This window comes from Cryptomeria japonica, chromosome 5 (genome assembly GCF_030272615.1).
Source record: "Cryptomeria japonica chromosome 5, Sugi_1.0, whole genome shotgun sequence".
Classification (NCBI taxonomy): domain Eukaryota; kingdom Viridiplantae; phylum Streptophyta; class Pinopsida; order Cupressales; family Cupressaceae; genus Cryptomeria; species Cryptomeria japonica.
The window spans coordinates 478,147,961-478,274,577 of NC_081409.1; the positions used below are offsets into that span (position 1 = coordinate 478,147,961).

Consider the following 126,617-nt stretch of genomic DNA (forward strand, 5'->3'; position numbering starts at 1 on the left):
CCATTTGGGTGATGATTTTCTTCAACTCCTTTTTTATCTTTTTCATCCTTCCATGATCTGGAAATCATCCTCTTTGTGGAGGAATCCAAGTGTTTGACATCAACCGCTTGTAAAGCAACACCCAAATCAACTTTCTCCATAGTGAATTCATCTTCAGTGGCTTTGTCTGAGTCTCTGTCTGGGATAGGTTTAGCTATCTCGGCTATCCAATGACCTGATGCCTCATCTACCTCAAAAATTATCTGTGTTTTAAGTTTCTTTGGCTTGGACACTTTTCCAAGACACTTACTAACCATATCTTCCATAGGAATTGTGATTGGGAAGTCTCTAACCATCACGGAGTGCTTGAAGGTTCTTTTGATGGAGGGATTGACTGAGTACTCAGTGAATTGATAATAGTTAGGGTGCTCATTGGATTCAGCTCACCCTTTGGCTCTTTACCTGTGTCCATATCTTGTGTCGGGGTTTCATACAATTCTTGTTGCTCCATTATTATTTTAACTTCCTCACTTGGATCCAGGTCTACAACAATTTGGCTCATTGCTAGCTCTTTACACTTCTTCTTGCTTCTTGCCCGAGTCACTCGAACTGGTGAGGAACTCAGCAGGGACCTTTTTGATTTTATAGGTTGAATTTCTTGAACTGGCTTTGTACCACCTGCAACATCAACAATCTTGTTAGCGGTTGAAATAGGAAGTTGAGTTGCTACATGCGAACCAACTCTTAGTTCATGGGAAGACATGAGTGATCCTTTTCTAAATTTCTGACCCCTTAACCATTTCTCAGTTCTCCTTATAACATTGAAAGTCCTAGCCTGAATGTTTTCGTCTTCCTTTTTATCCTAGTCAATCTCAGGGATTGGCTGCCCTTGAACTTCCTTATCAAATTCAGGATCTAGAACATCATCCATATTTTCTCCTGTACCCCTGACACATTGATGGGAAGTCTCATAGTTATTACTTGTTGTAGAGTAAATCTTGACCATAGCCTCTTTCTTACTTCATACTCATCACTACAATTTTCCTAGTAATCTTGTAATTGGGGTTCATGGCAAAAGTGTTCATCTACATTTAGGCTTTCAACAGCATAGCCCCTGATATCAAACTTTCATCTAGCAACATAGGGCTGCAAATTCATCTTCTTAAATTCCAACTCCAAATTCAAAGCATCAGACACGGACTTACAGCTATAGTATCCAAGTTCAATGGGAAAGGCAACTCCATATTCACCTTTTGCCCCTAACCTTTTATCAACATGGGCTAGTTGTCTGCTCACTTCAATGAGTACAAGGCTATCAAAAGCGTACCTAGGTAGCTTGAATGGTTCACCTTCAAAACCACCTACTCGAAGATAGGTAAACCTAAGAAATTGAATGAAGAAGATTCCATATATACTTATCAATTCCATAGCTTCAACTGACATCCTTTTATTTACATCACCAAGTAACTCAAAAGCAAGTCTTCCTGCAAAGACACCATTCCATCTGACAATATGTTCCACATATTTTTGTTGCTGAAATAAAGGATAGTAATCATAAACTTTCATACCATCCACCCATGGTTCATTGAGCAAGTCGTGTCAATCTCTAGTACAGGCTTATATGTAGAATAGATAAGAAGACATATAAAAGCTAGACATGCCCACAAAATTACTTAAACCTTCATGGAGTCTCTCTGCAATTACTTGTGCCCAGTCAAGATATCTATCACCTGATAGAAGCACCTGAATATAAAAAATACATCCAGTCCTCCCAATAAAAGGAGTGTGAATTCCCTTTTAGCTTATTCAATAGTATAACAATGTCTCGCAAATCTGTGATGAAGTGCTCCCTGGTAAGGGCTTCGACAGTCGTGACCCTCCCTTTTGAACTTTGAGGAGCCAGTTTCTTACAATTACGCTTCTATATTTACTTTTCTTCTCAGAGAAGAAAGCGTATGAGGTCCCAATTGACCAGTCCTCATATGACTCCTTATGCAAGATTCCCATCACCACCATTACTGTTTCCATGTTAATATCAACTAACATCTCGCCACTACTAGTTCTTATACATCTATTTGCAACATCATACCTATTCATGTAGGCTATTACCAAATCTGGGCATGGGGCAGCTAACAGAAATGTGGCGGCTTCAACGAGACCGCTTCTTACAATTTTCTCCATCATTGGACCAGCTTCAGGTTTTTTGGCTCTTTCTAAGAAATCCCGTAGGTCGGCATGAGCTAAAGAATTATCATCTAATTCTGGAAATATGCTTACCAAACATGATGTTTGATCCAGTTTCGGCAGTATCGGCCTCATAATGCCTACTTATACTTTTATCAAGCAATTCTAAAGCAAGATGGAATTCTACTCCAACAAACCAAAGATTTTCTTCTTACACTGACAAATCTTCTGAACTAAAGAAATACAGTTTAGGGAAATTGTCTGAACTCACCTGTTACCACCATGAATCCATGAAACCCTCTTAGTAGAGTTGAATTTACCTTCGGTGTCTCCAATTTGTTCAATTATAACAGCTACAGTCTTTACAAGTTTGCCTATGAATTTACATGTCTTTTTAAGCAAATGGGAAGGAAAATCAAGAGAAATCTACACACGCTTCATAATGATTCATTCAAACGTGTGAAGTAATAGTGATATGACTAAAAACCTAACACTTTCTTAATTGCCCACCACCTCCGCACAAATAGTTAATGTCCTCGTGATTACTTTCCAAATTTAGAATTTTAAACTATTAGATGTCGGGAATATTCCTTCTTACCGCGCTACGTCCAGTGTTATCAAAATCCTTAGAATCAGCTTAGAGTGAACTTTTTGAACCTTGAACCATCTCACAAGGAGTTCAATGGTTCAAGTTGATTCAGTGAGAACAATAGTGAACTAGCGACTCAAAATAATACCGAGAATGAGCAATAACGATAACTAACAAGTGAAAGGACTTTGAACTTTGAACCGTTGAATCGAGAATACAAAAGTTTCAAGGTTCAAGTTCAATACTGACTTAAACACATTTACACTTTCTCGTTAAATAAGATTACATAGCCGTGACTCACGCAAAAGGACCTTTTGAACCTTGAACCAAAAAACGTTCACGGGTTCAAAGTTCAAAACACATAACGGCAACGTGCTTGCTTTAGTGAAGATAAAGACTGCTAAAGACATTACCTAAAACATACTTTGAACCTTGAACCTTTTGAATTGTTTAAAGGTTCAATGACATAAGTTCAAAGTGAGGAAATACAAAGACCAAAAAGAAAAGAGACACCATAAGGCAACCCGCAAGCTTGAAATTTTAATGAAAAATTGAGGGGACGCTAACACATGCAGGAGTAGTTCAAAATGCAGCACGAGCCCTACAATTCTATGGGTAGGACCAATAGCTTAAAAACCAATTGGATAGCCAGTCCCAGTTTTAGCATGGGTAGAAGTAAAGGTAGCAGCCCGCCACCCTTGATGAAGTTGTTGATTAAGTAGATCTTGTTGATTCTGGTGACCCATACCCAAGAACAGAAAAGATGGAGCCAGACACAGGTGACCAAGTGGTAGTTCCAGATCCTCAAGTAGCATAATATACAAAAGATACAAAGCCAACTAAGAAAGAAGGGGCATTTCAAGAACCAACCCTTTCTACCTATAAAATGGTAAGGGAAGCAGTGGAAGCATGAACACAAGCAGAGGTCGAGATACCTATTTCATATCCTGTTCCAAATCCATATGTAGTAGTAGATCAAGTAATTGGAGCAGAAAGAAAGGTATCAATAGCATAGGTAACTAGAGAAGTAGACCTAGTCGTCGTAGCGAAGGTAGCAGACCCAGTCTCTCACTCATTCTCGCTATTACTCCCACCTAGCCAATTCTCGACAATTAGAAAGCCTTCTCGTTGCTTCTGTTGATCCAGTTGGTTCAGCAATTGGTTCTATATAAGTCGATTCAGCATCAGTATAGGCAAAGGCCATTGAAGCATAGGTAGCTGGAACAACGAGAAAGGCAGGAGCATCTAATCCTGTGGCATCCCTTCCATTTCTAAACCTCAGAGCATCCCTTCAATTTATTGTTCATTCTCAAAGCATTACACGACCCAGACCCAGTTCATGCTATTCGTGATCGATATTCCAATGTCGTTGATATACTATTGGTCTGGTTTTGTGACTCTTCCTCTAGCGCTCCTAGCTTTGTCGTTGTAGATAACTATTGTTGGGGAAAGGACGGGTGCTGGCTTCTGGTGCTTATTATTCTGTTGGCGTTTTCTTTGGGTGGACTGGGCTTCTAGTTGCTCTAGTTGGATTTCCATGGAGTCTCCAATTCGTGACTGTTGGTTTAGTTGTTAGAGTGACCTTTTTTTTAGAGCCTCTATCGTGGATCTGATGTCGTTGTTGGATCTATTTAGTGTGCTTTGTTGTTGAACTGTCGGACGGAGGTCTGGTATCGAAGTGAGAGATATCCTATGCAGTGAGCTCCGGTGTTGTGCTAGTGACCTTTGAGTGCTTGGAATTTTTGTCTACTCCTCTTGCAAGAGGTCTATTGTAATTGGCTTAGCCCTTTTGGAACAAGTTATCCTCTTTCTTGGTTTACTAAATAAGTCTTGATCTTGAGAGCGTCTGTGTCCAATAGAAATATATTGACATATTAAAAAAGCTAGACGTAGCCCTAATAGGGTCTCGGAATAATTATTGCATAATCAAATCTAGAGGAAGTTCGATGATCATAAGTCAATGAATAACGATCTCAAGATCAAGATAACATAGGTTATCACTATCTCTAATCAGTCATTTTGAATAATGCGATCATATATACAGTGAGCAACATATATGCATTCAAAGTGCAATCATCAAAAGCCTCATCAAAGGGTACTCACAGCCTAAAGCATGAAGGATAGTGTTAATTGAAATGATAACAGAGCAGTCATTTTCTTCCATAAATATAGCAGCATCTTCTTATGAACAGTCACATTGGAAGTGCAATGAGAGATAATGAAATATAAGTAATACAGTGAGAATGGTAAGAACTACTATATCAAATGGATACCACAGAAGCAGTCATTCAACCCACTAGACCGAGAGCACCCAAATATAGTGCCAAAGAACAATAACATAGCCCTCTACCATATATAAAGCAAGGTTGAAAGGCTTAAAGCAGTCTATAAAGACTATCAAAAGCATAGAATGAAGCCACAATGGAGTAATGATTATACAAAGTATAGGGAAGTCTGAGTGTTCACAATGCTTCAAAAGTTCTCAAACATGACAGTTAAGGAAGATGCATTACTCTCCTTAATCAAATTATGAAGCATGCCCCTCACTGTTGAATTCATGGTACAGTTATTTACAGTCTAAAGGTGATTGGCATTCAATAGATGACAATATATTCTTTCAAGAACATATAATGAAGAGCACTAGTATCCAAAGGACAGTCCCACTAAATATAATCATACACAGTTTTGAGGAGCAAAATGGAGGCAAAGACCTTAATACAGTCAAAACAGTGAAAAGAAGTATGATCTGATGCATGTGATAAACCTCCAATTTCAATCAAAGGGAGCATCTCAACCATAAAACAGAGATCTCAGTCAAGAAGTTCATGATGCACAGCAAGAACATGGGTTATAAAACATTTTTACAGTCATGAGCATGATAGTAGACTAAAGACCTAGAAGGTCACTTCCCAAAAGCAGCTACATGCACACAATGAGTAGTGAAAAGATTGTATATTAAATCCTTTGTGACAGTTCAATGAAGTATGTGAGTTAGGAAAATTTTGTGATAGAATGTGACCGATGTCTGCAACAAAATGAAGAAACTACCTTGTAATATTTGAACATCACTGCCCTTGAGTTTTCTATTGAAAACAAATGAAGAGATTAGAACCTCACAGCCGCCATGAAGAGCACAGCCAAAACCCTATATGCAGAAAGGAAGCCATCTCCAAAATAATGCAAAATACCCAACCACAATGATTGGTAAAGCTTCATTACGTAAGAAGATAGATCTATTATAGCTACAGTTCGAACTCTTCTAAAAAGAATGCATGTATAAGAGATTTCTCGTAAAAACCCTAATACATGCATGTCTTTTAAAATAAGAAATATCTGCAATAGATCTTTTTTAAAGAAATAATGAAAAAAGAAAGAAGTGCATATTGAATTTAGAAGATCAGAAGCAGGCCTGGAATTTGATTGGCAAAATGGCCGTTTTTTCACTTTTGAATCGTATTTGACAGCTTAAAAAATTAGTGGAACGTATGCATTGACATGCTATTTTTTCTAAAACCGTATAGACGACACTTCAAATTATAAATAAACCGTTAAAAAATATAGTAAATGATATATATATTAGTTTAGAATGTTTATTATAAAAATACAAATTTATTTAGAATGTTTTGAAATAGAAGGATTTAGAATATGGAAGGATGTAGTTGTTTCTAATTTTATAATATTTTAATATGATTTTTTAGAATAGTTCTATTTTTTCATTTGAATTTAGAAAGTTGTCATAATTGAAATGATAGAATATAATTGATAAAATATTTTAATATGAATTTTTACAATATATTCTATTTTTTTATATATGAATTTAGAAACTTAGTCAATTTAATTTTTTAAATATATTTAATAAGATTGTTATAGAAACTTGTCATAATATATATAATTTTAAAATTTAAATGTTTATTATTACTAAATTAGTAATTATTAATTGATTATCATTTAATGTTAATATATAATGTATATTAGTGTATTAATTTAGAAACTTATTTAGTAAATTTAAGATTTTTGCATATATTACTAATTTATCATTATTTTCTCATTAAGATAATGATTTTCATTTCTTACCAAGAAAGATGCGCATTGATTTTCATTGCATTGATTTTCATTGCTTCAATCTTCACGTCAAATGAAAGGCATCAAATTCCGGGCTTGATCAGAAGAGACCCAGTTCAAACCCTAGCTCGAGCTCCAAACAAGACGTGCATGGTGGCTGCAGTGAGAAGCCTTCTTCAAGAAGACAAAAGCATAGAAAAATAAAATGATTTTAGGGTTCGAATGTCTTATCTTTTGCATGCCCTAGTTTCAACTCATCGAAGAGGCTCTTTTATTTTATTTGTTTTAGAAACAAAATCACTGCCCTATCATTTGCCTCGTGGTCAAATACTATAGGTCTTTTATCTAGCTGCATGTGGAGCCCTAAAATAAAGGGTCGAGAGCTTTCAATAAAGCTCTTTATTTTCTTTATTTTATACATTCATTATATTTAATATATCTTTATTAAGGTTTATTCTATTTATAAATCTTAATAAAGATATATTAAATTATAAAATAGGTTTTGAGAAGAAAAATAAAATGTAAAAGCTTTCTAATAAAAATAATTTAAAATAGCTTTATTATGACAAATAAAATAAATGTCTTAATAAAGTTGTTTTAAACAATTTTTATTTGAGAAGCTTAATATACTTTTATTAATTCTTTTAATAAAATTATATTAAAATTATTAAAAGGGGAGAATATAGCTCTTCATGAAAAATTAAGAGAGGGAGGAAACTTTTTTGAGCTATATTTGGCGATTTGTGCAGCAGTTCAAATTCCACTTGCATAATATTTGAGTCAGGGAGCTATTTTTATCATGACACTGATTTTGGCAAAATTTTGCATGCTCTTTGTATGCTTTTTGAGGCAAATTCAACCAGGGCACACTTCATGCAAATTTTCAAAGAATAGAATTCAGCTATCTTTAGCCCTATTTTCTCTAGGGCTATTTTCTATATAGTCTTCTCTCCTCTGTATTTATTCTTCTCTCCTGTAATATTATTGCTAGTTCTTTCTTTTTTGCATTGTGATAGAGTTTATTTTTAGTTTCCAATAGAGAGTGCAGATTTTCTTGTCAATTGTGCTTATTATTCCATTGTTAGATGAATTATTTGATAGAGTTATTGTGATTTAATTCTGAATCCTTTACTTTTTCTCGTTTATGCTTCACAAAAATAGTAACATTTCATAGTTAATTCAGGTTGTGGGTTGTGTTCATTTGATTTCTCAATCAGTTGCATGTTGTGAAAATTTACTTTTCTTTTATACAACATTGAAAAGCTTTGAACCTTCACATGAAATATTGATGAATTTCATGATCTTATTTGATTTGTGAGATAAATATAAATCTTTATTGTAATTGATTATATTTTTAGGATAGCAAGTAGAATTTCACAATTTTGGTGCAATCACCTCCTGTAGCTTTAGGATTTCAGTTTTTATCAAGCTTTTTATCCTTTTTATGAACAAAAAAGTTTTTTTTAGGAGATTCATCATACAAGAAGCTCGCCTATAATCTGGAGGTCTACTTTCAATATAGGCAACCCACAAGCCTGAAAGTATTCCCATGTTTCATAGGATTGTTGGGTTTCATACTTAGCTTCATGGGTACAATCCTTCGTAACAAAATTTATACCTAACTATATTGGAGGTAATTATCTACAAGGTAGCGCTACTCAAAATCCCCCATCGTGAAAATCTATACCTAACTATATTGGGGCCAAATGTTTTCAAGGTGGCACCTCCCAGGTTCAATAAGTTCCTTATGTGCAACAAACCAAAACACCTTCATCTACTTCACCCTACCTCAATCCGCCACCATCCAATTCATCATGCCTTAGTCCACCTTTGTCCACCCCATCTTATCTCAATCCACCAACTTCACTTTCAACTCCCACACCTATCGTTCCTCTCCCACCTCCTAACGCCATCAAAATCGTCCCATCCATTGACACTATCCAACCATAATCCACATCACCTACCCCCACCATCATTCACACTCAAGATGAAGAACCTCTCATTCTTCCATCCAGTCTATCCACACAAGTCATTGAACCTTCCATCATTCCATCCACTCTATAATGCCCGCAAAAATACCTTAGAGAAATTAAGCAACTAACATTCTAATAAAAAAAAATTAATAACATCTAATGCAACACATAACATTAATTGTGTAGAGAATCCTCTAACATTTAATCTCTATGAACATGAATACATATCACATACATTTATAAACCAATTACGCAATTGGAATTAAACATAACATCACTACCATCTCCCTAGGGTATCTCAAGGTTATTACTTACTACCAACAAAAACAACACAACTAATCATGATCATTACACCATTAAGATTTCCATTACCAATATGAAAGGAACTTTAACTTAAGTCCCATGATATTCATCTCACTATCTTTTATGCCAACATAATATGCATTTCTTTTGATGAAACCCAATCTAATACTTTAGTCCATTTATCAACCAAATTCAAACGTTTCCTAAACCCCATAACCGTTATCCTAAACTAATATGATTTCATTCCACCTTTCAAGCTTATCTACTCTTAATGTATAACTATAATTCATTTCCTATCCAACATAAGAAACATATTTCCTTATTCCTTCACTTAAGCATGAACATGCACATCATCACAATAACTCCTTCAATCATAGATTCATTTAATAATTTACGAACATCTAACAATATAAATCCATTTCTTTTCAATACAAATACATGGCATACTTCATATACAAGTCATTTACTATCTATCTAGCATGATATGCATTTCCTTACTAAACAAATCTAATCACTTCCTATTAGCTTTATTCTAGAACACCAACATCTAATATTCCTAATTTCTTTTACATCTCAATTCTCAAATGAACATATATGTTTCCTCAATCATGGTTTACCTATTAGCAATATGATCTATCCACATTTATAATTCCTTCTTAATGTCTTAGCATACACATAGTATCAAAAGCAAGTCCATAATTCTAATAATAATAGTTTATTTTTTCCAATTCCAATTACATGATACAATAAGTTACATCCACAATTATTATCTTACTAGAGTCAAAGACTCATCCCACATCAACTAAAGCAAGCTAGATCATTTGCTTAAGGCTAACAATCCATCCTATCAATTACCCATTCATATTCATAAATAAGAATAACAACCATCCATTAAGAACATTTATTTAATGTCATCATCATAATACATGCATATTAAATATCCATTTACAACAAAACATTACAATAACTCCAATCTACTACTATTCCAAAAACTACGAGACATGTTATACATCTCAATGTCTTCTTTCATAAATTCTAATCAAGTCTTAAGATAACATCTACTAATACATGAATATTTCTATCATACGAAGAGCATAATTCTTTATACATAATTTCATCTACAACTATTGCAAGATAATTACATTACTTGAACCATGATATCAAATACATCCATCTGCTACAATAATCATCCATAATTCATCATGAAGAAGAATCCACATCCAAGAACGAATAATCCAAGAGAACATCCCAATGGCTAAAAAGCACCAACCACCCGACGATATGGAACCAAAGGAACCACCCCCCGTGCTAGGAGATGACACAAGGTCCCAACACACACTATATACCTAAGCTGGCACATATAACCAAAGAGACTAACTAAACAAGGACTCTCAAGCAACAACCAACTGCAACATCACAAGAAGAAACTCCCAGAGGCGTACAAATCAACAAGACATAATTGCATATCAATAGGGAAAGATTATAAATCACCAAGGGGACACATGTAGGGGTGGAGTGTCATCGCATGCCATCCTCAACATAACAAATAATATAACATAAGGATCAAGTCTGATGGGCATGAGGAGCCATCACAACCTATGAGACACCAAGGGAGATCAACTTGCCATCGCAATGGCCTTCTCATGCCTATCCTAAAACATCCTCCCTAGGATCAAGTCATGGGGCTCTACCATTCATTATCTTGTTTAATAAATTATTTTATCCATCCCATTAATTGTTATTATGTTATTACTTGTTTACATCATGGTAAACTCCCAATGTTCCCTGGTGGTCTAGACTTCATGCATCCTTACAAGGAACCTCATCCAAGTCTATCTCTCGAGACCCCGATCATCACAAGGAATCCCACTCCCCCCAACATGGCTCAAACAATAAATCAAAAGAGGCTCTAATCCAACATGAAAATATAAATCATAACAGCATATGCAACCAAATACATCCATACAAACTCCTTGCAACATACACGTGGCCACAACAACAAATAATGCAAAATGATCCTCTTGGCCAACAACAATATAAAGGCCACAACAAGCCATCAAGTCTGCCATTAAAATGGAATATAACACCACAGGAATGCCAACTCACTTGCTGGTCCAAACAGCAACATAACCAACTCATCAACCATGGCTTATCAACATGGGAGAGAGTGCCAATACAACAGCCATAACATAGGAAAGATAATCAAGCATAAAACCCAATGAAATATATAAAATCTAGTCAAGTGTTAATCTGGAAATCATCAACAGACCCAAATCATGCCTCTGGTACAAAAATCAGATCAAAAAAATAAGTTAAAATAAGCAAAACTAATCAAAATGCATTAACTGGGCAGAACAGCGCTTTCACTGCACAATTTAGTGCATTTACCAAACTAATCAGCACTTATACAATATAGTTCAGTGCATTTACAATTTCTTGCAACGCATATATATAGTTTTACAGTGCTTTTGTTATTAAACAGTGCATGTGCCAATTTAGACAGCGCATACACAGTAACAGATAGTGCATATACATTCCTAATAGCGCATACACCTAATAAAGTGGCACATATACCAAAATAGCGCATTTACTCAAAATGACAAAACAATCACAGAAACTTTCGGCACAAAAATAAAATCAAGTTCTTAACCAAAGGGTTCAAAAAATACATAAATGGAGACGCCCAGAACAAAGAAATAAAAGGGCACAAACAAAATAATTCAACTCATACAACACTCCAAGATTTTGATAAAACTTTCTTCACGACAATATACTCCAGAAACTCACAAAGACTCCAATATAACTCAAGCACTCATTAATAGGCCTTAACACTCACAAGGGATTCTTAATTCACTCACAGCCAAACCAAACCATCTCATTCACACAAATGAATATTGCAGAGCCGTGAATCAGCCTAAACTCAGAGAAAATGCTTCAAAAATATATTTAATCAGACTATAACAAGATCTATATACAGCATAGCTTTTTTTCCCAAAATTTATTTCCAAGCTATATGGACTATAAAATATAAATTATTCAAACTATAGGATATTAAATTTATTCAATCCCATCTCCCGCAAACAATATGCAGACACAAAGCATACATAGTGAAGCAAAACCAGAAATTACAAAAGGAAAATAATCTCCAACATGTAACCCATGTTATGGAATGAAGCTGAAGAAGAGCGTCCAAATCCAACCCAAAAGTTGATCAATAAAGCTTCAACAAAATCCAAATGCAAGCCAAAATCCAAGAGCCAAAGAAAATTGCACGAAAATTTTTCCAGAAGAAGCAACCCGAAAACCATCTCAGCAAACAAAATAAAAAGCCATACAATAAACCAAAACCCTAGCCTCCACGAGAACCAATCAAAATATTCCTTAAAACAATATATCTTGCCTACCCATCATATATTATATTTTATTTCCCTAATACATTCACAGACAATAAGAATAAATGGTAGGTAGGGAATAATATAAGACTTATTCACATGCATAAATAGAATATTGCAAATATTATTTACCAATGTATAAATAGAATCGAGCCCATATAAAATAAACTATAGGTTAATTAATTAAATACAATCTCATAAATTATCAATCCAATAGTAATTAACGATAGGTAGAAAATTTAATAAGCTCATTTACTCTTCTAACAAGAGAAATAGCTAAAATTATATAAAATATTATTACCAAGTAACAAGAGAAATGTAATAAAATATTAAAAGTATTAATTACCAATGCACAAACAATGATAGTCATGCCCTATTAAATAATATGGGCTAATAATAATAGAAACCAAATAAATAATTAAATGCAAATTGCCAAGGCTACTAAAATAAAAGCCGACTAAATAAATAAATATAAATAACCAAGGCTCAATAAATAAATTAAAAGCCACCAATAAATATTAATCAACATTAAAAATGTAAAAGCACTGTCAAACAATAAATAATAAATAAATGAATACCAACTAAACAATAAATAATAAATAAATAAATACCAACTAAACAATAAATAAATAAATATTAAATACCAAATAAATAATTAAACCATAAACATTAAATGAATAAATAATTAAATATCAAATAAATGATCAAACCTCAATAAAGATTAAACAATAAATATTAAATAAATAATTAAACAACATAAACTAAATAAACATTAATTATCAAATAATTAAACGCTCACAGCCAATAAGTTAAAATATTAAATTAAACATTATTAACTATAGAACCACACATCAAAGATCAAATAATTAGTCTAAATATAATTGAATAAATCAACGATTACGAACATACTCACAACACCAAGAAGACCAAGCTTACTAACTGACATGGCGAATTATGCCAAGACGCTAACGACTCATACTGAACAACCTAGACCTAGAGTATGTGAAGGGAACTCATGTCATCTCCGAACCAAATATACCATTAGGATTAAAGACACGCTTAGACCTGTGGAGCCAGGTGGAGTCGACGTCTAGTACCTGCAAGATCCTGCAACCATAAAATGACAATACAACATATATACATATATAGCAAGCAAGTGATAGAGAGTCGTGATAGTACATCCCACTCACAATGAGTGATGTGGCATTGTCTCTATCACAAAGACAGTCATACAATGGTCAAACACATCTCATAAACTTCTCATCAAATGTAATCATGAAATAGGGTTAGTGTAATCATAATAACTTCAAATCCATAATCCATATAATTCATTTAACATAGTAAGTGCATATAGAGACCGTTGGTGTAAATCCATCATACCATGATCATCAATAACAAGTATTATTTTAAGTATCTGAAATATAACTAGAGTTAGCGCATAGCGTATTATCATCAAATATTACCATAAAGTAAACTAAACTATGCCAATAGGGTCTATAAATGTACTAGGAGGAGTATGAGTCAGGGTGAGACACTACACACTCCATCTATCCCAGCTACAAAACCTCTCGTTCTTCCATCTACCTCAGTTGAGGAACTCCCCATCCTTCCATCTACTCCATCTATCCCAGTTGAGGAACTCCCCATCCTTCCATACACATCATCTATCCCAATTAAAAGAACTTCTCATCCTTCCACCTACTCCATCTACCCCAATTGAAGAATATCCCATCCTTCCATCTAGTCCATCCACCCAAGTCATTGAATCTTCCATCATTCCATCCATTCGCTCTAAAGAGTCTACTCACTCACTCCTTGTCGCACCATCCACACCTATCCCATCATTTCAAGATCTTGTTCCAGAGCATGTTGAAAGAATTATTGATCCAAATCAAGATCCTAATTGTCCATCTACTCCATCTCAAGAGCCATTATCATGTCCTCCACCAAATTAAGAGATCCTACCAGTCCATCTACTCCATCTCAAGAGCCCTTAGAATTTCCTCTTCCAATTCAAGCTCCTCCCATCCCATGTACTCCACCTCTTGATCCTCCACTTCCTCCTATCCAAACTATCGCAGCACCATCACTCTATTCCCTTAGTTCACTTACATTAATCCATGGCAGTTTCCTTATAGTAGAAGAACATCTCATATACACCACCCATTCTCTTCCATATGATAAAGTACTCACATCTTTTTACCCAGACAACAAGTATCCTACTTTAGAAAAAAAACTCAAAAAAATGAACTATAAAGGTAACGGCTTAGGCCTACATAAGCAAGGTATTTTGGAGCCCATCCATGTCAAAGCACATCCAGGATCTCATGGTCTTGGTTACATATCCTAAGGCACTTCAAATAAAAATGTTGGTACAACTAATGCAAAATCCAAGTATGCTTCCAAACATACCATTGCATCTTCCCATCATTCCTCCAAATCATTTTTCACCATTCCTCCTCCATCATATAAATCTAAAACAACCATCCATCTTCCTCCTTCATCCTCTAAATCCATTTTGGGTCCCTATATCCCAAAATATACCTTCATATATACCCCACATGCTAATTCCATTTTGGGCCCTTATATCCCAAAATCTCATCCTCCATATTTTCCTACTCGTCCCTCCATACACAAATCCACTATCCCCATCACCTATCATAAACATCCTATTCCTTTCATTCCTAGTTGGGATCAACCAAGGTGCATGCCCTCACATTCCATCCAACATCCTACCTCCATCACTTCACCCATATTCCCCCCATCTCCTCCATGTTCGCACACTCCTTCCAATGCTACTCGCAATAGTTTGGATGCCGAATTACAAATGCATAAAGCTAAACATTCACAACAATATGAAGATGACCATGTCCACTCAAAAAGACATGCTCCCACAAAGAAAAATCTGATGCAAAAAGGCAACGAATCCCAATGGGCGCAAAATTCCACCAAAGCAAAAGCAAAAACAATGTGGATCCCAAATAAAAAAGAAGCAATGCATCCAAAAGAAAAATCTCCAACGCCATCCCAAGTTGCTAGTCCATCGGCTAAACATTACCTCCATCTCCTAAATCTATTTTGGGTCCCTATGTCCCAAAGCTCCCTACCATAATTCCTCCATCCTATTCATGTGATATATCCATCTCTCCTCCGCTCATTCCACATCCCCCACAACATGTGCCAATGTTGGTCCTAAAAACATCCCCCCATCACGCTTCCTTTCCCTCATTTTATCCAAACACTTGCCACTACAATATCCCTTACACCGCATACATTCCCCATCAAAACCATCTAATCCAAGCCTTTGCATAATTTGCCCATTCCTAATAAAGTTGTACCAACATCCAATGATCGCTCCAAATGGGCTCCTATTACCTTGATATAGAACTTGATGCTTGAGTCCTCCATCCATCTCCCTTAGCACCTATCTTCCAAATCCATTTATCCTCATCCCTCTCCCTCCACAAAATTTCCTCCCTAAAAAAACAAAAAATCAAAAAATTCCAAAAAAAAAAGAGTGAAGAGAAAAATTCATCCCATGGTGAAAACTTGGCAAACAAGCGCCTTGGATATGATGAAAACTTGGTAAGCAAGCATCATGCGTAATTCCCCTCATCCTTTTTCTCTCTGCACTTGGGGGCAATTTCTTCTAGCCATCTAGCCATTTCCTCCTCCATCTCCATCTACCTACCATACCCATCATATCCAATGCATTTCACTTCCTCCATCCTCCTTTGGATCTTGATACAGCAAAAGGCCCCCATGTATACATGCTTTGGACACCTATTGGCCTCCATTTTCCTATCACACTTTCCTCCATACGCCTTTCTATCCACCCATCCGTCCTCCTACCCATGTAATCCTGACGCATACCCTCATAGTCCTTATCCACCCATCACCCTATCTTCCATACACTTCCCTCAACTTCCTATCTTTCTATCAGTCATCTTATCATATCCATCCATCCACCAATCCTTGTCTCTTGGTTCTTCCATCCCTTCATCCTTCATCATTTTCTATCTTCCCTCCACCAATCCTTATCTCCCAGTTCCTCCATCACTTGATCCATCCACCTATCCTTATCTCCCTGTTCCTCCATCCCTTCATCCATAACTATTTCCTCTCCCAATCCTCATCTACCTTCATCCCTCATCCTTTCATCTCCAAATCCTTTTCATCCTATTCTCCATCCTTTCATCCGTCCTATCATATCATTTCATCACCTCTTACATCCTTTGTCATTGGCATCTAGCTCTAGGCTACCCCCACTCAATCCATTGCCTTTCATCAAATCAATCCATCTGCTCCTCGCAATCTGCCATTGCATGCAAATACCATCCATCTTCCTCAGTTATCCAAGGTCAAATGCTAATCGAATCATCCGATCGCATACTTGGTCTTGTTCCCAGCTTTGTTGCAAGCCTTGATCACAATCCAATCATTCATCATCGGGATGCATCCTTCCCAATCATTGTCAATCTCTCATCTCTTTTCCTCTTGACTAGGGCAACATCATGCATGTCCCTGGGTCTTCCTCCAGCATCCATCTATCTTGTACATCTTGTGTATAGATGTTGTTGTACATAGGCATCCATCTGTCCTGTCCTTCGAGACCATATCCTATCAGCTCGCTCTTCAACAATCATCCTTGAACATCTTTGTCATCATGATCCTATCAGATCCTTTTGTCAATCATCATTAATCTTTTATCCTGGTGTTGTTTCGAGATATATCATTCTCACATCAACAACATCCATCATCAGTCTACGCATGATGTATCCTTCCTCAAGTCAGACATCATTGCGATGTATCCTTCCCAATCAATCATCTTTTGACAAAACATATCTAAGACACTTGTGTTGGCTTTGATACTTTTTTTATCTTTGTTTATCCTAGGCTCCTTGGATCCTGTTTCCTCTTGGTCACCACAATCTTTTATATCATGGTGCGCTGGGAATAACAAGGCTCAGTTTGTGATCTTGTTGCTTTTTGGTTTTGTTTGGCATGTCTTTTGGACGTGTCTCTTGTTGTACCCTCATGAGTTCTTTGTTATCTCATGTTACACCGGGGCATGTCTTCTACTTGTGGTTCTCCTAGCACCGTCTTTGTAACTCTATGTGGTGTTGGATTAGCCTCGCGTGTCTTTTGCTTGCAGTTCTTCTAGCATCGTTTCCTGCGGGGTCTTTGTAACTTTGTGTGTTACTAGATTAGCCTTTGTGTCTGTTTATATGTGTCAACCCATGCATTGGCTATGAAATTCCACCCTGGTTCTTTATACCTTAGTGACTCACATACATTGCTAAATCAAAATAAGTTCTCACTACATAATGTCTCATTTTACAGGTGTTAATGCTCTATGATGTTTCCATCTCCATCTCCATTGCATTTTCATTTGCTCTCCCTTTCCGCTCTGATTCATCCCCCCTAAGGATACGCTTTGCATTGCCTTTCATCTCATCCACTGGGGCACTATTTCTTTCGAGACGTCGTCGGACCTCCTTTTCTTACTCGTGCACCCTCTCAAGGGGGCATCCCTGGCCATCTTCATCCGCCTAGGGAATTTTCTTGCTTCTTTTTCTCCAAACAGCTAGTGTCTTATTGTCTTCACATCGACACTATTCTAGCACCACCGCGAAGAGGGACAAAATGTAGACACCTAAATTTGACTAATCAATTTAATCAAATTTATTTCTCTTAGCTAATTGAATTAATTAATACAATTAATTAATCCTCCTTTCCAATCCTTTGAATTAATTAATCTCATTAATTAATTCTCCCTTCCCAATCCTTTGAATTAATTAATTCCCCCTTCCCAATCCTTTGAATTAATTAATCTCATCAATTAATTCTCCCTTCCTAATTCTTTGAATTATTTAATCTCATTAATTAATCCCCTTTCCAAATCCCTTGAATTAATTAATCTAATTAATTAAGTCTACCCTTTCATTTCCATAAATTAATTAGTTCCCTCCTCTTCCCTTTTTATTTGAATTATTTAAATACAAATATCCTATTTAGGACACATGGCTCATAACTTTTAACCACCTAACCCTTCTCCTAACTAACCCTTCTAGCCTAACCTCCTCCTAACCAACCCCAAATAAACCTTATCCTATCCTAACCTCCCCTCACATGTGTGTGCACACACATAAACCCCTAATTTCCTTATTATTAGGAAATTGATCCTATTTTGGGGTGGCCTCCTCCCAAAATGGACATGAGGACACATGTCAAGCCCCTCTTTGACATGTGTCCCTCTTGAGAACACTTGTCAACCCTTGTTGAGCCACTTGTCCTCTTTGAGGACAATTGTTGCCTTCTCCCATCCTCTTCCTTTCCTCTCAAATCCTTTTTAATCCCCCCTCATTTTGGAGAAATCATCCACTTTCATTACATTGCATTGTTATAATGCAAAATTTAATCCACCATTAGCACATCCATATTGTCATAATGCCCAATTTCATCCCCACTTCATATCATCCAATCCTCATATCTTGAATCCAATCACCATAATCACATCATGGAGCAATCGAGCACAAGCTACGTCATGAGCACACATCCAAACAAGAGATAATTGAATCAAAGGTTGAAAAGGAGGTTTGCATTCACTTGTTTATGCTTTTATGTTTCATTTCTTCCTTTCTAAGCATCCCTATCTTGAGGTGTATTGAGTTAATGGTCTGATTGATTGTTTTCATTGTTATTTTGATCAATTTAGTTTAGCACGCATATTTACCTCACACACTCTCAATACCATAATTAGAGTCCAAACCCCAATATATAGAACTTAAAGGGAAAATTCAGGAATTTCAAATATTTGAATATTTTATTCCCTTGAAAAAAGCCCCTACATAACATTTTAAAAGTAACTTATGACTCCCTTTGCCTAAGCGTCGCACTTGGAGACACACTTTTTGAAATATTAATCACTTAAATATCAAAGTCACTTTAAAACATTGAAGTGAAAATATTAAAATAATTTTCATCACCTTATGGAAACTCACCAAGACACTAGAAATGGAGAATCAATTATGTCAAAATTAACTAAAGTTGACAAATGATAACTAATGCTAACACAAGCGTATTCTATAAATATCAATTTTCTTCGAGAACCAAAGAGAACAAAAAAAAAAAAAAAACCCCAGAAAGACTAGTGTCATGCAAGCACTTGCTATAAATAGAAATATTCTTTGAGAACCAAAGAGAACAAACCCAAAAAAACCCAAAAAAATTGTTATGCAAAACCTACTATAAATAGAAATGTTCTTTGAGGACCAAAGAGAACAATCCTAGAAAAACCCAAAAAGATTTGTGACATACAAGAATTTACTATAGATAGAATTTATTATCAAAACCCATTGAAATTAAGAACTAACCTTACCAAGAACATTGGAACTCTCCCAACATATCTAGAAACCTACAAAAAAAACCCTAAAATTTGGCCAATGCTCGCTAAACAGGATGGCGTTAAAATGGGGACATTACTCAACAATTTTATAATTAAGTGCAACAATTTTATAATTAAGTGCAAGAAACCCCTGCATTTATTTTTTGGGAATGTGTTACAATAATCTATCCCAACTAATTAATTTTGGTTAATTTATGCTAGATTATTAATGTTAAGTATTTAAATTTCTTTACAATCTTGTGTTTGTGAGTTTTTATCATGCTTGTGTCTAATGATCCTTACCTAGCATATAGGGATATTCTTGTCTTAGCATTAGCTTATATTGAGGGCAACATTGTTAGTCGTCTTGTCTTTCCCTTATCATATGAGATTGTATTTCCTCTTTATTTGCATGCATATCAAATAATGTTATCTTTCACCATGTTTTCATGTCTTATCATGATTACATAATTTCTCCTCTCCAATTTCTCGCATCCTTTGTATGCAAATAATTAGAGGTGAGGCTATATGTCACTAATGTTCTTTTTATAAGTTGTGTTACATACTAACATGATCACAAACATTCCCACCTCAAGATGGAGATTTATTAATCTATCTATAGAGTCAAAACATTTTTTATGTGGTCAATGTCCTTTGGCACCTTATCCATTTAGTCAAAGTTACTAACATTTGTTTGGTTGCTCAAAGTCCTTTTACATTTATCCACTTAGCTTAAGCCCTACCATTTTTTAAGCAAGCAAGATCTCTTACCTATCTTTCCATTTTTATATTTTTTTCAAAGATCATTCTTCTTCAAACAAGTTGAAGTTAGCGTTTATTTTAAATATGTGAAAGATGTTACTCATTGCATTTTCTTTTTGTTTTGTGAATTCCTAATGAACTGCACATGATGAGAATTAAAAAATGATATGTATGTTCAACCAAATCCATATCCTTTACGTGTTAATATGTAATTATGAGAATTAAAAAATGATATGTATGCTTCAACCAAATCCATATCCTTTAGGTGTTAATATGTAATTTTTATGTTAACTATTTGTTTGACCTTGGCATGCATCCGCCTAATAATAGCATACCCATGCTATTTCCCTTATATTTTATGAGCACTTTTATTAGTGCGCCCTTAATGCAATGACTGGTCTATAAGTGATATTTTTGCATAAATTAGTTCATGACTTCCCCCCATCCAATCCACTTATTACCCATCCCTAATTAATCATGATCCCTAGATCCCCCATTCATCACCTTAGCTCAAAATAAATCTCATTGATTTCCTTATACGAGTTATTGCAAGCATACTTAACACGTTTGCGTTGATTTGTTCTTACTACATTTTTAAAGATTCTCCTTCGTTTGAAAAGATGCAAGGGCAACCTAAAAATCATTGAAGAGGATTTATAAGAGAACCATAGGAGCATTGTTAAGAGGATTGCATCACAACACATCAGCTTAGGTTTATTGCAGAATTGTTTGTTGTCCGTAATCATTTTTCTGAAATTATTGAATTAATCTTCATAGGGGTCTAATTGAGAACATAATCCTCCGAATTCATCAAGTTTCCAAAGGTGTTTCAACACAGCCAATCCTTACTAAGATTTAGATATTGGATGAAAACAATCAAATTCCAACCATCAACCATATGTCAATCCATTCCTATGAGTTAGTTTTAGGCACATGCACCATATTTATTTACAAATCCAAACCAAAGTGGAACACCATCAATTTTAAGATTCTATAACAATCGTCTGATTAAGTATTATAAATCCAGCACCATAACAAAACTATACTTGAAATATTGAACATAATTTTTCAATCTCTAAAATTTATCTAATTATCACATTTAAATTTATTTGATTTTTATAATTAATTCAACATTTGTTATTTCCAATCTCCAACTTTTCTATCTAAGTTGATTATTGTTTCAAATACTCTGTTCGTTTAATTAGTATGTGACTGAGTATATTACCTGAATTATTATAAATTTAAAAATTCTCAAATGTTGTTGATTCATGCACTATATTAAGATAAGTTTTCTCTTAAACTCCCCAAACAAGCAAACTCAATGAGGGATAAATTGATATTGTGCTGCAATGGCCTATATAAATTATTACAAATGTTTACAACAATAAGTTATGGACAAATACAAAACAAAAAGTGTGGATTATATATATATATATTAATTATTATAAAATAATGGCACTATAAATCTCACAGAGACTAAAGTCTTTAATGATCGTGCATGTGTGCATGTACACGAACCACAATGTTCGCCCCACAGCAATTGCCTGAAGTAAGATACTAGCCGATGCTGAAAATTTCCTGTCCAATGGGATGAGGTTACTTTCACGTTATAAATTAAACACACGGAAGAACATATTCAACATTTAATCTTGACAAGCCATTATACAGTTTAGACACATTGGCATCCATTACTGTCACAGACATGAAGCCGGCGACTTGAGCTTAATAATCCACCAACTTCTTTACATTTGGGATATTTTGTGCCTTTTTCTTCATTCCTCCAAAATTTTGCTAGAAGAGAATGACAAAGCCTCTTTAAATAAGCACCAACTGCTGCCAACAAATCACTGTAAAACACCAACATAGATGCAGGGAAAAATAAATGGCACAAATAAGCATCAAAAGCATAAATCCACTTGTTAAAAGTTAATCTCAATCAGTAAAGCACAAGTACTTACAGTGCTGAACAAGGAGCTCGCCCACCATTTACATAATACACGTACAAGTAGGCATCATAATGGCATCCATTAATATAATAAAAATTTTGCAGCTTCCGTAAACACTGAAAGGAGTTCTTCTTGTAAAAAAGAATAGCAGACTGGTTGTAGGAGATGACATGTAAGTAAAGTGCTCGACAACTTGGAATGCTTGATGCATACTCAATAACCTCCCATAACAGTGCAGAAGCTAGAAAAACAACATCCGTATTGGCAACAGGAATGTTCAGATGGTATGCAATAAAAAAGGGAAAAATATAGGGAACAGATGTACTTGAATGGGATTACAACTGATTAAACTTACCTATTCCAAGATTTCTATAAGGTTTTATAACACCAAGAGTTAGTATATACACAAGAGTTCGATCTGTCTTAACCATGTCATAGCCCAGCATATCTTCTGCCTGCATAAGCAAGTAAACTCAACAGTGACAAAAATTCATAGTTGAAATTAGCAAATTTCATCATTGCAAAGGAAGAATTAAATACGAATCAGTAATGCTGAGTCCAGGAAAGAAAAGTATATGATACACAAGTAACAAACACCAAGGCAGATGTAGATCAGAAAATTTGCACCTCGCTTTCTGATGCTACCACAACTCGTGCAGTAACAAAGCCAATAAGCTCGTCTCCATGAGCATCAGGCCTACTAGTGTCAACTGCTGCCCATGATACAATTCCTCGACCATTAACCACATTTAGAAAAAACTCTGATTCATACCTGACATGAAAATCCCTCAAATTTTATCATTTCATCTTTTATATTATGTGCACATGCTGATTTCATGGGCAAACAGATCACTGAAAGATTTAACCCTGACACCCTTAACTAAGGCAGTGAATTCTCACCTTATTGGAAATAGTGCCTGATGAATTTCCTTGAGAACTTCCAAATCAGATGGCCCTATAGGCCTATAAACAATTGTTGGTAGATGAGTGATCCTTCGAACTCCTGGTGCTACCATTGATGGTATTGATTTTATCCCCATACAAGGTTCCGAAATGCTCTGTGAAGGTGATCTAGTAGCTGAGTTTCCCTGAATGCTACATCCTTCAACTTTTTCATACATAAGGCTATGAAAAAACTCCTGATGTTTCTGCTCCTGTCTCAGTCCCCGCAAGCATGTTCAATAACCTAAATTAGCTTTACTACAGCATGCAAATAGCAAAGTTAGTTACAACTGACTACAATCTGTGTTGCACGACTTTAATAATTCTAACGTATATATAATTGTTGCAGACAAGACAAGAACTACATTCAAATTATGAAAGACAATATCAGCAAGTTCGAATTTGTGATATATCTATTTCTCGTCATTTGTTAACAAATAGTTTGGACAATTTGAAATGATGATATGTTACACATCCTCCTTTCCCTTTTTAAGGAAATCAATACAAATAAAATGGCATAGAGACCATTAAGAGTTCCCTTGTGCAATACCCCGTAAAAACCGCTAATTATTATTGTTTAATTGGTCAATAATGGTGACTAAGATTCAGATACACTAATTGATTATTGTTTTCAATAATGGTTAATTTGAATCAATCCTACTAATGATGCATGCTTAGGTGATGATGAGAAATTGTTTTTTCATTAGTAGGTAAAAGTAGATTTACGAAAGGACTCAATCTCTTTTACAATGATCAAAATAAAAATGTTAAAGGCTTGCATACATTAGATAAAAACAATAGTCTCCAAATAACACAAGGGGCAGAGCTAAAATTCAATAGCAGAAAAAGAAGGAAACAACAGACCAACAATACAAGAACAGCAGAGGCCACCAGACCTACAATTGAGAAGAGGAAAGATCCTTTGGCAAGTCCACCACAATCCACTCCTCGTTCAAGAATTCCAGATAATCCTCCATCACCTAACTGTCCAAATCCATGACAGTGCTCATCTACTGCCTCATTTGACTACTTGTTCTTTTACTTGGGTATAATTCAAGAATTCTGATTTTCCTTTTCAGCATATTTCCTGAAGAATAAGCGGAGTTCATAATGGTTGTCCTCCTAAGTTGGATTACCCTGTTCAATGAGACCTTTAGGTCTTCATGATTCCTTTCAATCTTAATTATCTTGGAGTTGAACTCTTATCATTTCCTTTTTAACATAACAAACATCCCTCAATATATTCCAATTGTCCTCATTGAAGTTGACACAAACCTCAAATTGAGGTTGCTCCCCATCAACCTGTTTATACAGCTGACTCATACAAACTCTCAATCTCTCCTTAATCTTGAACCACTTTAAAGTACTGCATTAAAAGTTGAAATCCTTCTCAAGGCATTCTACTTTACTTTTAAATCCTTTTAAGGAACTCTCCCCTTCATTAGCTACACAGACCTGAAATTGAGGTTGCTCCCCATCAACCTGTTTATACAGCTGACTCATACAAACTCTCAATGCGTCCTCAATCTTGAACCACTTTAAAGGACAGCATTAAAAGTTGAAATCCTTCTCAAGGCATTCCATTTTACTTTTAAATCCTTTTAAGGAACTCTCCCCTTCATTAGCTACATGAGTCTCAAGCTCATCCTTATCGAAAGTAGGCTTAGCTTCTTTATAGGGCTTCAAAGTGTTAAAAATTAGAACCAGAAAGACAAAAACTCAGAAATCTGAAACTTAAAAACTCACAAGAATAGATAGACAAAAAATTTATCCTGGGAAAACCCTCCACCTGAGGGTGAAAAACCCAGCCACACCAAAAATCAAACTTTATTAAAGGCACAAATCTGATACAATGCTTTCAAGTTTAACAAGCAATGAACTAAATAAGATTGTTAACACTTTAACAATCAACAGTATAAGCCGATAACATCTCAGAAAATGAAGACTTCTACCATCCATCCGGCACATAACCTTTCTGCAATATGAAGTGATCATACACCAATCGTATACAAAGAAAAGATACAGAACAACTGATGAAGATGCAAAGTCGCTGAAGAAGATATGATAAAAAAACAAACTCTACTCAGATGATCACCAGTGCATATATATAAATCATCTTCCTTAAGAATTTCACCCGCCCGCAAGATAAACTGCAAACGCTGCTATATAGGAAAGACAAGGCTCGAAAATATCTCTAAGATGGAGGTAGATGAAAAGTCCACCCGCAATATGCAGAGCAGCAGTTACATAGTATGCCGATCCATACTCCGCCACCAACAAGAGCTGAAAACGATGTCACAACAGCATCACTAACAGATGAAAAACAATAAAGAAAGAAGTCGCGCCAGCAAGGACGAGACTCTCATGAAGGTGCAAGCAGAATACGAAGGTCGGTGACAGGTAACAAGAAAACAGCTTATGAAAGAACTCATAAATGCAAAATTCAATATCGTCGAACAGCAAAGACGAATTGAGAAGAGTTGAGACATGATAAATGAAAACATCAGCAAGACGATTTCTCAACCAATGCAGGAATAATGAAGTCTCCTGTTGCTACAAAACATTAACACAAAGCTTTGTCCTTTCTAAATGAAATATTTTTTATTATCTCTGTAATCTCCTCCCCTAGGGAATTATTGGACCCTACGATACTCTTGCCTTTGCCACCTTTAATCTTCCCTGCTGCCAACTCAGAGCTCTTTGGGGCTTCATACCTGTTGAGTAGTGTTTTGTGACCACACCAACACAGAATAAAGTTTTCCAACGGTCACTTTATCCTCTCTTGATCAAAATCAGATGTATGCTAAGATTGCAGGAAGATCTTACATTGACTCCAAGGTTCCAATTGCGTACTAGTGACTTTACTGTGGATATAGACACATTTGGCTTTGATGTTTGCAAGTAATCCAAGGGGACTTACATTTGCATCATTCTTTCACTTCTTTGTTGTGGTTGGAACTTCATCATCTGATATAGCAATTCTGCAATGCTTCTACTTCAAATGAACTGAACTAGAATGGACTGAAATTATAGGGGAAAGGGTTTAGGAAGACTAAGCTAAATCTAGGAACTCAATAGATAGCGATGCTTCGGATAAGACCAACCACACTTCACTTTGCCACTAGAAGACAACTACATGAAGCGGGTGCAAATTTCAGAGGTTGTGTTTAAAGGATTTTTATACCACAAATGAACACCATCAGAAAACAATGTTCATCTAATAATTTAGATTAAGCACACATAAAAAAGCTCAGGCCAACCTTGCATTGTCAATAGAAATCATCTATTAACAAAAGGTATGAGCAAGCGATCTTCACCTGAAAACATTGCAATCAACTTTGTTCATCTAACTGCTTGGAAAATAAAATTCTACTCTAAGTGAGGAAGGTGAAACCATGCAAGTTTTGAAAAATAACTTAAGTGAACACCATCAGAGAACAATGTATCACTGTTATTATCTCAATAAATTATCGCAAGAATTTCATATAATCTCCCCCCCTTTACAAATGAAGGGGTAAACCCCTTTTATAGGCCTCCAGGAGAAAAATAGACTTAAACCCCTTTTATAGGCCTCCAGGAGGAAAATGGACGACCTAGATTACAAACCAATCAATGGCCAAGATGAACATGCAAACCCTAATTAGGGTTTGACCAATAAATTCCCAAATACATGATGCCATGTAGTGGGGAATCATAAATAGGAATCTCGCCCAATTAACATTAATTATCCTTTGCTCAAAATGGTGCCCATAATGCATTAAATGCACCACTACATCCAAAATTGCCCAACATGCAATAAATGAGCCATCACTTCTTGGAATATGATAGCCAACATGCATTAAGTATGCCACTACTCAGTCAAGGTGTCCACTAGCAATAAATGCACCATCATGCCACCATGCACTCAATAGATTCTCGCCATGCAAATGGACCCTTCCGTCATAGGAACTTTTATAATTTTTCAAGTTGTGCTTCATTAATACGGAATATTCACTTTGCATGTCACCAACTCATCCTTTACAAGAATCTTTCCATCCTGTGCTCACAAAAGACATTTTGGAAGATTTTCTTGCCTTGGAAGAATTTTAACAATCTTTTCCAACTCTGAAGGATTCCTCTACGTCTGGAATTCTAGGAGAGTAAAAATCTTGGTAGAGAGATTTTTTGTCCTAAAGGAATTTTTCTGCATTCTAGTTCGCATCTTGTTTTAAAGGAGATTCTTCCATCAACTGACCATTTCTTCCATGTCTAGGAAATTTTATCCTATCCGAAGTTCATGGAGAGAGAAAATCCTCTCTCTTAGCCAATTTCCCTCGTGCCTTGAAATTCTTCACCTTGGGCACATTTCTTCCCTAAGGAAGGAATTTTTTTGAAATTTTGAAATTTTCCTCAGCCTTGAATTCCACGTTTTGTTTTGTCCTTGGACGTTGTTTGAAGGTGGTGAAGGATTTCTTGACCATGTTTCTGCATTTTCTACTTGTCTTGGAGCGCATTTGCTAGAGAGTGGAGGAATTCTGGAAAATTAGACTTTTCTTCCTTGATGTCACTTTGGTGTCCATTCATTTCCTAGAGGACATTTTCTCCATGGTGAAGGAATTTTTGATGTGGAGGAAAATTCATCCTTAACCTCATTTTCGCACCCAATCTTGACTTGGATTCTACTTTGCCCCGGAGGAGGGAAATTCTTCATGCCTCAGCCAATTTTTTTACTATTTCCAAGAATTTTGCCTTGAAGGAAGGAATTTCCAATACTTTCAATTTTTCACTTTTCTGAAATTTTCTTCACCTTGGGCATAATTTATCCCTGAGAAAGGAATTTCCTTGAGTTTTGAATTTTTTGCTCTTGCCTTGAATTCCACACTTTCCTTTGTCCTTGGGTGAAATTTCATCTTGGAAGGAGGAATTTTGAAAATTTTGGAAATTCTTCTCCAACCTTCTTCTAGCGCTCCTTTCCAACCTTAGGCGCTATTTCACCTTAATGCAGGAATTCTTGTCCCAGGAAGAAATTCCTCCTCAATACCATTTTGGCACCTCGACTCCTTTTGACCAATGGAGGCGGAATTTTGCTTGGGGGAGGAAATTCTTGCTCTACCCCTGTTTGGCGCTCCCTTCTCAACTTGGGCGCCAATTCCTCTATGAGCAGGAATTTCTTCTTTGGAGGAAAATTCCTCCATGACCCCTTTCCAGCGCCCATATCCTCCAGTGTAGAGCGCCATTTCACCCAAAAGTAGGAAAATGATTCCTTGGAGGAAAATCCTCCTAACCCTTTGTTTAGAGCTCACTTCTCAACTTGGGCAGAATTTCTACTAGGAGGAAGAATTCTCGACTTGGAGGAAAATTCCGCTTCTACCTCATTTTGGTGCCCTTGCTCATCCCTGGGCAGAAATTTGCTATGCAAGAGGAATTCTCGAGGAATTGGAAATTCCTTCATGACCCTAATTTGGCGCCCCATCTCCAGACTGGGCAAATTTTTGCAAGGATGAAGGAAATTTGTGAAGTTTAGGAAATTCCCTTGCCATAAACATTTTTGCTCACCATTTGGATTTGGAAGCCACTTTTGGAATGAAGTGGATTTCTCTTGCCTTAAAAGGATTTTCGTGCTTTTTCCACTTCAAGAAAGAATTTCATACTCAACCATTTTTTTGATCAACTACTTGCTTTTCAACTTTCCAGATTTAGATATGGATTTTCAAGAATGCTCTGCCTTCAGTGTCCTGCCCACTACCTGAGATAGACCTACCAAAAATAGACTTACTAAAAATAGTAAGTACTTCAAAACATCAAATTAGGGCACACCGAAACAAGGTGACACTTACTCAAAAAAGACCTACTAAAAATAGTAAGTTTGATTTTTGGCAAAATTAGGGCAATCCGAGACGCGGTGAAACTTAATAAAAATAGAAAGTGCTCAGAATTTGCTCAAATTTCACTAATAGCTTCCTTGAAGGGCTTTGACTTAATTGCAACGTTCAGATTTTCGAAAACCCTAAGGAAAGGACCTCAAATTTAAGTCTAAAAGGCAAAACCCTCAAATAGACAAAATATGTTCCAGACTTGGTCAAATTTGCTCAAAACACTTGCAGACCTGATCAGAATTCACCAAAAACACTTGCAAACTAGGGAGACCGAAGGGATTGCTGTGAAAAGACCCAAAGAGCCAAAACCAAAAGACCATGGGGACCTAAAAAAAAGGGGTCCCCATTTGGAATGGGGTGATGTGTGAAAACATCACAACAATACCCTTTGACCCTATCCTTAATCCTGTTTTCCTTCAAACTCAAAACAACTGTCTTTAATGGCCCTAGACTTAGGACCCAAATTGACAACAGATTTGGGGAAGGAGCAAAATTTACCATGAGAGAGCTTGGAGGAACCGATTTCAAGACAAGCAATTTCCATAACCAACACATTCGTAGAAGATTGTAGAGGCATCACTTTGGCCTTTGAGAACGGATAAAGCAGATACATTAACCAATGGTGGAGCAAAAGTTCTATCTTAGTTAACCACACATTCACCACCAAAAAATCCCAAGGAGATGAGTAGGTAAATGGGAAATTTTGTCGTATTTTTGTCTAAGGTGGTTACACAAGGAGAAGTGATAAGTGTAGACACCTAAAATTGTTCTGTCCTAATTAAATAAATATTTTTAATTATTTAATTATTTTATCCTAAGCCTTCTATTAATTAAATAGATTTTTATTTATTTAACTAATTCACTAAGCCTTTTCTAGCCTTTCCTTATTTAAATAAATATTTTTATTTATTTAAATTATCCTTTCCCTAAATTAAATAAATATTTTACTTCCTCTATTAATTAAATAGATCTTCATTTATTTTATTAATTCATTAGTTTTTTCCCTCTATGAAACTTGTCATTTATCTCTTGATTTTATCCTCACCACATTTCTAATATTTTATCCTTTTCCCTACCTACCCTTTAATCCTAGTCGACCGTTTATCCTTTCACCTCTTAATCCTATCCCTTCATTTTCTAAGGTGTTCTCTATATAAGAGGATTCATTCATCCTTTCATAACCCTAATCCAGCAATCTAACTAATCAGCGATCAATCAATCTTCATATGATCCAGTGACTTCACAACCACAATCCATTCTTCGTTGAGCTCTTGTGCACTATAAAATTTGAGAGCAACCATATTAAAACAAGATCAATGGAGATAAGAAACAATGCAGATCAAGCCCTACCAAGCATGTGAATGGTATAATATTTCTATTTTGTTGTGATTTGCATGTTTTAGGTTCTTCATTGGTGTATGGTGGATTCTTGATTGTAGAACTAGGTTTTGTGGTTGGATCTTGGTTGGTTTTACGATAGTTTAATTTTCCAGATTTCACCACACAATAGGAGAAGACACCTCAGTTACTGAGTTCGCTGGTTTTGGTCCCCGCACTCGAACTGGGTTTGGGTTTGCCCTAAGGTTCGCCTAAGGTTCACCCCATGCATTCCAACTGCCCTTTGTTGTTTTTCTTCTGCAAATTTGCATTGTTACGTCTTCCAATTCAATTTCCAACTATCAATTCGCATTTGGCATTGATCAATGATGAAGTATCATAGTATCAAATGTGTTTAGCTCTCTCTCTCTCTCTCTCTCTCTCTCTCTCTCTCTCTCTCTCTCTCTCTCTCTCTCTCTCTCTCTATATATATATATATATATGGACGAACCCAACCCACGAACCCATAGGGCAAAAATAATTTTGCCCGAACACATGAACCCAAACCAGTAACTTAGGACGATGCACTTGTACCTGCCTTCCAATGTTACATTAATTGGATGCTCACCTCAACCCAAAGCCTAGGCAAAGAATCTCTGAAATAAACCACTTGGAATCTAACTAATTTATCATCACCTATTAAGAAGGCCTCAATATCTTCTTTCTTAGTTTTCCTTGCCTTGTATTTTGAGGCCTTGAAACAAATCCCTCTGACGTTGACTTTCCTAGCCTTCCATGATCTAGCAAAATTTACTCAGTTGAAGCCATTAACACTATCCATGAAATGATTCCGTCCTACCTTCATTAGGATATGCCAAAAGGTGGGCTTTTCTCTTATTCCTTCACAAGAGAAGGGTTCAATATAGAACCTCTCGCCATCCATGCTGCTAGTGCTGGTCCAAAGCTGTTGAAAACTCTCTCTCTTCTTGGCATGGCCCTTGAGGAGATATATAGACATGAAAACCACTACTGCAAACCCTAAACCCGTTGGCAATTGACACTCATCCGGTGGATATCAATGCTTGATTAATGGATTAGGGTTGTCATTGATGGCAACTCTGTGAATCCTATCCGGTAGCTATAGTTTTTGGAGCAGTGGTCTGATAACCAATAATTTGGCTCTGATAATTCAGGCTAAGTAGAGCAGTTTTGGTCCGTAAGCTTTCTAGTAATTGCAATGATGAGATTCGTGCACGAGATGATAGAGCCGACTTATAGAAATCATTTTATCATCATTTGGGTGATCCGCGTGTGTTTTTGGTAATCCGGTTCAAGCCGACTCATGTTTACACGTTACATTACAAGCCGACTTGATAATTGTTTATTTTGTGATTGTGGATATATAAGACTGATGTAGGAGATCTTTTTGGTGTATGGCATGATGTAATATAAGCAAGTAGTGATCCAGAAACCTTTTTGGCGCAGTTTCACGTGCGCATTCTTGATCCGGTAGCTGACTAAGACAGAAAACAGAGCAAATACAATCAGAGTTTTGCACTTAACCGGAACTCTTCCAGGCATTGTTTGATGCTATTTTGGAGTTCAATCATTGTAATTCATCATTGTAAATGATTTGTCAGGTAGTGAGCCTTTCGGGGTTGTAGCCCTTATTGTAATTGAGTTGTAAGCTCTAGGTAGTGTGCCTGAATGCACAATGCATTCCCCTTTTGTAATATTGTTTTGCTACTGGCCATAGTAGAATAATATTGTGGATTCAAATCCCACCGTGGTTTTTCCCATTTGGGTTTCCACGTAAAAATCCTGGTGTTATGATTTTGTGATTGAATATCTTGTGCTCCTGCATTTTACTTTCTTGCATATGCTTCTAGTGGTTTGAGATTAAGTCAGAAAAATTGTTTGTTCCCCCCCCCCCCCCTCTCAGTGATCCTTGATTCTAACAATTGGTATCAAAGCCTAGTTCCTCTGAGAAAGCTTAACCGCTTGAGGAAGGTCCGAGAGATCGCATCAATGGATTCTGGTTTGCAGAGACAGCTTTGTGTGGCGCTTGAGGATCTTGATACACCCTTGATAGTTGAAGTCTCTGAGAGAGCAAGGCCACAATTTAAAAGACATCCTTTTAAATCTATTGAAGATGACCCCAATGGTGCTTTTTCGTCCATCCCATACAAAGTTTTGCATGCTGATGATGTGAGAGCATATATTCGCTATTCAATTGAAGAAACCGGAAACAAGGACATCCTAACCCTGTATACTAAGCAAATAATGGATGAAGTTGGAAATCCCAAGCCGGAATATGCACAGTTGCAGAGGAAGGGTTTCACCCAATTTGTTCGCTTCTCATTGTTCGATGAAGATGAATGGGTGAGATACATTCTAAGTCGTGTGCACGATGAGTTTATTTGGCTGGACAACCCATACAAGATAACCAAGCAGGAATCCATTTAGTAACATGCCTCAATCAAACCGGTGGAAAACCTAATCTGAGGAAGGTGACAAACCCTACCGTCACAAAACTAATCAGTGCTCAGTTTGACAATTGATGATATCCTAGAACATGATGTGAGATTTGCATCTATGAATATTGGATACAAAGTTTACCAGTCTAGCAGACTGAATTCTGTCTCCGGTACTGCAATTTGTGCAACATATCAAATGGTGAAAGAAGATATACAGTATGATTTCTGTACAGTTCTTCTTGAAGAGCTCCTAAGCAATTTGAAGAAGATCAAAACTGACAAGAAGAATGTCTTTAAATTCGGTTCACTGATTATTTGTCTTGCACTATACTTCATGAATGAGATCCCCAGCACAGGCAGAGTCCAATGGGCTTATGACCTATCGGTGGCAACTTAGATCAAGCAAGGTCTGCAAAGATTGGGTAACAAGGGTAACAAGGAGAACTAGACAGCCGCCTTGTAAAGCTTCTTCAAGACCTTCCAAGGCAGGATGAAGGAAAGGGAAAGGATCCCTAAGGGGATTGTGGAAAAATATGAAAACTCTATCTATTTCATGGTCGACAAAGACCAATACCACATGGAGGCAGTAGAGCCCAACACAATATGGATTTTGCCAATGGGTTATGAAGTTGATGGCCAAACACTTGAGGTCTATGCTCAACATCTCTTAAGTAAACTGGTGGACCCCAATGAGCCCAGATTTGGTACTATCAAGGAGAAAGATATGGAGCTACATAAGAAATTCACCCAGCCGCCAAGAAAAAGAAAGGTATCCAAAATGGTTGAGGGAGTGGCTGTGCACATGGGATTTACTAGAGAAGTGGTGAAGCAAGCAAGGGAGAAGCAAGCTCAAGTGGAAGCTAAGGAGGAGTCAAAGAAGCCTAAGGCTGAACCGGCTCCTTCCAAGGCAAAGCCTAAGGAAACCAAGTCTGCCCCTACTTTGGTGAAGCCATCTACAAGTCAAAGCTCATTTGGCGAAGGAGTTCTGAAGAAGAAGGAGAAACCAAAGAGGACTTATGTTGTTGTGTCTCTGGTTGCATTTGACACTGAGACAGATGAAGAAGCAATAAAAGCAAAATTTGTCAAAGTATAAAAGAAACCTCAATCCGATGGAGCTCAGCAGAGCAAGAAGGCCAAATCTGAATCTACTCTAACCGGAAGACCTAAGAGAGGAAGAAAGCTTAGGAACGAGCTTGATAAAGACCTTGAATCCAGTAATTTGCAAGGTAAATATACCTTTGTTCCCCCTTTGAGAACAGAGCAATTGATTGATGAGATAATTGTTGATGGTAATCTGAAAAACATTGGAACATATTATGAAAATCTTGTTAAGGATGATCAAAGGAAAGTTGAGGAAGTTGTTGTTTTGCAATTACACAACTTCAACAAATCCTTGATTGAATTGGAACGTAGCATCCCAAAGTATCTGTACAACATTCTTGATGCTAGGAGGCTGACCGCCAGCAAACTAGATAAAGAGATGAAAAAGCGTGAACTGATTAATGTCTACACTTGTATCTCTCAAGAAGAAGCACATAGACTCATTGATCAAGCCAATAAAAAGGAATTCAAGAGCAGAAATAGAGTATACATGCTAATGATTGGCAGGGTTGAAGAAGTAAGGAAAAAAACTGAAGAAATATGGAAAAGGATCATAAAGAACGGCCCTTTATATAGTGATGCCGCTCAAAAGGAAGACACTTCTCATCCAGAAGTACAAGTAGGTGTCCCAGATGATCAAAGGTAAAACTCAAACTGAGACACATCCAATAGATCAGCCAAATGTAACTCTTGATGCCGAGATCAGTGAGAATCCTCCAATGGAAGGGAATAGTGGAGAAGTTTCTGAGGTGCCAAGGGATGATACTGCACGAAGTGGTGACACCAGTGCACAGGATAAAGGGGATGATGCAGAGAAAGAGGAACCGGAGAAGACAGAGGTGCAGGATAAGGAAAAAGAGGTGGATATAGGAAAGAAAATTGTTGATACTCCGGCAATTGACACTCCCAAAGACAAAGGGAAAAAGTTCCTACCTCAGATTTCAATTAATCTTGATGGCCCCTTGGATATTGGGCAGATGTCTCCAACTAAAAAGCTGATGGTTGCAGCCGCAGTTCAGGCCCAAGCCAATCAAGACCTGGTTAAATTTGAAAGTGAGGATAAAAAGCTTATTCAGATGTCTATTGATGTTTTGCAAAAGGTGGTACCGGACTTGCAACTAGATCCCAATTCTAATCCCTTTGGTAAATTATTACAGTTGATTAATAATGTAAATACCAAATTTGAATCATTGGAGAAGTCTACCACTAAGCGAGTATTAGATAGATTTAAGGAAGTTCGTATGCAAACATTCCAGAAAATGATAGAGGATGACAAAGTGAGATTAAACAAAGGTTTGCAAACTATCTCAGAGGCATTGACTGAAGGTAGTAGGATATATAAATCTTGTCTTATTTTGCCCAAATTCACAGTTGATATAGACAAACAGATTAATATTTGTCAAGGCAAGCTAGCTAGAATATCTCAGTCATTTGATTCTAATGTAGCCCTAACCAGCAGCATAAAAGGGCAAGTAATGGCTCTAAATGATCAACTCTTGAGCGTCAATGCAGATAAAGACAGAATTTTAAGGAGAGTTGGTGAACTCCGGAACCTAATAGCTCTCCCCGGATGGATGCCATGTTGAGCAACAAAGTTGATTGTTTGAAGACAATGACTCAATCTATTCCATCTGAATTGAAGGATGTAGAAATATATGCCTATGTTTCCAGTGCCTTCATCACAATTTTGGATAACTTGAATAGTGGGTGGGACACACACTTAGGATTTTTGAAGACCATTTTTGCTGATATCTTCAAGTATGTATAGTTGTTGTGACCATTTCACACATCGCCCCATAGCAAATGGGGACCCCCTCTTTTTGCTTGTTTTTCGCTCGTTTTCGCTTTTGTTTTTAGGGTTTTGTCAGTTAGTTGGTCCTCTGGATTTAGGGCCAAGCCTTAGGGTTTTAAATTTTGCCTTTTCAAGCCAAAATCCAGTCATTTTTGAGAGCTTTTGAGCTTCTTTTCTAGAATGCAAATTTTGAATGCAATAAATTCGCCAAATTAGTCTAATTTTCAATTGGAATGTTCATGCAGAGCTTAAATTTGTCTAAGTGTTGACCGTCAATATGAATTTTTGTCTGATTGAATATTTTGACCAAATTTTGACCCTTTTGAATTTTGATCCTGGGCATTGGAATTGATTTGTTTTCGCCTCGTGAAGTGTTAAAATGTGAAAAATCTTGTTATTTTGGCCTGTAGGAGCAAAATCGCTCCTGTCCCTCAGTGAAGGACGGGAGCTCAATTTCAAATATCTCATCATCCTTGCAGAGTCCAGACAAATTTTACGTTTGAAGTGATGGAGAACGACGAGATCTTTCCATTGAATATAAATTGAAGATTTTCATGAGCACAGAAATGCCTCCAGGAGGAAAATCGCTCCTGTCCCTCAGTGAAGGACCGGAGCTACAATTCAAATTTCGTCTTGTCCTTGCAAGATTTCGAGAACTTAACAATTTGAGGACGTCCAAAGGAAGATGCTTTGCCAAATGAATATAATTTGAGATGCAGAAACGAAGGAGAATGACCTATATTGACCAAATCGCTCCTGTCCCTCTCCAAGGGACCAGGGCGAAGTACCTTGTAGCTCTCGTCCCTCTCCCAGGGACCAGAGCGATTTCCTTCATTATGCAAAATCCAGACAAGGGTCAAGGCAAGTTTACGTTCAAAAACAAAGGAGGACATGAGATGAACACATTGAATATAAATTGAAGATTTTTGGGACGTCCGTGACAGTGTTAAATGCCTAGTTCGCTCCTGTCCCTCAGGAAGGGACCAGAGCGATTTTTGATATAATTGCTTTTCTTGCAAAGTTACAAACAATGTCAAGGCATGGGCGAATAGAGTGAAATGAAGGCCACAAGACCCAGATCGCTCCTGTCCCATGGGAAGGGACCAGAGCGATATCTACATAATGGCGTAAATTTCAAAAGGCAAACAAGTTTCGAGCAACCAAGAAGATCGAGGGGACATCATTTCACGTAATGAAGATGATTGCAAGTTGATAAAAACAAGAACAAGCTCGCAATGATGAACTTCGCTCCTGTCCCTCTCCAAGGGACCAGGGCGATGTTAGATGTATTAGCCATTTCAGGCAAAATTTACGTAAGGACAAGATTTCGCAAGGTCTTAGAGGGTCCACGGAAAGGTAGAAGGGTGATGCATGAAGATTTCAAACGTTAAATAATCACCAAAATTGACTTAGGGACCATATCGCTCCTGTCCCTCTCCAAGGGACCAGGGCGATTTGCTTTGGATCCTTCGTTTTGCTTCAAGTACGTGCTAAGTCAAGACTCCATAAGGATAAACAAGGTTCAAGCCATCATTTGATGATAACATACAAGAGTTTTAAACGTCCAAACATTGCTAATCAAGGTAAAAGCTCATATCGCTCCTGTCCTTTGGACAAGGACCAGGGCGATCCTATCAAAAGCGCTCATATTCCTCCAAAATCGAAACAAGGCGAGGTTAAGCGAGACAAGGGATGGCGTTTGGAAAACATCACAATGGAAGATCGAAGGTCAAAAATGCATATTGAACGTGAAAAAATCAAGATCGCTCCTGTCCTTTGGACAAGGACCAAGGCGATACTATCAAAACACTCACGTTTCTTCAAAGATCAAGTCAAGGCGAGGATGGACGAGGTAAGGGACATCGTTGGGAAGACGTTGCAAAGGAAATCGAAGTTTAAAAGTCGCCAAGATCAAGGAGAAAAAATGGATCGCTCCTGTCCCTCTCCAAGGGACAAGGGCGATGATCCTTATAACATCGAAGGTACCTTGCAAAAGCAAATGGAATAAGCGCAAAGGACACAAACAATGATATTATTCGCCTTACAATGAAGGTTCGAAGGTCAAAGATACAAGATGAACATAAAGACATGGAGATCGCTCCTGTCCCTCTCCAAGGGACAAGGGCGATGTTAGGCCAAACATATGATATTCTTTGAAAATCACGTTAAGACAAGGACGCACAAGGTTTTAAAAGGCATTTGGAAGATGATACAAGGAAAGGATCGTACCAAAATGGAGAATTTCAAGCAAAAACTTTAGGATCGCTCCTGTCCCTCTCCAAGGGACCAGGGCGATAATGGTCATAAGATGCACTTGCTCGCACAAGAAAAAAATTCAAATTCGAAGGACCACCAGATGATCGATTTGGAACGTGGAAATGAAGGAGTTGAACGTTGAAAAATGCAAAAATCAAGACAAAATCATGGATCGCTCCTGTCCCTCTCCAAGGGACCAGAGCGATGAGGTACGTCCCTTTATTTTCATATTTTTGGCGCCAAATTAAACAATTCAAATTTCCTTAAATGCTAAATCGATTTAAAAATTGAAAATCTTATTTAAATTGGCATTTAATATGGCGTTATCTCTTATTAATTATTTTTTTTTTGCCTTTATTTAAAATCGAAATTCTCATTTAAAAAACGCAAGGCATTAATAATTACTTATTTAATTAATAAAAAATCGAATTGGAGCGCTCATATATGGAAGTCGGCCTTGTCATTTCATTACAAATCATTTAAAAAATGGTTTTATTTTATCAAGTCGGCCTAAGGGATAAATCGATGAGAGCGCTATATAAAGGGGAGTGGAATTATCATTTTCTACATCATTATTTTACCTCTCTACATGCGAATTAAGGAAGACGAAGGAAAGTGTTAAGTGTGTTCGAATATAGTGCGAATATTATCCAAGGTGGTGCGAGTTTCATTCATCCAAGGGTGGCGCGCTTAGCTATCAAAGGTGGTGCGATTTCAAACCAAAAGGTGGCGCTAATACCATCTTGTGTGGAGTGCGAAAATGCTTGAAGACCAAAGGTGGTGCGAATTTGAAGATCACGCCTAAGGCGAATTTGCTAAGGACTTGGAGATTTGTTTATGCGAACTTGAAGATCCATTTGAGACCACGTCCAAGGCGATAATTGAAGATCACGTTCTTTCCAGAGGTGGCGAAGTCAATTTTGAGGAGATCATATTGAAGATTATCTTATACCTCAATTTTCCCTAGGCAAATTTTGTTTTTGCATTCTAGAGTTAGCTCTCTATCGAGGTATGGCGATTTAATTATTATTGTTTTATTTATTCATCGTCATATTTCAAATTTTGAAATTTTGATCCTTGAGTATCTCTTAGCTCAATCGTTGTATTTTAGGAAATGATAACTCTAGAGACTTATCATGAGGTTTCCTAAAATTTATCTCTCTTATTTACGTTATTTATTGCAAAATCTAGTTCTTATAATGAAATGTTGTGTAGGTATGGCGACCCCAAAGGCGGGAGCATCCACTAGTCGCTCGGCTCTCATGAAAGAAGATCAGAAGACCGAAGAAGTGGAGACCAAGATCGTGTCCAAGTGGAGCAACATTGGAGATACCAACTTGGGGAACTTTAGCACAAAGAAGTTTCGAGAGGTCCCTTACATCGGCAAGCCATCACCTGTTGCCCGGAGAATAATAGAGAGTGGCATCATCAAGGCGGCCGGTTTTCCTCCAGCCATTCAGTGCCACGAGTTGATGATCGAATGTGCCCGTCATTACAATCCGCAGTCCAGGACAATTGTGTCCAATGAGGGAAACACTTTGGCGTACCTTTCAGAGGAAGCCATAAGTGAAGCCTTCCATCTTCCAGAGCACAGGGACATGATATACAAGAGCATTGAAGGAGCCAGATCAGTGTACGATGATGATCCAGATGCTTGCCTAAGCATAATCAACAAGAACTGGCTACTCAAGAGTCGTCCCCGTCTGAGCAAAGTACCGAACACACCACACAGGATTGATTTCCAAGAGGAGTACAGAGATTTGATTACCATGCTCAACAGAGTCACAGGAGCACCTCATGCCTTCTATTTTGAGAAATGGATGTTTTACTTCATCCAGGTGATTGTTCAAGGAAAGGGTACAATACATTGGGCTAGGATAATTAGCCATTGCTTGGACGTACAGTTGAGAAGACTCAGGGCTACTAAGTCCTTCCACATGAGTTCATACGTCATCTATGCCTTAATCAGGAGTGTTGAGTACGCAGGACTACCTCACAGAGGAGTGATTGGAAGAGGACCCGGCGAGGTCAGAGTTTGTGAATCCTATACCTACTTGCATCATCCACCAGGGAAGAACTACAAGTTAATCAATGATACTTTCACAATGAACATCACAAGGACGTTGCAAGGAGGGATTCACAACAGATTATCTCAGGATGCCCAGGAGTTCATCAAGAGGTACGGTGCTTGGTTCATTCAGTTTCCCAAGTTCACTTATATTAGAGTGTATGGATGTCCTTTACCTCCATACATGTTGCCGAGGTACCCGACAGATAGAATTGTGTTACTTGAAGTAACAAGGCAGTTGGCAGCATATGTGAAGGCATTCAGACACAGACATCAGAATGGAGTTCAGGTACCTATTATTTTGGGTAATTCAGTTGAGGTATGTCCTAATGTCTTAGCCATGGATGACGCAGAGAAGGAGTTAGCCTTGTATCCTTTTTCATCTTTTGCTTGGAGGAATAGTTTTGATCCACATGGACACTTAGAGGAGACGGTCGGTAGAAGATTTAGACATGAGTACCAGATTGAAGATTTTATGATGAATCTCCTAGATGATCTCGAAGTAAAACGAAAGATACATTCTAGATTGCCTTTGGATTTCATCAGGAAATGTAAGATTTACAGAGTAGCCGACCAAGCTCAGGACAACGGCAGGCACATCCAATCTTCATATGATAGAGAAAGCAAAACAATAAGTTTGAATTGGAATGAGCCCGAAGCCGTGGATTTAGATGATTTGATGGCACCAGTCTTGTCTTGTACTCGCAGATGGGTAGACGTTCAACATCAGAAGTTGAGAGAACAAGGCATAGCCATGTCTTTTACTTTGGAAGAAAAGCCAGCCGAAGGTGGAGCCAGTGTTAGTGAAGGCAATCCTAATCCTAGGAATTCAGGCGAAGGTAACCTTCGATGTGCCAGTGAGGGCAATCTCCATTCGAGAGGTTCGAAGAGAAAGGAAAGATCAGAAAAGAAAGAGCCTTCCAAGAAAAAGCAAGGTGCCAACAAAGATCAAACACCAGGTACTTCTTCCAGACCAGAGGATAGAACAGTTCGAGTGGAAGAGTCCATGGAATCGATGGTACAGAATGACAGACAGGAAGAAGGACAGGCACAGCATGTTTCATCCGATGGATCTCTCCAAGACTATGATTTAGATAATGATAATGAAGTAACATCTCCTCCCAGACAAGAAGAAATAGTACATAAAGAAATTCAAGTTCAAGAGACAAGATCAAATATCCCAGATTGGTTGAAGGAAAGATTGACTAAGGCGATCGTAATTGAGGACGAGGACAGTGCAATTGATTTAGAGAGCCTCGTGGGACGTTCACATATGACAACAGAGAAAAAGAAGGCTACAAAGATGTCCAAGATGATTCGAGATGAGACTGGATCTAGAAAACTGCAGATAGCTACACCGGCAGCAGACAAATATGAGGGTGAGATCTTAGCAGAAGATTACCATATACAGACTATTGAGTTAGGACCATCCACAGCAGAGCAGACTTTAGATGATGCCACCGACACATTTGAGGCATTGAAGGACAAGTTTAGAGAAGAAGTAGAAAAGAATAGAAAGCTTGAGAAAGAGGTCGGTGCATGGAGGACATATTTCAGTCACATCAATGAACCTTTGGGACGTCAGGATCCAGTTAGATCACCATTGCAGGCATTGCCCCTTCAATCAATCAATGAAGCAGAAAGATTCAGGAATATGGTCCAGCGTACATGTAGTTGGATGGATAGATCTCATACGGTGGCCATAGAGTTTGTTACAAGGATGTCGAAGATCACCCATCAGGCTATCCAAGTTCTTGAGATTATTCACAGATTGATGGCAACAGTTGCTGCATTTGCTCATACCAAGGACGTTGTCATCCCTGTCTTGAAAGTTATAAGACACACATCCAGAAGAATTTTAGCACAAGAGAGGATCTTAGAAGGTGATTCTCACAGTTTGTTTCAGTGGTCAACCTTACTCCATATAAAGAGTGTTCTCTTTGAGGACATCAGTGTTAGATGTGGTCAAGTTGAGGAGGTGATCAATCCGATCCAGGACAGAGTATTTGAGGTACTTCGTACCATTCTTGGCAGAAGGATCGAGGTCGAGACAGATGTGGATTTACAAGAATTTGAGGATAGAATCAAGATCATCTTTCGCAAGGACGCAGATGTTACAGATGAGCAGTATGATCAGATGTATGCTACCATGCTCCTGATTGATAGAACAAAGGAACTTGAACCTACTTGGGACACAGCTCTTCTAGATGCATTTGATCAGGTTATCCACTTAGAAGAGAGTATCAAGAATCTTCCCGAGATTCCAATCACAGAAATCGAAGGAATCGTGACAAAATTCATTGCATATGCTAAGAAAGAGAATTGGAAAGGGAATAAGATTCTAGATGAAAGGTTGTTACAGATGACATGACATCTTATTTCTCATTGGTTGATACCTCCTAGATTTTTGTGCCAAATTTAATATTTGGCTATGTATTTAATATTGTTCAGTAAAAAGGAGGTCATTTGTAACAAACCCTAATTAGGGTTTAGGTGTCATGATCTTGTCCATTGATTTACTTTCAATCTGGACCTTTCATTGTAACTGGGGATGCTATTTATACCCCCATTTTTCATTTCATTTGGTAATAGAAAAATAGTGAAGAAGTGTGAGAGATAATAGTTGATGTAATAGAGAGATTAGAGTTAGAAGCAATTTTTATTTTGTAGCAAGATTGAGTCTTGAAGAGAGGAATTCAAGCAATTGTTGTATATGATGACTTGGAAATCAATAAAATATTGAAGTTATGGTGTTTTGTTGCAAGTTTCTTGAGTTATCTTCATGGTTGTTGGATGTACTTGAATCACGCTCAATCGAAGTAGTTTGTTAATTTGAAAGACTAAGTGTGAGGTTTGATATTTGGTAGGATTCGCAATCCAAACCACTAGCTTCTTGCTGATTGTAGGAACGCCTTGCGTGGTCGACTGGAAAACGCTTTGAATCCTTAACCTTCAAGCATTTTCGTATCTAGGATATGTACCTTCGTAGTAGTGTCCTTGGTCCTTGATGCATTGAATACCATTATTACCTTAGAAGATCGCACTAATTTCAATTGAGTTGTTATCTTATGGCAAAATTGAAGTTGGTTGAGTCTTGCCAAATCTCATTCATGCTAAGTCATTCATAGGGTTAGGCTAGATTAGACTTTCTTAAACCCTGTCCTTTTTCCATTTTTTTGAAAGTTCCTTTTAGTTTAGTAAAATCTTCGAGCTTTTGGAATCCGTAAGACGCCTTGGAGGAAACAGCAAATCACATCATACCACTAAAAAAGCTTGTCCACACGTGGAGACCCCACTAAAAGAACCTTGGAGTCCATCTAACTGATCCTTTTTGCAGATCTTCAGCAGTTAGAGACTATTTTCTCAAGAGAGGATAAGATGCCTGTCGGTATTTTATTCTGTGTATGATTGTGTACAAAATACACGTCAACAGAATTGGCGCTAGAAGGAGGGCTCTTTAATTTCAAAGTTCGAAGTCCGAAGATTTTGAAAAGGGAAAAATATTGCAAACATGATCATGAAGTACGATGGTGTTGCCGAATGAAGGACTGAATCAAGTGGTGCAACCCAATTTGCAAATAGGCAATACCCAAGAAGACATCATTTCCCAATTGAATCAAGTAGCTTGGAACGCAAGGAGAAGTCAAGTCGAATATAACAGAGTCAGAATCATCTTAGAGCAAGAGGAAGATAGAGCTGAAGAACATCAAAGGGTCATAGCTAGGAATCTTCGCAATCAAAGGAACCCACAATAATCCTTGCAAGACTTCACGCTGGATCGCATTGGTTCATTCTCGCCCGAGAAACATCAAAGGTTGTTGAGGTCCACACCAGGCATCAAAGATCTAAGTGAACTTCAATTCACTTCCAAAGCAAAGCGAGCTAAGAGAGAAGACACTCCCAAAGAGTTCGAACTGAGATTGGAAGGATCCCCTGAGTCATCACAAGTTCTTCAAGAACAAGTCCAAGCGGCGATCCAATCTAGTATCCAGGCAATTTCACAAACAAAGAACCAAGCTAGTTCATCAAGTTCAGTTTCAAGGAATACAATGGCTCATCGGGCTCCACCTCCACCTCCTCCTCCTCATGTACTTAATGGTGCGACGTGGCTAGTCAACAATCCATCACCGTTGGAATTTGCAGTTTATCATGATATGCCGAAGAATCCAGAGCACTTTTGTTCCAAGTTCAATGTTAGTGATTTCCATCGCACGGCAGAAGATCACATCAAGATGTTCGAGGACCTTCTTCGTAACAGACAAATTGAATATGGAGATGTGGCATGTAGGCTCTTTCCCTACTCATTGGGAGAAGAGGCATACTTTTGGTTTATTCATTTACCTACAGGGTCCATCAGGACTTGGGACGCGATGAAGGACGCATTCATTGCCAAATTTGGCATCCCAACTACACCAGCAGAGTTATACAGACAGTTTGTTGAGATTCGAAGGAGAGAGCATGAACCTATTACTTCCTTCAACGACAGATTTCACCGAGCATACACAATGTTACGTCCTCCTTATCTTATTGCAGATCCAAGGGAAATTTACTATGGAGCCTTAGATCATCTCACAGCTATGTTCGTAAGGACACATCCAACTCCGAATGATCTAAATGCGGCCTATACAAGAGCCATTGAAGTAAGTAAGCACATGGGACAAAACATCACTGGACCACTACTACATATGGGACCCGTCGCAACACCTAACCAGATGCAAGCAGTTGGCACAGCCTTGGCCAACCAAACTCCAGTCATGAATCCAATTCCGCAAGCGACCTATCCAAGCGTACAGCCGGCGAATCAGTTGGTCCTTCACCCAGGAGCTCCAATTTCTCAAGCCCCACCCGCTCAACCTGTGTACCTGCAAAATGCTACAAATTCGTCAAGGACACAAGAAGAGAAAGATGAAATGAAAGAGCTGATTGAGCAAGTCAAGAGGTTATCAACTGAGGTAACCCACCTGAGGAATCAGAATAATCAACTCCAGAGCATGCAGAGGGCCAACCATGGCCAACACACGAACAATCAGAATTTCCAAGGGAATAATAATCAAGGATTTAGAAACAACTATCAAGGAAATAATAATCAAGGTTTCCAAAGAAGATCATGGAATACGGCTCCAAACAATGGAAATGTGGTGACGCCTTTGGACAATCCACCAAATGCGCAAAGTCAAGAGAACCCCTCTTCAAGCAAAGTGTTTTTAGCCGAAGCAGCCTTGTCCAGTTGGTGCAGACTCCACAATACGAACCAACATTCTGAGTTGCAGTGTCCTGAGTTCAAGATTGCAGCCGACATTTTTCAACAGGAGATGCGTACCACTAATCCACCTGAAAATCCTCCCACCACAGGATATGAAATTGTTCCAACCACGCAGTATGGTCAAGCCATGATCGTTGAAACCTGCAGATATTCCCAAGAAGAAATTAATCAAGTACAAAATGGGAGATTTCCTCCAGAATCGGCCAATGGACCGATGGTACCACCAGGGTCTCAGTTTCCGCCAGCATCTGCAAACGGACCTGTAGAGGATTCAGAATACTATTTCCCACCATTAAACGACAGTGTCCTAGTAGAGGGAATAAAGGAAGTGTTCCACCAATCGTCAGGAGGTGCAAACCAAAGAGTTTATCACAGGAATCAGAGAAATCCTGAACCTCTAACAACGTCGATTCCTCCAAATAATTTCTCGACTCCGCCGGATCCCCAAGCTAGTAACGTCCCTGAATATCCACAGAACACTCAAGAATACAGACAGAGGAATATTTCACCTCCTGCGGGAAATGAAATGAAAAGGTTGGCCGCCTTGGTGTTAGATGAACTTAAGAAAGTCAAGGTGAGTTTACCGCTCTATGAATTGCTCAAAGTGTCAGAAATTAAAGAGACAGTGATCAACAGTTTGAGTGAACCTAGTGCAACGAGGTCAAATGTTCAAGCCACTATCAATGTGACTCAAGAGGAGGCCGATTCTCAAGAACAACCCGAACAAAATGAGTGCATGGTTCAAACTATAACCTTCCCAGCTAAGAAGGAAGATATGTTGGAAGGAAAAGTATTACTCAAAAGAGGCGAGACCAAGAAAGCTCAGCCTACAATCAAAGAGAACCTCACCACTAACTTGGTTCTGCCCGAAAAGGAAGTTACAATCAAGAAAGATGTAGTTAAAAAAGCAAAATCTACAAGCCAAGCCAGTCATTCGAAAGAGGAGAGCTCAACGAAGGAAGATCATTCAAAGATTAATCAAGTCAAACATCAAGGATCAAGTGAAGAAAATTCAGTGCCTTCTCAAGGAAAGGACGAACCGGCCCCATTCCTACTATCAGTCAGGATATTTGGAAAATTATTACACAATTGCCTTTATGATTCCGGAGCCTCAAGCAACGTGATGCCCCTGGCTGTTTGTCAAAGGCTTGGAATAACTCCCGCACCTACCAAGAGAAAAGTCACTCAGCTTGACAAGACAGAAGTTCCAGTCATGGGAGAGTTGAACAACATTCACATGCAATTGGCCGCAGATCCAAGAGTCCAGAATTTTATAGACATATCAGTAGTGGATATTCCAGACTCATATGGAATGCTCCTGAGTCGAGATTGGTCCCGAAAATTGAATGGATATGTATCGACCGATTTCGCACACATGTGGCTACCATGGAGAGGAGTCCCGAACCAGATTAAAATTGATAGCACCCCAAGGTTGAGGTTGATGATAACTGAATATGGGGAAGACAATGAAGTCCTATTTTTAGAGTCCGACCTAGGAACATACAAGCCAAAAGTGGAGGAGATCTTGATGATACAAGATATACAAGATGAAAATACCCAGCAGGAGGTCATGGAGTCAACTGAGATCGTCATTGAAAGCGATCAAGGATCCGACCAAGAAGACGAAGGCATGTTTGAAAATTTCAAGAGATTCGTACAAAGAAACATCCAGCAAAGTGTGCAACTTGGCAATCTAGCATCTGTCCGAGATTTGCTCCTTCCGAATTGGTGTAGAATTCACAATGCCGTCCACTCAGAATTATCTTGCGCTTTATGCCAGACCGCATTGGAGCAAGTAAACAAAAGAGCCCCGCAGACACTAATTATAGGAGAAACTCAAGATTCAGAGAATGAAAGCTCTACAGACACCGAGAGTTCTATGGAAGATGAAGTTTCGTCCGATACAACAGATGAAAGTCATGAAAGTCCAGAAACAGACAATCAAGAAAATCAGATATGGACATTGAGATTCGACGGATCTAAGTCCAAACAAGGATCCAGAGCTGGATATGAATTAATTAGTCCAAAAGGAGAAACATACCTTGCCGCTCACAGATTGCAGTTCCCTTGTACCAACAACGTAGCAGAATATGAATCTTTAGTTCATGGATTATTATTAGCCATCCAAAAGGGGGCAAAGATACTGCAAGTATATGGAGACTCAGAAATCGCAATAAGGCAAATCAGGAAGCAATATGTTTGCCATGACAAAAGGCTAACTAAGTACAGAAATCGAGTCTGGGATCTAATTGAAAGTTTTGATGCTTTCAATATCAATTCAATTTATAGACATCAGAATCAAGTGGCCAATTCACTTGCACAGGCCGCGAGCTCATTGATTCCATTAGCAATGGAAGGGTTAAAGAAGTTTACAATCGAGTTAATATCAGTCCCTTCAGTCCCAGATAACATCACCAATTTCCAAGTTTTCGAAGATGACAAGCACATTCTAGACTTCCTGACCAGCACGGACGTCTTCTTAACACAGATCATAGATGAAGATGAAGTAGGTGAAGCTGAGTTCGATGCCGAAGGAGTCCTGAACTTAAAGACAAACACTATTCCAAAAGGAATGGTTGAATTAGAAAGGATTTTTGATCCTGACAAGTTGAAAGAAAAGAAGAATCACAGTGTAGAAGGCAATATGTGTGAAGCGATCAATCTAGGTGACGAGACACAAGTTAAGAATGTTTTCATTGGAAAGTCCTGCACAGCAACTGAAAAAGATGGAATCCTAAAGAACATGAGGGACTTCCCAGACGTCATTGCATGGAGCTATGAAGATCTCAAGACCTACGACACTGCGATTATCACTCACACAATCCCGTTGAAGCCAGGAAGCAAGCCATTCAGGCAAAGGCAAAGACCCGTCAATCCTTTGTTGGAACCACTGATATACCAAGAAGTGAAGAAGTTACTCACAGCTAAAATCATCTTCCCAGTAAGACACTCGACGTGGGTCGCCAACCTGGTACCTGTTAGAAAGAAAAATGGAGAGATCAGATTGTGTGTTGATTTCAGAAATCTCAACAGAGCGTCAGAAAAAGATAACTATCCGCTCCCATCATTAGATGAAGTATTGCAGATCGTCAATGGATCACAGATGATGTCCTTCCTAGACGGATATTCAGGATACAATCAAGTCCTAGTCGAACCTGAAGATCGACTGAAGACTGCTTTCACCACCAAATGGGGAACATTTGCCTATAAGAGAATGCCTTTTGGACTCATAAACGCCGGGGCCACATTCCAGAGAGCTATGGATATCGCTTTCAGAGATTTAATTGGTAAAAGTATTATTATATATATGGATGACATCACAGTTTTTTCCAGATAGAGAGAAGATCATGTGGACGATTTGAGAAGGGTCTTCCAAAGATGTAGAAGGTACGGTGTCTCCCTTAATCCAAAGAAATGCATATTTGGAGTCACAGAAGGAAAGCTTTTAGGACATGTCATTTCAGAGAAAGGAATATCTATTGATCCTGAAAGGGTGAAGGCCATATCTACTATCAATTTGCCAGCAAGTAAGAAAGAGCTCAAATCATTTTTCGGCAAGATCAACTTCGTCCGAAAATTCATTACCGGATTTGCCGAGATTGTCAGACCACTGAATGAAATGTTAAAGAAAGATGCAAAGATCGAGTGGACTCCACAAGCCAGAAGGGCATTTGAAGAAATAAAGACCGCAATCATGGAAGCACCAGTTTTGATTAGTCCTGATTATCTCAAACCATTTTATTTATATTCCTTCGCTTCTGATTACACTTGTGCTGCCATTCTTACCCAAAGAAGTGAAGAGAGGGATGAAAACCCAATTGCTTTCATGAGCACCCCGTTAAAAGACGCGGAACTCAGATATCCAAACATTGAAAAGCAAGCATACGCATTAGTAAAGGCAGTTAAGAAATTCAGACATTACCTCCTGAGAGCCAAGATTTATGCAATAGTGCCTGATGCGGCAGTCAAGACTCTTCTCATGCAAAATGAATTAGGAGAGAGAAGAGGAAAGTGGGTCGCCATTATCCAAGAATTTGATATTGAGATACAGCCCATGAAACTTGTCCGAGGACAAGCTTTGGCGCAGACATTGGCAATAGATGGGCCAGGATTAGTCCAACAAATTTATGAATTAGAGGATGTCACACATGATGAATGGTACAAAGATATTGTGACATATTTGCTCAATCACAGATGTCCTGCTCATATGACACCTACACAGAAAAGAGCATTAAGATTAAAATGTCAACATTACATGCTTCAAGGATCTGTTCTATACCGTAAAAACTATGAAGGAGTATACCTAAGATGTGTTGGCAAAGACGAAGCAAAGCAGATAATTGAACATTTCCATTCCAAGTTTGGAACTGGACATGGAGCCAACCTCGCCACAGCTCACCAGATCCTAAGAGCAGGATATTACTGGCCTACGCTTTTTAAAGATACATTCAATCACATTAAGACGTGCCACACATGTCAAGTCGTAGCTATTAGAGAAAGAAATCCTGCCATGCCATTGAATCCCGTGATTGAAGCCAGACCATTTGCTAAATGGGGAATGGACTTTATTGGTGTCATCAACCCCGCATCCTCAACACAACACAAGTACATCATTACAGCTACAGATTATTGTACCAGATGGTCAGAGGCACAGGCACTTAAAGTTTGTTCTACTGAAGTTGTAATCAAGTTTCTAGAGGAGAACATAATCACGAGGTTTGGATGCCCTTATGCGTTGGTTTGCGACAATGGATCGGCATTCACATCATTGAGATTCTCAAATTGGGCTTTTGAGTACGGGATAACCCTCAAGTTCTCATCGAATTATTATCCTCAGGGTAATGGATTAGCAGAATCTACCAACAAAAATTTGCTCAGTGTTATCAAGAAATTATTAGAAAGAAGCCCCAGAGAATGGCACACCCAGTTGAGATTTGCTTTATGGGCAGACAGAATCAGAACGAAGAACGCATTAGGCATTTCGCCTTATTTTCTAATTTATGGCCAAGACCCAGTCTTCCCCATGCAACTCAGGATTCCTACCTTGAGATTCATTCAGGAGTACATGGAAGATACTGATGCAGTGCAGGCCCGGTTGACACAGTTGATGAACCTAGAAGAGAAAAGAGATCAAGCACTAGATAACTTTGCTAAACACCAAGGAGTGGTGAAGAGATGGTTTGATCGACAAGCAAGAGTCAAGGCGTTCCGAATTTCAGATCTCGTCCTGTATTGGGACAAAGCGCATGAGAAAAGAGGGGAGCATGATAAGTTTGATAGGCTTTGGAAAGGCCCTTATCAAATTTCAGAGATATTGGGAGAAAATGCATTTAGGTTGCAGACTTTAACAGGAGAGGACATCCCGTTGCCTGTCAATGGGAGATATCTCAAACATTATTTCCAATCCTAAAATACCAAGGCCTTCCCTTGTACATAGTTAGTTTAGTTTGCTTTCGTTGTTTTTTCGTTTTTGTTTGTTTTGTTTTGTTTTTCGTTCTTAGTTTAGGTGTTTTGTTTTAGGTTAGTTGTTTTGTCCTGAGGGGTATCCATTTGACATTGGGTGATGTTGTTATGTAACGCTCTGACTTCCTGCTGGATTGTTGGATGCATTTGGAAAATCATGAGGTCTTTTGGAATTACCAAGGGAGTTTCTTTTAATGAAGCTTTGAGTCAGGACATATTTCCATTGAAGTAGATTAGCTTATTGAACTCACGTATTTTTGTCCCCCAGTTATTATATTTTCACATACTTATAATCTCCGAGTCATTATAGTTTACAGGCGAAGCTGTGATCAGTGAAAAATCTAAAGTTTAGCTTCAGCGCCACCGCAATCCTCAAACCCTAGTGAGTTTCACTACTCACAAGCCAAAGAATTGACAGAACTGAAAAGCAGTATCAAAAGAAAAGATGAAAAAATGAGAAAAAATCAAAAGAAAAGAAATGAGCTAAAAGGAAATATCAAATTGGCTAAAGGGAATTTACGAGTAACTCCATCGGGGCTATAGACGCCTGGCTGGCAATGGAGCAATGTTCGTGAGTTTGCGGCGATAACCTCGTCGGGACTATGGACGTCTGACTGGCAGCGAGGCTCTATCCAGGATGCTTTTGGAGTTTAGACGAACTACGTAGCTTATCACGGGGGAACCTGGAGATCATGATTGTCTTGTTGAGGGGAATTAACGCATTTGCACACACATGGGTAACTGTGGACTTGATACTTTGTTTCAATATGTTGGTCTCTTCTTGTAAGTGTTTCTTAACTCCTGGATTTGTTGAGGGAGGTTTTCTGAGTTTTCCTTTAGAAAGATTGATTCCCAAATGTTTTGCAACATTTCTCAGTGGTGTCGCCAGATGTTGTGACCATTTCACACATCGCCCCATAGCAAATGGGGACCCCCTCTTTTTGCTTGTTTTTCGCTCTTTTTCGCTTTTGTTTTTAGGGTTTTGTCAGTTAGTTGGTCCTTTGGATTTAGGGCCAAGCCTTAGGGTTTTAAATTTTGCCTTTTCAAGCCAAAATCCAGTCATTTTTGAGAGCTTTTGAGCTTCTTTTCTAGAATGCAAATTTTGAATGCAATAAATTCGCCAAATTAGTCTAATTTTCAATTGGAATGTTCATGCAGAGCTTAAATTTGTCTAAGTGTTGACCGTCAATATGAATTTTTGTCTGATTGAATATTTTGACCAAATTTTGACCCTTTTGAATTTTGATCCTGGGCATTGGAATTGATTTGTTTTCGCCTCGTGAAGTGTTAAAATGTGAAAAATCTTGTTATTTTGGCCTGTAGGAGCAAAAATCGCTCCTGTCCCTCAGTGAAGGACGGGAGCTCAATTTCAAATATCTCATCATCCTTGCAGAGTCCAGACAAATTTTACGTTTGAAGTGATGGAGAACGACGAGATCTTTCCATTGAATATAAATTGAAGATTTTCATGAGCACACAAATGCCTCCAGGAGGAAAATCGCTCCTGTCCCTCAGTGAAGGACCGGAGCTACAATTCAAATTTCGTCTTGTCCTTGCAAGATTTCGAGAACTTAACAATTTGAGGACGTCCAAAGGAAGATGCTTTGCCAAATGAATATAATTTGAGATGCAGAAACGAAGGAGAATGACCTATATTGACCAAATCGCTCCTGTCCCTCTCCAAGGGACCAGGGCGAAGTACCTTGTAGCTCTCGTCCCTCTCCCAGGGACCAGAGCGATTTCCTTCATTATGCAAAATCCAGACAAGGGTCAAGGCAAGTTTACGTTCAAAAACAAAGGAGGACATGAGATGAACACATTGAATATAAATTGAAGATTTTTGGGACGTCCGTGACAGTGTTAAATGCCTAGTTCGCTCCTGTCCCTCAGGAAGGGACCAGAGCGATTTTTGATATAATTGCTTTTCTTGCAAAGTTACAAACAATGTCAAGGCATGGGCGAATAGAGTGAAATGAAGGCCACAAGACCCAGATCGCTCCTGTCCCATGGGAAGGGACCAGAGCGATATCTACATAATGGCGTAAATTTCAAAAGGCAAACAAGTTTCGAGCAACCAAGAAGATCGAGGGGACATCATTTCACGTAATGAAGATGATTGCAAGTTGATAAAAACAAGAACAAGCTCGCAATGATGAACTTCGCTCCTGTCCCTCTCCAAGGGACCAGGGCGATGTTAGATGTATTAGCCATTTCAGGCAAAATTTACGTAAGGACAAGATTTCGCAAGGTCTTAGAGGGTCCACGGAAAGGTAGAAGGGTGATGCATGAAGATTTCAAACGTTAAATAATCACCAAAATTGACTTAGGGACCATATCGCTCCTGTCCCTCTCCAAGGGACCAGGGCGATTTGCTTTGGATCCTTCGTTTTGCTTCAAGTACGTGCTAAGTCAAGACTCCATAAGGATAAACAAGGTTCAAGCCATCATTTGATGATAACATACAAGAGTTTTAAACGTCCAAACATTGCTAATCAAGGTAAAAGCTCATATCGCTCCTGTCCTTTGGACAAGGACCAGGGCGATCCTATCAAAAGCGCTCATATTCCTCCAAAATCGAAACAAGGCGAGGTTAAGCGAGACAAGGGATGGCGTTTGGAAAACATCACAATGGAAGATCGAAGGTCAAAAATGCATATTGAACGTGAAAAAATCAAGATCGCTCCTGTCCTTTGGACAAGGACCAAGGCGATACTATCAAAACACTCACGTTTCTTCAAAGATCAAGTCAAGGCGAGGATGGACGAGGTAAGGGACATCGTTGGGAAGACGTTGCAAAGGAAATCGAAGTTTAAAAGTCGCCAAGATCAAGGAGAAAAAATGGATCGCTCCTGTCCCTCTCCAAGGGACAAGGGCGATGATCCTTATAACATCGAAGGTACCTTGCAAAAGCAAATGGAATAAGCGCAAAGGACACAAACAATGATATTATTCGCCTTACAATGAAGGTTCGAAGGTCAAAGATACAAGATGAACATAAAGACATGGAGATCGCTCCTGTCCCTCTCCAAGGGACAAGGGCGATGTTAGGCCAAACATATGATATTCTTTGAAAATCACGTTAAGACAAGGACGCACAAGGTTTTAAAAGGCATTTGGAAGATGATACAAGGAAAGGATCGTACCAAAATGGAGAATTTCAAGCAAAAACTTTAGGATCGCTCCTGTCCCTCTCCAAGGGACCAGGGCGATAATGGTCATAAGATGCACTTGCTCGCACAAGAAAAAAATTCAAATTCGAAGGACCACCAGATGATCGATTTGGAACGTGGAAATGAAGGAGTTGAACGTTGAAAAATGCAAAAATCAAGACAAAATCATGGATCGCTCCTGTCCCTCTCCAAGGGACCAGAGCGATGAGGTACGTCCCTTTATTTTCATATTTTTGGCGCCAAATTAAACAATTCAAATTTCCTTAAATGCTAAATCGATTTAAAAATTGAAAATCTTATTTAAATTGGCATTTAATATGGCGTTATCTCTTATTAATTATTTTTTTTTTGCCTTTATTTAAAATCGAAATTCTCATTTAAAAAACGCAAGGCATTAATAATTACTTATTTAATTAATAAAAAATCGAATTGGAGCGCTCATATATGGAAGTCGGCCTTGTCATTTCATTACAAATCATTTAAAAAATGGTTTTATTTTATCAAGTCGGCCTAAGGGATAAATCGATGAGAGCGCTATATAAAGGGGAGTGGAATTATCATTTTCTACATCATTATTTTACCTCTCTACATGCGAATTAAGGAAGACGAAGGAAAGTGTTAAGTGTGTTCGAATATAGTGCGAATATTATCCAAGGTGGTGCGAGTTTCATTCATCCAAGGGTGGCGCGCTTAGCTATCAAAGGTGGTGCGATTTCAAACCAAAAGGTGGCGCTAATACCATCTTGTGTGGAGTGCGAAAATGCTTGAAGACCAAAGGTGGTGCGAATTTGAAGATCACGCCTAAGGCGAATTTGCTAAGGACTTGGAGATTTGTTTATGCGAACTTGAAGATCCATTTGAGACCACGTCCAAGGCGATAATTGAAGATCACGTTCTTTCCAGAGGTGGCGAAGTCAATTTTGAGGAGATCATATTGAAGATTATCTTATACCTCAATTTTCCCTAGGCAAATTTTGTTTTTGCATTCTAGAGTTAGCTCTCTATCGAGGTATGGCGATTTAATTATTATTGTTTTATTTATTCATCGTCATATTTCAAATTTTGAAATTTTGATCCTTGAGTATCTCTTAGCTCAATCGTTGTATTTTAGGAAATGATAACTCTAGAGACTTATCATGAGGTTTCCTAAAATTTATCTCTCTTATTTACGTTATTTATTGCAAAATCTAGTTCTTATAATGAAATGTTGTGTAGGTATGGCGACCCCAAAGGCGGGAGCATCCACTAGTCGCTCGGCTCTCATGAAAGAAGATCAGAAGACCGAAGAAGTGGAGACCAAGATCGTGTCCAAGTGGAGCAACATTGGAGATACCAACTTGGGGAACTTTAGCACAAAGAAGTTTCGAGAGGTCCCTTACATCGGCAAGCCATCACCTGTTGCCCGGAGAATAATAGAGAGTGGCATCATCAAGGCGGCCGGTTTTCCTCCAGCCATTCAGTGCCACGAGTTGATGATCGAATGTGCCCGTCATTACAATCCGCAGTCCAGGACAATTGTGTCCAATGAGGGAAACACTTTGGCGTACCTTTCAGAGGAAGCCATAAGTGAAGCCTTCCATCTTCCAGAGCACAGGGACATGATATACAAGAGCATTGAAGGAGCCAGATCAGTGTACGATGATGATCCAGATGCTTGCCTAAGCATAATCAACAAGAACTGGCTACTCAAGAGTCGTCCCCGTCTGAGCAAAGTACCGAACACACCACACAGGATTGATTTCCAAGAGGAGTACAGAGATTTGATTACCATGCTCAACAGAGTCACAGGAGCACCTCATGCCTTCTATTTTGAGAAATGGATGTTTTACTTCATCCAGGTGATTGTTCAAGGAAAGGGTACAATACATTGGGCTAGGATAATTAGCCATTGCTTGGACGTACAGTTGAGAAGACTCAGGGCTACTAAGTCCTTCCACATGAGTTCATACGTCATCTATGCCTTAATCAGGAGTGTTGAGTACGCAGGACTACCTCACAGAGGAGTGATTGGAAGAGGACCCGGCGAGGTCAGAGTTTGTGAATCCTATACCTACTTGCATCATCCACCAGGGAAGAACTACAAGTTAATCAATGATACTTTCACAATGAACATCACAAGGACGTTGCAAGGAGGGATTCACAACAGATTATCTCAGGATGCCCAGGAGTTCATCAAGAGGTACGGTGCTTGGTTCATTCAGTTTCCCAAGTTCACTTATATTAGAGTGTATGGATGTCCTTTACCTCCATACATGTTGCCGAGGTACCCGACAGATAGAATTGTGTTACTTGAAGTAACAAGGCAGTTGGCAGCATATGTGAAGGCATTCAGACACAGACATCAGAATGGAGTTCAGGTACCTATTATTTTGGGTAATTCAGTTGAGGTATGTCCTAATGTCTTAGCCATGGATGACGCAGAGAAGGAGTTAGCCTTGTATCCTTTTTCATCTTTTGCTTGGAGGAATAGTTTTGATCCACATGGACACTTAGAGGAGACGGTCGGTAGAAGATTTAGACATGAGTACCAGATTGAAGATTTTATGATGAATCTCCTAGATGATCTCGAAGTAAAACGAAAGATACATTCTAGATTGCCTTTGGATTTCATCAGGAAATGTAAGATTTACAGAGTAGCCGACCAAGCTCAGGACAACGGCAGGCACATCCAATCTTCATATGATAGAGAAAGCAAAACAATAAGTTTGAATTGGAATGAGCCCGAAGCCGTGGATTTAGATGATTTGATGGCACCAGTCTTGTCTTGTACTCGCAGATGGGTAGACGTTCAACATCAGAAGTTGAGAGAACAAGGCATAGCCATGTCTTTTACTTTGGAAGAAAAGCCAGCCGAAGGTGGAGCCAGTGTTAGTGAAGGCAATCCTAATCCTAGGAATTCAGGCGAAGGTAACCTTCGATGTGCCAGTGAGGGCAATCTCCATTCGAGAGGTTCGAAGAGAAAGGAAAGATCAGAAAAGAAAGAGCCTTCCAAGAAAAAGCAAGGTGCCAACAAAGATCAAACACCAGGTACTTCTTCCAGACCAGAGGATAGAACAGTTCGAGTGGAAGAGTCCATGGAATCGATGGTACAGAATGACAGACAGGAAGAAGGACAGGCACAGCATGTTTCATCCGATGGATCTCTCCAAGACTATGATTTAGATAATGATAATGAAGTAACATCTCCTCCCAGACAAGAAGAAATAGTACATAAAGAAATTCAAGTTCAAGAGACAAGATCAAATATCCCAGATTGGTTGAAGGAAAGATTGACTAAGGCGATCGTAATTGAGGACGAGGACAGTGCAATTGATTTAGAGAGCCTCGTGGGACGTTCACATATGACAACAGAGAAAAAGAAGGCTACAAAGATGTCCAAGATGATTCGAGATGAGACTGGATCTAGAAAACTGCAGATAGCTACACCGGCAGCAGACAAATATGAGGGTGAGATCTTAGCAGAAGATTACCATATACAGACTATTGAGTTAGGACCATCCACAGCAGAGCAGACTTTAGATGATGCCACCGACACATTTGAGGCATTGAAGGACAAGTTTAGAGAAGAAGTAGAAAAGAATAGAAAGCTTGAGAAAGAGGTCGGTGCATGGAGGACATATTTCAGTCACATCAATGAACCTTTGGGACGTCAGGATCCAGTTAGATCACCATTGCAGGCATTGCCCCTTCAATCAATCAATGAAGCAGAAAGATTCAGGAATATGGTCCAGCGTACATGTAGTTGGATGGATAGATCTCATACGGTGGCCATAGAGTTTGTTACAAGGATGTCGAAGATCACCCATCAGGCTATCCAAGTTCTTGAGATTATTCACAGATTGATGGCAACAGTTGCTGCATTTGCTCATACCAAGGACGTTGTCATCCCTGTCTTGAAAGTTATAAGACACACATCCAGAAGAATTTTAGCACAAGAGAGGATCTTAGAAGGTGATTCTCACAGTTTGTTTCAGTGGTCAACCTTACTCCATATAAAGAGTGTTCTCTTTGAGGACATCAGTGTTAGATGTGGTCAAGTTGAGGAGGTGATCAATCCGATCCAGGACAGAGTATTTGAGGTACTTCGTACCATTCTTGGCAGAAGGATCGAGGTCGAGACAGATGTGGATTTACAAGAATTTGAGGATAGAATCAAGATCATCTTTCGCAAGGACGCAGATGTTACAGATGAGCAGTATGATCAGATGTATGCTACCATGCTCCTGATTGATAGAACAAAGGAACTTGAACCTACTTGGGACACAGCTCTTCTAGATGCATTTGATCAGGTTATCCACTTAGAAGAGAGTATCAAGAATCTTCCCGAGATTCCAATCACAGAAATCGAAGGAATCGTGACAAAATTCATTGCATATGCTAAGAAAGAGAATTGGAAAGGGAATAAGATTCTAGATGAAAGGTTGTTACAGATGACATGACATCTTATTTCTCATTGGTTGATACCTCCTAGATTTTTGTGCCAAATTTAATATTTGGCTATGTATTTAATATTGTTCAGTAAAAAGGAGGTCATTTGTAACAAACCCTAATTAGGGTTTAGGTGTCATGATCTTGTCCATTGATTTACTTTCAATCTGGACCTTTCATTGTAACTGGGGATGCTATTTATACCCCCATTTTTCATTTCATTTGGTAATAGAAAAATAGTGAAGAAGTGTGAGAGATAATAGTTGATGTAATAGAGAGATTAGAGTTAGAAGCAATTTTTATTTTGTAGCAAGATTGAGTCTTGAAGAGAGGAATTCAAGCAATTGTTGTATATGATGACTTGGAAATCAATAAAATATTGAAGTTATGGTGTTTTGTTGCAAGTTTCTTGAGTTATCTTCATGGTTGTTGGATGTACTTGAATCACGCTCAATCGAAGTAGTTTGTTAATTTGAAAGACTAAGTGTGAGGTTTGATATTTGGTAGGATTCGCAATCCAAACCACTAGCTTCTTGCTGATTGTAGGAACGCCTTGCGTGGTCGACTGGAAAACGCTTTGAATCCTTAACCTTCAAGCATTTTCGTATCTAGGATATGTACCTTCGTAGTAGTGTCCTTGGTCCTTGATGCATTGAATACCATTATTACCTTAGAAGATCGCACTAATTTCAATTGAGTTGTTATCTTATGGCAAAATTGAAGTTGGTTGAGTCTTGCCAAATCTCATTCATGCTAAGTCATTCATAGGGTTAGGCTAGATTAGACTTTCTTAAACCCTGTCCTTTTTCCATTTTTTTGAAAGTTCCTTTTAGTTTAGTAAAATCTTCGAGCTTTTGGAATCCGTAAGACGCCTTGGAGGAAACAGCAAATCACATCATACCACTAAAAAAGCTTGTCCACACGTGGAGACCCCACTAAAAGAACCTTGGAGTCCATCTAACTGATCCTTTTTGCAGATCTTCAGCAGTTAGAGACTATTTTCTCAAGAGAGGATAAGATGCCTGCCGGTATTTTATTCTGTGTATGATTGTGTACAAAATACACGTCAACAATAGTATATCCGGTATACACCCTTGTATATAAGTTTTTGACGAGCACCCCAACTTTGGCATTGTTGTCAAAGGGGGAGAGTAGAGTGAAAAATGTACGAAGGACACAAGTTTTTGGGTTGATATAGGTTTTTGAGATTGCTGAGATTTTGATCTAAGGGGGAGCCATAGAAATTTTAATCCAGTGTACAAGTTTCAACACTTAGTCATTTTTCACGAATGTTGCCATCAATGCCAAAGGGGGAGATTGTTGGCAATTGACACTCATCCGGTGGATATCGATGCTTGATTAATGGATTAGGGTTGTCATTGATGGCAACTCTGTGAATCCTATCCAGTAGCTTTAGTTTTTTGGAGAAGTGGTCCGATAACCGATAATCTGGCTCCGATAATTCAGGCTAAGAAGAGCAGTTTTGGTCCGGAAGCTTTCTGATGATTTGTGGTGATGAGATTCGTGCACAAGATGATAGAGCTGACTTATAGAAATCATTTTATCATAATTTGGGTGAACCGCATGTATTTTTGGTAATCCGGTTCAAGCCAAGTCATGTTTACACATTACATTACAGGCCGACTTGATAATTGTTTATTTTGTGATTGCGGATATATAAGACCGATGTAGAAGATCTTTTTGGTGTATGGCATGATGTAATATGAGCGAGTAGTGATCGAGAAACCTTTTGGCATAGTTTCACGTGTGCATTCTTGATCTGGTAGCTAACTAAGATAGAAAACAGAGCAGATACAGTCAGAGTTTTGCACTTAATCGGAACTCTTCCAAGCATTGTTTGATGCTATTTTGGAGTTCAATCATTGTAATTCATCATTGTAAATGATTTGTAAGGCAGTGAGCCTTCCGGGGTTGTAGCCCTTATTGAAATTGAGCTGTAAGCTCTAGGCAATGTGCCTGAATGCAAAGTGCATTCCCCTTTTGTAATATTGTTTTGCTACTGGCCATAGTAGAATAATATTGTAGGTTCAAATCCCACCGTGGTTTTTCCCATTTGGGTTTCCACGTAAAAATCCTGGTGTTATGATTTTGTGGTTGATTATCTTGTACTTCTACATTTTACTTTCTTGCATATGCTTCCGGTGGTTTGAGATTAAATCAGAAAATTTGTTTGCCAGTAGATCACTGATTCCCACCCCCCCTCTCAATGATCCTTGATTCCAACAAAACCAACTCCTATGAAAAGACTTAACAAGGTCGACACAACAAAGAGCTTGTATGGATTTAATGATGATATGACAATTCAAACACATAGGCTTCTTAAAGCCGATTCTTTCAAGATTATAAACATTGATGACATTTAGAGCTAATAATAGCTTACTAAAAAGTAAAGACAAAAATACCTCATCATATCACACATGTGAGCCAGTGGAAAAAAAGAACCCAAAAGAGAACTATCATCAACGTATTCAATATCATTAAACAAAGGATGTTACAAAGGGACCTAACCACTTAAACTTTAAATTATCTCCTTATGTAGAGAGTTCATCTTTACCTGTTTTTTTCTACCTTGATCCACAAACTGCAATGTTGGAAATGCTATTGACCACCCTATTACCTTCTCTATAGGTGTGGCAGAACTTCACTTCCTTGAAAGCCATAAGGGCCTCCGTAGCATCTTCCACTATATGTTTGACAGTCCAAGGGTCAGACAACTCCCATTTTAGACATTTAATTATAATGAGAGAATCTAACTCAATAATAAGATGATAGACCTTAAGCATTTTAGTGAATTGGATACCCCAAAAAGCAACCTTGGCTTCTGCAACAAGGTTAATTTGCACTCCTATACAACCTGCCTAAGCAGCCACAAAGCCACCTTTGCCATCTATAATAACTCCATCAACCATCACAGGGTTCCATTTCAATGCACCACCAAAATTCAGTTTTGGCCAATCCACCTAGTAGAGTTCTGTTCAGCTTTCTTGATATCCATCAACTCTCTAGAAATAATATTTAGCTCCTAAATACTGACAATTCTTGGTTCCGGGTCCAAAAAGAAAGGTAAGCTTGACCTCTTATTAAATGCCGAAAAGTTCTCAGCTATGGCATTATGAATTTTTGGAGCTACTCTCCCATGGCATGATTTGTTGCCTACGTAGGGGGTCCTTTGTTTCCCTTTCTATTTAAAATTATGGTAGAGACTAAGTAGAAGCATTTCTAAGGCTCTTAGTGGAGGCAATATTAAAGGCTTGCCTCTCACCAACAATTTATAGATGACACCATCATTATGGGAGAAGCCTTGTTATGATCCTTTTGAACAACTATGCTAACATTTCAAGTCAATGAATTAACTTTTACAAATAGTGTTCTTTTCTTCCTTAACACTCATCTAGAGAGGCAAGAAAGGATTGCAAGAATCCTTGTCAAGTTGTCAACCATCAGTTTATCTTGGCATGCCTCTTTTTTTAGACAGAATATCTTTGGGCTCATGGAACTCCCTTTGGACAGGTTTCAAAGGAAACCAGTCAGTTGGAAAAGCTATGTACTGAGTCAAGCCAGGAAGCTGGAACTTCTAAAAAGCTCCCTCCAGAGCCTTCCGATCTACCTTATGTCCCTGATCAAGATCCCAAGTAAAGTGGCAGATAGGGTTGAGCAGATTCGGAAGAAGTTTTTTTAGTTTGGTATTGAGGAGAAACAAAGAATTATGCTTGTATCTTGGGATAAGGTTTGCCTTCCAAAACTTCAGAGTTGCCTTGGCTTGAGAAAGTTGAGACCACTAAATAATGCTCTTTTAGCTAAATCAGGTGGAAACTACTGAAAGAAGTTAATCAGTGACAGAAATTATCTAGCCAAAGTACCTATCTAGCGGTGAAACTTATGTTTTTCTTACGAATGGTTTGCTTCCTCCTGTTTTCACATTTTGGAAGAATCTGATTAAGCACAAATCCATTCTAAAGAAAGGCACCAAGCAGTACATTGGCACTAGGACCAATGTCTGATTTTCAAATGATACTCCTCAAGGAAACTTGAGCTCTTCAACCCCCTTGCTCTTTTAATGTTCTTTTTTCAAATTAACTGTGGGTGATAAGGTGGCAGATTATATTGAAGTCAAGAGTTCCCTGTGGTATTAGAAACCTTTCCTTCTTTCCTCCTCTAACCCTGTTGTTCTCCATTATGCCTCTGATGATGAGATTTAATTAGTACATAAGTTATTGTGTTATATATATATATATATATATATATATATATATATATATATATATATATATATATATATATATATATATATATATATATATATATATATATATATATTGACAAGAACTAACTGTTTTTTGTCTTTGATTTTGTAAGATACATCATCCCTAAGGAGAGGGAGGGTATAATTCAAGAGGCCAATAGTCATGGCTCGATAGTGACAAAGCCAGAGAAATGAGTCCAGGTATCAGATGAGCAACCAAGACCAAATCCAAACCTTACATAATTTTTCAATGTGTTATCATATTTTGTTGAAAGACTATTCGGCATACCGATGTATGCGTCATCATTTGCATAATTGTTTGATCTTGTTTTTAGCCATGGCATTGTCGCTGTCTTGTAGCCTTCCTTGGTAGTCATTGTTCAACCCTCAATAAATGAGTTGCCTTGGCTCTAGGGTTAGTGTTGAGGGTGTTTGTTGGTTAAGGATATTTTAGTTGATTTCATATATGGTGGTGTCAATGTATCATAGCTTCATTGTCAAAAGGGGAAATATAGATATATCATTAAATACTATATTCATTGAAAAGGCAATAAACCTTGGCATTCATGAATCAATTAACAATCTGAAAGAAAAGGAAATGTGGCTTAACCATATGTAGAACAAAACTAACTTTCAAGTGAAAGGTTTCTGTTAAAATCTGAGTTGAATTCGAGATCTTGTTTACCGAGGATATTTCAAATCCCTAACTACCACCATGATTGGGATGGAAACAAAGAGAAGAGAGACTAGTAGCTATCAGAGAATACAATCAATTATAATCATTTTCCCATATCATATGCCAATATGATCTACAAATATATAGGTTGAATGAAAGTAACCGTGTGCTCTAACAGTTACTCTAAAATAGTGTTCACGGGTACAACCAAATAAGAAATTATGTATATGAAATCCAAACAAACTAATAACAACCAAACAAACTTAAAACTGACATATATGAATGATGGAACATCCAACATTCCCCCCTTATTACATCATTGTTTTAAAGTATTGATACATGAATCCTGGAAAGTTTCAAACTTCACACATGCAAGAGGCTTGGTGAAGATATTAGCACGTTGTTCCTATGTGGAGCAGAATTGAAGTTGAATGTTGTTTTGTTGAACATGTTCTCGAATGAAGTGACAGTCAACTTCAATATGCTTGGTCCATTCATGAAACACTGGATTACAAACAAGCTTGAGAACACTTTGATTCTCACAATAGAAGACTATAGGTTGTGTTTGTGGTATCCCCAATCCTTCTAATATGGAACGTAGCCAAACAGCTTCACAAACTACTGCACTTGCTGCACGATATTCTGCCTCTGTTGAAGAACGAGCAACTGTTGCTTGCTTCTTACTTCCCCAAGAAATAGGTCTTGAACCTAGGAAGAAAACAAATCCAAATGTGGATTTCCTATCATCAACAAAACCTGCATGATCTACATCTGTGTACCTGTCAAGAAGAACTAATCACTCCTTTTATATTCCAAACCATGATTCATTGTAAAATGGATATACCTTAGCAACCGTTTTGTTGCTTTCCCATGACACATTCTTGGTTCTTGCATGAATCTTGATAGATAATTTATAAAAAAACTAATATTTGGTCTAGTGTAAGTCAAGTAAATCAAACCTCCAATCATTTTTCGATAGAGAGTTGCATTCACTTGAGGATAAGTATCAATTGTAGACAATTGCAATCCTGATTCCAAAAGTGTAGACATGGGTTTGGAATCCATCATTCTGAATTTCTCAATCAGTGTCTTAGCATATTTCCTCTGAGATACAAAGATATGGTGATTAGTTTGTCATACCTCTAAGTTGAGACAATAGTGCAATAGCCCAAGATCTATCATATCAAATGCCTTCTTGAGATCATTCTTGGTTGCCTCAACGATTTCTTCTGAGTTGCCTATGATAACTAAGTCATCAACATATATATTAATGATCACAATATCCCCCTTGATCCTTCAGGTAGAGATTTGAATCATATGGATGCCTAGTGAGACAATGTTGTAGAAGATGTTCATCAATTTTGATTACCCAGCTCTAGGAGCCTGTTTTAGACTATATAGGAACTTAAAAGTTTGCATACCTTTCCCTCTTTACCAGGTGCAATATATCCCTCTAGTTGGGTCATATAGACCTCTTCCTCAAGGCTTTCATTAAGAAAAGCACTTTTTACATCCATTTGATATGATTTCCATCCAAATTGTGTTGTGGGAGCACATGTTTCCTCATAGTCTATTCCTTCTTTCTGGACATAGCACATCGCTACAAGTCTAGCCTTATGTTTATCTATACTACCATCTGATTTATACTTACTATTGAATATCCATTTACATCCAATTGCTTTCTTACCAGGTGATAGATCTACAAGCTCCCAAGTGTTGTTCTTCATCAAAGATTGATACTCAACATCCATAGTCTCTTCCCAAGGCTTTGATTCTAGTGCTTCCTGAACATTAGATGGCTCAAAATTTTCAAAAACTATAGTCATTAGAGCTAAGTTTACCTCATTGCGAGCCATCCTACAAGTCCTCGAACCTGAAGTTGAAGTGTCTAGAACTCCATCTAGCTTTGCATCTTGAATGGTACTAGTATACCACTTTGGTAAAGGTTTTGTGAGATTGGTGGGTGTTGATTGACTATCAACATCCCCATCATTTTTACCATCCATGTTGAATATAGGAACACTATCTAAAGTAGATGATGATGTGGAAGGAGCACTTAAATCATTCTTCTCATCAAAAATTACATCCCTACTAATGTATATCTTCTTTGTCTTAGGATCCATAAGGCGATATGCCTTAGATTCATTACTAATCCAAGAAGAATACATGGCATTGATTTTTCATCTAGCTTCTTCCTTTTCTATTGAGGAATGTGCATATAAGCAATGCATCCAAATACACAAAGATGAGAGATAGAAGGCTTTACCCCTATCCATACTTCTTCTAGTGTGATGCCATCAAGGGCTTTGGTTGGTGCACGATTCAAAAGATAAACTACAATGTGTACAGCTTCAGCCCAATATGCATGTTCTAGTTGAGAATCTTTCAACATACTTTGGACCATCTCCATGATGATGCAATTTCTTCGTTCAGCAACTCCATTTTGTCGAGGTGTGTATGTTGTAGTTAGTTGACACCGAATTCCATTTTCCTTCAATTACGTGGAGGATTTTGTGCTAATGTATTCCCCCCCTCAATCGGAGTGGAGGACACGAATATAATGATTTGTATCTTTCTCCACCTAAGTGCGAAACTCTTTGAAATAGGAAAAAGCTTCATCTTTATGTTGCAAGCAATATACCCACATTTTCCTTGTGTGATCATCAACAAAAAGTTGAAAGTACATATATCCATTGTGACTAGGTGTCATAGGACCATACAAATCAGTATGCACCAATTGCAAAGGTTGGCTGGCACAATGCTCACTTGGATAGAAAGGTGCTCTATGTTGTTTTCCAGCTATATAGCTAGAACATATAGCACTTGACTTCTCAAGTGACGAAAGCCCTTTGATCATGTTTTTCTAACTAAGTTTAAACAAGTGACTAGTGTTCAAATGAACAAATCTACGATGCCAAAGCATAGCAAGATCATTGTCCTTAGTCACTAAGGCTTGATTATTAGTAGTTGTATCAAGCCTAAACATTTTACCAATTTCAGTAGCACTGGCAACAATCTTTTCATTTTCAGATTTATCTTTGATAAGACAAATCTTTTTATCCTGATTGGTATCAAACTCAATCATAAGGTTATGATCAAGAAATTGATTAACAGAAAGAAGATTTTTGGTAAGCCTCGACACGTACAAAACATTAGTAAGCCTGCAACTATGTATGCCAAACTTTAAAGGGATGTCACCAATACCTTTGATGTTGTAGGTGGTATCATCTCCAAGAGTGATTGTACCGTGATGAGGTTTCAATGTGAGAAACCACTTCTTATGTCCAGTCATGTGCTTTGTAGCACAAGTCCACATACCATATTGAGGTTGATTGTGAACCATCCTCTGAAGTGTTGGCTGAAAGCATGTATTCCTTATCCGGAGAACTTTTGCTTCAACAACATTGCTTTGTTGTTTTTGCTTGTCCTTCCACTCCCATCGTGGTTTGCCACTTGGAAATGGCTTCTTTTGATGGGATTTGTTGGATAATCATTTGTTGAAGCCTTGAAGGAGTTATACCAACAATTTTTCACATCATGTCCAACTCTTTCACATATAGACACTTCTTCTGAGGTTTGGATGAATTTCCAAATTTGAGAGGTCCACTAAACTGCTTCATAGGCTTCTTGCCTTTATGGCATGTGGTCATTGCATGATCATCCTCACCATGTTCCTGGCTTATAGACTCTTCTTTTTGGAAAAGATTCACCAACTTCTCAAAAGTGGGTGTTGTCCCAGTGGCATTCAAAGTTGTGACAAAGACTTTATATCTGGGAGGCAATGCCCATATAACAATAGGCACCAAAAACGCATCATCAATTGTTTTTCCCAATGCTTGTAGGGCAGCTCTCAACTCTAAACATTCAAATTGTTCTCCATTCTTGATCTTCAAGTCATATAACTGACTTTGCAAATTCAAGACCTGATTTTGATTCTTTGCCTTGTATACCATGTTGAGCTTGTCTCATGCATCTTTGGTTGTGGACGAGTCACAAAAGATAAAAGACTAAACTTCATCAAACACACTGAACAAAATGATCAATTTTGCCTTTCTGTCGACTTGATCAATTTTTTTCTACTCATCAGCATCGGTTTTGTGTCATCAATCAATGATCAGGCCAACTATGCGAGGTCGAGCAGATCAAGGAAACCGAAACATCCATGAGGAGACCACAGTATTTGAGGCAAAAGGATCTGCTATCTCTAGCAAAAGGATCTGCTATCTCTAGCAAAAGGATCTGCAAACACATCAACCAGTCCACAGAGAAAATGATCACAGAAAATAGTCCACCCGCTGATGACCGCCTATCAATGCAAAGCAATTCAATCCGCCAAAACTGCGAGCCGATCAACAAAAATATAGGCATAGAATCCTCTTTAAACGTTTGAATTGTGCCTGCTCTGATAACATATCAGAGAACGCAATCAAATATAATCATTTTCCCATATCATATGCCAATATGATCTACAAAAATATAGGTTGAATGAAAGTAACCGTGTGCCCTAAAATAGCATTCACAGGTTCAACCAAATAACAAATTATGTATATGAAATCCAAACAAACTTAAAACAAACATATACGAATGATGGAATATTGAACAGTAGCAGCCATAGCCACCATACTCTTCTCTTTCTTCCAGTCTTGTGGTGTTCCTATGGGAGGCACCAAATGTATTGCATGAGATTTGTAGTAGGAGTTGTGTGGCCCAAAACCCTTAACACGTGAAATGTTGTCAAGAAAAGGCTGCTGAGCATGGAAGTTGTTTTCTTATGGCTGTTTTCTAGTGATGACTATTTTTCTGCCTTAACACCTTTGTACCTTTCCTCGAGTCCAAATTTGCAATATTGACCTTGTCTGATGCACTCAAAATACTTCTGTTGTAGGCCCTGCAAACATGTTAGCTTCACTTCAGAAAATCACCATTGACAATTACAAAGATCAAGGACTTAAATTTGACCTATTGCATGGGCACAACATATTGCTGCCCTTATTATGAGGTCTCCATGTTGAGAAATTTAATACAAACTGAGTTACTACCCCTTTTGATTGAAATGTATGAAGATTGTTTTATTTGCTGGTCATGTAAAGATTTTTACGCTACTATTGTAAACGGGTTGATATTTGACTTCTTGGGTTTAGTACAAACTCAAATGAGTGACCCTCAGCTGAAGAATACCGTGTAACCAAAAGCCAGGGTTTCATATTGTCATTAGTTGTTTATATCGATACGTATTCCTAAGTGTTGAAATAAAAGCATGAATCCTATATCTGTAAATTATAAATTACACACTGAGAATAACCCGAGGTATGGCTCTGTGTGTTAACCTTGTCTTTTATACTAATGGTGTCCTTATTAAGAGTTTCACTAAGCCTTGTATCCTGTTTTGAAAAGTGCTCAACCTACTATGAAAAGCCTAAGTTTGATAATCATGAAGGATGTTGAATATGAGTATTGTTTATGACCATAAAAGGACTGATCAACCTACCAAGGCATGAAGGTTTGTTTTAAATCTGTAAATGACCATTTGATCTAGTTACCTTAATTGGCATTTACTTGATATATGTGAGACTCACTAGTTACACTCTGATTGGTATCTTACAATCACAGGAAATTTGAATTTGCGTACCGTGCTAAGACTGTCATAGTGCAACCTTGTTTAGGCTAATCACTTTTTTATATTCCTGTAACCATGTCAATTTGTGATATGAATTCAATGGATCATAGGATCTCTTTTGACATGACTCTGTGTTGGCTCTGGCTTGTTTCATTTAGTCCTATGACCTATTCTATTAGTGGATGAACTTTCTGAGACATCCTAAGCTGATACTCTAAATGGTTAAGATGTGAAAGTATAGTATTTGATCATATGCTAGTATTATGATCAACGTTTACCTACCATCTACTTGATGTCCTGACTAAGCTATTCCTATATGTCTGGATTAATGGTGTGGTTGAGAACTCCAAACTGTGATTGTGATTGTTGGTGCTAATAGTAATAATAGAAACATTACCAGTGATATTGATCATTGACCGTAACAAATTAGTCTATAATAGTCCTGCATGGAAGTACGTCTAAATCAAGGGCTCTAGGACATCAGGGCCTCAAGTGAATAATATGTTTTAATGGGATAGTATGAGACCAAGTCACTAAGTCACAATGGCATGGATGATAGTGATGATGCAGGATTGTGTAATAAACACATGACTTGGGAATCAACTGGGGCATAATAGATGGGCATAAAAGAGAAGTATGATAAGAAATTGACTGTGGCATATTGAGTTGACTTTAGACTTACTGATCTGACCGTACAGTAATGTCTAGACTATGACAAATAGAATATTGAGCTAAAGCATTAAATCTACTTGTAAGACTGTGACAGTGAGGATTTCCAATTTGTTAGAGACTTGTTCTTGACAGTTGAGACCACGCTTGTCTATGTTGGGGAAGAAACGATGATTGTGTAGATGAACATAGGGATCATGATTGAGTGATGTAAGATCATGTGGGACATTATTCTCTCTATTTTGTAAGAGTGAATGTTCATGTTTTTTGGAAAATAATGTCAAAGGTTGACACAGGATTATACAGTGAGCATGAGTCATCCACTCACTTCCAATTTGCAATCTCTTGTCAAAATTCTCATACTAGCATCATCATGTTCTTGCTTAGAAAACATTAGGGTGGAAGTATGAGAAAACAAGACTTTGTATCTTGTATCTGAGTGAGTACACCGTTAACTGTATACAGGTTTGGGCAGGTAGATAATTCCATCATATGCCAGTTGGAATGGAGGTTTTTTATTTAGATATTATTATTATATATGTTGATCTTGAAGGTTGCTCATAAACTTGTGGGATTTTCTGTTGATCCATTGTTGTTGGATAACTATATAATCTAATTCCCTAGAAGAGATATGTATTCAGTCCCTAGCAGATGGACTTGAGAAATGAGGTCAAATCTAGTGTCTTGTCTAATGCATGTTTAATTTGTTGCAGAAGGTTTAATGTTGCTTTCAAAGTTACATCATATTAATCCAAAGACTTTTTAATATAGCATGGATCAATATTCCTTCAGCTAATGGGAGAAGCTACCTGATAAATATTGCAGCAGAGTATGTATGACAAACCATGCTTCAAACTTTAGGAAAGTTGTAAGGTAACTGCTAATTACCAATGGAGATCATTATTTGAGCTACACTACTGATAAAATACTGTAACATGGTCCTATGATTGTATTCTAACAGTCATTGCTGTCTGTGCACATTAAGATAGACTTCTGCACTTTTAAATGATTATAGTGACCTACTGAGTGTCTAGTTATCAGTGTGATTCTTGAAGTAAATAATTCATGAAAAATATATGCTAATGCTTGTGATGCTCTAGAGTGGTAGCAATATGATTGATACCTAACAACATTCATTATATTGATCTATTCAAATTGGAAATGAACTCTTCTCATGACTATAAGCATTCATAAAAACTTGTGAATGAAGTTGTATATGAATGCTATATGAATGGTAAGAGATTGCTTTGGTACACTTATGCATTTGAAAGAACTATACTGGAAGTACTTGTGTCCTAGATTGTAAAGCTATAAATTAACAAGGATTTGTTGGTGTCAACTGACTGTATTGGAAACAATGTGAAACTTGCATTAATAATATTTATGCATAAGCTTGGTCGGATGAACTGAGACTGTATCTAAGACAGACATTAAGGCGTTCAATATCTGAACTAGTTAATTCATGAAAATTGATATTTAACAAGGCATAAGATGAATGCCTAAGAATGATATCATATTAGCACTCATTATCGTGTAATTGGAATTGAAGAAGCTCAATCGTCCATACAATTGTAAAGCTATAAATGAACATGGATTTGTTGGTGTCAACTGAATATATTGGAAAAAATGTGAAATTTGCATCAATAATCTTTATCCATAAGCTTGGTTGAATGGTCAATGGACTGAGACTGTCTAAGACAGACATTAAGGTATTATTGTTGTTCAGTATTTGAACTAGTTACATCATTGAAGTCGGTATTTAAAAATTAAGCCATGAGATGAGTTCCTAAGGATGACACCATATTAGCACTTGTTATTGTGTGATATTTTGGAATTGAACATAGTCAGTGGTCCATAGAAACCGTGAAAACTAAATAGAAGAATTATGTATTAACCTCCTTGTAATACAGACCCACCTTATGGTCCTGGATGAAAATAAATTATGCTTAACAAGCAATATAACTTTATAGTATAACTGTCCTAGGAGGAAAAATAAAATGATCTTAAGAAAGATAATTAATCTATACTTGGATCTTCCTTATGATCCAGAACTGAGAAAAAGGCAGACAATAACTCTAGGAAATAAACCTTTTATTGAACCAAGATAGTTACAAATTTGAGAAGAAGAATCTATCTCAAGGTTCCAACTGATAATATCTAAGTGATAACATGAAACTAGAGAAATCTATTAATGTGATAGTTCATATTTATCATCTACAATAGGAATTTTGCTGAATGAAGCAATACTGTGTAAGAGAGATATATCTACTTAATGAAGAAAATGAACATCTTAAATATAGGATGACTAATGGGAAGAAAGATCTTGGGTCAGCCCATACTTGGGTTGATAATTGATATCTAAATCCTAAAGATGAAAATTCTTGTGAACCCCTGGATGAGTAAGTCCGAGCTTAAATATCTTAAGGGTTCTAACTAAATTATTGTTAAGGAAAGTGGGGTTGTGGAATGAAAACTATGACTTGAGTAATTTAAAGTGATGAGACGGTATGAATGATTGGGGTGATGTTCATCAAGGTTGAATATTGCTAGCAACCCTACAAAACTCGGTCTTGTAGCCTCCTTTCATCAATTTCTTGTCAGCTAATCCTCAAATCAGACGTCAATACCAAGTTGACTGCGGTCTCTCTCAGTCAGTTGCAAAAGTTTGTTCTGTTGAGGTCCTGTTTATTAACAACTTTTGCAGGGTGAGAATGTGCTCTCAACAAGGCGCCAAACAATGAAAACAATGAAGAAAACAAAGACAAGGCAGGGATGTAGCCTTCGGCCATGTTCAAGGAGAAATGATAGAAAAAGTTTTATTCAATGGAGAGAGAGAGAGAGAGAGAGGTGCACTTTTCTAAGTGGATTAGACACTTCAAAGCTCCATTTGGGCAGATTCAAAAGTGACAAACTCACTTGGAAATTGTGCCTAAACAAGATGAAGAATAAATCGGCAGTATTACACCATTCAAATGTGAGAGACCAGACTAAATTTGTAATGTCCCCTTTTCTAGCAGTTAACTCTGTTGGCAACAATTGGTATCAGAGCTAGATCCTCCGAAGAAGCTTGACCGCTTGAGGAGATCCGGTATGGCAATTGGAGGTGTTATCTTTAAGAAGGAGAGTCCAAGATTTGATGGAAGTAATTATGCTATATGGAAGAACCGGATAGAGGTGCACTTGAGATGTCTTGGAGAAGATTACTGGAAGATCACAAAGAATGCCTATTATGTTCCTCAGAATGGACCAGTTACTGTTGATGAGATCAAGGAAGCTGAAAATAACATTAGAGCTAAGAAAGCATTGTTGAGCACCCTGACTGATTCAGAGATGACTAATGTAATGGAACTTCAAACCGCACATGAGATCTGGGAGAAGCTTGAGACCTTGTATGAAGGAGACAAACAAGTGAAAGTTGCTAAGTTGCAGAGTTTGAAAGGAAAGTATGAAATGCTGAAGATGGGAGAAGATTTGAACATACACTCTTTTATGGCTAAGGTGACCTTGTCCTAGGTATCAGATGTGCCGGTGGAACCTTTGAAGAAGATAAAATTGTTGCTAAGATGCTAAAATCATTGCCAAGATGCTGAAATCATTGCCTCCTGCTTACAAACACAAGGTAGTTGCTATTGATGAGATCCAGAGTGTGACTACTGTGACAAGAGATATGTTGGTTGGGAAGATTGCTGCATTTGAACTGAGCGAGTTTGGTGAATCACATGGAAAATCTGAGATAGCATTTAAAGCATCTGTATCCGGAAAGCAAAAGTATGATCCTGATGAGTGCAGAATATCCAGATATGAAAGAGAGAGAAGAGAGATGGAAGAGCAAGAAAGAGAATTAGATAAGATTGAAGCATTGATTGCCCGGAGACTGCCTAAGGGAGCTGGTAAGTGTGATGGAAAATTGCCTCTTAAACGTTTCTCTTGCAATAAGATAGGACATTTTGCTTCTAGATGCCCAGAGAGAATGGCTATATATGATAGGCATGATAAATTTGATAAGCATGATAGGAATGATAGATATGAGAAGCATGAGAAGTATGATAAGCCCTACAAGTCTAACCGGAAGTATAAGCATCAGAAGAATTGTTATTATGTTGCTGATGAAGGTATTACAGATGAAGAATCAGAAGGAGATGCAGTTGTCTTTATTGCCATTAAGGAAGATAGACCAGTACCTATTGATTCCACTAGCTATACTATTGAGGAGAAAGTTTTAGCTGCTAAAGTTGAAGAGAAAGATGAATGGGTGATTGACAACGGTTGTTCACATCATATGACCGGTGATAAAAGTAAATTTGTAAGTATGGAAAGGTATGATGGTGGAATAGTGAGATTTGGAGATGACAAAGCCTGTGTGATCCATGGTAGAGGTTCTATTTCTTTTGATGGTAAGCATAAAACTGAAGATGTCTTGTATGTTGAAGGTTTGAAGCATAATCTTTTGAGTGTTGGACAAATGGTTGACAAAGTTTATGATCTACAATTCAAGAATGGAAAATGCAAGATCCTAAATGCCTCTGGTATAAAGATTGCATCTAGAACTAAGACTGAAGGTAATATCTTTCATTTGAATGCTGGTGAGAAAAGTTATTTGATTGCTCAGATTGATGAAAGTTTGTTGTGGCATAGGAGAATGTGTCATGTAATTTTGATTCAATGATTAAGATCAATTCTACACAAGCTGTTAGAGATCTGCCTAAAATTGTTAAGCCTGTTAATCCGATGTGTAAAGAATGTCAATTGGATAAACAAACAAGGATTTCTTTCAAGAGCAAGCCATATACATCTAATGGATTGCTAGATCTTGTGCATACTGACCTCTGTGGACCTACAAATGTTAGAAGTGTGCAAGGTGACAAATACTTTATGTTGCTAATTGATGATTATTCCAAGATGATGCAGGTTGTCTTTTTGAAGGAAAAATCAGAAGCATTGGACAAATTCAAGATATTCAAAGCAAAGGTTGAGACTAAGTCAGACTGAAGGTAAATGTCTGAGATCTGACAGAGGAGGAGAATTTTGTTCCGGTGAGTTTGATTCATTCTGTGAGAAGCATGGGATTAGAAGACAATTATCTGCTCCTAGAACCCCTCAGTAGAATGGAGTTGTTGAAAGGAAGAACAGAACTATTTTGGATGCTGCAAGGACTATGTTGATTGAAGGAAATGTTCCGCAAATCTATTGGAGAGAAGCTGTTAACATTGTTGTTTACACATTCAACCGAGTGCATATAAAAAGTGATACTGGTAAGACTCCCTATGAGCTATGGTTTGGTCATGTTCCTACTATGAGATATTTAAGAATTTTTGGCAACAAATATTATATCAAGAGAGATGAGGATATAGGAAAGTTTGATGCAAGAAGTGATGAAGGAATTTTCTTGGGATATTCAACAAAGAGCAAAGCCTACCGGTGCTACAATAAGAGACTGAAAAAAAATAGAGGAAAGTGCAAATGTGAAGGTTGATGAGGATTATAGAAAAGAGATCAGAGCTTGCGGATATGATGATGGTCAGCAAGTTGTTCTAACTCCTATTCAGACTGAAGAATTGAAGCAGAATGATCCAGTAGAGACAGTTCCGGATGTTGCTGCTGTCGGTGAAGAGGTGCAGGAACCTGAAAATCAGAACAATTAGAAGACTCTGAGGTATGTAAGATTAAATCATTCTGAAAATCACATTATTGGAGATAAAAACAAAGGTGTGATGACTAGAAGAAAGCTAGTTGTTGAAGAAGTATGTTTAATTTTTAAAATTGAACCTAAAGATGTTGTTGAAGCTTGTAAAGATGAAAATTGGATAAAAGGTATGGAAGAAGAATTGGATCAGATTGAAAAGAATAACACATGGGAGTTTGTGCCTAGACCTAAAGATAAGAATGTTATTGGTACTAAATGGGTATTCAGGAACAAACTAAATGAAGCTGGTGAAGTTGTCAGAAATAAAGCTAGATTGGTTTGCAAAGGATATTCACAAAAAGAAGGAATTGATTATGAGGAGACTTTTGCTCCGGTGGCCAGACTTGAAGCTCTTAGACTGTTGCTTGCATATGCTGCCTATAAAGATTTCAAGCTATATCAGATGGATGTCAAGTCAACCTTTTTTGAATGATGATCTTGAGGAATAAGTCTACATTGAGCAACCTGATGGATTTTCATTATCAGATGATGGTGACATGGTATGCAAATTGAAGAAAGCTCTTTATGGATTGAAACAAGCCCCTAGAGCCTGGTATGCTAGATTAGATAAGTACTTGCTGAAATTGGGATTCAATAAAGGTACTACTGATAGTTATCTGTATTTTAAGATTGAAAATCATAACATTTTGATTGTTGAAGTCTTTGTTGATGATATTATCTTTGGAGGAGATGATAACTTGAGCATAAAATTTGTCGGTGATATGCAGAAAGAATTTGAGATGTCTATGATAGGAGAAATGAAATTTTCTTAGGTTTGCAGATTTCACAGACTGAGAAAGGTATTTTTATATCTCAAGCTAAATATGTGAAGGAATTGCTAAAGAAGTTTGGGTTAGATGACTCTAAACCAGTTGAAACTCCTATGGTGACTGGCTATAAATTATCTAAAAACGATGAATCTCTGAAAGCTAATCAGACCTTGTACAGATCTATGGTTGGTGGACTACTATATCTTACTCAAACTAGACCGAACATTATGCATGTTGTGTGCATGGCTGCTAGATATCAAGCTGATCCGAAAGAGAGTCATGTCACTTTGACAGTTGTTGTTTGAGTGTTCTTAAGATTCTGATGTTGATCGATGAAGATTTGAAAAGTGGTGTTGGTGTAATTGTTACTGATGATTCTAACGTGCTTGTTGGTGTTTCCTAATTGTGTCCTATTTGTTTTGATGATCTGCATTGATCGTTGTGCGAGTTGTTGGTGATTTTCATGATTCAGTGATGTTTTTCATGTTATGCAGTATTTCTGGTGGTGTAGTGTGTTGCGGTTGATCTTGGCATGATTTCCGATGGAGTTGAGCATTTGAAAATTCGATTTAAGTCCATGTTATGTCATGTATATCATTATATTGGTTCAGTGGTCGATCTTTGTATCGTGTGATGTAATTTTGTAATTGTGAGTTGAGGGTTTAGCCGACCTTGTTGTCAAGGTTGATGAATAGTATAAATAGGTGTCATATTCACGTAATTTTGGTGTCGATGTTGTGTATGCATCATCAAAGAGTGGTGTATGTGCGATCAAGTGATTCATCCTTCGGAATTGTGATTGAGCAGAGATTGGTGTTGCAGAGCAAACATGTGCTTAACTGGAATTGTCATCAGGCATTAGCAAATGCTATTATTGTAGTTCATTCCTTTCGGATTGTAGTCTGAATCTTGTTGTAAGTCAGTGAGACTTCCCTGAGGGTTGTAGCCTTTCGGGGCATTATATTTTGAGCAATGAGCTCTATGCAGTGTGCCTGAAAGCATGTGCATTCCCCATTGTAATATTTACACATGCTACTGCAGAGTATCATCTTACTGTGGGTAGGTTCCCACCGTGGTTTTTCCCTTAACCGGGTTTTCCACATCAAAATCTTGGTGTTGTGTGTTGTGCTTTCAATTTGGTTATCTTTGTTATTGTTGCAGTTTATCAAATCTGTATTTGTGATTAAGTTTGTAGATCCGGTGAAAACTGATTCACTCCCCCCCTCTCATTTTTCCTTAATTGTTGTTGCCAACAAGCTCATGTTTTGTCGTTAGCCTATTTTCTCATGGTTCTAAAGGCTAACCAAGACACAAAAAGGATCTTTGAGGATTTTTGCCTAAGCATTTTCAGTTGCGGGTCATTCCGAGATGATTTGTTGCAATTTGGGCATACTTGCTATTTATAGGTGAGTCACTTTGGGGTGATCCAGATCCTCAACGACTCCAGTGATTTCATGGATGATGTTTGGATGGATGGCAATTATTTATAGTCATTTAACAATTATTTATTAAAGTGAGTTATAAAGTTAAATTGATATTTAACTTTATTTCATAAATGACTATAGTGGGATAATAAAGTATTGTCTTAAATATTAAATGTTCCCTTTCATCCAAAAAGGTACATTGAGCACATAAGTGGGATAAAATATTATAAAGTGTTTTATTATTCCACATTGAAATGACAAGTGAGTGGGCTCTTATGAAGAAGTTATAAAAGGGATTGAAGAGCTCACTTTCAGCATGCTTGGTTATTATGTTTGGAAATTGATTCTCTTGGAGAGTTTCTGGGAAGCTCTAGTTTTCAGTAGGTTTGAGGACACAAACCCTCGAGCTTGGAGGCAGTGGACGGAAACCCACTGTCAGTTAGAGTTATCACGCAGGTGACTCACATGTGCTTCAAATGCATGTTTGCTTGTTGTCCAATCCGACTATAAATGTCGTGGCTGGGATTGGTAATTTCTGTTGATTATCTTCTGAGGATTTTTATGCAATGTTTTTCTAATTTCAAACTATTATTTCAGTGTGAAAATTAATGAATATCAGTTATTAATTTGATGGGGTATTGAAAACAATTGCATGCAAATTGTTTTTTAATTTTCTGTGGATTTGGTTAAAATCTGGAACAAATATCCCTAGGGGGATATTATAAAATTCTACCCAAAAAAGAGCTTAAATCAAATAACTTACATGGCACACTTTTTCCACTGATCAAGCTAGGGAGAAAAGGCACCAAAGATGACAAATCTCATAATAAAAACCGTACCAAGATTTAAAGAGAACAAGTAATGCAGATCGGCATCATTATGATGTGGCAAGGCCAGATGAAAATATTTACTTAAGCAAGCCATACCATATCCAAAAACACTTGAAAATCGACATGAAAATGCACACTTGTCTAGTGCTAATACCACCAAAGAATTCTGCCAAGAGTGAAAAACATATTTTGAAATCCCATGTAGTAGAGGTTATAAGATAAACATGGAAAAGATGCACATCCTAAGTGGTTAACATGGAAAAGATGCACATCCTAAGTGGTTCAGTCAACATAAAATGGCACAAATAATTGCAAACAAATAAACAAATCATGCCAAATCCAAACTCCTCTTATGTCAAGCTTTTTAGTTGGCTCAGTCACCTAAAAGTTCCACCAATGTCTTAAACCAGGGCAGATGTGTTATGAGACCCTGCTTCAAACAAAGAGACAACAAAAAAGATCATGGTGCATTTCTGAGAGGGGAGTGCTATCTAGAAATCACACTATAATTGTCAGCTCCTGAAGTGAAAAGCACCTAGACAAGGGCAATTTATAACATGACATTATCACAAACTCTTGACATGGCATGGCCGAAGGTGAAGAGAACCCACTTAAAGCAAGTCATCTCACTTCAAAATTTGATTCAACAATAGGTGTTTTAAAGCAGAAAAAGTGAATCATGTTTATTGTTTATTACAAACAGTTTATATCACAGAGAAATTATATTTAAAGTGTGGATGAGACTATTTTAGGCTATTTAAATGTTTTATTTACTCTTTCCAGTGAATAGAATTAGGGTTGCTTTGAAGTGGATCTTTTTTTGATATTATTTTATTATTTGATCACTAAAAGCTTCCTTGAAAGAACTTACAAATAAGTGCCTCTGGCATGTAAATTGAAAGGATAGTTCATGTCAAACTTATGCTGTGGAAGTTTTCATTCAAACTGTGAAGTCAAGTCATTGTGTTTTTGTGTAGCGAAGTATATAGTTCATGTTACGCATATGTTGTAGAAGATGTCCAGTTTGTTATTCAATACTTTATAAATCAGAATCTGTGTTCATAATTTCCTCAAATATATCAAAAACATCAAACATTGCATTGGTAAAATCTATCTATTTAAATTGTAGGCTTGAATGAAATTTAACCAACATTACCCGGGGAAGCGTCCCGTTTCCAGGACGTCCTGGGGACGGGGGCATGCCTCAGGGACATCCCTGGGCCAGCACACCAAATTTCCACACTTAAACACCTTATTTTTTATCATATGTAAGTTTTAATAATGCTGTTCAGCGTGTTCCAGGTTTGCATATATGGCAGTTTTCCTTGTTTAATGCAATTGATATAAAAATGATATTCAAAAACATATAAATAAACAAAAATATAGAGTGCAAAGAAAAAACCATCTATTTTGGAAAATATGCAATCTGATCTCTTTTATATAACAGCAACAACAATGCAAGTTCCCCGCCAATCTCATACAAATTCAACACACTTGCTTCAGAATTATGAATTCTGAAAGCAATTTGAATTAAGATTTGAGTTTTGCTAATTCGCTTGAGTTTGACTCTCATGTGAACTCTCAATTTAACACAAACGTTATATTTTAAGGTTCTATAATGTATATGTACATGCTTTATCCATGTTTTCATATGAATATTAAAAAATTACTTATAAATTTAAAATTTTCCCTATTTTTTATATAGCCATCCCCTAATCGCCTCCAAAATGGCTCGAAAAAATTGGGGACTTGGAAACACATCCCCCCATCCCGGAAATCAGGGTAACATAGAATTTAACTATTTCATTCATAAAATTGTGTGATGTTCATATGTTTCACTATTTTCTGTTTTATGTAGATTTTTTGGCCTCTAATTGAGCCAGTTGTTAGCATTCGCCAGTGTTATTCCAGCAAATCTTTGTTTACGACTGAATACTAGTCTCTATTTTAGCTAATAGAAAGTTATGCTTGTTTGTGCTTAATACTTTACCCTATCTAAAAACATAGTTGTAAATCCTGACTATTGACAGTGTAACACTTGCACGGATGGTAAGAACATAATCAAGTAGATATTTGCATTTATGAAAACCCCCAAATCATGTGTAGCATGCATACTTGTAAATTATGCTTTCTCTTCTAATTTGAAGAAAAATTCTCCCATTCATAATATTCCATTATAATTTTCATGCCAATCGACAAATTAACATGCTAACAAATAGACTTAAAGTTGAGGAAGTGAATCTACTATGAGAAATAGATGAAACCAATACCTTAACATCATAATGGAATCATTAATTCAGAGTAATCTATACTAGGTTACATTGTGATTCTTTATTCATTTATGAGCTTGGTATGCACTTCCTAAGTAAACTAGAACTTATAAGAGGACATGTTCTATAAACAAGCAAACTGAAACCTCTTATGGTTGATAACTAAGTTACCGGTACGTCTAGGTTTTCCCCCAAATCCGGATACGATTCGTCTTGGATTCGGATTCGGATACGATTCGTCTTGGATTCGTCTAGGTTGACTTTCACGGAAGGAAAATGGGTTATTTAAACCCTAAAACAAAAACAAAAGACGTATTTACGATTTCTCTTCGGCGACGGCAGCAGACAGAAAACGCATTTCTGATTTGTCTTCGGCAACGCTTGTCTTCGTTTGTCCTCGGCTCACGACAACGGCTCATGGCTCACGATAACGCTCAGGCAACAGCTCACGGCAATGCTCAGGCGACGGCAGTAGTTTCTTCATTTGTTCGAGTTGAACAAAAATGTTTTAGACAAATGTAGTTTGTGCGAATGGTAATAACCATGACGGAATCCATGGATGCTGCCGCAAACCTTCATCGTTAATAATGGAATATACAAAATAGATTTTTAAAAATAATTATACATTATCTTAATATATTGTCCCGTAACCTATATAATTAGATTACAAATTTAAAATAATATAAATTTTATAAGATATATTTAATATTAATTTATAATTAATATGTTTAATTTTTAATAATGAATATATAAAATAGTTTATTTTAAAATTATTATACATTATATTAGTATATTGTTCGTAAAACTATATCTTAATAGTTATATAATAAAATTATAAGTTTAAAATAATATTAAATTTATAAAGTATATATTTAATATATGTAATTTTTAATATATATCAATATTTTTTTAATTTAGAATTAATATATTTAAATTTTAATATACATATTTATGATTTTTATATGTTTTTTATACCAACGTACCCAACTCCCTCAAATTTTTTTTGCCGTACCTGCATACCGTACCCACGTACCCGATTCCGATTCAGATTCCAATTTGGTAACTTAGGTTGATAATAAAGCACTTAAGCGCAAAGTTGAGCATGTAATTGCTTCTAAATCAGACAACTGAAAAGAAAAACGGAAGTGGTTCAGTTTTGAGTAGGCTTTACAAACTACTTTGGCATGAAGCCAATAATTCAAACATTGTCATCAATTACGAATTGATAAAATGTCATGTGCAGAGCTAGTAGCGAGGATGGTATACTAAAAAGCATAATAGGGACATACTTTTCATCTCAACTTGTTCGATATTGATTTCACAGGTATCATAGCAATGCATGATTCTATGATTTCATACATTTATAACAGAGAGCTTGATATTTTTGAATGATTTAAATGTTGTTCCTTGATTAAACAGTCACACAACAGATTACAATGACCATGGTTGTCGGCATATGTAATGTTCCTTTCCTATGGGTTATACGATAAGTTAAAATATTTAAAAATATTCATATATTATATATACATAATAATAATAATAATAAATAATTATCCAAAGGCAGCAACTGTTTGAAAAGGGTGTGACCGTTGCCTCTTGAGGAAGAGGGGTATTTAAGGAGGGAAAAACAATGAAATAGGCATTCAATATTAAATAAAGAGAATAAGCCAATAAAAAGCAGAAAACTGACATACTATTGTGAATCTGGAATCAATAAGATTATGTGTGGGATATGATATAAGTATATGAAGGCATATTTATCCCTTGCTGGAACCAGGTAAGGATTCTAAGATCTGAATTGAATCCATAGATGAAGAAATCATCAGCATCGAATCAGAATCAGAAAATCAGTCCAGCAGATCAAAGCTTTTAGGTAGATCAAATCATCGAACAATAAGAGATCTTCAAATACATCAGCAGGAATCATAAATTTACAAGAAGCAGATTCGACACTCTAGCATCAAATAACAACACAACTTCTCCCATTCACAACAGACCAATCTGGGTAATAATATTACTGTGGTATGCAGAAATAGATGCATTGCTTATCTACATACTTATATCAATTATATATATGAAAATATGATGGATAATGATATCAATGGTAGGCCAATTTAATTGTCTGATCTAAGCATCTATGCATCTAATGATATGATTATAATTATCCATCATGTAGGGTAAGGTAAAAAGGAATCTGCAATTAGGGAGAACAGCTTAGGGCACCCTGCTACAGTGGCCAGCAGGGGGAACAGCTAGTAGGGCGCCCTGTTGCACTGTGAAAGGGAGAGAACAGCTAAGGGCGCCCTATTGCAATTTCCCTTCCTATCTCTACATTGAGGGACTATTAATGAACATAAGGATCTGCAGCCATGGATGTGTGGAGGAGGATTGCATGAAGGGAGAGAACAGCTATTTTAGGGCACCTGACCATGCCTCCTTACTCCATATCTTCTATGACTGAGAGTCACATACAAATCAGACTTGTTGTGTGATGATGGATATGTAATTTCCCTGCTATGAAGTTTGAAATATTACCTAACCCACACACACACACAAACACATATGTATGTATGTATGTATGTATGTATGTATGTGCGCATATGTTGTTCATGTTGTGATTGCAGGATTGAAAATCAAGGATCGTATAATTAAGAAATATTTTGGTAAGATGTAACCCTAACCCTAATTTGTTGTAATTTTAGGACAAATTAGGAAGGGGGCATCACAGCATAGTATCCATAACCAAACAACCCAAGGAATCTCTCTTGTGACATTGGCAACGCTTCATTTGTTTGATCCTATACAATAATTGTGCAGCAAAGGACCAAGGAGATTCTGTTGTTCTGTCATCCACTAAGTTCCTACATGTGACCACAACACACCCTAGTTCATTTCAAAATAGGGACCTTCTTTGAAGCTTTTAACTTCAAGTTTGAGTAAAATCCTAACTTTTGCATTCTGATTTTATCCCATATTTTGAAGCATTTTTGCTGATGTTTCAAGTTCCATGTTTGATACCTAGTTTTGTCAAAGCTCTGGTTAGTATTCCCTTAGTTTTATTAGTCTTCCAAGGGTCCAGATTTCATTTGGTATGTTTTTTCCTCAGTCCGATCCCTGGTCAAATTCTCCCCGAGTTCCTTGTTCTTTCCTTTCACGAGAGTATTAACTTCATATTTGTCCAAATGGCAAGTTTCTTTGGAACATGTCTGATTTTGTATATGCTTTGTATTCTGGTTGCTCTGGAGTTTGTTCCAGTTGATCTACTTCATCTCTGGTCTGTATGTGTTCCTTGGTTCACCCTTTCTTTGTCTGGGTTGCCTTAGTCCTCCTCTAAGTTCCCCAGACCCAAAATATTCTTTAAAAGAATTCTCCAAAGAAGACAATAAGTAGAAAGGATTGAAACTAATCCCTTGTGCCTAAAATGATTTAGCAAAATAAAATGATATGAATATATGGATTTAAATCTGTCTTCCAACGTCACATACCTCATGATGAAAAGGACAACCTCATCCCACGAAGCCTTCAAGAAGCTCCTTGCATGACCAATGGTGCAATTTTCTTAGCTCTTCTCCTGGCCTCAGGGAAGTTGATATAGCATCATCACCCATAAATCTATCTTTGAAAATCTTAGCTCCTATCACAGACAACCCAGTCACGTCCACCACCAAGTCCTCAGTCACCAAGAAATCTATCCTATGCAACACCACCCACTTGTTCTCCCATCCCTTAGCAAATTCAAGGCCTAGAGAGGCATCAAACCCACTCAATTTATCCATGAAGGGAATAAAACACCCCTTACCAAAAAGTTCCAAACTCTGGGTTCTGTCTGAGGCTGTTGCAGCTCAAAGGGTCAACCCAGTTTCTATTCCCTCCCATTTTAACAAGTCTCCTATCAATTTCTTATATACCCAACAAAATCTGAACAGAAACCTTCCAATTCTTGTTAATATTATCTGGGACCCAAAAGTTGCTAGAAGCCACTTCAAAGTACAATATGCCATCAATACTGAGGTGACTTCTCATAATATCATTTTTACCAAACATTATACTTGACCATTTAATCAAGTGTCCCAGATCACAATAAAATTTGATCCATGAGGCAAGTTATTGCTAATAATTTTTGACTTCATTAATACTTAGCTTAACTAGCTCTGAGCAAAAGCAGTTCATTGACCAACGTGAAACCCCCTAATGTTGTGCAGCTCAATTGGCTAGGAAGTCAACAACATGGTTGGTCTCCCTAAAACATGAACAATTTTAACAATTCTCATCTTGTTGATTATGTAAATGGAGTCATTTATGAAGTTTTCAATAGTTCCAACTCAGCTGAGTTTTCTTCTTCAAACAATTTATTATGTTCATAGAGTTCCCTTCAAGGACTAGAATCTGCACACCAATTTATTGGGCCATTTTCAGAGCATTATAAGCTGCTGCAGCTTCAACATAATGATTACTCTAGGTACCCAGATTGATTGAAAATGCTACAATCGAATTGTATTTATCATCTCTTCAAGCTCCACCACCCTCCACAAGCTCTTTAGCAACACCCTCAAAGTTTAGCTTGCATCAATTAGCTTGCACCAATTTGGAGAAGGAAGAGACCAAACAATGTTTTGCCTCTGCGGTTTACAACATTTGAAAGGAGAAGAAATGTCGAAGTTTAACTTGTAGGTAGTTGCCACCTCTAGCTCCAATCTAGAGACTCCAATCTTGGAAAAAGAAGAAACCTTTTTCTTGACAACCCCACGTAACTTCTCCTTAATAGCTAAACACGTTTTAGTTGCCCACTAGAGATTTCAATTCCTTGAACATTTTGTTATTTATTTCCTTCCATAGACCCCAAAAAATGTGGGGTAGAACAATATGACACAAAAATTTAAGGATTGTGAAAGGGTGACTTCCATTATTTGATCAAACCTTGAACATCTAAAGGAGAAAAGAAGGAACCATGAAGAGGGAGAGAATTATTCCCCACACTTCCCATGAAAAGGAGCACTCCACCAGTAAGTGATTAATAGATTCTTCAACTTCTTCACATAAAATGCATTTGTTAGGCATAGCAAACCCCCTCTTGACCAAATTGTCAATCATTAATATCTTGTTCTGAGCCACCAGCCATAAGAAAAAAATGTTTTTAGGATCAAATGGAGCTGCCGTAGCTTAACCAGAATAGAGAGGGTTAATGATCAACAAGGACAATCCTGAAGAATCCAATTAAGCATCTATGGAAGTAGCCACCCAAACCAATTAATCCCTTTAGAGATGTTGAGGAATGTGATAGAAGATCAGCATAAAGTCCAGCTTAGAAAGAGCATTCTTAAACAAATTAGAAACTGAAGCCATATTCTTCCAAGATTTAACTCCATTAACCTCTTCAATGTAATTATCAACTTATTTACTAACAGCATATTTGCATTAAGTCCACTTAAGGCAAGTTCTCTCTCAAAGAGGCATTTAGAATCAACGTATCCTCCCACAAATCTATGCTTTTTCCATCTCCCAATTTCCATTTAGCTCATTTATAAAGAATGAATCTACTAAACACCATACTTTTCCAAATAGAAGAACCTTGAGGCAGCACATTGCTGGATAATTTATCCCCTTTTCTCCCTTCCAAGTATTTTTTGGATGCGATAAAAGTCCATTATTTTCTTCATTGAGCAATCTCCACGTTATTTTTGGCATTTAGAGCAAAGTTAAATCTTTCTTTAATCCTTCTCAAACCCAAGCCCCCCTATATTCTGGGTTTACAAACTGAATTCCATGCAAGAGTGGAATGCATTTCTTTTCTTCAATGCTAGACCAAACAAACCTTTTCTGAATATATTAATCTTATTGGCAAATTTTGTAGGCATTCAAAGCAATCTCATGCAATAAACCGGGAGATTTTGTAGAGATGCCTTGATCAATTGTAGCTTACCTGCTTGACTTAGGAGAGATACTTTCCACGCAACAAGTTTACATTGGGAATGATCCAACAAACCACTCCGAAAAATATCCAGAACAAAAGCCACAAAGAGCAGTATTTTTTCACAATATCCCACGAACCCCCAGATCATGTGAATACTATCAATTTTTTACAGGATTTAAATTGCTTTCGCATAAGGGACATACCCCTTCCAATGCAGAGGAAATTCGCAATGTTCCTAAGGATTTTCCACACCCTCAGCAGAAATTCTAAAAGTCCATTGGGAGATTTTAATGTCATTTCCAAACAAAAACAAAGTGCGACTGCACTAATGCTATACAATTGATGGGTCACTACCATCCATGTTTAACCCAAAAGATACAATTTTTCTATTTAATAAAAAAAGAATTTCTTTTTCTCAAGGAAAACGTCAAAAGATCTGGTCCAGAAACAATCTCTAACCGAAATCTTCATCAAAGACAATGTCTCCTTAATATCTGGGCCAAGGAACATTGACTGTGCCTTCTGGCATCAGTAATTTATGCGTAACCTAAATTTCAATTTTCCGGCATTTCAGATTTCACATGGTTTTGTTTTCTCAGATGTTTCGTTAGACTGGATCAACATTGTTTCGAAAAGTTACATGATCTAGTAAGACCTTTTTTTCTCTTTTTTTTTTATTTGCCAAAATGTGGCAAAATAATTTAACTGTGTTAAAAAATAGAAGGCACTCGGAAACCCAGTAAATGGGCTTATCAGAAACAAAGATGGCTACGATGGGATATGGAAGAAACAAGGGCATACTTATAAGGAATTACAGAATGTATCAAAACTGAAAACAAACAAACAAAAGAGACAAGAGACTACGGGTATTACATTAGAAACTTAAGCAGAAAAATTATAAAATGAAAAAGTCTTATCGCCCTAAGAAACATGCGGAAATGGTATTAAAGACACTACTTGTCCCTCGCAAACGTAAGCGTCTCCATGGTTTCCGTCTAATCGAAATAAAATTTCCAATACATTTATTTTTTATTTTTTCTCTTTTCAATTTAAGCAGGTACATACCGAGCTTACAGTTCCACTGCAAACAGATTCAGGAATACGATCCAACTATCAGAATCTAGGCTATCCGGTTGACCCAGGAATTACACGTAATTGCAGTCCAGGACCGGCTCACACTTTCCAGTGGTAAAAGCCCAACTATCTCAATTTTGCGTACGGGATTCCTGGGCATGTCCTATTGGGAGAAGTTCCCAGAATGAGAAACGACTACCGAATTCCCAGAAACAACTCTAAACATACAGGTTGCAGCTCTACCATTATCTATGTTCCTAACAAAATCTTGCGCGTCCATTCCACTCAGTAATGTAAGGACTGGAGCAACCACACAAAAGTCATAGTCTCTAACAAATATGCGCATCTTCATCCTATGACATTTGAATAGCGACGACCTTCCCAATCAATATGAATGATAATTAAGTGCAGTGAAAATTAAATGATTTGATGAGTCCCTGCCGATTCAGAAGAGAGTTGCCATTTCTATGCAGGATAATGTTGAGCAAAAGATGTAAGCTATAGCCCTTCTACAAGCAAGCGTTGCACTGAAATAAGAGAAATAAAAAGGAAGAAAACCTGGAACTGGCAAACACTGCCCATTACCATCCATTCAGCTTGCTCAAAATCTCCGCAATTATTTGTGTGTACAAAGTTCTCGCTGCCCTCGCGCAGGTAAAACATTGACTATGACTATGTCTCTCTACATTACAATGGATTTCTTCACCAGCCCCCATTCTCCCTTCTACCCGTGCCCTTGTTTCTTATAATTTTCGCCTCCATGTGCATATATCTTTCACATCATTATGAAGTGGAAACAACAAAAATTGACGCTCACCCAATTGTAGAATTGTACGGTAGAAAGGGGTATCCTACTCTTACCGTATTAATTTTATCTCTGTCTTTGTTATAATGCTTTGTTTTGGTATTTAATTTGAAAAAAAAACTCAACATTAATTATTTGATATAACTGTGACAATATTTTTATTGATATATTTCGGTCTTGTATTATATTTCATTTCACCCATTTTCATATTTTAAATCGATTATATAGCTCATTTCACTCATAGTCATGTTTTAAATGGGATTGTACGTATTATTTTATCTTCATAATATAACTACACAAATTGAAGTATTCCTAAATTGAAAAGTGTATTGTTTTAAATGGGATTGTACGTATTATTTTATCTTCATAATATAACTACACAAATTGAAGTATTCCTAAATTGAAAAGTGTATTCTACTAATCTTGAGCCAACCGTTTTTTTTTAAATTGAACCGTTGTCACCATTGTCAATCAACCTACATGCCAAAGTGTTCAAATTAAATGCTTAGGGTGCCATATTTAAAGGCAAGTACTAGAGCATTAGTAGACATGAATGAAATAAAAAAATACATGAATAATTGTCATTTGAAAGCTCTCCAAAACATCAACAAATAGTTATCCAAAAATTGTATTGATCATCAAGAGATGCCATCACATAAAGCATTTGCATGATTGCACTTCATGTCTTAATCCAATTTGCATCAGTTGTAACAAATTAAATTTAATGACAACAAACCATACAATGAAATAGCTAAGCATACTCCATCCCTCTTATTTCATTTATTTTTATTGTTATGGTCTTAGTTTCATATCTAGTGTTTAATTGTGTGTAATTGACTCATCATTTACATATTGGAGATATAAGTGTAAGGAGAATACATTTAATTTTCTTATATATTTTGGTGAACCCAAACAATCTTACACCGCCTACGGTTTAACTCTAGTTTATCCTTCTCCTCTAACCATAGTGGATTAACTTGGATATTGATTCTTCTATGAGGAGTTCCCATTAAACCTTGTCCTTAGCTTACGTTCATTCATGCATAAAGGATTTCAATGTGTTTTGTAATTTGTTGCATCTAATCTATTGATTTTTTAAGACATCATATCCCTTTTTCGTATCAATAATGTTAAATATTTCATGGATGCATCATTTCATCGTGTATATAGATTTACATCTTTCATGTAGATTGGTATAGTCTTTCAATCTATTTTTGATGTCTTCACTTCACTTCACTTGTCCAAGAGCTCGATGTTGATTATGCTTTGTTATTATTTTAATTTGTCTAATGCAAACTAGAATACAAACACAAAATGATGTTTAGGGTAAAATGATCTTAAGAGCATCATCATCCCATTAGCAACCTTGCATTAACCAAAACAAGTATGTTGATTTATATTATGTATTTCCTCTTTTTTATGAGATTATTTATGTGCTCCATGAGTTAAAGTGGCACTTCCTCTTGAATGGACAAAACAATCCATAATTAGCTATACTTTGGCATATTAGTGTGTAGGATAAAAATGGAATCGAGTAGACTAAGACCTAATCCCACTCGCATTCACACATTGGAATACGAAAGAGCCTAATGAAGTGATTCACTTTGACTTCCTCTTATGAAAGAGATTTAAGGAATACTTTTAAGGTTTCTATTTCTTTGCTGATATGAAAGGGAAATGAGTCAAATGTAGGATTCAAACAAACTAAGCTAGTGAAAGTATGAGAACAACTAAGATAGCAGCAAATGATAGACAAATCCAAAATTGAAACTAAGATACAAAGCATAGGACTGATATGGGAATTTTGATGTACACCTATCACTGCAATCTGAGCTTGATTGAGCAGGACCAGGGAGTTGAGCGCTCTGGTCCCTGTTGTTGAACTAAGCCAAAAACTGGAAATCTGTAACTTGAAGTCCTCTAAATCTGAACTGCCAACTTCTGCACCTGAATGAGGAGGACCAAGGCGTTGGGCTCTTTGATGCTAGAGGTCTTGGTCTTGATTCTGGATCTGGATTTGCACTTGTTGACTGAGACTTCCTAAAAACTTGCAGCTCCGACGAAAACTTGTACTTGCACCTGTAATCTGAAAAATGGTGTGTAGGAAACTATAAAGGGTTTTGCCTTAGTCAAACCCCTTATTTCAGTGATTTTCACCTCCACAAATTACCAATAAAGTATTGAAAAGTGTGTGTGCCCTAGAATCTCATGTGTTGGTAAGATTCATATGAGCTAAGAATGCAAAACTATATTTCTACCTTATGTTTGGAGTAAAAACCCTAAATGAACATAATGTAAATGTTTCAAATCATAAATGCAATATGGATCTAAATCAATAATGTAAGTTTGAAAATGAATGATATGTGGGTGCATACCAAACCTTGAGGGAGAGGTACAAACCAATCAACAGTCGGTGATCTCCTTATTATTCTTCAATATCTCCTAAGCTTCCATTATTGATGAAAAATGTTGATAAAGACTTGATGAATGGTGAATTTTCTGATTGAAGACTTCACATAAAACCCATACTTTCACTTCATAAAAGGCTCCCTCAATTGCTAGAGAATAGATCCTTCAAATGAGGAAAGAAAAGGTTATATATATGAAACCCTAACATTAGTTTTGATCATAGGCCAACCTATAATTGATGAAATTTTGCACAAAGCGGGATTTGAACATTATAATACTGCCAAATTAAGCTCCCAAAATTCGAGGAGAAAAATTTGGGACCATCGCTACGACCACTATGGTCCAACCGACTTTTTTCCAAATTTCTAGGGAAGCAAAATATCATGATTACAAAGCCAAATCCAGCTCAGAGCATCAATCCAAGGTGTTTAGATGTGTGAAAATGCACTTTGAAGCTATTAATTGAAATAAAATAAAAAGGGACACACTTAGTGATAAGGGCCCAATTTTATAACATGTGAATTTGTGAGAAAGGACCTTAGATTTAATTAAATTAATAATTAAATGCTTAAAGGAACCTTGAGAATGCAATGCAACACACTAAGGCAGGTGCTAACCTAAACGTGAAATTGGACAACCCTAATCAAGGGTGTACAATTTACGACATTACAAGTAGATTTTGGTGTGGCTTATTTCCACACTTATTCACATAGAGTTATTTTAGTCATTGCCCCTAAGTCAACAATTTTTAACATGAAATAGTGGCCTACTATTGTTTTTCCCTCCAAAGCTAACCATTATTTCACCTATCTAGTTTGCATGCAGATTATCTTCTTAATTCCTTGGTGAATGCACAAAGGGTCATCTATTAGGTTAACATTCTATTTTACGCTCTTTCATTATTTTAAATTTTTAAATTCATAAATGTAGAGCTTAACTTTGAGCCATTGTTTGGGGTAAATACTAATAGAATCCATGTATCTTGGTTAAGTCATAGCATATCTTACAAGATTTGAGTTTCATTTGTTCTTATTGGGCTATTTTTTTATTTTTTTTGGGCAAATTGCTACTAAGGGGGTAGCACTCATTTCATTGATCATAGAGAAAAGAGATACATAATTTGTCAGGAAAAAGAAAATAGAGTCCTGCTAGCCTCCATAACCTCTTATGCTCTATTTAGCTGCTTAGAATGAAACAAAACCCCATTTACACTCATATGTCTCAATATTATTTCTGCTCAAGCCATCTCTTAGATACATTATAGTATCATTCATATCCTTGTTTTTTACAACCACTTCTATGTCAAAAATATTAGCATCCAAACCATTAAAGGCTTCAAAATTAAGCCTCTTCAGGGTCCTCATAGTTGGGCCCTGAAGATGGGTGGACAATCATGCATCTAATAGCCTTCTCCACTGTCTCATGGTCCCCAATAGTCTGCGCCAGAATATAGACAAATCTCTCTGGGATCTCAGCACTGTGAACATGACAGTGGGTCAGGAATTCATCTCCTAAGATCTTCCTCACTGCTTTCTCTGCCTCATCTCCATCTAGTATGAAGATCTCCTTCAATTCTGCTTCCATCGACGCCTACTTGCAATTGCACTTGCACTCCAAAATCAATGCTATGTTAAGGTCCTCCAACCCCAACCCCTCCATACTCTACTCTTTGTTGTGTTATCTATCTACATACTTGACTTTATAGCAGAGAGAGATGTTAGAAATTTCTATGCAAGATGTCATTTCCATCCGATAATCTCGATACAATTGGATTTGTGATATGGATGGATCCCTAAACATCTCCTCATGTTCCACCTATGCTCTAGAGTATCCCAATGAAGGTATTCACAGGGTTACCTTCTACAATCAATGTCAAAGTAAGGGATATCATCACTAAGACTAAGGCCAGCACAGGCCATTATTTCATTTGAAATGATTGCATCGTTTTCCTAATTGATGGCATAATTGGAAAAAAAATTTGCCTTCTAGTTTGCTTCATAGAAAACATGTTTTATTGATAAATCCATTCCTTTCAAGATCTCTCATATACCATTAATCCACATTCTAGATTTTCAACCAAGAGAATCTCCAAAACTTATGGTTCAAACTACATTTAGGGAATCATCATCAATATCAATATTGAGGAGATTCGACTCCTTGCACATTCCTAGTTCACCAAAGAGGGCCACTATTTCAGAATCATTGTTGGTGTTATCAGGAAGCTTAACAAATCCTCCCCAAATTAGATCTCTAGTGTCGCTTCTCACAATAAAACCAACTCCAAATGGTCCAAGATTTCTCTTAGAAGCATTGTCAAAATTAAGGTTAAGACAACCCTTTGGCAAGACTTATTGAGAAAAGAATTATAAATCTTAATGATGAAATAATTTGAGAAGGGTGTCTCTCTCTTAGAGATTGTAATGGATTTGCTAAGCCCCTTGATGTGTATAAGTATGCATTTTTAAATAATTGTAATCATCTCTTGCTATTATAAAAGCTCTATCTTTCAAAAAAAATGTATCTCTCTATATTTGATCTAATTTAGCCTCACATCAAGTTGTAGACTTGTGTACCAAGTTGGACGCATTCTAGTGCTGAGAATAAATAATGATCTATGTGGTTATATTATTCTATGCATGGCACATTAAAAAGCATACAAATATAATAAAGAGACAATAATTTGTTTTGAAAGCATAAGATTAAATACACCATAACTAGACATGTGTATGACATCCACAAGCATGCTTATACAATCTTTAATGTCCAATTTTTACTATAAGGACATTAATAGCACAAAATAGGTTATATAATTTTTTGCTTTCATAATGACAAGACAAGTTGTAATGCATGTAATGTGTTCACTTGTACAAGTAAAACATAAAAAATAGAAATGTCATAAATTGTATCCCTTTATAATTTCACACTTAGTTTGGACCGACTTTGACAATTGTGCTTAATTTGTACCTAATTTTTGCCTTGTTGTGCTTGGTTTTAAGATCATTTACATAAAATTGGTGCATTCCAAAACCTTTTTCATGGCTCAAATTGCTTGGACCAAGGTATTGGGTGTTTGGGTCCCAGATAGTTTGGCCCCAAATTTTGAAAGATGAATGTCAGCTTTTCAAATAGCAAGAATTTGCTCCCCAATGTTGGCCTTCCTCAAAAATTAAATTTGGAAAGATGTAAGTTGCATAAATACAACTCCCTCTCTCATTTCAAACTTGTTGGCAATAATGCAGCAAACTGAGAGGGGGGGGGGGAGAATCAGTTTGCACAAAAACTTACTGCAACTTAAACCACAAAACAGATATGATAATTAGCAGTTAAAGCATGAAACAACACCACATCAATAACATACATAACACCAAGATTTTTGACATGGAAAACATGGTTAAGGGAAAAACCATGATGAGAACCTACCCACAGTGAGATAATACCCTGTTAGGAGTAAATGTAAAAATTACAATGGGGAATACACATGCCTTCAAACACACTACCTAGAGCTCATTGCTCAAAATAAGAAACCCAAAAAGGCTACAACCTCAAGAGAAGGCTCACTGCCTTATAGGAAGCCTCATTGACTTGCAAAAACATTCAGACTACAATCCAGATCACATGAACTGTAAAAGTAGCTCATCTCCACATGCTTGAGTATGGTTCTGGTTAAGCACACAGTCTTCTCTACAACACTTCTCTTCTCCTTCACACTTGTTCGCATATACAACTCAATAATACACTCACAGATACAATGCAGACACTCACAGACATACATCTCACATGATTATTATATTTATTTATAGAAACCACCCATGAAATTGAGGTCGGTTAAACCCTCAATACAAATAACAAAATAATATTGTCACATGCTACAACAATACATGCGGGCCAAAACGATGTAGGCTAAGACATATTTTGGACCCAAATCAATATTGCAAACACTCAACACCTTCAATAATTACACATCGATCATTTGCAACATGCTACAACCAAAAAGAATGTCACATAACATGAAGAACATCACCGGACAAGGAAAATCTTCAATAACGCGCACAATAATCAATGTGGACCACCAATACATATAGAACATGATCTAGAGACATTCACAAGCAATGTGGATTGCATCATAATAACTGCAACAACTCGGATTAGAAAAATCATCATCATCTCTCTATTGAAACTCAAGAACATCAACATAACTATCTGTCAACCTGAAAGATTTGCTTGTGGATTTCCAAATCATGAACCAATCGAATGAAAGACACACACAAATGTCCTAAACACATCCCACACATCCACAACTAAAGATATAGAAAATTTAGAGCAATATGGAGCACAAACCAGAATACCAAATAACACAGACAACTACATAACATCCCCAATACTGGTTCTCGTAACTCAAACAAATCATCATGCAAACCTCTGCAAATGGGAATGAACCATCTATAGACAACATACCAGAAACCCTTTAAACCACATCATCTCAACTACAACACATAGGCTAAACCAACTCATCTAATCAAACTACAATACTAGAATACACAAAAGGATACGTTAACAAAACTTTCCAACAATCTCCTCATCAACAATCTCCACATATGTTGACATCAATGACAACATATCAGCCAATATCCAACAAAACTCTTATCAATTATTATAACCTACATACCTCAAATTTAATCACGCATGGGTATGTGCAGGATCATGGTGGGCCAAACTAGGCCCTTAAGTGGTAATGAAAATTCAGAAAAATAGAGTTAGGCAACTTGATGTAAAAAAATGAATGTTATCAACATTATTTCAAAAATATGTAAGAATATAATATGTATCAAATTTAATGTAGTTTCTAAGCTACTAGTTGTTTTCTAAAGAAGAAAAAAACTATTTGGCAAAAATTTGAAATTTCAATGCAGTAGTACTAAAAGTTTAGGAAAAAGATAAGAAGCAGGTGTTTATCTGACCACCCTAACCACAATCCGATCATAATAATTTTTTATAAGATTATAGATATAAGTATAAGACTCTCATGGAATCCAAGAACACTGAGAGGGGGGGGGGGGGTGAAACAGTGTTCTAGCGAAATAGAGAAATTTAACCTTATTAATACAACAACTCAACAACCGGTAAACATAAAAGCATATAACAATAAGCAACAGTGCAACCACAAAGATGAACACCATAACACCATAGATTTATACATGGAAAACCTCAAAGAGGAAAAAACGCGATGGGATTGGAGAACCACAATATCTATCCACTGATCAGATGAATAAATATTACAATAAGGGGCCTGCACATGCATGAAGGCATGCTGCCTAGAGCGCACTGCTCATCACAATGGAGTTTCACTGACTACAAAAGAGGTTAACCACCTCAAAATATTTGGACAACAATCTAGAAAGAAGAATTGCCTATGATAGCATCAAACATACCAGATTACAGTTTCAGTTAAGCTCAATATCGGAGGTCTAAAACCTCTTACATAAACCCAACTCGATCACCTATGATCGACCAAATCCTTTGCACAAATGATTTTTACATTTCATTGCAATCTACCCTTATATCCTTCAACATTTGCTTCATCCATAGAACTAGTGTACAATTAGTAGCAACATACTCAGCTTCAGAAGTACATGACTACTTCTTGTTGATCCAAGAAAGAAAGCTTCACCAGATGATCCTATCTAGTTATCAACATCACTTGCCTAATCTGCATCTGAATATGCTCATAGTGTAAAGTCCTCATAAACCAAATACCATACCAGAAAAACCTTGAAAATATCTGAAAGTCCTAGCTGCCAAAGCAAGGATTCAACATAATCAATTCCTTCCTCCTGAGAGTATCCTTTGTGTTGGCATTTTGCCATTAAGTTGTCATTGATGTCAACTGGTTTGGCAAGGTCACCAGCAAGAAAGAAGAAGTGACCTATATGATGGTAATACACATGAGAGTAAGCAGACAAAAGGAAGGCTTACTAGTAAGGTAGAAACCGGGATGAAGGTTGTGTGTGTGCTAGTAGGTTGAGTGGCAACCGGTAGAGGAATAAACCGATCTGGAGATTGGCTTCCTGTTTATGATGAAGAGGCAGAATGTTAAAGTTATCACAAACCAGTGGAGGTGAAGATGTGTTACCGGTATAGTGTGCATTGCTGGTTAGCAGAAGAAGAAGGCCTCACCGATAAAGGCGTGTATCGGTATGAGTTTGTTGAATGTTCAAGTATGGACCAACTGTGTGTCAATGAGCTGAGTGATTGACCAAGGTGATGCCATGTGGAACCGAGGTGGCAAATATGCAAAGGTCGATAAAGCCACCATCGACACGATTGGTGAAATTGTTAGTCGACATAAATGAAATAGCTACAAATCATAGGATTGTAACTGACTAATGTGGCTCGAGGAAGAAAGAATGACAGAGGAAGATCAGGGAGTAGTTGGCACTTGGATCAATGCAAAAGAAATTCGATTGCAAGAAGACCTCGAAAAGGAAACAGCTGAAGTGTTTTATGGGTCGATAGATTTCAAGGCAGGAAATCTTGTACCCGATTGCTATCCTTAGCAAGTATGCGTTGGATAATGGAAATCGTGTACAGATGCATCCCTGGAGTACAGGTGAACGATCCAAGACAGGCTGGATCAGATCTCATGAAGATTGTGTCCGGTAAAGGAAACCCTAACCGCTCAGTGTTTGAATGCATTCTTGGCGGGAAATCATGATGATAAATATATGAGCTCGAGACAGAGCAAGATGATGTTACAGAAAAGAAGAAGAGAAATGAGAGATTAAGTGCAAAGAAGAATTGTTAGCCTTAGAATGAATTTTGAGAAAGTTGTAGAGTAAGTGAGCAAGCATACCAGTGAGAGGGTTCAACCGGTAGTGATTGAGTACCGGTATAACTGTAGTTTCATAGTTAAGCTAAACTGACAAGGTGTGGCAGAGCAAGTAGCATCCAAGTGTGACACAGTGTGTTGTGTGTGTGTGTGTGTGTGTGTGTGTGTGTGTGTGTGTGTGTGTGTGTGTGAGAGAGAGAGAGAGAGAGAGAGAGAGAGAGAGAGAGAGAGAGGCCAAGAATCAAAGAGAGTAATCCCACAATTGGTAGTGTGAGATTCAGTGGAGGAGAAAAGACTGTCAACTAGCAGTAGAATATTTAATCAAGAGTTGCAGAATTCATTTGCAACAAGAAGCCTTAACTGTAGAGGAATTGTATTTCAATATACATCTCCAAGTTGGATCTTGGTTCTCCTTGGGTTGGTGCCCTAAAACAAAAGAGGTTGGTGCCCTAAATCTTTGTAATTCAGTGTTTTACCTGTGAGGCTGGATTGGAGCAGTAGTCTCCAGCCGCTTTTCTCACCGAGGTTTTTCCCACATTGGGTTTTCCTCGTACATCTGGTGTTGTGAGTTGCATTTATGCAATCGATCTCTTTGGCTTTCCTTCTTACTTTACTGGTTTAATTGTTTAGTGCTTAAGCAATTAACTAGTATTATGAAGTTGCTTTGCAAATCAAATACTTTAGGAACCACCGATTCACCCCCCTCTCAGTGGTACTTCATGTTCAACAATTGGTATCAGAGCATAGGTTCCCTGTTATCATTAAACCTTGGGTAGATTCTGGACTTTGAACACAATGGAAATAAATGAATCTGTTTCCTCTAAAGCCCCCATGTTTGATAGTTCTAATTATGCCTTCTGGAGCAGAAGAATGGAGACCTACATTTCCTCTCTGGGTTTTGATGTGTGGATGTCTGTCAAGAATGGCTATGTTGTTCCTAGTGTTCCTCCCACTGATCTGGATGCCAAAAAGGAATATGAGAACAATGCAAAGGCCAAACATGCTATCTTGAGCGGGCTGTCAAATAATAAGTTTGTCAAAGTCATGCACTATGTTTCAACAAAGGAGACTTGGGATAAATTGTTGAGGTTATTTGAAGGAGATGCAAAAGTCAAAGAGGCCAAGCTGCAAGCACTAAGGGGCCAACTTGAAAGCATCAAGATGAAAGATGATGAAAAGGTTGCAGACTATCTTCACTGATTTGATGAAACTGTGAACACCATCAAAGGACTTGGTGAAGAGATTGCAGGTGAGACTCTCGTCAAGAAGGTACTTAGATCTCTCCTAGCCAAGTATGATACTAAGGTGTCTGCCATAGAAGAAGCCAAGGACCTGAAGACCTTTATAATGGATCAGTTATTTGGCTCACTGACAACCTATGAGATGAGAACAACCAGTGACACTTCCTTAAGGAGAGAAGCAACATTCAACATCACCAAAAAGGGGAAAGAAGCAGCTACTCATAAAGAATCCAGTGAAGATTCTGATACAAAAGTAGAAAACTTTGTCAAGAAGCTCAAAAGAGGATCCGATCGATATAAAGGAAAGCTACCACTTAAATGTTTCAACTGTGGGAAGGTCGGACACTTTGCTGCTAATTGTCCTCACAAAGAAACTGGTGGAGATGAGTCAAGAGAGTTTAGAAAATCTGCTGGCAAAGATAGAGAAAGAAATGACTATCGACAAGGAAGGAGAGGCTACCAGAATCAGAACAGTCTATACACTATTGAGGATGATACAACAGATGAAGAAAATGTATCAGAAGATGATTACCATGAGAATGATAGAAAATTCAATCTCTTCATGGCACTTGGTGAACCAGTTGATGAAGATGAGAAAGAGGAGGATATTGAGGCTGAAGTGGACTTGGAAGGGGAACTTATCAGTTCTCTTGAGAAACTGAGAAAATTAAGAAGAGAACTCAAAAATTTCAAGCTTGTTGCAGTAGATGAACAAGATCTCTTGAAGAAATCCCTAGATGAGTCCAGTCAAGTTATATCTAACTTGAAATTGTAGTTGGAAGAAACTAAGAAGATATGTGAAGCTACATCCTCTGATCTGAAAAAGAAGGAAAAGGAGCATCAAGAGTTGGAAGCAGAGATAGTGAAGCTCAAAAAGGAGCTTGAAGAAAGTAAAGAAGAAATAAAAATAAGGAGCAAATATGAAGGCAACATCGAGGCCTTAGACAAGATGCTGAGCAAATAGAGAAATCCAAAGACACTGGTGGTTTAGGCTTTGAAGTAGGTCAAATTTTAACCCACAAAGATAAATCCGGTAAAGAAATGAAGTTCACCTCTTCTTTTGAAGGTGAAGAAAAGAAGACTTTCACTGTAGGCAAGGATATCGGTAAAAAGACATATGCAGATGTTGTTGGAAATAGCCACTCAAATTAGTATACAACAATGAACCAGAGGCCACACTTCTTGTATCAACATGCAAATCCAAGGAGAAATGCAAGGGTTGATCATGAAGGTTTCACCAAATTCAACAATATTAAGGGAAGACCCTCGATGAGGCAATTCCATTTAGGACCAAGGCTACCTAACCGGTATGTTTCAAACTTTCATGGTTATTGTTACTGGTGTAACAAATTTGGGCATAGAATGACTGACTGTAGATTAATCAATAAGCCCCCTATAAGTTATGAAAGTATAAATCCATTTAATGCACTCTATGATATGAATGTTGTCTGCTATCAGTGCAATGGATATGGTCATAAGATTTTTGAATGTAGGAAGAATAAATCGGTATCCCAAAATAATTTTAAGGATGTTCCCTTATATGAAGATGTAAAATGCTATAACTGTCAAGAGTCTGGACACATAGCAAAGTTGTGTAAAAACCAGAAGATCAAGTAGAAGAAGACAAATCCTAATCAAGAACCGGTAACTGAATCTGAGCATAATATAGAAACTGACAAGAAGAAGGAAACCAAACCGGTATGGATTGAGAAAGAAAAGGAAAAGGCAGAATCAAGTCTCATAGTACAGACTGCCTTACATGCTAAAAGGAAAAATTTATGGGTTGTAGATAGGGGTTGCTCAAACCACATGACTGGTGACAAAAGGAAATTGAAGACTAGAATGGTGGTTCAGTAAGGTTTGGAGACAACTCATCCATCAAAATAAAGGGAAATGACACTCTAAGTATTGATGGAAAATTGAAGGCACATGATGTATATTATGTGGAAGGCCTTAAGCACAATCTGCTGAGTGTGAGTCATATTTGTGACAAAGGTTACAAATTCACCTTTGACTCAACCGGTTGCTAGATAAAGAAAGACAGTATCGGTCAAGTTGTGGCAGAAGGAAGAGAACAAATGGAAATGTTTACAATCTGAAGGAGCGCTATGAGTCCCAATGTATGTTAGGACAAGTAGATGAAAGTTGGTTGCGACACTGAAGATTAGGTCACATAAACTTTGATAACCTAGTTGCAGTAAGCAGAAAGGGGCGTGTGAGGAATATTCCACCCATCATCAAACTGGTAAGCACATTTTGTGATGAATATGTAAAAGGTAAGCAAACTAAAGTGAGCTTCAGGACAAAAGATCACAACACCTCAAGACCACCTGAAATTGTGCATTGTGTGGTCCAACTAGGACAAGAGCACTTGCAAGTGAAAGATACTTTATGCTCTTCATTGATGATTAATCAAGAATGACATGGGTCACCTTCCTACAAGATAAATCACAAGCATTTGAGAGATTCAAGATCTTTAGGAAGATGGTGGAGAAAGAAAGTGGGTGCAGGTTAAAATGCCTAAGATCAGACTGGGGTGGAGAGTTTACTTCAAATGAGTTTGAAGATTATTGTGAAAAGCATGGAATTAGAAGGCAATGCTCAGCTCCTAGGACACCACAGCAAAATGGTGTGGTAGAAAGGAAGAATAGGACAGTCAAGGAGATGGCTAGAACCATGTTAAATGAGGCCAGTCTGTCGGACACATATTGGAAAGAAGTTGTTCATACTGCCACATATACTTTGAACTGGGTTAAATTAAGAATAAACAGCAGAATGACACCTTATGAGTTGTGGTATGACCATAAGCCATCTGTCAAATACTTCAAAGTATTTGGAAGCAAGTGCTTTATCAAGAAAGATATGGATGGTCTAGGAAGTTTTGACTCCAGGAGTGATGAAGGAATCTTCCTTGGTTACTCATCAAATATCAAGGCCTACAAATGCTACAACAAAAGACTAAGAAGAGTCATTGAGAGTGTGCATGTAAAAGTTGATGAGGATATGCACAAAGGATGTCAACCACATATCAATAGGTATGATAACTCCGATGATGAAGATGATGAAGCTCAGTTAGACATTGAACCAAAGGAAGCATCCAAGAAAGCCCCCAACCGGTATGTACAGCTGAATCACCCAGAAGAGAAAATTCTAGGAAATAAGAGTGATGGTGTGCAGACTAGAAGAAGACTTGCCCGGAATGATGAACAAGTCAACCTATGCCTCATGACTGAAGTTTAACCCAAAACATTCAATGAGGCCAGGAAAAGACAAGAATGGATGGATGTAATGGAAGAATAACTGCAACAGATTGAGAAGAACAAGACTTGGGAATTAGTCCCTAGACCGAAAGACAAGAATATCATTGGCACAAAATGGGTCTACCAGAATAAGATGAATGAAGAAGGTAAGATTGTTAGTCATAAAGCTAGACTAGTGCGCAAAGGATACTCTTAGGTATAGGGGATTGACTTTGAAGAAACATTTGCACCAGTAGCTAGATTAGAAGCAATTGGAATGTTTCTAGCCTACTCTGCCTACAAGGGTTATAAAGTATACCAAATGGATGTAAAATCTGCCTTCCTAAATTGAAATTTGGAAAAAGACGTGTACATGGAGCAACCGGAAGGGTTTCTGCTGCATGATGATGAGACATTTGTGTGTCGGTTGAAGAAGGCCTTGTATGGTCTAAAGCAAGCTCCTAGAGCATGGTATTCAAGATTAGATTAGTACCTGAAGGATAAGGGATTCAAAAAGGGAAGTGTTGATAGCAATTTATACATAAAGAAAGATGGGAACCACATGATCATTGTGGTTGTGTATGTAGATGACATTATCTTTGGAGGCAACAAAGACACCCTCTGCAAAGAATTTGTTGATCAGATGCAGTCAGAATTTGAGATGTCAATGCTTGGTGAATTGACTCACTTCCTTGGTTTGTAGATATTACAACAAGATAAAGGAATCTTTATCTCACAAATCAAGTATGCAAAGGAGATGTTGAAAAAATTCCAACTGGAATATTGTAAACCGGTAAGTACCCCCATGGTGACCGGTAGTAAATTGAGCAAGAATGATGAACCGAGACTCTGTACAGATCCATGATAGGTAGTCTACTGTATCTAACTACTTCAAGACTAGATATAGTTCAGGCAGTATGCATGGTGGCCAGATTCCAAGCTACACCTAGTAGTCACATATGAATGTTGTTAGCAGAATCTTTAAGTACCTACAAGGGACGCTCAACTATGGATTGTGGTATCCTAAACTAGGAGATTTTATCTTGAAAGAATACATTGGTGTTGATTGGGTAGGTTGCATTGATGATTGAAAGAGCACAAGTTGTGGTGCATTCTTTCTAGGTGACCGGTTGGTCTCATGACATAGTAAGAAGCAAGAAGCAGGACTCAGTCTCTCTATCTATTGTTGAAGCTGAATACATTGCTGCTGCTACATGCTGCTCTCAGGTGCTTTGGATGAAGCAAACTCTCAAAGACATATAGGTGGACATCACTGATCCTATTCTCATCCGGTGTGACAATTCGAGTCAATCAACACAACAAAGAATCCAGTAATGCATTCCAAAACAAATCAAATTGCTATCAAGTATCATTTTCTCAGAGAGAAGGTTGAAGGACAAGAGGTAAGGATGGATTATGTCCCTACTGGAGAACAAGTAGCAGACATTTTCAGCAAACCATTACTGGTAAGCACTTTTGATTACCTTCGACACAAGTTGGGAGTTGTGTCATCTGTCTAGGAAGGCTTTATGTGGTTCAAGGGGAACTCGGTATGGATCAAGGGGGAGTGTATACTATACTTTGTCATTGTGTCAAAGGGGGAGAAATGTACCAGTATGAAGTATCTTGCGATAAGTTGATATCAATGCCAAAGGGGGAGATTGTTGGCATTTTGGCATTGAGTTGTCATTGATGTCAACCGGTTTGGCAAGGTCACCAGCAAGAAAGAAGAAGTGACCTATATGATGGTAATACACATGAGAGTAAGTAGACAGAAGGAAGGCTTACCGGTAAGGTAGAACCTGGGATGAAGGTTGTGTGTGTGCTAGTAGGTTGAGTGGCAACCAGTAGAGGAATAAACCAATCTGGAGATTGGTTGCTTGTTTATGATGAAGAGGCAGAATGTTAAAGTTATCACAAACCACTGGAGGTGAAGATGTGTTACCAGTATAGTGTGCACTGCTAGTTAGCAGAAGAAGAAGGCCTCACCAGTAAAGGCGTGTACCAGTATGAGTTTGTTGAATGTTCAAGTATGGACCGAATGTGTGTCAGTGAGCTAAGTGATTGACCATGGTGATACCATGTGGAGCCGAGGTGGAAAATATGCAGAGGTCGATAAAGCCACCATCAACACAGTTGGTGAAACTGTTAGTTGACATAAATGAAACAACCACAAATCATGGGATTGTAACCGACTAATTCAGCTTGAGGAAGAAAGAATGACAGAGGAAGATCAGGGAGTAGTTGGCCCCTGGATCAATGCAAAGGAAATTCGATTGCAAGAAGACCTCAAAAAGGAAACAACTGAAGTGCTTATGGGTTGACAAATTTCAAGGCAGGAAATCTTGTATGTGATTGCTATCCTTAGCAAGTATGCATTGGATAATGGAAACTGTGTATAGATGCATCCCTAGAGTATAGGTGATCGATCCAAGACAAGCTGGATCAGATCTCATGAAGATTGTGTCGGGTAAAGGAAACCCTAACCGCTCAGTGTTTGAATACATTCTTGACAAGAAATCACGATGATAAATATATGAGCTCGAGACAGAGCAAGATGATGCTGCAGAAAAGAAGAAGAGAAAAGAGAGATTAAGTGCAAAGAAGAATTGTTAGCCTTAGAACGAATTCTGAGAAAGTTGCAGAGTAAGTGAGCAAGCATACTAGTGAGAGGGTTCAACCGGCAGTGACTGAGTACCGGTATAACTATAGTTTCACAGTTATGCTAAACCGACAAGGTGTGGCAGAGCAGGTAGCATCCAAGTGTGACATAATGTGTTGTGTGTGTGTGTGTGTGTGTGTGTGTGTGTGTGTGTGTGTGTGTGAGAGAGAGAGAGAGAGAGAGAGAGAGAGAGAGAGAGAGAGAGAGAGGCCAAGAATCAAAGAGAGTAATCCCACAATCGATAGTGTGAGATTCAGTGGAGGAGAAAAGACTGTCAACCGATAGTAGAATATTTAATCAAGAGTTGCAAAATTCATTTGCAACAAGAAGCCTTAACTGTATCTAAATTGTATTTCAATATACATCGCCAAGTTGGAGCTTGGTGCAGGGGTTGGTGCTCCTTGGGTCGATGCCCTAAAACAGAAGGGGTTGGTTCTCCTTGGGTTGGTGCCCTAAATCTTTGTAATTCAATGTTTTACCCGTGAGGTTGGATTGGAGCAGTAGTCTCCAACAACTTTTCTCACTAAGGTTTTTCCCACATTGGGTTATCCATGTACATCTGGTGTTGTGAGTTGCATTTCTATGATTGATCTCTTTGGCTTTCCTTCTTGCTTTACCGGTTTTATTGTTTAGTGCTTAAGCGATTAACTGGTATTCTAAAGTTGCTTTGCAAATCAAATAGTTTAGGAACCACTAATTCACCTCCCTCTTAGTGGTACTCTGTGTTCAACACTTTGTAAACCAATTAAGCCTAGTTCCAAAAACATCCAAGTCCATGTATTGTCCTTTTCTAACTGATCTAATTTCTCTTCCATAGTTTACATCCAACATTTATCTTTATAAGATTCACTTACTGATGCTGGTTCAACTTGAGAAATTAAACATACCTCATCAGCTGCCAACCATCTTCTTGTCCAATTATTTGATCTTCTAAATGATTCAACCTTACATACCTAGGAGTCTTCTGACTTTCTGTTTCTCTGCTCTGATCTTCAGTTACTATTAAATTTTCTAATATTGTCGGGGTAACTAGTTCAATATTTTGTTCTGGTATAGGTGCTACCAGTTTAGTTATGATATCCCCACTTCCGGTTCTCATTTATAAGTTCTGATTAACAATCTTCACAATTCTCTGCAATCTTTTGTTATAACATCTATATGCTTTACTTTTATCAGAATAACCAAGAAATATTCCTTCATCACATCTAGGGTCAAACTTTCCAATGGAATCATCTCTTTTGATATAACACTTACTTCCAAAGATTCTAAAATACTTAACTATAGATGCATGACCAAATCATAACTCATAAAGTGACTTATCAGTAAACCAAACCAGATCCAAGATCTAATAAATCTTCATCATTAAACCTTAAAGCTAACTTCTCCAAAGATCTGAAACAGGCTTTTAGACCATTACCAGGGGCAATGCAAGATTTTTCATCAATTTGCCTCCCCTTAAGGTGAATGCCTTAGTTACTAGAGCAGTTTCATGCCAGTGCAGGAACATTTTGCTCTGTCGGTTGAGTAACTGAGGTATATCCTTTAGCCAAATGAACATCTAGGGAAATTGATTATGTCGGTGAGCCTCATAATTCATAGCCCACTTCTTCTCATGCTCCTTCTGAATGTCATCAACCTTCTTCTTTCCTTTTTCATCAGATTTATCACTTCATGTCGGTAGGTTCTTGCTTCTACAAAATTTAGCAATATGTCCTACTTTGTTGCATGCATAACAAGTGATATTATTCTTCTGAATTACCTTACTATAACCTTGACCATTCCTTAACCTAGATCTATTAGCCATATGTCTTAATTTCCACGTGCATGACATTTCACATTTATTCTACAATCTTCGGCCTTGTGACCATACCTTTTACAAGACCAAGAACTGCATTGTTATCCTGATTTTCTCTATTTCTACAATGTCTTGACATATGACCAAATTTATTGCAAAAAAAACATCTACCATTGAATTTATGTGCATTGGGTTGCCTTACCAGTGTCCTTTGGTTCCGGTTGTTTTGATCATTCTGTAAACCAGATGTTTGATCTTCATTTGCAGTACCAGAGCTCTAACCTTGTTCAAATCCAAGTCCTCTGGAGTCTTTATTTTGCCTTTGGCTCTCAAATAATTCATTAAGTTGTGCTAAACTAACCTTTAATTTGTCCATATACTCATTTGTAATAGTCAGATCATCTGTCTTTCAAGTTCTTGTTCATTGTTTTGGAATTGCACTAATTCTATTCTCAACACATCACTTTCATGAGCCAACCTGATGCATTCTTCACATCTGTCGTTCAGTGATCTAGCAAGGTATTCCTCCTTTTTCTTTGTATCTTCAATTTCTTTTGCCATCCTCATAGTTAGGGCTTGTGTTTCATTCTTCATAACTTCATTTTCTTGATTCAACTTCTGACATAGGTTCTTAAGAGTATCCTTTTCTCATCATTTTGATCTTGCAATTATTCTCACGATTCCTTCATTTTGGCTTGAGAATTAGATAGCTTTTCTTGCAGAGTGATAATGAATTCTTTTACAAATCTAAGTTCATTTTCCATCTTTATGTTCTTAATTTTTTCAGCTTCAAAATCTTCAAGAGCAACTTCAAGTTGCTACCTCAAACACATCTCCATGGATTTTGGATTCATGATTTCCCTCAAGTTGTTAGGCTTCCTCTGAGGCACAATGCTCTAATACCAATTGTTGGAATCCAAGAACACTGAGAGGGGAGGTGACTCAATGTTCTACCAGAATAGAAAAAATTAACCTTATCAATACAACAACTCAACAACCGGTAAATATAAAAGCATATAACAATAAGAAATAGTGCAACCACAAAGATGAACACCATAACACCATAGATTTATACATGGAAAACCTCAAAGAGGAAAAACCACGATGAGATTGAAGACCCACAATATCTATCCACTGATCAGATGAATAAATATTACAATAAGGGGCCTGCACATGCAGGAAGGCACACTGCCTAGAGCGCACTACTCATCACAATGGAGTCTCACTGACTACAAAAGAGGTTAACCACCTCAAAATATTTGGATAAAAATCTAGAAAGAAGAACTACCTATGATAGCATCAGACATACCAGATTACACTTACACTTAAGCTCAATACCGAAGGTCTAAAACCTCTTACATAAACCCAACTTGATCACCTATGATCAACCAAATCCTCTGCACAAAGAATTATTACATTATTCGCTCCTTGCCTATACATATCTGATCTATAATGAGATCTTACATCACTTTTATACCAACCCGAGACCTAACCAATTAGGTCGGCCACCCAAATGACAATTCAATAGATCCATTACATAATCCAGAAATAAAATCATAATACATGTCGGCCTAAGGCCAAACAAATATCATCCAATCAATAAAACATCCCGGAAGCGTATTAGAAGGATCCACCAACACGTTTCATGAAACCAGTCCATAACCTAGATAAGACCGTACCTAAATTAGATCCTCACATGCCAAAGTAATGACACCAATCAATTGAGGCACAAACACAATCACCATCAGCATCCCGAATCCCTTCTAGAAGTTGCACCAATACCACTTATGCATTACATCAAAGATCTTCAATAAAGCTCTGCCGATGAAACCCTTATCGGACCTACAAAGTAGGCTTTCTAGAACATAAGATAACATCAGATGATCAAGTCAATACCAATTGACTGAAACATACTTCAAAAGCATATGAACCATTCATACAAACTTATTCCATCATTCAGATCATACCAGTGACAATCAACTGATAATCTTCCCAATCCAATCCTTCTATCGGAAGCCGGTAAGCAACCATAACAACTAGTGTTGACATCAATGACAAAACATCAATGCAACACATAGTCAATTCCTTCATATTGCCAATAGACTCATGTTTGGATGTGATGCATATTTTTTTTGAAGTAAATAATTAATTATGATTTTTTTACTATAACTTTAAAAAAAAATAGAAAATCATATGTCTGACCACCATAACTTGGTCAAAAACTTATGAAATTCATTTTTTTTAATCCTATAGTATGTGAAGCACAAAATGTGACGCATGTTTCAAATTCATTTTTTTTGATATCGTTTAAAAGTTATAAATGTTTTTCAATCATCCTATTAGTCAGGACTTTAGTCGTAATTCAAATAGAAAATGAATAATAATAATTTATTAAATTCAAAATAAGGCATAATTTAAATTGGTGGAAAGCTGAGAATCTCCTTTAAAAATCATTTTTGTTTCATCAATTTCGAGTAAAAAAAAGTTGTTAGCTACATTGGCGAAGTCTGGAAAAGAAAGGAAAACTCCTAAACACATTTTTTGTGTTGACTTTCTAGGTTTGGCATGTCCTAACCAAATCCCAAAGGAATCCCGAGGCAAATCCCAAGGCTATTGATATTTGTGAGAGGTAACAGATATCAGATATATTTGTAGGTAACGGATATCCGATATTATCAAATATTCTATTTCTATTAGCTTATTTCTATAAATATAATATAATATATAATATATCATAATATATAATATATTATATTACTATTATGTATAATGTTTAAAATATTATATGTATTTTTTTATTTAATATATAAATATTTATATATATTATTGTGTGAGCTTGAATTTCATCCTTAGAATGTTACCTGCAATAAGTTAGTTTCACAAAATACAATGGAAATGCATACAGGAAATCCAAAATCCACCAATGAAACTACATGAAATACATATTAAAATAAAATATTATTTTACCTTCATGACTTATGTCTCATTGTGTCCTAACTCCACTGTTCCTGGTTGCAGATGGTGTGCTCTCAAACAATGCACTGTTGGCTTCCAAGATGGAATCTGAAGAATGGACTGATAACTTGTAGTTAACTGATAGTATGATATGCAAAGCTACATGATTATGCTAAAATGATAATACTATATGATTATATTGCTAAAATGATATTTGCTATTTGCTTCAAAAACTCACAGATGCATAAGATTGGCTTGAAGACTATTTTTGAAGACTAACTTCCTCTCAACTGAAGCTCTTGATTTTATAGACTTTGAGAGGATTAGATGATGTGGCTTAGATCAATGGTCATGATCAGATCTACAGATTTGAATGGCTATGAGCAAAGGTGAAGGTTGAGAGAAAGGGGGAAGGAGAAGACAAGTGCCACTCATCTCACCTTGACTGGGTTGCTGACCGAGGGAATCTAGGGATGGTTGGAGGAAATTTAGGCATGGTAGGACAAGTGGACTCAAGTCCTTCCCAAGATGTAGGGGGTGTTGGAGAGAATATAGGAAATGGTTATGAAATGTGTGTACGTACACAATTTCATTAATTTTGGAGGTTGAAGGTAAATCATGAATTAATATTTAAGGAATATTAATTTCTTTAGCCACATGTTTGATGAGTTGGCAAAGGGAAGATGAAGTGGAGATGGAGGGTGAGTTGGATAAAGGGATTAAATAATTTAAGAATTATTTAATTTTTGAGACTATAGGATAGGAGAATAACCATTAAATATTGGATATTTAATTGATTGGAGAAGATAATTAAATATTAGATATTTAATTAATTAGAAGAATAGGATAAATGAATTAATTAATAAAATATTAATTAATAGAAAGTCACGAAATGAATTAAATGAATTAATCTTTTCAAATTAACTATTTAATAGACGAATAATTATTAAATAAATATAAAATATTTATTTGATTGCTCATAGCCAATTTTAGGTGTATACATTTTGCCCCTCTTTGAAATGATGTTGAGACAACATTGTTTCAAAGATTAAATCAAGTCTCGATAATGCCTGATAGAGATTGAAAATCCAGATTGTGTGCCCCCTTAGGAGATTGATCGTGAAATTGTTGAAAATTTAAGTCTGAATGATTAATCTCGTGATAATGTGATAAAAATTCAGTCAATTAAATTCATTTGTAAAAAAAATAAAAACAAATTACATTGCCCCATTTTTAAAATTAATTACTCTTCAAATAGTAAATATAAAATTACCAAGGCTAATTTTAACTTCATTGTTATCCTTGTCAGCTTTTGGAGAGAATATTCTTGCCGAGGTGGCCAAAATGGTGATTCCAGTGGAGTGTCATCAATTTGAGTGAGTTAAGCGATATCAGCGGCCAACCGAGTATGGTTATCTGGTATGTCTCTTATCTCGAGCTTTGTTTTCAAGTTTTTGGTCAAAATTTCATGTTTTAGGCGCTCTTTTTTGAATTTTTAAAATTTTTGATTTTTTCGTTTTTAGATTAACGCATTTGTAATTTAGTTTAGTGCATATGCAATTTTGGTTAGCGCAAATGAATTGTTTAGTGCATATGCTCTGTTTGTTAGCGCATTTGCATAGAATGTTAGCGTTTTTGCTTAAAGTAGCGCATATGTGTCATTTGTTAGTGCTTATGTTCAAAAAGATAGCACAAATGCATAAAGCATCGTATATGCATGGTCGATTAGTGCATATGCTGAAAGGGATAGCGCTTTTGCTTAAAGTAGCACATATGCATTGTTGATTAGCGCATATGCTCTAAAAGATAGCGCTTTTGCTTAAATTTATATTGTTGATAGGTACAAAAGCTAAAAATCACTTTGATGATTAGTTTTAACGTGTTTGATACGCATGTATGATAAAATAGAGTCGTGATTGAGTGATTGAGTGATTGCATGATTGATAGATCAATAGATAGCTTTGATTACTGGATTGAGTAGCTCTGATTAGCTTGATTTGATAGATGTGATATTTGAGTAGCTCTGATTAGCTTGATGGATAGATTTGATGATTAAGTAGCTCTGATTAGCTTGATTGATAGATTTTGATGATTAAGTAGCTCTGATTAGCTTGATTGATTGATTCAGTTTGATTTGATTGATTGATTTCTCTTGAAAAATAGGAGAAACTTGATGTTCTCCAGTGTCGAGAGAAATTACCAGCCATACGTCATTTAGTTCTAGAGTTGTCCCAGGCTGAGATTAGACATATAGATGCCTGTGGTTTATGCCATTTATTATTTATGCTTGCGATTACACATAATAGAGGATTGTTGACTGTATTAGCCGAGAGATGGCACAATGAGCATAACACTTTCCACCTGCCGATGGGTGAGATTAGTGTTACTCTTGAGGATGTCTACAGGATTCTGCACATCCTGGTGACTGGTGAGCTAGTGCAGTATGATTATCAGGATCGAGTTGGTACAGAGGCTTGTAGAGTCATTTTTGCTGATGAGAGCATCGGTAGAGGAGAGATCTGATGGGTAGATATGGTGATGTACTATGAGACTCTTCCTATTATTCTGGTTGGTTTGATTGGAGGATTCATATGTCCCGATAGGCGATCGCGAGGTTTTTCTATTAGATGGGGTGAGGTTCTTCTCAGCATGATGCAGCATCAGACGCGATATGCTTGGGGTGTTTGCATGTTGGCACATTTATATCATGATCTACACCAGGATGTGTATGACGAGAGTGCTAGTTTATCAACAAGATGTACTTTATTACAAATCTGGTGTTGGGAGCACATTGTTATTACACGGCCTATCCATCATAGAGTTTGTGGAGAGAGGCATCCATATGTTTATTTTTATGCAGGTATCCTTACTCAGCATAAGCTGGGTAAGATGGAGTATTGGCGTTGGGTGGTTGATTCTTTAGATAACATTACTTGGAGACCATATGTTGATTGTGAGCCATAGATGGATGATGCACAGACATTACCGCTTATTATGCAGAGTAGATATCTTATTGGTTGGACACCTTTCATTGTTGAGGGACAGTTGATTGGTCGGATTTTGAGACAGTTTGGTATCATTCAGCCTATGCCTACTGGTGTGACTATATATGCACGACGATATAGAGATAGGCGAGATTGGGGACCATCTTTGTCATTTGAGATTGCTCATGCAGAGTTTATTACTACTCTGAGAGTGGCATATGATATGAGATTACACATTCTGGATCCTGGGGTTACTGCAGAGTATGCTCAGTATTTATTAGCTCATCCATTTCCTCAGATTACGGATCCAACAGATCCTCCTCCTAGCTCAGGAGATGATGATGATGATTCAGATGATCCTATTATCAGGAGACAGAGATGTAGACGAGAGCTTAGAGCTGCTCATGAGGTTGGGAGAGGTGGAGATGATGGTGGGGATGGAGGTGGTGGTGGTGGAGCTGGACGGAGAGGACGTAGATTGAGAGTACGTGGAGGACCATTTGGACCGGCTGGCAGGATTGAAAGACCTCATCCCATGGGTGGGAGAGATGGTGGATGGATTGGGAGGGATACTGGCAGGGTAGGGATGAGATCACCTAGAGGATTGCCATTGAGAGGAGGTAGAGTGACTGGATTGGATGGGGGTTGCGGGAGAGGTATTGATTTTGGACAGATTCAGCTAGATCCTAGAGTTATTGCAGCTCATGGTGGTGATGATGAAGATCCCGAGGATCATGTTCCCCTGATTAGATGATGGGTTTGAAGAGTGACTCGGACTGAGATTCCAGCAGTTGGACAAGTTGGTGGTGAGGGGATTGGTATTCATGCACCACAACATGATCTACCAGAGTAGGTTGCACCAGTGCAGGATATGCCAGATGTAGTTATACCAGAGCATGATGTGTCAGGGCATGATACTATTGATAGTCTAAGAGCACAAATTGATCAGCTTCGAGCATAGATACAGACTCTTATGACTGAGAGAGACACAACTGTTAGGAGACAACAGGATACTCAGGGTCTTATTGATCATATTCAGCAGGTTGGATCAGGTACTCTCAGCGAACACTATTAGAGCATTATTTTGGGCCGGGAAGGAGACTTCTTACTGGCGACGATGATATGAGGAGGCAGTTGCAGAGAGCTAGAGAGCAGGTAGTTATCAGACCACCGTGTTGATGGATACTAGCAGTGGTGAGGTCATGGGACCTCCTCAGAGGAGTGGTGAGCATGGTAGACATGCATTTGGAGGATCTTCTCACCCACAGCCACAGAGACAGACAAATTCAGGTGGTAGTGGTATAGGACAACCGTGATTTGATTTGGAGCATTTGTATTGTTTATTTGATATCATTGTATACTTGGACTTTTATTGTTTTATGATGATCTATATGCAGACATGGATTCTATATGATGATGCTTTTTATTATGCATGTTACTTTATATGATGATCTATATGCTTATATGCTTTGATTTTATGGATGCAAATGAGTAGATGAATAATGATATGATGATAATAACTTACATGATGCAATGATAAATGTTTTTGCTTTGATTTTGATGTTTTTGGATGCAAATGAAAAATGATTACTTAACTTAAATGATGCAAATGCAAATGATCTATATGAAAATGCAAATGAATGATTTCTTAATGCTTACGATGATGTACATACAAATGATCTATATGAAATGTTTCTTTTGAAATTTTATGCATGCAACTAAATGATAAAATGGAATAATGATGATATACTCTATTTGATGATTTATACGGATTTGTACATGAATGATTGATTTGTTTTGTATTTATATGTTATGCTTATAATGATTATGAATCTAAGTGAAAAAGATGCAACTAAATGATCTTTATGAAATGATAATGATGATACTTTACATGGTTAATGAAATGCACTTAATTGAATGCAATTAATGCAATGATAAAATGCAACTAAAATGAAATGGATAATGATTAAAATGAATGCACCTACAATGATTAAATACAAATTGTTTTTGTTTGTCCAAGTATACTCAATCTTTATTTATGATCGTTGATCTGTTAATGAAATGATATGCTTATAATGCAACGAATAAATGAATGCTTATAATGCAATGAATAATGAGCTAATAAAATGATCTAACTAAAATTTATACTGCCATTCTTCATATGTTATCTTGTAACAGTGCTTGATTTCATCATTGAGATTTAAAATGTTGTAAGAAAAATACAAGCAACTTGACATAATGATTCAAGATGACATGAGTATTCCTTACATGGATTTTGATATAGCAAGTTAATACAAGAAACTTGATGTAATGGATCAAGTTGACCTGAGTATTGCTTGCAAAACAGACAAGGATTATCTCCTTTCATGCATGACTTGGAACGTCCTCCTTGATCTTTTGCCGATCATATCCTGAGACAAGTTCATACCGTAGTAAGAGATAAACCATAGACAACAATCAAAGAAAATAATCATGCCCCATCATAGCTTCTCTAGTCATGGACATCCTTGATTCGCATAGAGTACATGATTAGCAATAAAATCAAGATATAAACACTGAATCTTGTATGTCATTCACATGTTCTAATGGTCATTAACTGATATAATCATTTTAATGAATGATCTTGGATAATCTTGTATTAGTTTCTGATTGATTATTTGGTTTTTGAGTTTCATGATTCAGTTGTTGATGAAATGCCTTGATTTTCGTTTCTTTGTTGCTCGTTATCTGTTTCAAAATCCTAGGTGTTTTTGGATTTTCTAAATTTTTTGAATGTTTTTGGATTTCCAAAGATTCAAAAGATCGCCTTAGCAAAAGGAATTTGGATTTTGCTCCCAACAAAAACAAAAATTTATTATGGATGTATGAATTTGATCAAGATCCAAACCATAGAGGGATACAAATGCAGATTGATAGATGCTGATAAAATCTAAGACATTGACTATGACAAGTATGTCAAAGATTGATAATTGTTGGTAGGCTGCATATTTCTTGCTAAACGGTTCATAGAAATGGATAACCTAGGATATATGGAAGCGATAGATGCGATAGGATGAAGTGGATAGGTGCGTAAAGCGATCTCATAGATGGAGGAACTCACTTTTTAGATAGTGCCTGTTTACTAGGTTTTCACCATCTAAATTTATTGCATTTTTGTTGTATTTTATATATGCTTTTTATTGATTTTTATTTTTTTAATTTTTTTTTAGGACTTTATATCTCAAGCATATAATTTCTTGAGATGGATAGAATTGATAGGTTCATTAAACTAATCACCTTCTGGGGTAGATAATTTGTATGCTCCTGATCCATATGTTGCTACTATGACAAAAGGTCCTAGCCAATTTGGTTCAAATTTGCCCTTCTTTTCCCGATCTTGATGATTTCTTGGATTTTCTCTTAGAACTATGTCTCCAATTTGGAAAATGCGTGGCTTGACTTTGTGGTTATAGCTTCTTGCCATTCTTTGTTGATATACTTTTAAATGATCTGCTGCATTTTGGCGACATTCCTGAATCAGTTCTAGTTCCTAGAGTTGAGAGACTCTTTGTTCTTCTTCTAGTGTAAGACCATGCAAGGATACTCATAGAGAAGGTATCTCTACTTCTATAGGTAATATAGCTTCTGATCCATAGACCAAACAATATGGAGTTGCCCCTGTTGGAGTGCGGACACTAGTTTGATATGCCTAAAGAGAAGGATTTAGCTGAATGTGCCAGTCTTTTCCAGCTTCATTGATTGTTTTCTTCAAGATTTTTAAAATAGTTTTGTTTGATGCCTTATCTTGACCATTACCTTGTGGATAATATGGAGTAGAGAACCTATGTTGGATATGAAAATTTTCACACAACTCTTTTACATCTTGATTTTTGAATGGTCTTCCATTATCAATGATAATGGTCATAGGAACTCCATAGCGACAGATTATATAATTTACAATAAATGATGATATTTGTTTTCCTGTCACTGTTGTTAAAGGTACTGCTTCAATCCACTTAGTAAAATATTCAGTAGCAACCAAAATAAACTTATGTCCATTAGAAGATGAGGGATTGGTCTTTCCTACCAAATCTAGGCCCCACTGTGAAAATGGCCATGATCCTGTCATAGGATATAACTCTTGTGCTGGTGCATGAATTAGATTTCCATGAATTTGACATTGTTTACACTTTCTAGCATAGGTGAATGAATCTCTTTCCATAGTAGGCCAAAAGTAACCCATACGAATAAGTTTCTTAGCCAATGTCAAACCACTTGAGTGTGTACCGCAAATACCCGCATGAATGTCATTAAGAACTCTCTTGGATTCATCTTTTTCAAGACATCTCAATAATGTACCATCTAGACCACACCTATATAGGATATCAGCAATAATGGTATAGCGAGAAGACAGACGGATAAAGTTTCTTTGTTGATTACGAGATAATTCCAAAGGAAGGATATGATCTTTCAAATATTGGTAGGTTTGACCGTATAGGGATTGACTGGTTCCTGATATATGGCAAATTCGATAGGTATGTTGGGATTGAATGGTAGGGGTTAAGATATCTTCCACAAGAAATTCGTAACGTTGTTGATTCTCTTTATTTTGCAAGAGAGATAATATTGTAGCCATTGCATTTGCTGCTTTATTCTCATTTGTGGGAATCTGGGTGAATGTGATTTCTTTAAAATGTCCTTTAAATTCCTCCACTAGCTGTTTGTATGGCATAAGCTTATCATCCTTTGTTTGATATTCATCATTTATTTGATAAATGACAAGTTGTGAATCACCATAGACATGTAGTTCTTTAACATTCCATTCAATGGCCATTTTGAGCCCTATAACCAATGCTTCATACTCTGCAGTATTATTGGTGCATGGAAATCATAGTTATACGATTTCAGAATTGTATGTCCTTGAGGTGTGATAAAAAAGATTCCTGCACCTAATTCATATTGAGTATAAGAACCATCAAAGTATAATTCCCAAAAGTTTGTACTTACTGTCAAGATATCTGCATCAGGAAATTTGATGTGCAAGGCATGCTATTTTGTAAAGGTGCATCAGCCAATTGATCAGTAATGACTTGTCCCTTGATGGCTTTTCGGTCAACATATTCTATGTCAAATTCACTCAGTATCATAACCCATTTGGCTAGTCTCCCTGTTAATGTTGACTTGCTCAACAAATATTTGAGAGGATCTATCTTTGCTATTAGTTTTACATAATGAATCAACATATAATGTTGTAGCTTCTGAGTTGCAAATACAACTGCTAGACATATCTTTTCAATTGATGAATAATTTAACTCATATCCAACAAGTGTTCTGCTGATATAATAAACTGCTCTTTCTTTTCCTTCATTATTAGGTTGAGCTAGGAGAGAGCCTAATGATACACTTGTTGCTGAGACATAGAGTAACAATGGTTTCCCTTTGGTTGGTGATATCAGTACTGGAGGAATCATAAGATATTCTTTTATTTGTAAAAAAACTTCTTCACATTTTAGATCCCATTTGAATGGAACATTTTTATGTAGAAGATGGGTAAATGAAAGACATCTATCGACCAATTGGGACACAAATCTCTGGATTGATTGCAACCTTCCTTGTAAAGATCTCAATTGACTTATGTTCTTAGGTGACTCCATCTCCATGATAGCTTTAACTTTCCCAGGATCAACTTCAATACCATGAGCTGATATAATGTACCCAAGGAGCTTTCCAGAGGTTACCCCGAATGCACATTTCTTTGGATTTAATCTCAATTGATATCTTTCCAGCCTATCAAAAATCTTGCTTAGAATGTTCAAATGTTCTTTTCTTGTGTGAGATTTTGCAAGTATGTCATCGACATAATCTTCCATGAATGTATGCATCATGTCATGAAAAATTGTCGTCATAGCTCTTTGATATGTCGCTCCTACATTCTTAAGCCCAAATGGCATAACATTCCAGCAGTATGTTCCCCATGCATAGGTGAAAGTTGTCTTCTCTTGATCTTCAGGTGCAATTCTTATTTGATTATATCCTGAGAAGCCATCCATTAATGAAAACATCTCATGCCCTGCTAACAAGTCTACTATGATATCAATGTTTGGTAGCGGGAACTCATCTTTTGGACATGCTTTATTCAGATCTCTGAAATCTGTGCAGATTCTTATGCTCTTATCTAGTTTTGATACTGGTACAATACTTGAAACCCATTCTGGATAAGCAACTGGTCTTATGAATCCCACTTCCAATAGTTTCTTGAGCTCAATTTTTACAAGGAGCGCAATATGTGGGTGCATCTTTCTTAGCTTTTGCTTAACAGGTTTTGCTTTTAAATCCACATTAAGATGATGCATGATAAGATCTGGGTTAAGCCCTGGCATATCTACATAAGACCAAGCAAAATTTATTTGTCGTTGCTTAAAGAATTCCATGTATTCTTTCCTCTCTTTTTCTGATAATGAGGCAGCAAAATGAAGTATTTTAGGATCCTTTAATGTATCAATGTTTACTGCTTCTGTTGGTTCTATCAGGATAGCAAATCTTTCTAGAAAATATGCAGGAAAAATGTCAAACTTTCCATCTTCTGACGCCTCAAGGAGGTTTTCATCATCAGATACTCCCTTTATTTTCTCTTTTGATTGATCTAGTGTTGCCATGAACTGGTTTTCAACAATAGGTCTCTTTCCTTGTTTTATTTCACTTTTGCGACTGAAAAGTTTGGCATTCTCCTGACTATGAAAAACATTACTTGATTCTTTAGTAGAAGATATCTTAGGTGGGATGGGTTCAATAGCGTTAAGGTACACAACTAAGCCATGATCATTGGAAAAGACATTGAGTTTGGGGTTGTCTAAATTATCCCAGTCAATTAGCTCAGGATGAAGAAGGGGTAAATCATAATCATTGTCATCATTAGGTGTTTCAATATTCATGACATAATGATTATAATTTAGCATAGAATAGGTATTATCATAGATTAGATGTTTTTGAGTATTGTCTTTCTCAAGCGTTTCAACAAGATTAATATTAGCATTTTGTAGTTCACACTCAAGTGGTTCTTCAATTGACATTTGTCCCTTAAATGAATAGATTATATCAACACACACGTCTTTGGTACTACAATTTTCTTCTTGATTGACTTCATTTGCATTTTGGAGTTGATAGACTTGTGTACATGATAAAGAGGATTCTCTTTAATAGATTTTGTCTCCTTTCAAACTCAGCTTCTTTTGGACTAATAGTTAATCCAACTTGACTATCTCTTATTTCTTCTATGGTTCTTGCATATCTGATCCTTGTTTGCGCTTCTTGTGGCATTGTGTCGCTATTTTTGTCATTTGCTTTTCTTTTTGCATACGCCTCTTTTCTCTGAATTCCGAGTTTCTCTTATCTTCTTTCTAATTTTATCTTTTGTTCTGCAATAGACAAGTCTTCTTTTGTGATAGTTGCTTGATCTTCATTGTGTTCTTTGCTTGATGTAGTGGATAAGGTATCTGGACTCCATTCATATTCATTGGAATCTATTTCTGAATCCTCATCTAAGATTACTCCACTATACCATACTGGAATGTCATGTGGTGCAAAAAGTTCCTTGATTTCTGTCATTTCTATTTTTATTGCCTCTGGAATATCTTGTTCAGATTTTGCCTTTGTTTGTATTTTCAAAACTTGTTGACAATATTTTTCTTCACCTTTGATAGTAGTCTCTTCTTCTTTATTTTCATGATCTTCTTGCTTCTTTTGCTTATTGGCTATTGTTTTGGCCGCTTGATGTAGCTTTTCTTGCCAATTGTCTCCTTTAGAAACTGATTTCTTTCTCCATTTTTGCTATTGAGTATTGTGTTGCTTTTGATTAGACTTCAGGTATCCCAAACCGGATTTATCTTCTATGGATTGTGAGTGTGGACAAATAGGTTTTGAAAGACCTTGATGTTGCTTACCAATTGGTCCTTTTCCTTCATATCCCATCTTTTGCATGATTTCATAACCTTTGCCATATTATTTTATGGGAATATTGACTTCTGCTGCTGTTGCTATAGTTTTATCTTCATCTTTGTATAACCAACCAAGAATGTCTTTGTCTTCATTTTCTTCTTCAAGGGTTCCATCATTAACAAAGGTTCCTTTAAACATATGTTTTGATAAGCTTGATGTCTGTGATTGAATATCTGCAGGTTTTCCATATGACTTAGGGGAAAGTGGAAATTTATTCAAAGAATACTTTCCCATTCCTTCATCATTTAACTTGAGCTTTTCTTCAAAAGTTTCCCATAACTTTGCTTGAATTTCTTTAGTAGGATATACTAATTCTCTGTTATGTGGAACTCTTGTATCTTGTGTTGGCTTCAAATTATTGCAATATTGACTAGAATCTGAAATTATAGTGATCTCTTGCCCTTCGTGAGGAAATTTCACACATTGATGATATGTAGAAGGAACTACTTGTATCTTGTGAATCCAGGGTCTTCCTAGAAGAATGTTGTAGGAGAGATTCAAGTCTAAAACTTGACACAATGTATCCTTTACCACAGGTCCTATCTTTATTGGTAGCACAACAATTCCTTTAGAAGAATGTTCTGCTTCATCGTAAGCCTTGATGGTTATTTTCTTTTTTGGGTCCACTGCATTCTCTAAATATTCCAAAGCTTTTATCAAACTTAATGCACAAATATTTAAGCCAACTCCTCCATCTATGAGTACACGTTTGACATGAGTTTTATTAATGGAGACTTCAACATACAAAGGAGAATTGTGAGGATGTTGTAAAGATGTGTCATCATTTTCAGAAAATGATAAGCAATGAGGGGCTATAAGATTTCCTACCATGTTTTGGAACTGATCTATATCCAGATCTTTTGAAACCATTGTTTCCACTAAAGCTTTCTCCAAAATTTCCTTATGCATAGGTGAAATCTTGAGAAGTTCCAAAATTGATATTTGAGCAGGTATTCATTGTAATTGCTCTACTAAATTGTATTGTTGTGATGTGGATGTTGAGTCTTTTTCTATACCTGGAAAGGTAACCTTTGCTTTGCTTCTTGTGATAACGTTGATTGGTTCTGAAGATTGATTTTCATTAACAATTATCACATTTACTACATCATCATATGTATAAGTGTAATTTACTTTGGTTTTTCCTTTGTCATTTTCCAATTGGGATGATTCACCTTTATCATAGTTTGGAAGCGGAGTTTTAAAAGCCAAGTGTGATTCATTCGTCTTATGGCTATCCACCGTGATGGTTCCATTATCAATTAGATCTTGGATAATGTGTTTCAATCTTCGGCAATCATTTGTTAGGTGTCTTTTATTCTGATGATAATTGCAAAAACGATTGTCATTCCACCAATTTGGCTTGATTGGTGGTTCATAAATTCTTGCTTCGGGTAAAACAATCAATTTATTAGCAAGCAAAGTTTTTAGAGCTGATTCTAAAGATTCTCCAATATTTGTGAATTTTCTCCGAGGATTAGAGAAAAAGGATTTGGCTTTATTGTTTTCTAGATTGTTGTTGCTTGGGATTTGACTTGATAGATTGAAAATTGGTTGTTGTTGTTTTGCAGTATTGTTATCATCATTTCCTTCATTGCTGACATTCCTATTCTTTGACCAGAACTTGGCTTTGTCATTGTTGTTGTTGTTGTTGTATGAATTATTGTAAAGTTTTAGTTCTCCTTTCTTTACCATCGCGTTCTCTATTTAAAGACCATTTTCGATCATTTTGGCAAAAGAAGGAGGACATTGCATCCTTAGTCGATAACTCATTTCACTGATAAGATTATCAATGAATATGTCCATTTTTTCTTGATCAGGTACATCCCGGGGATACCTATTAAACATGCGTTTCCATCATTGTAAAAAGATCATAAAGGATTCTCCATTTTTTTGTTTAACATTGCAAAGATCTAGCATTGTTATTTCATTCCTTATATTGTAGGAATATTGTGAAATAAACCTATTCACAAGTTCTTCAAAGGATTTGATTCTGGATGGCAATCTTAAAAACCACTCCATTGATTGTCCATTTAAACTCCTAGGAAAAAGACGCATAAGGTAAGTTTCCTTGTGAGCAAATTCCATGCTCATAGTACAAAATTCCCCAATGTGATCTTGAGGATCAAATTTTCCATCATATTTGTCATATTTAGGGATCTCGCAATGTTGTGGAAATGGCATCATATTCAATTTTTTATCAAAAGGATATGGGCATATATCTTGTAACGAATATTTCTTGGAGCTTGTCCCATTTTGCATGGCTTGTATTTGCTGTTATAGAGCTTGTATTTGTTGAGTAAGGTTTGACAAGGGATTATCTACATAGTCTCTCCTTGTTTCGTCATGAGTCTTTTTGTCACTACGCTCTTTTCTTTTATCATCCCTTTCTTTCCTTGTTTCTTCATTGTTCATATCTTCGTTATTTTGCTCATCTGTGTTTTGGGTGTTACTTGTCTCCGCGTCTTGTTTTAAGATTTCTATTTTAAAGTCTTGTGGTAGTTTAGCTCCAAATTTTGCCAACATCAAGAGATATTTTTCTTTTTGTTTTGCCAACAATTTTTCCATTAGCCTATCAAATTTGAAATCTTGTTCAAGGTCTCTAATGGTGCTATTGACTGCTTCTTCGTTAACAGCAGTAAATCCAAAAGTGGTATCTTCTTCCTCCATTTGTTGTTGTTTTCTAAGTTGTTCGTATTGGGCTCTAGTCCAAACTGGCATGTGATTATTTCAAAGTTGTCAAAAGTTCCCAAGGATAAGGTCAATAGGTGATTATTGGTTTAGGAAGATATGCTTTATTGATCTTACCACTATTGTTTGTTCATTGGGATAAAGCGTCTCTTTGTTGAAAAACACATCTTTGTAGAGTTTCACCGTCAAACTCTGTACCACAGCCACGTAAGTAGTGACGAAAACAGTGTAGGAATGTCCTATGTTTCAGCAAGATCTTGTGATTGATATACAAGAATCTTATTCTCTTCTAAGTAGCTTTGTAACTGGGCTTTCTTTTCTTAAGGTGATACTTAAAAGTCATATAATCATTTGACAGTTTACAAGTTTGATTCCAATGTTGGTGCAATTTTAGTTTTGGATGTAATCTAAGTTCAAAATAGGAAAGATATATCCAAGATTAGGAACCTAGTATAGATTGATCAAGCTTCGTGATAGAGGATTTGATTATCCTGATGAGAGACTTGACAAGGATGTTGATTTTTGCACTTAAGATGTTTGAATCAATAGCTTGTTGAATGTTGATGTTTATAGAACCTTTTGGGAATAACCTATAGGATTAGCAACCTAGTTGTTTGGGATATTTTGAAAATACGTGATGGTTTAGAGACAAACCTACTTCAAGAATCATTTTAATATTTTGATGTTTTGATACTTTGATTTTGAGTTGGTGTTTCAAGCATTGGAATGCTTTTTTTTTAATCCTTTTGATCACACTTTTTCAGAAATTTGTTGATTTTTGATCTCTTGTAGATGATAATTTTCTTTAATTTTTGACCATTTGGAACATGTTACAGACATAGAAGACACAATTTTTAATATATGAAAAGCACAAGCAAGTACAAATCCCTATGGTAGGCTGAGACAATAGTTGTTGAATCTCACATAGAGTTTCCCCCGAGGCTACGCTATTCAAAGCAGATATTTAGATGCTTGACCCCACTGGCTCCACCCTCGGCACTCACTTCTTCGAGGTAGCCAAGAACTAGTTTCCATGAAATCTCCTCATGGAAAACTTTATATCTCTACAAGGAACCGTATGTGTGTGAGCCGCTTCAGAGGTCCGACCTCTTGCGCCAACAACTAGAAGGTTTTTGGCAACTAGTACAAATAGTTTTTAGTAAAGGGTTCTGGTCATGTGGCCATACATGCAGCACTTTCAGCTCTGTAAATACAGAGGGTTCCCAGTCTATAGAGGTTACGCTCCATAGGGTTTATGGGGAAACATAGTGTCGGTATGAACTTATTAGCACATGTTGTTTAAACTTTTGTCACAAACACTATTTATTTATAGTGGATTGGAAGGACTCGGTATTAGCCCATTTCCACTTTAGGTCGTTCCCCTCTCACTGGCCCCCTCAAGGCAGCTCGAGAAGGCAGGCCCTCTAAAGGATTTAATTGCTTGAAAGTAAAGAAAGTGTAAAAGAGTGTGTTTGACTTTTTGATCACCCAATTAAGGGGAGAACATATACCTACCACTTTCGAGACACAGAATACAAGTGTTCTTTTTAACTTTCCATAGCAATGTGATCTATCCTCTACTTGGAGATGTTGCTCCAACAAGCATGGTGTTTATTTTATCCCTTCATAGCAAATGATTTTCTAATCTAGAAATTGGAAATCTTGGTCAACAAAATGAAAATCGTTGCAAAAAGTAACTTGCTTCGTAAGAATAGACAAGTTGATTGTTCTTTTTTACTTGCAAAATATAAGATTGATTGTGCTTTTTACCTTTGCAAGAAAATAAAAGATTGTTGTTCTTTTTAGAGCCCAAAATTTGAGGTGTGAATCCCAACTTTGCAAGAAAGTAAATGTTTGATTTGTTGTTCTTTTTACCTTGCAAATGTGATTATTTTTAGAGCCCAAAAACAAGTGAGGTACTTTTTAGAAAATCATATTTGAAAAATAAAGTTCTTTTTACCCAAAAGGAAATATGAATTCTTTTTAACCAACTTTGAAAAAGCTAGAAAAGAAATCACTAAATCCTAAGTTAACTCCTCCAAATCTGCAAGAAACTGTTAGAAACCTTCAAAAAAAAAAAAGAAGTTAGTGAAAATCCAAAACCTTAGGTGGGCTTCTACAAGCCTAAAACTATTTGTCAAAAGCGCTAACCTGTGTTACAAAAGCGCTACCCTATGATGCAAAAGCGCTGATTTTCAGACAAAAGCGCTAACCTACATGACATATGCGCTAACCTATGATGCAAAAGCCCTGATTTTCAGACAGAAGCGCTAACCTACATGACATATGCGCTAACCAATGATGTAAAAGTGCTGATTTTCAGACAAAAGCGCTAACCTACATGACATATGCGCTAACCAATGATGCAAAAGCGCTAACCTATGATGCAAAAACGCTGTCAAAATTCACACATGCGTGAATCTACATTACAAAATATGTTAATTTTATTTTTGTGAGATTTTTAAAGATATATGCGATGTCCAGCCCCACAGTGGGTGCCAAAATGTGTGAGCTTGAATTTCATCCTTAGAATGTTACCTACAATAAGTTAGTTTCACAAAATACAATGGAAATGCATACAGGAAATCCAATATCCACCAATGAAACTACATGAAATACATATTAAAATAAAATATTATTTTACCTTCATGACTTATGTCTCATTGTGTCCTAACTCCACTGTTCCTGGTTGCAGATGGTGTGCTCTCAAACAATGCACTGTTGGCTTCCAAGATGGAATCTGAAGAATGGACTGATAACTTGTAGTTAACTAATAGTATGATATGCAAAGCTACATGATTATGCTAAAATGATAATACTATATGATTATATTGCTAAAATGATATTTTCTATTTGCTTCAAAAACTCACGGATGCATAAGATTGGCTTGAAGACTATTTTTGAAGACTAACTTCCTCTTAACTGAAGCTCTTGATTTTATAGACTTTGAGAGGATTAGATGATGTGGCTTAGATCAACGGTCATGATCAGATCTACATATTTGAATGGCTATGAAAAAAGGTGAAGGTTGAGAGAAAGGGGGAAGGAGAAGACAAGTGTCACTCATCTCACCTTGATTGGGTTGCTGACTGAGGGAATCTAGGGATGGTTGGAGGAAATTTAGGCATGGTAGGACAAGTGG

The 126,617-nt window shown here is 37.1% G+C and overlaps 1 protein-coding gene across 6 annotated transcripts; it reads right to left on the bottom strand.

Annotated features, from left to right (window-relative positions):
• Nucleotides 1-21,958: 21,958 nt before the first annotated feature.
• On the bottom strand, nt 21,959-88,696 carry LOC131049759 (histone acetyltransferase MCC1). Of its 6 annotated transcripts, none has more exons than XM_057983842.2 (6): nt 88,456-88,696; nt 23,478-23,731; nt 23,205-23,349; nt 22,933-23,032; nt 22,590-22,818; nt 21,959-22,461 (listed from the first exon to the last, which is right to left on the bottom strand). In XM_057983842.2, the coding sequence occupies exons 1-6, from the start codon at nt 88,558-88,560 to the stop codon at nt 22,404-22,406; spliced, it is 891 nt and encodes a 296-aa protein (XP_057839825.2). In that variant the 5' UTR covers nt 88,561-88,696; the 3' UTR covers nt 21,959-22,403. The 6 variants fall into 6 exon arrangements, with proteins under 6 accessions (XP_057839825.2, XP_057839810.2, XP_057839818.2 ...); XM_057983827.2 differs by having other exon boundaries at nt 21,959-22,478; nt 88,456-88,689; XM_057983835.2 differs by having other exon boundaries at nt 21,959-22,478; nt 88,483-88,688.
• Nucleotides 88,697-126,617: the final 37,921 nt, after the last annotated feature.

What these genes read in the sequence shown, in the direction of transcription:
- LOC131049759 (XM_057983827.2), bottom strand. Translation starts at nt 88,560, where the DNA reads ATGTTTTACCTGCGCGAGGGCAGCGAGAACTTTGTACACACAAATAAT. An exon ending in CAGGCACTATTTCCAATAAG is followed by an intron (nt 23,350 to 23,477) that starts GTGAGAATTCAC and finishes TTTTCATGTCAG; the next exon opens with GTATGAATCAGAGTTTTTTC. An exon ending in TTATAGAAATCTTGGAATAG is followed by an intron (nt 22,819 to 22,932) that starts GTAAGTTTAATC and finishes TTGTTTTTCTAG; the next exon opens with CTTCTGCACTGTTATGGGAG.